The sequence below is a fragment of the Lepidothrix coronata genome, unplaced genomic scaffold (genome assembly GCF_001604755.1).
Source record: "Lepidothrix coronata isolate B3197 unplaced genomic scaffold, Lepidothrix_coronata-1.0 Scaffold296, whole genome shotgun sequence".
NCBI lineage: Eukaryota > Metazoa > Chordata > Aves > Passeriformes > Pipridae > Lepidothrix > Lepidothrix coronata.
The window spans coordinates 503,021-635,578 of record NW_016690476.1 but is presented as its reverse complement, the minus strand read 5'-3'; the positions used below and the strand labels follow the sequence as shown (position 1 = coordinate 635,578).

Sequence of the window (132,558 nt, the reverse complement as noted above, 5' to 3'; positions counted from 1 at the left end):
AAACCCCTCTGCAGTTCATGGTCTCTACGGTAGAAAGTCGTCCTGCCAAGTGACATAAAATGAAAATTGTGTGAGGTGCTAGTCTTCTTTTTTTTTTTGTCTTAATAGTTTATGTATGAACATTGCACGTTTGACTTCTGCCTGTGGGGGGCCAGGGGGTTGACATTGGCAAGATGTCAGGTACCCATGGAAACCACTCTATTTATCCCATTCTCATCTGGGCAGGGGAGAGAAAATTTAACTAAAGGCTTGTGTGCTGAAATGAGGGCAGGGAGGGATCACTCACCTGTTACCAGGACAGGCAAAACAGGCTCGATTTGGGGAAACAAGTTGAATTTATTACAAATAAAATCTAGAGTAGGATAATGAAAAAATAAAAATCTTTAAACACCTTCCCCCCACCCTTCTCTTCCTTCTCGACTTAACTTTACCCTTGATTTTCTCTCCCTCCTCCCTCTGAGTGGTGCAGGGTAGCAGGGAATGGGTTCTGTTCATCACACATGGTTTCTGCCCCTCCTTCTTCCTTGCACCAGGGTGGGGTCCTTCCCGTGGGAGACAATCCTCCACTCACTTCTCCAGCATGAGTCCTTCCCATAGGCTGCAGTTCTTCACAAATTGCTCCAGCATGGGTGCCTTCCAGGGGGTACTGTCCTTCAGGAACAGACTGCTCCAACGTGGGTCCCCCGTGGGGTCACAAGTCCTGCCAGGAAACCTGTTCCAGCATGGGTTTCCTCTCTTAATGGGACCACAGGTCCTGCCAGGAGCCTGCTGCAGCGTGGGCTTCCCACAGGGTCACAGTCTCCTTCAGGTGCATCCACCTTCTCCAGCATGGAGTCCTCCATGGGCTGCAGGGGCACAGCTGCCTCACCACGGGCTACACTGTGGGCTGCAGGAGAATCTCTGCTCCACGACCTTCCTTGCCCTTCCTTCTTCACTAACCCTGATGTCTCCAGGGCTGTTGCTCTCGTGCGTCCTCACTCCTCTCTTCTCTGGCTGTCATTGCTGCTGCACGGAGTTCTTCTCCCTTTCTTAAGTACATTATCCCAAAGGCAGTGCCAGCATCACTGATGGGCTTGACTGTGGCCAGTGACGGGTCTGTCTTGGAGCTGGCTGGCACTGGCTCTGTTGGACACAGCTGAAGCTTCTGGTATCTTTTCACAGAGGCCACCCCTGCAGCCCCTCCTCTACCAAAACCATGCCATGCAAAACCAATACACTGTGCCCCTCAGGAGCTCTGTACAGAGCCAGTTTCCACAGATGTTGTCAAGTACTGGCTGCGCACACCATATTAGCACAGGCTATTTAGTCCCAGATGGATTCTGAATGTGCTACCCTTGGAAGAATAGCAGCTAAGAATCGTTTGCAGGGGCTCTGCTGATGCTTCCACCAAGTTAAATGTGAGGAAACTGAATCGCACTTCCATCAGTGGGATTCCACTGTTTTCACTCCACATGTTTCAGGTTCATTCAACAGCTATTCCAGGAATGGGAAAGGGTTTCTTGCAAGTATGAAGTTCTGGTTCTGCTTTCCTACGTAATTTTGGTCCCCAGCAAACTCTGACTTGGGTACAATAGTCAGAACAGACTTAGACTGTGTACAGAAAAATGTCTTTTTTCTCTATCTTTTCTGTCCCTTGGCCACTATCTGTCTTGATCTTCTTCCCTCAAGACTTGTTATTTTCTTGCTGTCTGAGAACCAAAATTCTCCTTTTTGTCAATATGCAGGGACCGATGCTAACCATGTACCAAATATCTCAGATTATTCTTTTTGAGTGATTGATGCTTTTTTCCACTCCTACTGAACTCTGAGAAGAGTTAACAGCAGCCTATGCCACGCCAGATAGCTATATGTGGAACTTGCAGATCACTGTGGATATCCTGAGTCCATTAAAACCAGAAAGGTCAGTGCTTCTTGTTGCCTTATCTTTACCCATCAATCTCACAACACGGAAGCAGAAAGGTGCTGTATGGAAACACCATTTTAAAACCCCTGTTTGTGTAGCACTCACCCACACCATTACTTCTGCAACAGCAGGAGAGGACTTTCAGTAAGGAGTGTCTTACTTAGAGCATGACTTTATGTGAAAATTCCAGCAGTGGCATAGAATTTGAACTGGGCAGCATTTGAGCAAATACATGCTCTCACTTATATAAACAACCCGACTGAATCCACTGCTTAAAAGCTTGCAGAGCTGGCAGTGTGCTTTATAAGGACAGTTTGCCAAGGAAATAAGGAACCTGGGAGCAAATCTTTCCTGCCTTGTGTACAGAAGCAATATCATGGAATTCATCTCCGCTCATAGAGCAAGAAGAATTTGGCATAATCTTCAGAGTGTGCCAAGCTCCTGTTTGCACTGGGTGCCTTTGGGTACGTAGTTACCTGAAAGCAATACAGAAATCAATAGAAAGAATGTGTAACCACTCATTTAATTTCTGGAGCCATTTGAAATCTTTACCCTGGAAAATATCTGTATAGATCTTTGCCATGGTGACTGATTTCTTTTCAAAGAAAATAGCTCTGTGGCTCATGTCTTGTGTGTTTTGTCTCTACTGACAATGAGGCTGTTATCTAAGAAATGTACCTAGTGCAGTTAAATATATACGTATATGTGTGTGTGTGTGTGTGTGTGTGTGTGATGGTAACAGTCCAAAAAGATTTAGTCACAGAACCAGCTGTAGAAAGCATCAAACCTTCAGACCTTCAAACCTGCACTTGCACATGACATTTTGGTAAGGAGTAACAAAATTGCCAAAGAAACTTCATAAAGCTTCACATTACTGAATGCTTGCACAGCTGTGCAGTTGTGGACATGCTGCTGCAGAAAGCCAAATTAGATGGTGCATCAAGTGTTTTCACTTCCTTCATTTTTTATGCTCATCTTCATGCCTTTACATACGGTATATTAATGCTTTAACAGGTTCTAAGGGGTAATTGGAACCATATGTTTGATTTTTTGAACTGCACATTTGACACAATAAAGTGTTGTAGTTTTCTGTCCGTCTGTGTACCTGAACATCCTCAGATAACCTTAGATGAACAGAAGCACATCAAACACAAACACCAACACACAGCTGCTTTATGGCTTTCATCTGTACTCTTGGCTCCTTTACTGTGTGTAATAATATCTCCTTTCAGGAAAGAGAGGAAGCTAGACATGTGAGTAGAGAATTGATCCTTGGCATTCTGGTCAAAAACCTGACTCCGTATTTTAGAATTGCCTTCTCAGAGCTCCAAATGGCAGACAGTATTCTGGCCTATTTCCAGCTGACCCTAAGGAACCTAATGAATGAAATCAGGTGAGGGGCAAGCAAGTCAGTCTCTGGGGCCCTGCTTGGAGAGGTGCATGGAATGGGATCAAGGAGGGCTAGTTGTACTCACACTCACCCACAGCTGCTGTTACTGGCACTTAGGAGTATGTTGTGCAGGACTTGGTAGTGCTGCACTTTTTAAGTGTCCTAACCTTCTTGCACAGCGATCCCCAGCCCCCAGACCAGTCACAATTTCAACATCCCAAACAGTGCTACTGCCTTGATAGCCTCTCCCATAATGTAGCAGGCAGGACTGGATCCTCCCAGCATCATCGAGCACCCTGGTCAGTAGCTGACCCCTGGCCCTGTTAGACAGGGGTGTTGGCAGTGACCAGCCCCAGGCATGGCCATTCTCAGTGTCTGAGCACCAACAGAGGGAGGAGGGACTGGGGAAAGCATGGCAGGGGACAGGGGGTTTGTGGGAGGCAGACATCGACCCGACATGCAGAGCTGGGTAAGACAAAATTGCAGAGGATTTCTGGAAAGATCAAAACGCTTCTCAACGGCTGCCTCCGAAGACCTGGAAATCCACAGAAATTTTCAGCTTCCTGCTTGGAGTTTCCTCACCAGTTAAGCCAGGTGAGTGGCAGCAAGCTGAGGAACAGCTAGGAAAAGCTGATGTTACTGACCACAGAAACTCTTCCTTATTTTCTCTCCTTTAGCCGAAGAATTTAAAATGATCCATCAGCTATACACCCATACAGCTTTCTCTCATTTAAAATCTGTCAGCAGCAGGTATTGCCCATAGCTGGACCGTTTGCAAGCCACAGTTCAGATTTGTCCCTTTTGTTGCATTAGATGTAGATAAGTACTAGTTTTACTGTTTTAAGTTGCAAATGCTGTGTAACTGTGCAGATTATGTTTACATTTTGATTCCAATGTAAAGGCTGAGGACTCAGTGCAATCCTAGAATCCTGAAGATTTCTTCATTATTCCTTCTTGATAGGACCAGTAGTCCATAATATAAACTTTTTTTTTTTTTTTTTTAAATTTTCAGGATTTGGAGGCAAACTGTCAAAGGGGTTGAATGTGTGATATTTGAATGTCAATACCAATAAATTAAGCAAAAGAAACAAAGTGTGTGTCTGTTACTCTTCATGTTTGTCACAGTAGCAAAACTAGTTAGATTAGGTACTTCAAAGGAGGATTTTTTTATCCAAGTCTCACCTTGATAGGCCAGGTGTTGAGGGTAGAGCTATAGTTATTAAACGGACAAAGAAAATAGCAAGAAACTGAGTGTAAGGTATCACAAATGATAGCCTGTTGAATTTCATTATTCAGTCATATTTGGCTGGTATAGCCTGTTGAATTTCATTATTCAGTCATATTTGGCTGGTTTTTTATAGTCCCCAAAAAGATTAGTTTGGTGTTCCAGGCCAAACCTTGCAAAGCCAAGAGCTGCTGTATAAATGAATAGTAATTACAGCTATTTAGAATTTTAAACAGTAGTAAAAGCAAATGGGGGGGGGAAATGCCTTAAAAACACAAGGAAGAGATTATAAATTTGTTTAAGACGTAGTGCAGCAAAGGTAGAAACGGTGCTGGATACAACAAAAACTTGACCTATCTGCTCAGCCTAACACCACAAAGTTTTATTTTACGGCATGTATGTATCTATCATATAACAGAGACAAATAAACTGAGATAGAGGTATGGAATAGGAATGGGAACTAAGGAGACATTTTCACAAAGAAAAAAGCTGTAGACAGTCAGAAAGTGACCAAGGGCACCTTCAAGAGGAGAAAACCATGACGTGACGGTAGCAGCCTAGCAGTGTGGAGGGTGAGATGAAGCAGAGGCTGAATTCCTGGGAGGGAGCTGGCTCCCACTTGACTAGGAGGTCAGAACACCAGCCCAGAGCTACACATAATGAAGAGGATTGACAGGGTCAGGTTTACGGCCAAGTTGCACATTTTTAACATCTGCTTTGTGCAATAGCAGTGGGGAGCCAAAGGGAAAGAAGTTTTAGTAATCGTGGCAGTAGATTGTGGGAATTCATACTGACAGTTTGGTCACCAGAACAGCAGAAAGAGAGCAGGTCTTAAAATTTTCTGTAGGAAAGAAATATTTTGTGTGTTGTTGTTTTCCTCATATTCTGATTATAGCGATGTGTAGTGTTTAGGATAAAATATCCCTGGCCTAGCTAGGATAGAAATACGGCACTGGTTGTGATATAGGACTGTTTTGAATAGAAAACAGGAAATTAATATCTGATTGAGGTCTGTTTCTTATCACCCTTGTCCTACTTTGAAGTTCCTATGTATAAAGCATTATCCCCGCAAGCACAAAATTGTTGTCATAGTAATAACTTCCCACCCTTCCTCCCTTCATGAAATTAGCTGTTGATTCCTTTACATAAACCGTCTGCAAAAAACATCTGAGGTCGAGGCAGGAGTGAGGTACCCGCGTCAGGGTCTGGAGGGTCCATCTGTGTGGTAACACAGAGGCACCAGGGAGTGTAATGAAAGCTGCCCACGCTGCCTGTTTCAGAGCAAAGGAGAGGTCAGATGCCACTGAGCTGCCAGATGTCTGGCCAAGTGAGGGGATGAATGTTGGCTGTGTGTCCGCAGCGCATTAATGGCCCGTGCACAAGTGGCAGCTGAGGGTAAAAAATAGACGCTGTCAGCAGAAAGGACTAGAGGAGGTTACAGTTCCCAAAGGCAGAGAAAGCTAGCCAGAGAGCCACGCAGTGTGACACCACAGCTGCATTTCAGAATAACTGCATCTCTCTCTTTTGTCTTCTGCATTTAGCTGTAGGAACAGGAGCACGGTAAAACTGAGCAGCGTCGGGAGCACGTTTGCATCCACAGCACACAAGCAGCAGAGTGTGCACTTAGTACAGTGGTTGTACAGAGTAACCAGAGATTGCACTGCTATTCACCTGAGTACCCTGCATAAGGTCAGGACAAAGGGGTGGGGTGAGAGCTGGTCTGTGGGACAAGTGAGTAAGAGTGATCAGCAGCTATGGACTTGACCACATGAAAGAGGACACTGGAATAGAATGTACAACACGAATAGCCAAAGAAGCAGAACAGCACCTGCTCACAGCTGGCCACAAGCAGATCTGTGAAAGGGGACTAGGAGAAAGGAAAAGGTGTGGTGGCATTGCAGAGTTTCCTTAGGGGGAAGTTTCTCATCCTTAGTGGAATCAAGAGCTTGGCCCTCCGGGGTACAGGGGTAAGTCTATCTGTTTAAAACCCTTCCCTTCAGCATGCCCTCCAGGACCTGCTCATGCACCTGGACAGCCTTCTCTGTGTGGAGACATATCTGCAGAGGCAGTTCTCATTTCTCACCTTTAAACTAATTTGTGCCTGAAGAGGAAGCTGTATAAAATGACATGGGATTTTTTTTTGCTAGTTTGGTGAGAGGAAAACACCTGTCTTTTCCTCTTCACCTGGCCTTCCCATGACACGTCCACAGATCTAAGACCGGGACAAAAGGCCTGGAAGAAAGGCAAGGGTCTGGGAATTGGGGTAATATTGTGGAAGTCAAGTCCTTTTTTTACACTGTGTATCTGATATGGATGTAACAATACTGTCAGGGGAGAAAGGTCCTGCTCATACTTCTCATGGGTCTTCAGTCCTTAAGGTCACGTCCTTGTTATTCTTGTACAAATAACTATACCTTGTCTTATTCATCTTGTAATGCCCAGTTTTAGAACCCTGCCCCCTTACATGAGGAGGCTGGTACCTTTGTATGTGATTTGCATGTTTGTGTATGCACTCACCAACACATCTCGCGCATAAAATGTCTTGATAACAGCAGTATTGTCATCTTGTCATACATTAGGCTTGATAAGGTTATTTCCTAGTGGTTTTTTGCAGTAGTATTTTTAGGGCTTTGTAACCGGAATAGGGAATCTGGGAGCTGAAGAATACATCTGCAGGGACCAAAAACTGTTCCAATTTTTCTGCTTCCTACAGCAGTATTTTTTGTTAGAAATCGCTCATTAAAGTTGATCCAGTGAGATATGGTGCAATGCTGCAATTCCCGGGTGAATTACATACAGCATCACTGTGGTACTACAAAACAAATATTTCACATCGAAAATACTTTCTGAGCAACAATCATGTGGCAGACATGCACTATCCATGACAGAGCTGGGGAGCATTTGCTGGTGCCCACAACAGGGTAGCAAAGATTATATAAAAAAAAATGGCTATAAGTTTATACATCAACTTAATAGTTGTTGTGTGTACTGTTTGATGCTGTATGCTTCTGCAACATAAATAAAAGGAAAAAACACAGCCTCTTTGACTTCAACTTGTCCTAAAATAAGCTCTGAAAATTATGATTATGTTATTAATAAAATGCTTAGATTATGGTACATACTCTGTGTGTTCTTGCATATTTATGTATATGTAATTCTTGGATGTCTTGAGCCATCAGGTGAGACTTAGATCAGAGGCTCTGACACTCTGTAGCTGCCCCTGTGAGTGTGGAGCTCAGCTCAGGGTCTGAACTGTGTCTCTGTGGGTTTCTTGCTCCACAGCACAAGCTAGACCTTACCTGAGCTGTGTAGGGCCAGTGCCCTTGTAGGGGTGCAAGGATAGACCCAAAGGGTTCCTGCTGCTACATGCAGGTTTCTCAGGTAAGTGTGGTGGCTGTGTTTGAAGTTGGCTTAGCAGGTGCTGACACTGTCAGGCTGCGTTTGGTGAAGCTACCTTTTGACAAACGTGTAACGCTGATGGAAGTTACATGAGGGAACAGTGAAGACAAACCCTGGTGGTTCTGGTGGAGCAGGACGTGTTCAAGACACTTTCTTAGCATAGCATCATTGCTGAGTCAAAACTGCTCTGTGATAGAGTTGCCACTGAGAAGGGTGACTATGCCTTGCTCCCAGGTACATGATCTCTTTCATATCAAAATTAGGAATTGCTTCACAAGTCAGGTAAGTTTGTTGATCTGGTTGAAAACGATGCCTTTGAGCCAGCAGTTTGCCCAGGTGGCCAAGAAGGCCAACGGATCCTGGCCTGGATCAGGAACAGGGTGGCCAACAGGAGCAGGGAGGTGATTCTGCCCCTGTACTCAGCACTGGTGAGGCCACCCCTGGAGTGCTGTGTCCAGTTCTGGCCCCTCAGCTCAGGAAGGACATGGAGGGGCTGGAGCAGGTCCAGAGGAGAGCAACGAGGCTGGGGAAGGGACTGGAGCACAAGTGCTGTGAGGAGAGGCTGAGGGAGCTGGGGCTGTTCAGCCTGGAGAAGAGGAGGCTCAGGGGAGACCTCCTCACTCCCTGCAACTCCCTGACAGGAGGGGGGAGACAGCTGGGGGTTGGTCTCTTTTCCCAGGAACCAGAAGTAAGACAAGAGGGCATGTCTTAAACTCTGCCAGGGGAGGCTTAGGTTAGACATTAGAAAAAAATTTTTTCCAGAGGGACTGATCAGACATTGGAATGGGCTGCCCAGGGAGGGAGTCGATTCTCCATCTCTGGACATGTTTAAGATGAGACTGGATGTGGCATCAGTGCCATGGGCTGGGAACCACAGCGGGGTTGGATCAAGGGTTGGACTTGATGATCTTGGAGGTCTTTTCCAACCCAGCTGATTCTGTGATTCTTCAAGGAAGAAACACTGGCCTTCAGCAAGACAGAGGGTTGATATGTCCTGTGGCTGAAAGACCCCTACAAACATGTGAACACACAGCAAGCCTGAGCAGCTGGATGTCACAGAGGAGGGCAATTGCTTCTTTTAACAGCAGCATGGCCTAAGGTCAGCTCAGGGTGACACTGAAAACATACCCTCACTCAAGATCAGCACAGTGCTGCTCCTGTCTGTCGGGGGATAACAGTGCCTGGAAAAAACAACTGCTGACCTGTTTCATGATGAATCTCTTTTGGGTTGTAAATGTCATAAGGAGCCACAGACAATTTACACCTCTGTGTTTCCTTGGTGGATGTGATTCTCACAAATTGAATCTCTCTTTTTTGTTTTTGGTTTTGGTTTGGGGTTTTGGGGTTTTCTTTTTTTTGGTTGTGAGGCTTTGGAGGGTTTTTCATTTGCTTGGTTTGGGGGTTTTGGTGTTTTGTTTGTTTGTTTGTTTCAGTTGCAAGCTGGCTACAAGTCCAATAAGGCATTAGTAGGAAAAGTTAAATCTTCATTCTTGAGGGAAAATAAATGAACATTAGTTCTACCCTCTCCAGCACCCTTGCAGCCTACACTTCTATTTAAAATTATCTGAGCATATATTTCATGGCTTTCTAAAACCCATAGTCAGAATAATTGTCAGAAATTAACTGATTTGTAATTGGTGTTGCCAGGAAGGCATCCTTGATGCAAAGTAAGTATGTGGGCAGTGTAATGAAATAAGCCTATTAAAGGAAGCAACAACAGCCTCCATATATAGAAGCTGGTGGTAATAAATGCTAATAAAGTACCTCTTCTTGGCACCATTCTCCACTTTCCCCAAACCCTCCATATGTTTCTCAACTCCAGAAAATATTCAAACTGGGAGCCAAATAGTATATATTCCAAAAATTATGTTCATTTTCAAGATACACCAAAAAAAAAAAAAAAAAGAACCTGAGAATTTTAATAGATTAAATCCCCAGGGCTTGGAAAGTATTGCCTTTCTCATTCTACAAGTGAAGAAAGAGATGCAGGGAGGTTAAGTGGTTTATTGAAAGTCTTAGATAAAGTTGGTGGCAGAGCTGAGAGTGTACTTCATGAAGACTAAATCTCACGACCTTGATCTAACTGACTCTAGCTTTGGAAGGCATCTCATTATCCACAGTTGCCTTTTTTTTTTTTTGCATAATAGCAATACTGAATTTCAATTACAAGCAAGAAGAGCTATAAAAAGTGGTAAGTTATGAAAATAAGGCTAAAATCACTAATAAAACAGAGGAGGATGTTTACTGCTGAGAAAAGTACAATGTTCAGTAAGCTGGGATCATGAACACTACTAGTTCTGGCTTCTGCAAACAGATTTTGTTAAATTAACAAGTGGCACAAGGGATCCTCTGCTTCATTTCCAGATATGGGCTTAGTTTCCCCAGGGCTGTCTTCCATGCATTCATGTTTAAATCATATAAACCATGACTTCCCGAAAATAAAAATAGCTTTGTTAAACTTAGACTGTTAATAAACTACGTCAGATTACATGAGGCAGGAAAAGTATTTCTTTGCATAATAAAAGTTTCTGGCTAGTAACAAGACATTTTAAGACTTAAAACATGTACAAAATTCTGAGCCTCCTTTTATGTTCACCAGTTCAACTCTGAATCGAATGAACGCCACTTATTTCCAAACTTAACTTCCTCCTCATGCTGAAGCTTTTAACGGTAATAAAACCCTGAACTCTACATCTGAATTCTTCTATCAGACAGAGAAGTGAAACAACTTAGAGCAGCATCAGCATTTCATATTTTCTTCTCCATGCACGGCAGGACTTCAATTTACATGCAACTTTGTGAACAGCCTTGCTGAAAGGCAAACTTAACTGTTCTCCTGCAAGGGCATAAAGAAGAAGAACACACCTTTTTAGCTTGTGAGGCAAATTGCCATTCCAGCATTATCCACAGGTCATGTGTTAGGTGAAATTGCAGCTCTGGAAGCAGACTGCCAGGTCGTGTAGGTAGTGTTTGACTGCTGGGCTACTTGCACTCGCCTTCAGAACAGGCATTTGGTGAATGCAAGCAGCACAAGGTGGAGCACTGTGACAGGCAGTGTCAGACACGAGTAGCTTTGTGTTTTCAGACATGCTAAATGAATGAGACAACTTGTCTGTATGAAGTTTGACATGGATGTGTGAAGGACTAAGGCCTTAGCAACGTATTAGACTCATTGCAATAACATTTTCATGTAAAAAATGAAAAGGAAAGCTAAATTCTGTGGAAGTCTCCTGAGATCCAAACAGGCAAAGTACTATACAGTCTTCCTGATTTTGTTTGCAGGTCTGAATCACAGGGGACTGCTTGCAGTGCATTTTGTCTGTTCACCAAAATGTGTGTTTCGAAAAAGTCAGGGAATTTGTGTTTTATTCCCTTTCCGTGGCTAACAGAGCAGAGGACCCTTTACATCATCAAAGAATGGGTGTTCATTCAGCTTAGCACAGTCAAAAGCACAAGCCAAGGAGATTATTCCCATGCTGAAGAGGATGCTGAAGAAGGAGCCCTTCTTCCATGGGTACTTTCATTCATCCATGTCAGTAGCTCTCTTTCTTTCTCTTCTGTGTTGCTGCAGGAGGTCTATAACTGTTCATGATTGTAAAACCACTTCACCACTGACAGCAGAGCCAAGTGACAACTGGAAAAGATGTATAGGAGAAGCAGCAGCTAAGAACACAGCTTTCTATAGCACTTGCTGCCAGCCTGACTGGAAATTATAGAGCTATGCACAACATCTTCTGCAGTAGTTATTTTATCTGGGATAACAGAAGCATGAAATGAGAAAAAGTCAGCTTGCAGGATTAACAGCCTTTCAGTATTAGCATATTGTGGCCATATAAAGACAGCAATAGCTGAAATTGCTTCGGTTGTTTTTTCTCCAGATAGCAGCATTGGCAAGGACTCAAAAATACAGTAAAAATCGCAGCAGAACCACTGATACAAAAGGGAATAAAGAAGAACAATGGGGATGTTTTTTGATGAACCACTTGCTCTGCTACAGGCAGTTTTCAGAGGTTAATTTTATGATTAGTTTACACACTGTTATTTGCAAATCTGCTCTTGCTAGTACATGCCAGTGACTAAGTTTGAAAGGCACTTCTCCATTCTTTATGCCCTCACAGAGTTTATGGTTATTGGAGCCTCATGGAACTGGTTCCTTCTCTCTGTCAACCATGCATGCATGCACGAGTATTTGACCTCAATATTTATTAGTTCTCTGTAGAGAATATAAGTACAACAGTCAAACAGTCCTTGTATGGCCAGGGTCCGACAGTCTCATTTTTTGGAACAATATTGAAGTGAAATATTCTGTGCACAGTTGTTCAATTTACATCTTTTTTTTGTACATCAGTGAATTCAGGTGGCCTAAGTTAACTTTTAGGACCCTTCTATATTTTGAGATCTCTGTGTTACAGTAGGTTTGTCTGAAACTTAAAGAAGTGTATATGAATGCGGTTTTCTTTTTCTGTATTGCCAAATGAGGATCCAGCTCTACCTGTCTTTTTCAAATCTGAAAATAGAAAATAGATAAATATCCTATCTGCAGAATGGGACTGCAGTGATGTCCTGAGTATGGGCTGGGAAGCCAATGGCCCTGAGTTCTGAGCCAAGTTGGAAGTTGCTTTCAAACTCTGATGACAAAGTTACATATGTAAATCCATACTTCAGCATTATAACAGAGTACACATTGTGTCAGGGCTGTTTAGGAACGGCAAAAAGCCCGGCACACTCCAGCCAAGTTCTGCCTATTGGTTGCTACAGTCTGCTGTGTGATGTGCTTAGTGTAAACCTGGAATAGTTCAGAAAGACAGTTGCTACGTGGGTAAGTAGCATGATGCAGCAGCAGCAGCACAGTAAAGCAAGGCATTCAATTCAGAGGACCCAATGTTTACACTACACACATTGTAGAGGTCTTGGAAGACAAACGTAGGTGTGAATTAATTGGAAATTCCTGAATCCACAGCACTTGAAAGGAAAAATTATTATAAGCAAAAGAGACAATTAGGGGAAAAAAATCAAAATAAAGCAAAACACCGTGCACACACGCACACACAAAAAAATCCCACCCAATGAAAAGAAAAAACCTGCCAGAAAATATGTCTGTGGCACAATTTTATTAGATTTTTTTTTTCATTTTTACTACAGTTCTGCATGAATTGAGCACCAGCAAAGGCATTTTTTTCAGCATCAAGTTGGGTTGAAATGAACCATTTTGATAGAAACCTGGGCAGAAAGATCTGCCTTTTTGTGGGTAGCCTGAAACTGTCAGGCTGGTACCAAGGTGTGCTGGTTTTGGCTGGGGTAGAGTTCATTTTCTTCGCAGTGTCTGGTATGGGGCTGTGTTTTGGATACGTGCTGTAGGCCAAGGCCTTTTCTGCCTTACCTACTTGCCCCACTGATGAGGAATTTGGGAACACATGGGAGGTTGGGAGGAGACACAGCCAGGAGATGTGACCCCAAACTGCCCAAAGGGATATTCCAGACCATATGACATCATGCTCAGTATATAAAGTGGGGGGAAGAAGGAGGAAGAGAGGGGTGTTTGGAGTGATGGTGTTTGTCTTCCCAAGTCACCACTACATGTAATGGTGCTCTCCCGGAGATGGCTGAACACCTGCCTGCCCGTGGGGAGCAGTGAATTCATTCCTTATTTTGCTTTGCTTGTGTGCACAGCTTTTTCTTTCCCTATTTGACTGCCTTTATCTTAACCCATGAGTTTTCTGTCCCTGTACCCTTCTGATTCTCTTCCCCATTCATTGGTGGGGGAGTGAGTGAGCAGGTGCATGTTGCTTAATTTCCACCTGGGCTTAAACCATGACACAAGGTCACCTAGCTGGCCATTTAACCATTCTCACCTCCTCCTTCACAATTGTTTCTTAGTTTTGCTTTTTCTGTTTTCTTCTTCGTCTTGACTGTGAGCTCCTCTGGGCAGGATCTGTTTATCACTCTCTGCAACCTGAAAGGATGTTGTAGCTGGGTAGGGGTCGGTCTCTTCTGCCAGACAACCAGCAACAGGACAAGAGGGCATAGTCTTAAGATGTGCTAGGGGAGGTTTAGGTTAGACATTAGGCAGAATTTCCTAATAGAAAGAGAGATTAGGCATTGGAATGCACTGCCAGGGGGGTGGTGGAATAACCATCCCTGAAAGTGTTTAAGGAAAGATTGGAAGTGTTACTTAATACCATTGTCCTGGTATGGTGGTTGGACATAGGTTGGACTCAATGATCTCAGAGGTCTTTTCCAGCCTAATTTATTCTGTGATTCTGTGATTTCTACATATGTGAGAACTTCCTTTTTTTGATTTTAAATACGACATAGTGAGGCTTTTGGAAGATGGCCCAAGGTAAACAGTAAACAACAACAAAACTAAAAGTAATCATATTTAATATCCTGAGCTTCCACTACATTTTCAGCCTGTTTCTTCTCCCTGCTTTCAAAGCAGTTGACCACCTTGAGAAATGAATACATAACCATTTCCTACTTCTGTAGATTCAGTTTGTTGTACTTATAAAATGTATGTGCATGGGTGAACTCCAAATGGACAGAAAAGCCAGAGAAACTGGTTCAGACAAATACATATCAGTAATTACAAAATTTGAACTGAAATATTACACTTGTGAGTTTTTTGTAACATTAATATGGGACAAATAAAAACTGTCTTCACTGTGGGGTAAGCACACTTTTTGGCACATCCCATTTGATACTTTGAAAGTTCCCCCTTCTCTTTTTCCCCAAGGTACACAACTATTTTCCTGTTAAAATTCCTTTAAAACTAAATAGGTTTAATCCAGTTCCCACTGAAGTTAGTGGGAACTGTTAAACTGATTTCACTAGGAAAAGAAACAGGCCTCTAGGATATATCCTTGCATTATTTTTTATTTTATTTTATTTGGTCAGATTGTGTCATCATCAGTACATCTTCATTCTTGAGGAAGTCACGCAGGAGATAGGTAAAGAATTTCACCTTCCAGGCAATTTTTACAGATCTAGAATTGTTTGGGCAAAAAGACTTGGAAGAACACACTCCAAATCTGTCCTGTGACCCAAACGAGTTAGCACATTTCTTCGTTTAAGCACCCGCTAACATATGCCTAGATATTAAACTCAGCTTGCCCCTTCAAACGGGGGCTTATGAAGCGTCCTCAAGTACCCAATCTGTAAACTTTTTTGCTAGAGGCTAAAAAATATTTTGTCAAAAACTTCCAGCATTTCCTGAGTGGTGTGAATCTGCCGGTGTAGCGTTACAGGGAGAGCCCTGGCAGCTATGTGGAACAGGTTTGAGCAGCGTTCCTTGCCAGCAGCATGTCTCTGCCATTGTTCCCACTTGTTCTCCACATCGCTGAAGTTGCCCTAGCACCGGCAGCACGCAGGTTAAAAAGCACCTTTAAACAAAGGCTTAGTGCTTGAGAGGATTTAAATAGCTTTTAAACATGATCTCACTTTGCATGGGTGAATTGCACTGATTTTTTCCAGCAGCGTTTTGGTTTAGGGCCAGATCTGGCTATCAGCACTTGAAGTGCCATAGGGACAGGGCCTCACATCAAACTACTCTGTATAACCACATGCTGACAAAACTCTGAAAGCTGGAGGGGAGTCATGAAGCAGAATACAATTTCCAGCCCTCCACACGCAACTCCCCTGGTTTTGGTGTCCTACACACCCATGTCTACCCAAAAAAGCCCATAACAGCAGCCTGTGTGATACTCTCCCGTGTTTTGAGTTCCTTGCTGCCCGGACAGGGCAATGCAATGTCTTAACAAGCAGGATGTCTCAGCTGGTTCTGGTGTAGTCACACAGGTAGGCTTCATGTGGTCTTGGTGCAACAAGTGGTGGTTAACTTGTTTCCAAATGTGCATTGGGACCAATAGGTCTAAAAATACAGAAACTAGAAGGGAAGCACACAAGGCACTTAAGTATATACTGATTTTTCAAAATTATATATCCTTATATCCTCCAAGACACAGTCCTGTTTGGGTATTGTTGCCAAGTACAGTTCAGCTGTGGGTTGTTTGTGGAAAAGACCCTTTACAGTTTCAGTGAGGTATTCAGCACAAAAATCCTTGGAATGTTTTCCTAAATATATAAACAGGTAGATAATTTTATATAGTTGTTCCCTACTGCTATCCTCCACATTTTCACTATAGCTCTTTTTTAAAAACGTTTTTTGTTTGGTTGGTTTTGTTTACTTACACACACTGTAATCTTTGTCATGGATTTTGAAAGTTGAAACCAATTCATCAACAGTTTGTTTGGGCTATTTTGGGGATGTTAGGAAAGCATCGGTTGTATTATTTAGCAAAAGGTAGCCTGTTAAAACTGCTGAACCTGTTCTGGTGGAATACTTGCTTTGCTTATGAATGTTGCCTACACTAGTGTGCTTTGTTTACAGAACTAATTGTACGGGAATGAGTGGCTGAAACCTACTCAGACACAATAAATTGCTTTTTAGTAGGAGATGTTGCTGAAGTTGCTGTAAATTTCAGTGGGGGTTCAGTATCTGAGGCACCTCCCAGATCTGGCTCCTGATTTTGAACCTGAATTGCACATACTATCACTTCGAGGTCTAGAGTGTTTTCAGGTTTGTCCACCCAGTCTTATCATGCAGTGCCTGTTTTTTCTTTGCAATTACTCAGAGTCCACCCAGCTCTACTAAGATTGCCAATTAGCAGGATGTGAACGCTTCTATTTAAAGGGGAAAATCAGGTGTGCATTCCTGCAGGCTTTTTCACCTACTTGTATGAATTAGTGTGGTTGTTTCATTACTTTTCTTCAAGCAGTTCCATAACAAGATGGAGGTAAGGCTTGGGTAGAAGTGGTGAATTCTGACTGGCCGGAGGTTTCTCTGAGTGACTGCGAGGGAAGATGTTTCTCCTCACTGCAATCATCTCCTGCTGTGCTGCTGTTGATGTCTCACCAAAAAAAGAAAAAAAAAAAAAAGAAAAAAAAAAAAAAAAAAAAAAAAAAAAAAAAAAAAAAGGAAGTTCCAGGAATATGTGCAATACAACACAGAGCAAAAACACCAGTTAAAACTACTTTCAGTGCCATTCAAAGTGTTTGTTACNAAAAGAAAAAAAAAAGGAAGTTCCAGGAATATGTGCAATACAACACAGAGCAAAAACACCAGTTAAAACTACTTTCAGTGCCATTCAAAGTGTTTGTTACCATATTAAAGAGTATCTAAAGTCTTGTCTCGCTGAGTGGAGACCTGATGTAAGTGCCAGCTGCAGTAGGAGGGAAGCTTTGGCCATCACGCCCTCGTTACACCAGCACCAGCCCACTGCACTGCACTTGCTGCTGGCTGCCAGGTGAAACCCCAAAGACACAGCTGCTTCCACTCAGGGTTCACACTTCTGCATTTCTGAAATCCACTTCTTCTAACACTTCTCAGAAAGCTATAATTGATTATGTTTTAGTTTGCAGCTTTCCAAATCTTCATTGGCGATGCCTAGCCATGAGTTTTCAGCTTAGCAATTCGTTCAAATAGGTGAACCTTTCTTTTTTTTTTTTTTTTAAGCACAATTTCCAAGGCATTAAGTCCCCTTATTTTACAAGTATATTTGTACATGTTTTTGTCTTTCAATATACTAGGATTGTATTTAATTCAGGTTAAATATCCTGATGCTCTGATATGTTATACAGAAATATTGCTGCAGAGAGCTCGGCAGCTCTGAGGAAAGCTTCCTACATTTTGCGTGGTTTCCTGAGGAAAGGAACTAAATTAACTATAGACTAGTAAAGGGAAATAAAATGGTTGAATAAATGCTGCCTTCTCAATTTTGTGCCATAAGGGAGAAAAGGCAATCACTCAAGACAGTGAGGAAATAGAGTTTCAAAGAATATTTGGATTGCAGTGTGATTTCCTGGCAGATCTTATTGTCACCATATATTGTTAAAGGCATAAAGCTGGAAAAAAAATTTATTCTGGCTGCCTATGGCAGGTATGATTTTCATCATGTCAGTTGGGTAGTTGGGTAGACCCATTTTCTAGGCCAATTCTCCAAAATATATACATGTGAAAAACAGAGATTTTTTTTTACAGCTATTTTCCTGTTATTCTATTTGCTCTCTTTCTCAGTTTTGTGGTAGAGCTTTTTGGGGATTTTGTTGTTGTTGTTTTGTTTTGTTGTTTTTTGATTTTTGTTTTGTTTTGGGTTTTGATTTTTGTTTTGTTTTGTTTTTTTCTTTTTTGCGCCCACAAAAGGCTCCTCTTATTTCAGTTCAAATTGTACATGCTCTACCTGTCTATATGTTTATTATAAAAAGGTAAAGTCCCAGTTTTGTAAGTCCCTACAAGTTTGAGTAAAAGAGTTAGCCCAAGAGATAAGAGAAATACTATCCAGGAGATGGAAAACAACAGAATATTTATTAATCTGTGGAGAAATCCCACAGTAGAGACTTTGTGAATGTCTCCACTGCAACAAAAACTTCAGTCATCTGACTTTTTTATGAGACACCAGGGAATAAATCACAGAATAAAAAACTTTAAGAAACTAGAATGTATGGGTTATAGCATTCATGGAACTTCATATTGTTCTCTTATTGATAGTCCATCTTAGCTCATATTTCAACCTACATGCATACATCTGTCCTTCTCTTTTGTAGTTTTGGCACAGATCGAGATATCTCTTCCCTTTACAAATCTGAGACCAGCCTTCAGAATGGATGCTAACATCCATTTCCATCTCACGAAAACATTCTCCTACACCATTGTCAGTGTTATTTGCTACATCAGTGGACTTGTTCAGTTCAGCAATAAAAGGGCAGGTGTTTGGGTGCTGGCCTGTGCAGACAACCATGCCCTGTTGTGGCAAATTCTCTCTGTCTGGCAGCGCAACGGGACGTGCAGAACTGCACCTTTCCCAAGAATGAATCAGTGAGGCTGATGGCATGGTGATAAAAAACATCTGTAACCTCACACACACATTTTCTGGGGCGTGAATAGCGTCTGAGTTTAATTTTTGAGGCAACTTCATGTATATCCTAGCTCTGGATTGACTGGAGAGTTTTCTGAAATAACCCCGACTCTGCTTGCAGTTAGCGGGATTCCCGTTCTAGGAAAAGCTCAGTGTGTTTTTCCTAGCACATCAGCTAGTTCTGCTGTAAGCCCCACCTCTTTTGACCAGTACTATTGGACACGAAATACACCACCTGTACTCAAATCCCAGCTGCAAGTTCGAAGAGCCGATGTTTCGGGGCATAGAGTCACTGCTCAGATGCTTAGGGTGGTTGTTTTTTTCTCATGAATACAAACGTTCAGTTCAAACCAAATGTTGTCAGTCTATGGTGGCCTAGGACTGAAAGCAATTCCAAATTAATCCAGCAGGTTGTCAAGAGATCAAAAGTACCAACAACATATGAGTTGATGCAATTTACTGCCAGTTACATAAACAAGGAAGGCATCTTAATGGAATGATTGATGGCCCAGCCAAATACTGCTGCAAACAGGCTTTTAGTACTACCTACTCATCAGCTGTATAAGATTCTGAACAGAATGAACACTTGCTTAAAATTAAAGAATTAAATTTAATTAGCTACAATAAAGAGCATAGGATTAAAAACGAAACAAAACAAATCAAAGCAAAAGTTACACTGTATTTCATAAGATGGGGAGGAACATGGAAGCCCCTGGTATAAAAAAAATAAAGACCCAAACCCACACAGTGCTGTTTTAGGAAGCTGAATTTTTTTACAAGGTGAAAAACTGGTATCACTGAAGACCATGGCGTGTCTTCCACTAAGTCATTCAAGTTTTAAGGTTTAGGAACTAGAGAACATAATGGGTATGACAGAATTCACCTTAGAAGCACAAAATACCCCTGACACTGGATACAGCATCCTACTGTACTTTTTAAAAGTCAGAAATAGAGTTATTCTGAAAGTATTAGGAATGCTGGTTTTCTTTTCAGTGTTCCTTTTATTCCGGTGATGGGGCAAAATGGGTTTGAGTGGCTTAAAGCGATGGAGATTACTTTAAAAGAAATGGAGATTTATATTCTTATCAGATGAAGACTTGCCATCTTGTCATTAATCCTCAACTACACTGAGCTGGCTCTATTGCAGGGACTGCAGTTAGAATGTGAGTACACCTGGTTTGCAGTTCAGAACGGGGCTGCTATGGTTGCTTTCAAAAAGACAATAAGTATGAATCTGTCATGGAAATGGTAATTAAAAAAGAAGAAAACGTAATAAGAAAATTAACTCAAAGATCAAAAACAAGGGAGCCATGTCAGCTTTCAAAGTGCTGCCTGGATGCTAGAAGGGATGATGGTAAGGGGTTCAGAGGCCTAGTAAGCCACTTACCCACAGGTCCTGTTGACTTAGGAGGACTTTTTCCCAGACAAATAAAAGCTTCCTGGGAAAACACTTGAACCTAGGTAGCAGCACTAATGAGATAAGTCTGTAAAACTCTCCGTGCCACTAGCAAATCACCTAGCAATATTAACAGCAGTGGTAAGGAAAATTAGACGTCACAAAGGATTCCAAATTGTTTCTTCCCATTCCCAGACCATTCTACCTGTTTTTTTGTAGTAGCATGTTGCAAGGCCTGTAAAATGCAAAGCCAGCTTTTTACCCGTGCCTAGTGGAATGCCCCCAGTCTCTGGCATAACCAATAAAACTACATTTTCATAAAAAGGAAACCAAAGTAAAGCCCTAGAGCTTCTGAAATAATAATGAATTTTAAAAGTGTGGCATTATTTACTATTTGTATCACAATAGCAAGCAGAGAAGCCAAACAAATTGGGAGTTGCTTAATACTGGGCAATGTGCAAACATAGCACAAACATCACAGAAATATGCAACCTAAACAGTCCAGACAGCCAGAGAGTGAGAGAGGAAACACAGATGCATGTTAAACAATTACGAATTTCCAAAACCAGAATAAAAACTAAGGGAACCTACAGAAAATACATTAGAGACCTAATTATCAGCAGGTTTCCTGCCAGTGTAAAAAATGCTATTGTTTGTGGAGTTTCATTTCTGCCAGAGAAAAAGGGCAATGAATGAAGGTATCATGCAGATATTTCATTGCAGGCTCACTGTGAAGCAGCTATATCACTGCAGCTACTTAGCAAAGTTCCTTTCTGATAGAAACAGTACTATTATCTCAGAAAATCCCATTGGATTTTCACTTGGTGAGCTTCTTTTGTTTAAGGATCTTCTTTTTATTATGCAGAAAAGCTCTGAGCTACTTTGCTCAGGTCTTTACATGTTGAGTGAGAACTTACTGAGCCAAGAGGGCACACATTCTTTTCCTCTCCCTCCACACTTTCTTGGTGAGAGGTAAATCCGCTTCACACTTCTTGGTGAAGCAGCACCTCAGTTTGTGTTTCAGGTCTCTGGTTCCAATTCAGAAAAAGACATATGGTACCTACAAGGCCTTCAGGGAGCAGGCATGGTGCATCAGCTTCCACATGGGCAGTTATTGGGCCACATAGAGGGACTGGTATCCAAAATGCACACAGATTCAGAGCCTTTGCTGGGACTTCTGGGTGAAACTCCTGCTCTTCTGGAAAAAACAGCAAGTTTTTTCCTTACCCTGTCTTGTTCACAGAGAATAATCAGTTAGAGAAACAGCGGAAGGTGAATATCCCCACCAGCTTCTTTTACCATAAAAGAAGACAAGCAAGAAGTTAGCCCTTCTTCTCTGCCCCCACCACCCCCACTCACTGGGCTGAGCTCCTCTTAAAGCTGGTGGCTGTGACTGGGCTCACCTTCTGCATTGGACATGGACAGACCCTTGCAACTGACTGAACGAGCACAGCATAACAGGTTGCCTCTTGTTAGCTGAGCCACAAGAACAGGCTGTATTCCTGGTTCCTTGCCTGTGGCAACTGGGAAACAAAACATGTTTGCCCAGGCTACCATCGTGAATCACACACTCACAGAGTCATTTAGGTTGGAAAAGACCTCCAACATCATTGAGTCCAACCTTTGGCTGGTCACCACCTTGTCAACTAGACCATGGCATTAAGTGCCATGCCCAGTTTTTTCCTGGACACCTCCAGGGACAGTGACTCCACCACCTCCCTGGGCAGTGCATTCCGATGTTTGACAGCCCTTTCCATGAAAAGATTCCCCGTGAAGGTATGAAGGTACACAGTTGCCACAGGTAAGTAATGAAGGTATGGTCAGCTAACGCAACTCATTGAGTAGCAATTACCACTTGTAATTGCTGGTACACACCTTCACTGACTTGTATGTGGCTACAGTAGAAATGGAGGAATCCCATGGAGTTTATGAGTGTTATACCCACACACTATTATTTAGTCGCAGCTAACACGTTTGTTGTATTGTTCATTCAAAGGAGGGAACAACATAATGTTAAATTTGGAATTATAAGGTAATTTTTCCCTTTTATAATCAATCTTTTTTTGGTTTTGGTTTTTTGTTTGTTTGTTTGAGCGTTTTTGTGGGGGGTTTTTTTGTGGTTTTTTGTTTGTTTGGTTTTGTTTGGTTTTGGTTTGGGTTTTTTTTTAGGTTTTTTTTACAGACACCATCAAAGCCAGCAACGATGGATTTTTCTATTTGTTGTGTTTGGTATGCTAACTGGGAAACACTCTGGCCCACAAGGTGGGAATAATGTTGTTTACCATCAAAGCTTCATATAAATATTGATTTATTTCTGCCTGATCGGTTTTTTTCATGCTTTGGCCTGAGGCCCTGAGAACAGCAGGAGAGGAAGAGGTTTTTGAAAGAAAAAGTTCTTGCCCAGCTTTGGATATGGAAGAAGTAATTAGTGAAAATAGACAGTAATATGGACAAGACTGTCACCGGGGAAAGAAATCAGAAGAATGGTCAGTATTTAGTCAGAAAGACACAAGAGAGACACTTGGAAAGTGGTAAAAGCATCATGACTGTGCCTTTGAGGAACTAACCGTAATGAAGCAGAACACAAACTGTTGGTCAGAGCATATTTGTCCAACTCAGCTCAGTCTACTGAAGGCTTGACTGAGTTTATTTGTAAGCATGGCTGGCTCTATACACAGTTTGTTCTCACACACATGATTAGTACTTTATTAGTTACAATGGCAGAATAGGTACCATTGCTGCCAGAAGCAGCCTGGCACATGACTGTCTTCTGACAAGTGTTTGGCACATGCTTTCACAACGTAGATGAATCTTTTGACTCTGCTGCTGGACCTGGTTTGAAAAGCTTGTCTTCTCAGAGGTTTATGCTACTGGCTACACAACGTCCCTTTGGGCACACTAGTGTGTGTGGAGGCACGTGACAGTGGGGATGCCTGAAATTCTGAAGTTGTACTGGAACCATCTAACACAGATGAGTGTGGGTGCAGGCACTTTGTTCCTTGAGAGGAATTGTTCAAGCCACGTGTTACCACAGTGCTTGATGAAAATCCCACCACTCTAAAGGAGTATAATGGTACTTGTAAAGTGGATAATCCTTCAGGATATCATTATTGTGTTAGGTGCTTTGGCCAAAGATTTCTGTGATGTTTCTCCAATTCGCCTGCTCCTGCATGAAATTTGACCAACAAAAACCGGAAGTTCTTACATCACGTATCTTAAATATACAATATTGAATCAACACATTTCATCGTGTTCGCCTTATTGGTTTGTACTCTTAAAAAACCAAGATGATGTTTCTGCTGACATTTTCTGTGTAAATATGCCTACTCTCAACATTTCAACTCAAGTACACATTATTTTTTTGCGCAAGTTCAACAGAACTTCTTGTAGCGTGTCTTCTTCAATATTGCTTTGTTCTTTCTCCCAATAATTTTTCAGGAGTGGAGTCCCGAGAAACAGAGCTTGAGAAAGAAAATGAACTTGTGGTTTAGACTGACTGATCTTCACTCAAAAGCTGGATTAAGTTTCTGGTTTTACCACATCCTATATGTATGACCTGGGGCAAGCTATACTGCCTCTTTGTGCTGCAATTTCTCATCTTGAAGGTGGGGATAATAATACTTTCTCTACATCACAGGATTCTTGCGAAGTAAGGTCCATTAACAGTAATGAAAATCTTCAGCAGAGTGGAAATAACCGTTGCAGCTGTTCTTTGCAGGTATGAATAAGGCGAAGTGCCAGGTCCTCCACTTGGATTGCAGTAATCCCAAGCGGTGCAACAGGCTTGGGGAGGAGTGGCTTGAGAGCTGTTCTCAAGCAGGGACTTGAGGAAGGGACTTGGGGGTGCTGCTTGACAGCTGGCTCCATATCAGCCAGCAGTATATCCAGGTGGCCAAGAAGGCCAATGGCATCTTGACCTTAACAAAAATAGCTGTAGCCAGAAGGACCAGGGCAGCGACCATCTCCCTGTACCTGGCATTGTTGAGGACACACCCCTAGTACTGCATTCATTTCTGGGCCTCTCACTTTAAAAAGGACAATGAGGTGCTAAGACTTGTCTAGCAAAGGGTAACAAGGCTTGATAAGAGTCTGGAAACCACCTCTTAAGAAGAGCTGACAGCGCTAAGGTTTGTTTAGTCTCAGGAGGAGGAGGCTCAGGGGCACTTGACTGCCCTACAACTACCTGAAAGGAGGCAGTGAGATGGGGGTCAATCTCTTCTACCTTGCCTGCAGTGAGAGGACTAGAGGAAATGTCCTTAAGCTGAGACAGGGGAAATTCACATTAGATATTAGAAAATTTTTTTCACTGTTACGGTGGTCAGGAATTGGGATAGGTTGCCCAAGAAGGTTATGGAGTCATCACCCCTGGATTTGGGTCTGGTGCTGGATGATATGATTTAGTGGCAAAAGCGGTCGTGCTGAGTTGATGGCTGGACTGGATGATTTTAAAGGTCTCTTTCAACCTTGTTGATTCTGTGATCTAAATAAGGGTGTTCATCATTTAAACATACGGAACAGAAACACCACTGGCAGGGCACTGAGCTGAAACTAATTTTTTAGTGACTGTCTCTGCAAGGTGAGATCAGTGGCAGGGCATGCCTGATGCAGACGCTCCTCACACCGTGTCCTTCTGAAGGCAAATTAGACATAAGCACATCTGGTACCTCAGCAGACACAAAGGCCTCTTATAAAAATGTCCAAAATTGTAAAAAAATAGTCTGGGAAAATAATAAAAACCAAACGTTGTCAGTCAAGAAGCCTATATTGCTAGTTAAGTGAAAAAAGAGATAAAAATGTTTTTAATTATCTTTTATATGCATGATATCCTTTTCACGCTATTTTCTACAAGTTTGTGGTTTTAGGTATAGATCAGGAAATTTTCCACTCCACAGCTGGTATCTCCAGTTGCTTTCCCTGTGACATCCAAATTCAGGTTACTGGCAACTCATCAGCACAGCCACGTTTTCCATTCTAACTCATGCCACTGAACCACAGATGATGTGCAAAACTGGGACAAGTAGTGCACAGTTGAGATGGCAACCTGTCTCTGTGTGGAGCGCCACATCTTGACCGGGTCACTGGGTAGAGCTGTAGTTCTCTACCCAGCAAGGAATATCCGATCTTGTGCATTCATCATATTTCATATTTGGGTAATGGTTGCCAGCTTTAGCATTTTCGCCCTCCTTTCTATTTTTAAAAGACAATACATGAGCTGGTGGAATAGAGTGGTGACAGCTCTCTTCAAGAGTCGCAGTGGCACCTATTTTGAACCAGTAAACCAGTCACAGGTGTGGAGCACCCACGATGAGCCATCACCTCTCTGTCACCGACTGAAGCGACTGCCGGGGTGTGTGTGTGTGGGGGGGGACACGGGGATGTAGCACGGGGAAATTTCACTGACGGTCAGAGCGCGTTTGCTGCTGTCAACAGAGGGAGGTCAGAAGCCAGAGACCCGGAGGTCCGGCCACAACCACACCAGCTTTCGTGACCTGGTACCCGCTACTCCTCTCCGCCCCGGCACAGTCCGGACGGCACAGTCCGGGCGGCCGGCGGGATCGGGGCGGGCGGTGGTTCGAAGGCGCGGCGGCGGCGGGGGAGGAGCGGGGCGGGCGGCACGGCGATAGCGCTGACGGGCAGCGGCAGCCGCTCTTTGTCCCCTCCCCTCCCCGGCGCGCCCAGCCCAGCCCAGCCCAGCCGGCAGCGCGGAGCGGAGCGGGCCGGGCCGGGGATTCCCTCCCCGCGCCGCCGAGGTCGCCATCTTCGCCCCCGAGCTCGCCTCGGACGCTGCCGGCCAGGCCCCCCGGGAGCCACCGGGAGCCTGCGCCGCGCCCGCCCGCTGCATGTGACCGCCGGGCGGCAGCGGCCTCCTCTCCTCCTCCGCCGATCTCGGCTGCGTCCTCCTCCGCCCCCGGCGCGGCGGGGAGGGGGCGCGGGGCGCCCGGCAGCGGGACACGGCGGTGCCGGGGCGCGGCGGGCAGACAAAGGAGCGGGCGCCGCCGTGGGCAGCGGTGAGTGGCGGGGCAGGGTGCGGGGACCCCGCGCTCGCCGCCCTTCCCTGTACCTGCCGGCGGGCTGGGCTGCGCCGCGGCCGCTCCCTTCCCCCGGGGGGCCGAGCGGAGGGATGGGGAGGGGGGCGATGCGCTGCCGCCGCCGCCTGGGACAGCCCGGTGTTTCCCGGAGCGCCGACCCCGCGGCCGGGAAGCGGCGAGTGCGGGCCGAGCGGGGTGCCCGGGGGCGGCGGGGGCCGGTGCTGGGCGGGGCGTTGCGGGGGAGGCTCCGGCCGCGCTGCTCGGGCAGTGCCGCGGGCGCGGCGGGTGATGCTCAGCGGTCATCGCTCCTGGCGCTCGGGCAAAGAGAGGAGCGAGCGGCAGCACATTTTCTGGTGGGCGATTAAAAAAAAAAAAAAAAAAAAGAGAGATGAAGAGGGGTTGTTTTTTCGTGATTTTTTGTGTGTGTGTTTGTGTGTGCGGGGTTTTGGGTTTTTTTGGGGGGGGATGAGGGGTTGGTTTGTTTGTTTGTTTGTTTGCTTTTTTAATGGTCGTGTTTCCCCGCTCCCTCGTCGGAGTGTGCGGCGGTAGGGCAGGTGCTGCTGGGGTGCTGCTGTGGGCAGGTGGACGAGCGGCGGGGCAGCGCGGCCTGGGCTCGGGCTCTGCCGGGGCTGGGCTCGGGCTCTGCCGGGGCTGGGCTCGGGCTCTGCCGGGGCTGGGCTCGGGCTCTGCCGGGGCTGGGCTCGGGCCGTGCCCGGCGCAGGGCGTGGTGCCGTGTCGGGGATGCCGCGGCGCCTCCTCCCCTCCCTCTCTCGCACCCCCGTCCCCGAGCCCCGCGGCGCTGCCCGAGCGCTACCAGGCCGCCGGGGAGGGGAAGGAGAAGCGCTGGGACACAACAGCTATGAATTTCGTGCGCGCCCAGAGAGGTGAATTAGGATTTAACGCGGTCACTTGTCTTCTGGGTGTAAGCGTGAGGTTTTGAGGCAGTGGCTCCGTGTATGTGGCCGTGTGCTCTTACCGGAATTATAACTCTTTCTCTCCTAGGCCACGAGAACGTGAGGCTCTGTGACTTTGAACTCTGAAGCTGGATATGCATTAAACTGTAAGTCTCCTGATTTTGTTCCTGAACTTGAATTCATGAATGAAGGGAGTAACGATTTCATGTTTGTGAGACAAAAACTGGAGAAGTAATTTAAGTGAAACCCTAAGCAGGCTTTTCCCATGCCCATTACAAGTATATGTCCCTCCTGGAGTGTGATAATTGGTCAAAAATAGAAAAGTAAAGAAAGTCTATAAAACCTGGGGAAGAGGTTGCCTTAAGCTTGAGTTGTCTTAAGCTCTTTCATTAGGTTTTGTTTTGGTGATTGGTCTTATTTAATCCTCAAGGGCTGACAGTCACCTTTTAAGGAAACACCTGTAAGCGTAATACTAGTACGTTTCCCTATATTTGACTGAAGTAATTGAGGTTAGATACTACTTTTTCCTCACTCATAAGCAATATTTAGTCAATTATTTTGTTTAGGTAATAGTAGCTCGTTGAAGGTACAGATACATTTCTGAGAGTTGTTTTTTATGATTTTGAAACATAGATAGGTTTTTGAAAGATGTAATAAAATACTAGATTTCTACTATAGTAATGTTTTTTGGAAGGCAAGTGGGGCTGTTGTAGATGAAACTGCAGAAAGTGATCAAGCAAACGATTACAGCCACTAATGAAATAAGTAGGAGCTCAAATAAGCCAAGAGTTAATTCACTGTATAAATTTAGTATGTACATAAACTGAATTGTGTGTCAATAGATGCATCACTGCTCTATTAAATCTGTTTTCTCCCATTAGTTTGGGTGAGAAACTAGAACCTGGATATAGTTTCTGTATATCTAGGTTGAAGTTGTATAGCTTAGAAATTACATCATGCAGTCCAGAAAATATTATATGGCATTTCTGCACTGGAGGAACGAAGAACTCTGAAACTGTTGTTGTGCGTAGCTTGTCCAGAAACGTTACAGCTCTGTCGTGCATTATCTTTTGCCTTAAAGGCTGTTTTGCTGAAAAAATAATTGTTGATTTATTTATGCTGTCGTATAACCAGATGAAATAAATTTGTTGTAAATTTGCTGGTAATTCTGACCTTACAAGGGTGTTGGAAGTTCCACGGTGGCTTGACGTGCAGTCTGTGGGAAGCCATGTGGGCATGTTGGCTGGTCAGGATAGGGAAAAGACAGTTGTAAGTGTTTTGAACGTCCTATCATGGTTTCTGCTGTCCAAAAACCAAATTGAGTTGATTTAGAAACGGGAAAGGGAGATGAGAAATTGGGTGTCTTTCTAAATATTTTGCCGTGCCTTTTTTTGCCTAAATATCAGAGCTTTCATTGCAGTGATAAAACATTAACCCTAGAGTGGTGATCATGTGGTATGGAGGCATTGCAGTAAACAAGAAGTATTAAATGTCTCATTTCATATCTTTCCCCAACAAGAAGTGTAAATGACACTGTCCTGGGTTTCTGGGAGCAATGGTTTGTGGTGGTGAATTAACGCTAATCAGGAGTTGTTGCTGTAGTTGATTATCCACTGGGGAGGAGCCTGTGTAACACCTGTTAACTTGACCAAGATTTTTAGAGCAAGCTTGCACAGACCCCTAAGATATTTGTGCCAGACCTTCTGACTCCCAGAGGTGGGATGTGAAGGAGTTTCTTTTTTTACCTCTTTAGTTTCTTCTTGCTAGAATTATAGTGCACTGTTAGAAAAATACTTTTTTTCTGTAGAATTTTTTTCAAACTATTAGGAATATCACTGAGATATTTGCTTTGCTTAATGTGATTTATAGACCAACCTTTAGGCATGAAGCATAACGTGAAATTAAATTAGTCAATAATGTAAAAAAAGCCCCCAGTGTTGAAGTACTCCTTGGAAATAACTGTCTTGCTGATATTTTTTTTTTTGGGGTGGTTGTTGTTACTTTCATTTTCAGTGAACTTAGCTTGATGTGGAGTGACAAATTAGGTGTAAACTTAGCGTACCATATTGCTAAAAAAAATCTCATGCCAGTCTGTTTTGCAAACTCTGTCATGCTTCCTGTTAGCTCTGGGCAGAAACCCACACGATCATTGTCATTTGGATAAAATTCAAATGTAACTAATTTTTACTATTTTTTTTGAGTGATACTTTGACTCTTTGAATTAGTTCTCAGTAACTCAGTTGCAGCTCTTGATTAGGCTTGACAGACTGAGCCCAGGTACTAAGTAGCAGTTTATCATATAGTTAATTACTGCAACACATGTTTTTATAGATAGGGTTCTAGCTGATGTTATAGAGTGTTGCCTTGCGTAAACATAGGTCTGAATGGCCCGTTATCTTTGGTCCCTGCCGTACCTCTGGGTGTCTGTTTCCCGTTCTACACCTCTGTGTGCATAGATAGAGAAAATGGATGAAGACTAGTGTGGCCCTTCCTAGGGCCTTGTTGTACCTCTCTGTGTCACATTCATCAAAGCATGTTTGCTGGTAACTGCCCTATGTGTTTAACATCAGTCTTCTTGTGTCTCCTAGTTTTGATATTGACCTTTAAAGGGGATAAAGTGTTTGAAAAGAACTTAGGGTGTTGTGAAAGTGTTAGTCACTGTTTTGATGCTTCAAAAGTGACAGAAATGCTTTCTTGTATATGTTGAAGGGCTATAGAGAAATGGCTGCTGTTTACCCCACAAACATGGCTGAAACATATAAATGCCTGTCTTCCAATGCAATTTTACCAATTCTTAAAGTATATTTAACAGGGTTAACATGGAGTAGTTTTTTTTTAATATCGTAGCTGTCTTGCTGTATTACTTTTGCATTAAAAAGTACTGAAGCGAAGTGTACACAATGACTGCACAAATAAATGAATTTATTTTTTTTTTAAAGAACAGATTTTTGATTAAACTAGACGGAGATTCATTAGAAAAGCATGGACTTGGTGTTCCTTCCTGTAGCCAAGCCTGGGAGGAAAATAAAGGGGAGAGGAGGAGGAGAAATGCTGCTCTGAAAGATGCTGATCCCGAGAGAGGTGGATTGGATTTCTTTTTCTTTAAAAAACTTCAGTAGATCTGAAGAGAGGCTTGTGGTTATTCACAGTCACTTGAAGGTTTCATGTAATTTTGATGAAACAAGTCTGTCTTACATGATTAGTATCTCTTGTTTTATTGTGTGACTAGTAATGGTGTTAAGAAATAATGACAAATTCAAGGAAGGAGCAACCTGAAGCAAATGGAAGTGGGTAGGAGAGCAATCAAACAGCTGCACTGAACATGTTGAAGTGAGGGCTTCACATAAAGGGCAGATTGAAGAGGAAGTTCAGCAGCAAGAAAGCTGGCTGTTAGTAACAAACTGAATGTAGGAAAGTTAGGCTGGTGAGTGTCCTACAAGAGAGTCTGTGCTCAATGAGTTACACAGATGGGTAACTGTGCCTGAGCACTCCTTTGGTCTCTTTCAAGTTCAGTGTTTTCTGGGTGATTGTAAGTGGATGTGTGAGACTCCCAGTCCAAGGGTAACTATGTTCTAAGAGGATCAGTAGTTTCTGTTGAGCACCTAAACATCCAAGAGGAAGAGGAGCTCTCTTGCTCATATACAAGGCACAGTTAAGGGAGTGCAGACCTACTTCAAAGCAGTCTTACATATTCCTTGTCAGTGTCTCATTAACAGAAGGGCTTGGAAAGGAGGTGTAAGGGGGAAGATGTGAGGTGTCAGTGTGATCGTCAGCAGGTTTTGCAGGCTTCTTCTGGAAACATGACTGAATTGTATTAACTTTCTCTTCTGGTTTAGTTAGCTTTTTGTCCAGTCAAATTGGCAGTATTTTTTGTGAGATGTCAGAGGGAGAACTCATACCTTCTCTCTGCATGTGCAGTAGGTGCAGGAGTGGTGCATGGGAGAAGGCAAGCTGCTTACAATTGCACTTCCTGAAGAGCTAGGAGCTGCTGTTCAGCTTGCTTCAAAGTTATGGCTAAGCTATAGTCAACAAACTACTGAAACGGGTCTCTGTGGGTTGTGTTCAGTGGATGGCTTACTTATCTGGCTGGTGTTGAAAGTAGGGATCACTTTATAGGCCAACATCTAGTAATGTCAAAGTTCTGTTGGGTTGCAGTTGCCCGAGCACCTGATCTGATACTGTGGTAATCAGAAAACTGTGAACTCAGTCTTTCACTGAACAGAATTTGAATCCTTTCCCCTCAGTTTGTAAATTGTAACAGAAGTGTCATGGCCCAGGGTGAGGTTTGTCTGCACTATATAAACCAATGCCTCTGTGCTGGGGGAGAGGTGCTGGAAAAGAAATTGCAATTCATCTTCATAGTAAAGGAGGAAGTTTGAGCTAAACAATAAGGGGCTTGTAAGGCTGGGAGAATATCACACGTGGTGATGACCACTGCGATCCAACAATTTTTGACAGCTTAACAGTTACAGTATTAGAGTTGCACTTTATGCAAGCAGGGATAAAATACTGTAAGTATCTCTGTCCATTAAAGCTAAAAAAGAGAATGGTTTGTTTTATCAATGTATAAACAGTACAAGGACAAAACAGTGCATGAACCAAGTAGCTGATTACAGACTTTATCATTGTTTCCTGGATGTTTTGGTATCTTATGCTTTTTTACAAATTGCTGAACAGCTCAACCTGTTTTTTTTTTCTCACTGTACGTGCCTTGAACTTTATCAGTTGCTACACAGAGTTCAGAAATGTTTCCTCAAGAAAACTTTCTTTCCATGAAATAGAAAGTGTTTTGTCATCAAAGCCTTCGCAGTCAAAATCCCAATTGTCCTCATAGAAAAAATAAGTGTGTCTACCTTTTCAATGAGGTTTGTAATTTTTTACTTTAATTTAGTGCCTTTTCTATCCCAAAGTACTGGCCTATCATGTATGGGCTTGATATACCCTTCCTTTTTGGAAGGGGACTTTCTATCATCTTTCTTGTACTCACCCACTGAATTTGGAGACCAACTGTTTAAGTCTTGAGTAAAAATAGGACTCCTCTACATTGCATCTGGCTTCCTTGTCAAAACCGTTATTTTACCAAATACTGAAATATTATATGCAGAAAGTGCCTTGTTACATTTATTGGTTGCTTTTATCTTACAGCTCATTTTCACTAATTCTTGTGCTGACTCTTTTAATTGGCCCCACGTGATGCAGCTATTAGCATCAAACACCAGTTGCCAAAGGAATTCCACCTACTCCTTTAAAGCTTCCTGAGAACTATTTCTCACTTGAGCTCAACTATCTATTTCCCCTTTTAACTCTTCAAGTCAACGGTATCTTGCCCTGACTTTTTGCACTAAAGTTCTTTTCTAATAAGCTGAGTTTTATAAGGTTTGTTCTGCCTTGATATAATTAAAAAAATTGAAATTGATGTAAGAAGATTGTTTTAAGTTAAGAGTAATTCTGTTTATTTGAACTGTGTAAACAGATTTTGAGGTACAGTAGAAGCTGTTTCCTCCAGCCAAAAATATGTGTGAGTGTTTCAGAAGCAGGAGTTTACCCATTTTATTTGGTGTTGATATATCCAAGAAGTCAATGTGCAATGGACTGGAAGAAAAGTTTAAAAATATGTGTTTTAAGTAACCTCTAATTTTTAAGCGGATAGAGGAGGGAGCAGGGAATGGTCACTCCATACATTTTGTTAATGTATTTACTGTTTAGTTGGGGCACAAAGAATCAACAATTGTCACCTTTGCTCCCAGTCCTTTGCCCTCTGTGTTGTCAGGATATGTACATATTCACAGTAAGATGATCCTTATTTCTTAAGATTTTTTTAATTATTATTATGTATTTCAGTTGAAAACTGTGATAAATTAAGGGAAACTGCAGCAAGGGCAATCCCATTTGGGAGAAACAATAGGCACAGATCTGTTATAGTTCAAAGTCCAAGTGTGCCTTTTAGTTAAATAGTATATAGTATATAAATTAAGAATTCCTTTGAAAAAAATACATTGTTCTGAAAGTGACACTTCTATAGAGAGCTGCTCAAATATTGACTGAGATAATGAATGATTCTAGATTATGCTTTTTGTACTGCACATATGCTATTTCTTTTTTCAAATTATTAAACTTCATTCCCTATCTTTCAAGCACAGAAAGCATGATGTGAAAGCTTTGTTGCTTTATTTCTCCTGGTTGAGGTCATACTAAGATGTTTTTGTCAGTGTTCCTCTGTACAGACAACTTTATCAAAACTGTTTGTGACTCGCTGTCTCTTTAATTGTAACTTAATTTGTGTTTGCATCTATTCAAAGATGCTGAGGGCATTTCAAATGCCATACTGTTCCAAAGTCCCAGGCAGCAAATTGTGCACATCACCATGGTAATGTGTGTGTGCACATGTGGGAGGAAGGCTAAAGTTGGAATCTGCATTTAACAGAATCTGTTAATATTACATATGTTCAGTGGCACTAGCACTGCTTGTTCTTTGACATAGATATGTTCTTTGCTTAATTAAAAACAAAGTAATATAATGGGCTTAAAACTCCCCCATGGTCCGTTTTTTAATTGTTGGGTTTTTTCTTTTTTTGCGATTCTGAAACAAATTCACTGAAATAATCAGATATGTGGGTAATTGTTGAATCGTCTTTCTGTTCGGAAAATGGCACATGATAATCTTGAAATATAGCAAAGAAATTTCAAAAGTTCTTTGTTCCCTCTCTGAGAACTTATGGACAGGCTTAAGTCACTGTTTTCCAACTAGAGCTACCTAGCAAGGACACTTGCTACTGATAGCACGTCCTTGTGATTTCTGCCAACTTACTGTGAATGTTTAAGGTTCTCGATTTTTGGGTAAGCCTATCTGGATGCTTTTGTACATGCAGTTGTTGCCTCAGTCACAGAATTAGTTCTGAAGTGTCATCAATACTAGTTTGTTTCTTTTTTTCAAAGAGGAACTGTTTTGTGTTCTGCAGTGCTGAAACTGGTTCTTAATTGCCCTTATTCAGTCAACGCTGATGACAGATAAACTTATAAATGCCTATGAATTTATAGGAAGAGTGGATAGGAGTGAAGTTAAATCTGACTTTTGTCTCTTTACTACTGTAGTCTAAGTAAACTGGAGATATAAATATATTGGAGGCTTGGATGAAGAGTGATTTGTTTTTTCCATTACTATATTGATTGTCTGAAACCTCTAAGTAGGAGAGCTATGAAGGTGGTGAAGGGTGTAGAGTGGAAGCTGTATGAGGAGCAGCTGAGACTTGGTTTGTTCAGCCTGGAAAAGAGGTGACTGAGCAGAGTCCTCATTGCAGTTACAACTTCCTTGTGAAGAGAAGAGGAGGGGCAGGCACTGATCTCTGCTCTGTGGTGACCCCTGACAGGACCAAAGGGAATGGCCTGAAGTTGTGTCAGGGGAGGTTTAGGCTGGATATTAGAAAAAGATTCTTCCCCCAGAGGGTGGTTGGGCACTGAGCAGGTTCCCCAGAGCAGTAGTCACAGCATCAAACCTGACAGAGTTCAAGAAATATTTGGATGATACTCTCAGGCACATGGTGTGATTGTGGGGCTGTCTAGTGCAGGGCTAAGGGTTGGACTGTGATGTTCCTGGGGGTCCCTTCCAACTCAGGGTGTTTTGTGAATCTATGAAATTCTGATGAGTTGCAGTAACTTACTAGTTTAAAAACACTGACCCACTGGCATTGAGAATTACAGAGGCATTGATATGGGTTCAAAATGTCAAGTCATGACTTTTGTGTTAGATGGCCTGAGGGTGTGGGCTTCTTCACGCTGTCGTTGCATAGGTAAACCTAAAACAAAACCACCAAGAAGGATGTGGAGTTAAAATGCTCTTGCTGCATAGGAGTTCAGATGACTCAGAGAAGGCTCATGAGAGCTGCCTGTGCCACCAGCAGAACAGAGTCATTAGCCTGGCGTGACATGAACCGTCAGACTGTCCCGAACTTACACGGTCGTCTGTAGATCTGAGCCGTCTGTGTGTGCACTCACATTACTTGGAGTATTTGGTTTTTACAATGCTATTCACTTGTTGTACACAATCTGTCATAGTAATAACGCTTATTACCGTGGTGTTCTTCCTTCAAAATGCCAGGCCTCCTTTCGAGAGCGCCGGTGTGGGAAGTGATGACTTTGACAGTCTTTGCCTTAAGGAAACAACTTGTGTTTTTTCAAGGTTGTTTTTGTGAAGGCTGAACACTGTAGGCAGGGGAGTCATTTGTATATCTAGTGACTTGCTTGTGGAGGAGAGAGACGTTTAACGTCCACTGACAGACTATCGCTCTTCCCAGTTCTTTAAAAGACAAAACTTGAGGGTCAGTAGGACTTCAAACAGTGGTTTGGGTGGGATTTTTTTTTGTTCCATTGATTCCCTCGGACTTCTATTTCTGTTGTGTGCAGCATTTGTAGTAGCACACAGGTTGATTGCCACCTGGGTGACATAAAAGAGACAGTTAAGGGATTATTCATACTAGAATTTGAAGGAAAATTTAAGTAAATTACATCCTTTACGTGATACATCAGTGAACCTGCCATGGCAGGTTATCAAAGTCTATATTGGCAGCTGTGAAAACACGGTAACTGCTTCTGAAAAATGTGCTAAATGCACCTTCCTCCCACCCAAACTCCTGATAGTCTTAGACTCCTTCAACTGTTTCCTTACAAAAAAAACGAAAGCCTTTATGGTAATAATCTGAGAAAGAAGCATTAGGGCACAGATACTTTTCCCTTCATTTTAGAAAGGCTTAGGCTTTCAAACACTGTCATACATACTGAGTGTCTCCATACTAAAAATTTAGTTTGTCTAATTAGAGTGAAATATTAAAACATTTCACTCCTTATGTAGCTGAATTTCTGCGCTTCCAGCCTCTGACCAAGGTATCTTTCAGTCTTCTCCTTAGTGTATTCGTGCAGCATTGTCCATTGATCTTCCAAGTAGACTTGTGTGTCACTGATGAGCCAAGGAGTTTCACTGGAATAGAGAAGAAATAGGAAAGCCAGATACCAGCACAGATAAACATGACTTGGAGGTCAATCTTCTAGGTGTCTGACACCTACTGGTTTCCAAAAGAATTATTTTATTTTTTCACTCTTTTTGTCCTCAGGGAGATTTCTGGATGCCAGCTGAAGTAAATGCAAACATTATAAAGGATTGAAATGTCTTAGTCTTGCTTTCTTCTAAGGATCTCTTGAAAAAAATGTTTGAGGTGGGGAAAAGGTGTTCAGAGATAAGTTGAAGCAGGCTGCTCTCCCAAGTCCTCTCCTAGGCTAAGTTGGTGAATAGCATTTCTTCCTCCTAAATACATATCTAACTGTAAGTTCTGTCTCTAATTTGTTCTGTAAAGGACTCTAATTTTCAGATTTATATCCCTCTGATAGGAATAGGAGAAAGTAAAATGAACTTTTATGATTTTTTTTTTCCTCAACTTACCTTTAATGTTATGTGCCTTATGGCTCTTTTGGTGCCAAATATGCACAGCTCTGAACTCACTGACATTTCCTGACTCTGGTACACCAATTCATTTAATAGAGCCATAATGAATGTGAACAGTTATAAGCTTCATAATGAAATAATAAAATGTGCTTTACTGGCTATCTCTAATTTTCTGTATGTATGTGACTTTGCCATTGGCTGCAATAGGAGGATGGTTGTAAATCTCTGTGAATATACTATTTATGTCTATGGGGGTGAACATTACTTAGCAGGTGCAAGACTAGTCCTTAGTATTTTTTTCCCTTTCTGTTTCAATAGCTTGCAAAAGGATGAAAAGGTTAGATGTTATAATGAAGACTGTAAAACCCAATATAAAATTTAGATTATCATTTTCTTATGGATAAACCAGTGAAACTGCTAGAGTTCACTGCTTTTTTTTCTTTCAGTGGAAAAGACTGAATGTTCGCAGGCTACTTAACTAGTTGTTCATGTACCTTAAACTTATGGTCTCTTTAGCTTAGAAAATAGTTTTTCTTATGACACAAATGCATTTTTAAAGCTTACTCTACATGTGTAGCGTTTTCAAGTTCTGTATCAAATTTCATCCTGTTCTGTGTAATTAGAAAACAACTTAGAAAATGTTGTGGGGCTACACTGATGATTTTCCTTCCTGAATCTGATACTTAGGAATAACAATATTAATTTTCTCAAGTCTGTTAATGCTTGTGATGCTTCTGTAGCTGCCCCATTAAAATATACTTTTTTGGCATTTAGGTTCTCTAAAATAATGTGTGTCTCCTCAGTAGAAGCACTGTAGATATGTTTCACCTTTCTAAGGTAACCTGTGTCTCATTTACCTTATTGATTTGTACCTTGTCATCTTCGTTTTCATACACAGGTTTCATAGTGAACTCCTCAAAAAAAGGCTAATATGACTTTTAAGCTGTGATAGACTAAGACACATAAGAAATCATCTGACCAGATAATATCAGGATGACGATAAAATGACCTGCTAGTGTGGCGACGTTAATGATTTCTTGTAACTGGTTAAATCAGTAATTTAATTATTGCTTAGAAACACAGGCTTGAAAACAAGGCTTCAGACAGGCATAAAGCTTCAAATTGTCATGCAAATGATAACCCTTAGACAATTGCTAGTTATAACTGACTTTTTTAATGAAAGAGTGATGTGGGCAGATCTGCAATAAGCTGTCCAGACTTAACAGAAAGTGGGCACGGCTTGATTAGTAGCGTGCCTTGGCAGTACCTGCAAACAGCCATTCTTTCCACTCTGCTGTCATTTAATAGCCTTTCAAGCCAAAAGTCTACCATTTATAGAAATGGTTTTGTTCATTAAATTCTCCATTGGGATGTGGGCTTCATTCACGTGAGACTCCAAATAGCTGTGACATGATAACTTACAACCACTGGTCCACATCTCCTCATTTATGACAGACTTTTCAAAATGTTATGTACAAGGATAGCTTTCATTGTTCTGTCCTGCTGCTCTAACAGCATGGCCCTAGATTTCTAATGCTACAATTTAGGAAAGTCTATAAGTCTATACTTAGTCTAATTTTCTTTAAGGAGAGGGGTGGAGGAAGACATTCGTCTTAGAAGTTGTAAATACAGATACTCTTATTTTTACCCTTACCTCATTTGTTACATGTTGAAATTGTTTATACAGAATTGCAGTCTCTACATGTTCAGGATGTTACGTATGCTATCAGTGTGTTCTTGGTGCTAACATCTCATCATGCTGAATTGTCTCAATTTTCTCTTAGTAAAATTTACTAATATGGATCTTTCTCCACTTTGCTTTCAGTTGCATTGCATTTGAGTGAGGAGGTCTTTGCTTAACTGCAGTTAAACTGGTTGTTTCTCACAACTATATATCAGATATTGTCTACAGAGTCTTGAACTGGAAGGTAGCTAATTTTCAATGATAATTCAGTTACAAAATTGACACCTGCTCTCAAGGTGCATGTTTGTGTTGCTGGCATTAAGGGGTTTGTTTGCTTTCATATTGAGGTTGTTAAGCAACCAGTGTGGTATCATGTGCTATAAGCTGGTTGCTCGGTTGTTTTGTCCAAGGAACAATTTATTATGGTATGGTTGTCTTTCCTCCTCTTAGAGGAAAAAAGTCATCATATCTCTATTTACAGGTATTCTGAATATTTTACATAGTTTATGTAGCTTATGTGGAGCCCAAGTACCATGCTGTTGAAGTGTTTTTCTTGTGTGCTCTGTTGCTTTGCTCCAGCTAGATGTCCCTTCTTTGGGATCTGTAGTTCTCCAGCCCTCATCCAGCAACTCTGCACCTTTTTTGTAGTCTGCTAAGCTTATTGTTCTGTTAATTAAAGTTTGCTTTTGTCCCCACTTCATTACTCTGAGGTAACTAAGAATAAACAAAGAGTAAAAACCTGTTGTCTCACTCCTTAGCCAAAGGAAGGAGACTGGAATCTCATACTTTCTGCAGAGTCTCCTTGTGTCGCTGTCAGGACTGTGCAATAATCAAACATTATTTTCCTGAAGGCAGTTATAGCCAATTCTTAATACTGTTTCTTTTAGTAATCCATCCATGTGACATATTTGGTTTTTGAACACCCAGATTTCTATCCTCATAAAAAAGGTGCTCAGAGCTCTTGACATGTAGCGCTGTGCAGACAAGTTTCCCCCTTTCCTCCCCAACATATTTCTTTTGTTTTAGCATTTTTCGGCATTTGTAGTCTATTTTACTTGCTCTCATCTGCCTTAGCTCTTTGTTTCTGGTCCATAATTTTTCTGACAATCTTTTCTGAAAACTATGTAGGTAAAGATAAAAACCCCTTAATTTTACTTTTTAAATCTGTCTTATGTCAGTCTGAGAGAAAATAGAAGACTCAGTTCCCTAGGTTGTGAACAAGGAAGGGCTGAAATATGACAAACAAGACCCCTGGAAATGTCAGCAAGCAAATGCCTTACCCTGTAGCGTGAAAATTAAAACATCAGGTATCTCAAGTGTAGCAGAGAGGTGGGGCTTTTTGTTTGTGGGTTTGTTTTGCTTCTTTTTAAAAATAAAGTCTACAAAACCACTGCCCTGCCTAACACAGGAAATGCATAAAATCTAATTTGCTGCTGCATTTACCTTATTTTTGCGTGCACATTTGAAGCGTGAACTTGATTGTTTGGGGTTTTCATCTTTCTGTGCAGCTTCTGTGTTTTGAAGACCACTTCTGATATATGAATGCTGTCGTGACAGTTTGTCATTACAGGTGGATGCTCCCTAAGCACAGGCTGTTTTCTGATTTATTGTGTTTGTGTTTTTGGGGTTTTTTTTTGGATACGGGTTTAACAGCAGTAAATAATCTGCTACCACTTCAAGTAGCAGTGATTCTTCTTGTCTCTCAGAGCCAACTCTTATGAATGTGTTTCCTTTCTATTATTGCCTGCAGTACTTGTAATCCATCCTTCCTTTAACTGAGAACTGCTGAACTCGGTAACAGATGTCGTGGATGATAACTCAATAACAAACTTGTTTGCTAAACCTCACACACATCATGAGATTTAACTGCCAACACACTTTTACTGTGCAAACTAGTACAAACTAGTTATTCCCTGAACTACCTGGTATTACCAGTAGTCTGAAGTCTGATCATTAAGAAAGATTACCTAGCTAATCTTGCAACAACAACAACAACAAATTGGAATATATATCTAGTTCAGGGCCTTTCCACATGCTCCTGCCAATATTAAAGTCTGAGCCTAGCAAAGAAAGCAGCCAGAGCTAAGTAGTTACTGCTTTTGTACCCTTGCTCCTTATTTACTTTGTATAACTGTCATATGTATGTATATATATATATATATATAAATTATTTATGTCACTGAAAGTTTCTTCCAACACTGCTGTGAACAAGGTAGCCTCTAATCCTTGAATTCATTCATATATGGAAGTAGCTCTGTCATTCTGACATCTGTGGTGTTCTGCAAAAGAGAACTGTTGGAGAAACTTTTGACTCTTCCCCCTTGGTAGCTGTTTTCTTCCTGGAAACATGAACTTACATTGCTCTTCATTGTGAATAATTGGCATTAGGAGCTGTAATACATGGTCACTTATGTTGTTTTTTTCTCTTTTCCTTGCTCTCTAGTATTGGGGATCTCTTCACTGAATAACTTGCTGCTTAAAGAAAGGACTAGAGTAACTGAAGTTGGGAAAGTCAGGTAGGTAATACTGTCACTTTATATTTCACATTAAATATTGATGTAAACACAAATAACAGATCTATGAATATTTGTTGTGATACTAAAACCATCAAAGCATAATATGGATTTTAAGCTTAAGTAGATTGGACCTGGTTTCATGGCACTTTTTGTGAATTCTAAGCAACATTTCAAGTGCTTGGTGAGAGCCCCTGATAAGTCCAGCAGACCTATGATAAGCAAATGTACTTTGTGCTCATAATAAAGACAGATTAATATTCATATCTAATTGACACTAATTTTGACAGGAGGTCCAGGTATAATTAATTTGACAAATTGTTTTTGTCAGCATTGTCTTATTGCCCCAACATACTCTGGTATTCATGGTATGTGCAGCCACATACACTCTATCTAATAATTTCCTTCCCCAATGTTCTTACCAAAGTAATTTCTCAATGGATTTGTTAATTACATCCATTTCTATACCTTTGTTTCAAGTAAGCTTCTAAATAGTTCTCCGATATGTAACTCTTAGATAAGATGGCAAAATTCTTTTAGTGATCTTTGTGTAATACCTTTCATGGCTTCAGTAATTTGATTTGTGATGTCATATTATATGCTATTGTTTGTCCTGGTTTGCACTGATTTTAAGGACCCATCCAGCTTTCTTTCCTTCACTACTTTCTAATTCCCATCAAGTATGCATGCTTTGGTGTGGTATTAAATAATCTGTATGAATGGTCAGTGTTTTTAATCAGTTAAATTTGACTCCACCAAAATTCTGAGATAGATCTGTTCCTATTTGACTTTAGCAAGTGATTATGATTGCAGTACATTTATGTGGGGGAAATGGCTGTGAATTGCGTGAATACTGATGGAACAGTTAAACCCTGAAACTGTTGCTGGTTTCTTATATGAGCTCAGTTCTGTATAGCAACTTTAATATTAGAGGCTTGTGGATTCTGCTTTGATACTGTTTTCTTGTTTTTGTCAAAAAATCCCAAATGCACTGTGGAAAAGGATTCTGTAGGGTGCCAGTACTTTAGGAAATGTGCATAAAAATCTCTTACACATGCTGTTTCCTCAGAAAGAGGTGTAACTTTTGGAACACACTGCACAGTTCTCCACATAGTGTTTTGCAGGCTTTGCTCTCAGCTTCATTTCTCAGGAGCTACGTAACAAGTATCTTTCTATTTTACCTTGCTCTTTGTGCTGCACTGTTCAGGCAGTACATAATTCTCTTTCCCTTCCCCCATGTTTCTTTGACAACTCTGAAGTGTTTTCAGTTCAGCTGAAGATACCAGACATGTTTGGGCTTATCCTTCATGTTGTGCACTTCCTTTCCATTATCACCTGGTCTTTTTAGTTCTGATTTCACAATGACTTGTAAAATGTTACAGCTAGAGAGGCTGGGGAAGAAAGAGTATGCATATGAATTTGCCCTGGAGAAGTGTGCGGCAAGGAAGTGGTTGTATTACCAGCATGTGAAACTGAAGTGTTTCCCAAAGTGGGAGCAGGAGCTGCAGCCTCTGTCACTGGCCCTGCAGTTCCTCCTCTGGCTTGCTTCTCGCTGCTGTGGCTCAGGAGCATCCCCAGATGTTTATATACCCACCCTGTGAAAAAATGTTCCGTTGCAGAATGAGGATGGGCTGTGCAGATGGGCAATCTCTGTCCTTGAGACTCTGTCAGGACAGGGGAGAGAGAAGAAGGAAATAGTAGCTTAATCATGTAATTTTTAAATAGTTAAGTAATTTTAAAAACTACCAACCTTGTAAAAATCCACAACCAACCCTCCCCCCAGCCCCTTGCCCCCAGTAAAGGTGGATGGAAGGGGGAGAAGGGAAGGCAGGCAGTTGGGGTAGCATGTGTAGGGATGATAAGGGCAGGTACAAGATGGTGATGTCTCTTTGAAGAAGAAGACTAAGAGGAAAAGAGGAGCAATATTTAATACCAGAGGGGAGATGGGACTGTATTGCAAGCAGCAGAAGGAGACCACAGGTGTGGATGAGGGCTGATGCAGGAAGACCAAGTGGGGAAGAGACAGGACTTCTGGAGCACTGGCTCAGTCAGTGGTGATCCCCACTGGAGCTGGAGCAGGCAGGAAGCAAAGAGAACTCCACAGGGCAAAAATGTGTATTTCATTCTTGTACCAGAAACAAGTGAAGTGCACTGGGTGTTCCCAACCTGTTGGCTGCCCTTTCTGTACGTGCTCCAGGAGTGTCTGCAGGAAGCTTCAATCACAGGTCAGGAAGTACAGCCTTCCTGACTTGCCTTGCTGGCAGCTATGAAGTTGGTGAGAGTAAAATCTCCATAAACATCTTACATTATGCCCTATTCCAGCCTAAAAAAAAAAAAAAAATAGTGCTTTTATCCTTAGCCTTAAGTCCTAATAAATTCTCTTCATTTACGTTAAGTTTTTGAGGTTCAAACCAATAGATTGTAAGACAGTGATGCAGGGCAGTGCTCTGCCACTATTTCCTGCTGCCTCTTTACCTAGAACTCTGAAACTTTTCCTTCCTCTGAGCCACTGCAATTGTGTGGTTGGATTTGCGTCTTTGTTCACATGCCAACGTTTTTTGTCGCATGACTTTGACCACGTGCTTGGTGGATGTACTTCCAGTCATGTGAAGTAGAAGCATTAAGGCTTGTGGCTCTTCTTCATAGTTAGTATATTCCTCATCTGGTCTTGTGATACTCTGAAACATATACTTTCCAACTGCTTGGAGCAAACCTAGAGAAATACGGGAAAAAAAAATATAAAAATAGTGTTTTCCTCAACTCTTCCTTTCTAGTATTGCTAATTCACTAAGGTTCTATAATAATGGGGTGGCGAAAAAGATGGAAAAAAATACCTTCTGGAGGTAGTGTCAAAACGGTAATGAATTTTAGATAAATGCTTTTACGCCAGGAAATTACTTGAGTTTGTTGAGGAAACCTTTGTTCTACTCGTGTCTGGCACTAAAAGCTTGTGCAACACTTCTGCAGTGCACTCCTGTAGCCAGAAGAACTACCTAGAATGTGACTGGATTGTTTGTGGGTTCTGTGCACATCTTGATACCACCGCAGAAAAGCCCCCATATCTTCAAAATCTGAATTATGTGTTTTCTGTTATTTTGCTTTTGTAGTATGTGGTTTTCAAATTTGGTTCATGGTCTGGCTTTTCTGAGCAAGATTTTAATGGATTTTAGTTTCTTGTGTAAGGAAATGTTTAGACTTCATCCACTATGCTATCATCAATTCTGTATGATTCCAATTTTCAATTTAATAATTGATTCATAAATTTGGAGCCATGCCATAAAGAGAAATTTTATTTCATTTATATAATTGAAATTTAGCTCAGTGCTGTTCACTTTTAGGGGCAGAGGAAGAAAACTCACATAAGGTGTTGGATTTCAACATTTTGTTTCATGAAGGGCCTTTGTTTTTCAGTTTAGCTTGACTTCTACGTTTAACTCCAGATTTCTGATCGTTGCAATAATTCTGTAGAATAACCCTGAAGTAACACCGGTGTAAAACTGTCCTTCTGTTACTACATTTCAGATGCCCATTTGTGCAAACACTCACATTTCAGGTCTCTTGTACCATCTGTGTTTGTATCTGACTGTCCTCCACTTCCTTCGTCGTTAAACTTAGGTCAGAGCACTGGGGTGCAGCTGGATTATGTGACTGATTCAGCTTCTCACGTAGGTCTTCAAAACTGGTTGGTTTTTTTTTTTTTCCCCTGAAGTATCATATTTGCGTTTTGAGGTAGAACACAGCTGATCCAATTGACCTATATCAGTGTAGAAGCCCCCAGTGCAATTTTTGCTCTCACTTTTCTCAGTGAGGTGGAACATGAAGCACAAATTCTCTGAAGCTTTGTGCCACTGGAAACCATAAAACAGGGGAAAGTTAGGAATCAAAGACTGTCAGTAAGAGAATTGAAGTCATGGAAGCCAACTTTCATTACACCTGTCTGTATGAAGAGAACAGTAAACAAAAAGTAGGAAAGAAAAGTGTGTCAGGAATGTTGGTTGATGTCTAAATTAGATACTTAAACTGGTTTGTCCTCCTCTGTGGTGTAATGGGGAAGAGAGGGAAAGCACAGGGCCCACGAAGAAATTATGCTAGGAAATAGGCCTGCATGATGTTCAGTTTCTGTAATTTGAAATATTGAATATCCAACCTGAGAGATCTTTCATTTTTGAGGTTTTATATTTAGGCTTCTAACTAGCTATAGAATGTACTTTATGATGATATTTAAGCATCTCTAACAGATTGGGTAGATCTCTTCTATAAGATTTTTTTTTTCCTTTCTGGAAGCACAGTCATATGCTGTAATCTTTTCCTTAAATTGGCTAATCTTATATACAGTGTGAACTATGGCATCCTGAAAAAACCATATGTGCTTCCTGCTCTCTAACACAGACTGCCCTTTGCAATCAAATTTTTGTTTTTATGTAGGAAAAAAATGTGCCATTTTCTAGTTAAGGCACAAAGCCTAAGAAGCCTAAGAGTATAATTCTGGCTCTTTCCACCATGAATAATCACATCTCCACAGAAAATGCCCCAAGTCCCTGTAATAATGTTTGGGACAAAGTGCTGTCTGCAGAGAGAATGCCAAGGACAGTGTCCTTGGACTACTTGAACGTTGGCATCCTGTTTCCTGGGAGAGCCCAGGCTGAGTGTTAACAGTCCTTGTCACAAATTGTTTAGCACTTACTGTTTGTCTTGTGTACATCAGATTTGTAGTTACCCCCCAGTGCGTGATGCTTATTCATTCAGGAAAGTTACCAGACGTGTTATGCAGTCAGATTGCTATGGGTATGAAATAATTAAGGAACCCTATTCTGCAGCAAGAAATTACTTGAAATACTTAAAACCTAGTAAGTTAGGTAGCTCAGAGGCAGAGAAGAGCTCCTGTAAAGTCTGAGAAGCTGAATCTTTACAGCAGGCTGAAAGTGTAAACAAGTGGAGATCTGTTTCCCTTAACATACCTTAATGTTGTTTTTGAATTCTGTGTTGGACTTCTAACCATGACAGCTGTCCATTTTCTTCAAAGGAAGGAGAAGGATAATATTCTCTCCTATATGAATGATCTAATATCAAGAAGAAAAGAGCAAGCCATGAACAGACTTGTATTAATGGCAGAATTTAACTATCAGGTTCATCTTTGCCACAGAAAATACTCTCACACTCTGTCTTTTGGACCAACAGTTGCTACAGCACACTGAAGGACGTAGAATAGATTATAGTCTCTCTTTGTTTCTTAACATTATGTACAACTTACTGAGTACTCCCTTATTAGAAAAACACTTTTAAACTGTATTCCTTAAAGGAATGATGTGTTCTGATAAGCACTTGTTCAGAATTTTGACACATAGTTCCAAAATGCTGTCTTGAAAATCTTATTAAGATTAAATTTTGGACATGCAGATTTCAAAGACTTCTTGCTTCCCTTCTGTCATTTCATAGATGCCTAATTTGCATGGTTTCTCATGTCCAGAATTGTTTGGTTGAGCTGCTCTCGTGCCCGGAAGAGACTGATCTGGTTTATTGGCGTATGCTTCATTCAAATCCTATTAGGCTTACCACAAGATATCACTCAGTTATGTAATTTTCTTTTTAAAAATATAGTCAGTGAAGCAATTCCTCTCTGTTCCTGAGTCCTTAAACATGAGCTACAGCATTTTTCAAGAATCTGATTTCTTCTTTTGACTGAGGCAGTCCAAAAGAAGCGCATCTTGCCTTTAAGTCTGTCTTTGTATTGAAATGTATATCAGTCTTTAATCCTTCCAGTCTTTCTTCATTCTCAGTTATTAATCCTACCAGGAATGTTTTCTGTTAGTGAGCATATTGGGGAGGAAAGGTAAATAGGCCAGTATTTCCATTATTCCTGTTGCATAATGGATCCATGCCTCTTTCTGACTGTGTTATGCATGGCTGACCTTTAATTTGGGACTAGTTTGTTAGACTTCATTTCAAGTATCTGTCAAGTTACTTTGTCAGTCACAGACTCACAGAACCATAGAATATGCTGAGTTGGAAGGGACCCACAGGGATCAAGTCCAACCCTTAGCCTTGCACAGGAGCATCCACAAGAGTCACACCATGTGCCTGAGAGTATCATCCAAAGGTTTCTTTAACTCTGTCAGGTTTGGTGCTGTGACCACTGCCCTGGGGAGCCATCTATAAGCTGCTGATGCCTTTGAGAACGCAGCAGGATCACTCTCGAGGAGCAAAGACAACACAGAAAGAATCATGTCTCGTTGATACCACCTGAGGAATCTTTCTGCTGTGCCTTTTGCAACCAGGCTTTTCTATCTCACATTGGTCTCTTTAGCCACCAGCGCGCTTGTAGCAAGTGTGGGTAGAGTCCTTCCCCAATCTTCGTTTGCGAAGCCCAGCCGTGGCGATGATGATAAGTTAATGTGAGTGAATTAAAAAATCAGAATGGTAATGCCAGCATAGATCCCCTTTTAAGAGTAGTTTATTCAAGTTAATGCCAGTATTGCGGGGGAAGGTGCTTTTACTGTGGTAAGGAGGAAATGTGAAATACCTTCTCTTAAAGAAGACTGCATAGGTCTTATTTGCTGTAGTATTTATAGATAGATTGATACAGATATGAAAACATATTAATTGCCTTATGCAGAAGAGGTATTGGAGGCACATAGAAGCATTGTAATTAATTATTGCGGGGTAGAAGTGCCAGAGAAATTGTCTGATTTGTAAAACAGCAAGCCACATCTGTGGTTGAATAGCACCTTCGTCTCAAAAGATCTGTCAGGCTTTGAATGAAAACTGCTGAGTGCTTGGCACTTCTGGAAATCTAACTACCTAACTTTCCATTTGAGTTTTGAGATGCTTTTAACATAAGGGTCCTAACTGGAATGCCACAAGAAGGCTGCTGTATTGAATGTTTTCTGTCTTTTAATGGACTGTGACTTAACACATAAATGAAAAGCCACACATTGACATGAATCTCTAGTCCCAGCTGATTTTAAAGTGCAGATCTAGTTTTTATACAGATGTTATTACTTGATTTATCTGTTGTAGAGCAAACAAACTCATGGACGATAACTGAAATTTCTTGTTGTTAACAGAGTTGCCTTGGAAGAAAAATATGATTTACTGTCAAAATTTCATTATTTATCTTCAGATAACTCAGTCTAGAGAATGATTTTGTCAACAACTGCTCTCTTATAAATATGATGGTTCCTTTGTTTCTGTACCCTGCTTCTTCTCCTCAATATCTCCTGCAACTGTCTTTGCCCCAGGATATTTAGATAGATTTCAGCAAAGCTTCTTAATGTAGTAGGTTATCTGTCGTGCTTTTACTTTCCCTCCTTTAATTTCTTTTATTTGTTTAAAAACAAATCTCCCACCCAATTATTTTATACTGTATGTAGACTTCAGACCTGTTTCATAAGTGCAGTTTCTTTTGCTCTGCTATGCTCTGCCTTGCTTCTCCCCCTCCTCTCTTTCCCCCAGCATAACACTGGCTTTTCCTGTTACCCCCAATATAACACTAACCTTTCCTGTTACCTTTGTGCCTCTTCCTGTTCCTTTCTGCTGCTTGTGTCTCAATACAGCTGTAGTGGTTAATACCACTGTGGCGATGCTTATTAGCTGGACCAAGAATTTGAAGGCTGATGGATAATGTTACATTATGAAGTCCTTTGTGGGGTGGTACAGGAGACAAATTGTAACTAATTCTGTTTTAAAAGCTTTGGAAAAAGCTGATAGCTCTGCAAAAACTGACTGTGGTGCCATTTAAGGGCAAGGGACTCAATATGTGTTACAAATCACAGAATGGTTTGGGTTGGAAGGGACCTTTAATGTGGTATTGGAGACTCTTGGATTTTCTTTGTTAACCTCTCTATTGGTTTGCTGTGACCAGAAACTCCTTGTAAATAGGCATCCAATCCCAGGTGTAAAGTTTTGTTGCAGAAAAATTTTTGTTATATATCCCAAAAACAAGCATGTGCTTGTTCTAGTCTTTAGAGGTTGGTGTACTTTCATTTCCATATATGTTTAAAGAAGTCACATACCGTTAACTTACCAGAAGCTTCTACAACAGAGTAGTACTGCAGCTATTGCTAATTTGGTAGTTGAAGCTTAGCTCAAGTGTAGAAGTGGTTTTTTTGTTTGTTTCACTGCCTTTTTTTTTTCTTTTTTTTTCAGCTGAGAATGCTCTAGTAGGAAGACTCACACGTATCCAGAAGTAATAGCTTGTTTTGCAGAAAGTGATGATATTCTGAGGGTGTGTTCAATAGCACAGTTACTAATAACATGCAGTTACAAAAAAACCAAAAGCCCGTCACTTGACAAGTTGAGAGAGGTAACTTCTCAGAAAAGCTTCTGGAAAGCTTTTCACTATTTCTTTGTTTTGCTGTTAGTATTTGTACATTTAGAAAGTACTTCTTTTTGAGATACTGCAGTTTCAATATTACAGTAAAATAGGGTATTCACCAAGAAGTGGAAGACAGTATTTTATTGTTTTCAGAACCTTTTCAAAAATCCCAAACACTTTGCCTTGTTCCCCTTCAAAATACCAGTATGAAATTAATGAGTCAAAGTTGATGACCACTATCTGCTGATTGTTATTACTGGTGTAATACCATCACTGTCTAAATTTTACAGCTGCCTGGGATATCAATATATTATAAAGCAAGTTAAATCAGCATTTGTTTTGAGGGTGGTAGCTTTGTGCACGTCTCACTGAAGCAATTGGAATGCTTGAGATATCTATTTAGCAACATAAAAATATACAAACATACTGGTTAATTTCAAATGTTCAAAAATGGATGTACTGGTAACATAAAAAGCAGATTTACTCTCTTTTGACAAATGTCAGCATTATTCACTACATTGCGTGTCCAAGAACTGCAGTTGTGTCAGCACCACTTTGTGTTATTCTACTGCTCCTCCAACTTTTATCCCTCTTTATTCTTCTAGTTACTTCTGCCTTGTGTGTTGCTTAATGTGAAATAACATGTGTGGGGTTATTGTTGTTGTTGGAGTTTTCTTCCCTTGGACTCTAGCTGATGTATGTGTTTAACATGGAAATTGAAATTCTTTCTACTAGTTGTTCTACCATCCCAATTACAGGGCTATACAATAGGAGATGGGAGAGAGGTATAAGATCAAGCTAGATAGAAGAGCAGATGGAATCAAGTATTAAAATACTATTATATGTAAACATGGTAGCTGTACCTTTTCTTGATCTTATTTTGTTCTTACTTTAAGTATTTATGAGATGTTCACATGAAGGAAAACCCACAATTGTAGGTTAAGGCATCACAAATTCTGGACTAGAAGAAAAATTAAATTTTTGTGGCACTGGAAGTATTTTAGTCATGGTTCTTGAATAATACCAGTTGTATTATTCTTCAGGATTAAATGCTTTACACAGAACTGAGGCAGTTAACTGTAAATGTGTTGCTTTCGTAAGTTCACAAATTAGAAATTAGGTTTGTTCATCTCTGCTTTTCTTTGTGCCCTTCAGAAATAATCATATGAGGATCAAAGACCTCAGCAGAAGTACCAAGGGGAGACATATTAGGGAAGATCTCTTTCTTAAAAGGTTACCATGAAGTAGACTAGTCTGTCCTTTGTTAACACAGAGTTAAAACAGCATACTTCTGTCTATGGTCCTTCCCGTGCTAGGTCACCATTGTCAGATCTTGGGACAGGTAGCAGCCTTTTAATTTCAGGCTGTGTCTGGAAGTCATCACCTCCTGACTGTTCAGGAGTGCAGCATGCTCTGGTAATCTTATGGGCAGGAAATGCTGCAATTCTTGTTGCCTTCTGTGGACACTTGGCTTCCTCAGAGCTGGCACAGATTCCACTGTCTGCTGCATAAAGAGACAGACCTTCAGGTACAGGACTGCTGATTTGATGACATTTAGTGAAAAACTAGTTTGACCTTTAGTTAAGGCCTAGAAAAACTGTGATTTCCTTCTCACCTTTTGTTGTGTGATAGTCTGACACCCTAGGTGAGAATGCTTTTGTACTCCATGTAATCTCTGCATGTGCTATTAATGTAAAACTAAAGATCACTTCAGCTTGCTCACCATGCGGTAAATATTCTGTTTCCATTGTAAACAACTTATTTGCACATAGACTCAAAAAACATGTTTTATGAGTTATGTGTTGGTACTCAGGGTTCTAATGAAGAGTTAATATCTTTCTCTTAATAGTTTTATGCTCTTTAGCAGTGAATTTTTTGCCCTGAGGAGGAAGAGTCCAAAATGAAAAACAATTAATTTTGCTTGTTTTCTTTCTTCTGACATTAGAAATGCTAAACAACTTCTTTACAGAAAATTGCTGACAACATACTGGCAAGCAAGATGGTACCAAAACCAGTCCATGAAACAATTAGTTTGATTTAAAAAAAAAAAAAAAAAAAAACCAAACTGTTTATTTGGCTACATTTTCTGAATGGAAACACTGCCCATATCCCTCTCCTTCACAAGTGGCACAATCATGTGAATGCGTTCATAAATGAATCCAGCTGTTAAAGCCAATAAAGATTTTAGCTGAGCCCTGAGAAGGTGGTTCAGTGTGAATGAACAGTGCTTAAGACCACAGCACAGTATGCTGATTCGGTCATTGAGTCCTTTTCTGTTTTCTGTCTTTAATCTGTATGTCCCAGAGAAGGCTAGCACTTTTTAAAGCAGAGTTCTTTCTGGAAGATCGGGCATATCAGGATATTGTTCTTACTGGTTTTAAAAGTACAGATCTCATCTCAGTAGTTCTTAAAGTGTAGTGAGAGCTTCCCGAGTCGTTTAGTCAAGACTGGATCACAAGTGAGCAGCTTCTGAGGAGCATCCCTGGAGGGGAGCAGGCTGTGGGGGTGACAGGCAGCTGAGCAGGGGCACCCGTGCCTTCTGCAGCTCTTCACATGAGCAAGGTCACGTCTGGCAGCAGCGCTTGCCTGCCTGCTTTCTGCTGGGGGGAGAGGGGGGAGTGCTCTAATCTGGCGGTGCTGTGCCTGCTCGGAGGAGCAGATAATGAAACCCTTTGTGTCCCCCTCTAGAGACATGTGCTTCAGCAGCAATGGGCCGTGCAGCTGCAGCCCTGGCAACAAGGGCCCGGAGGAAAGAATGAGGGCAGCTTCCCAGCGCAGGATGGCCGGAGGGTTGGGGATGAGCAAATTAAACCGGTGGCATAGTGTTTAGACGAACCTGTGTGCCTGTTATCCTTCCTATGGATGTTTGGGGGGTTTTTTCCCCTAATTTTGACCCTTAGAGTGAAATCTGTTTATGTGGGGTTTAGTGCATAGATAAATCAATGGCTACAGACTTGCCAGTGTCTTTGTTGCTTTTAGAGTCTTGATAGTGTGTTTTCTGGAGAATTTGCAGTGTTGGTCTGATACAATGCACAATTCATTGTCACCAGTTAAGGAGCATGAAAGAATTCAGTTTGAGCTGATTTTTGTAGCATAGGTGCACGAAATACTTAAGCCACGGTTGGAGAAACTAATTTATTTTTAAAAGTGTATGTGTATGTATACATATTCATGGCGATATTTGCATTGGTGCTTCTGAGGTGGTTACGCTCATTGTGACAGCTGTCTTCTAGAAAAATTAATGTTGAATTTTTCGTTTTTCAGATGCGACAATCTGATCTGTTTGCATGGGAACTTCCACGAATGAGATGGGGATAAGGCTGCTGGTGATGTGAATTATGATAGGCTCCATTAATTACCTTAGCTGTGGGTAATGATTCACAAGCCCCAGTTGGGGCTGCATGTCTGGGAGAGAGGGGGCATTTGTTTGAGGGAGAGACAGAATAATGAATATCTTAAACCAAATGGTCTGTGCCTGAGTGGCAGACAAAGAGGGCTTTGGGGCAGTGGCTGATTATTCTGCGTGAAAGGACCACAGCCATATCTGCCTTTTGTGCTGAACCTCTCATGTGAGCCGTCGCCCCCTATTTTTGTGGAGGAAAAGGGGAGATCAAATCCACTTAGGAAGCAAGCACCTTGCCAGTGAAGGTGCTGTTTCTGACTCCATCATGTGCATCTGGTTAGTGTAGCAAGGAATGGAGATGTGGAAATTTTGGTTATTTTATTTCTGTTTTCTAGTCTTTTGACGAATACAGTAGACATTTTTGAGCAAGTTATGTACAGCCCTTTGTTTGTTCTCTCTTCCCCTTCCGTACCTCCTAGATGCAGTCTCTAATGTCTATGCTACAAGCTGATTGTAAGTCAAGAGCCCAGAGCAAATGGAGCAGCAGATGTGATATGATTCCTGGATGTTCTCTGAATCAGGCCAGAGTGCTGACCTGAGGCAATCACAAGTCAGGACCACGTTCCCTTCCACTGACTGTGCTACACAGGCGCTATTGTCCTGCTCAGGAGCTGGGTGAAAAGCTAGTACAACACCATCTTTAACTTCTCAAGCAAGAGTTAATGAAGCTTGATTGTAGACTGAATGAGTTACTAATTTCTTGGGTGTTCTTTTTTATTTTCTTTTTTTTTTTTTTGTTTTGCCTTTTCCCTCACTTGTTCTGTGTTCAGATTGAGCAATGAAAGAGGACTGAAGGTGAAAGCTAGGGAGAACATGTTCTTTCACTAGGTGTATTTGTTGACTTGCTGTAAAGGCAAAATGGAGGGTCTTGCACTTAAATATGTGGAAACACCTTGAGTCTCAAATTGTAGAATTCTCTGTCTTTTTTGAGGGATAGGAAAAATGGGGGAAATGCTTTGGGGCTGGGAGACAACTTGAGGCTGTACTTAAATGGTAGGTTTAACAATTGTATCTTGTGCTCTTTTCAGAAGTTGCTATTGAAGGCAAAGCTACAGATTTAAAGTTCTTTTGTTCTCTTTAACAGTCTTTTTCCTTTACTTGAGAAGGAGCAAAAAAATGTTCAAGAAAAACATGTTCAAGAGCAATTGCAACTTTTATCTATATGCATACTTCTTACACCTTAATCTTAAGTTTCAGATAAAAATTGTTATCCCAGGCAAAGGAATTGGTGTGTGGTTTTAGATTTTTTGTTTCCAAACATAAACAGAAAATCCTTGTCAGCAGATACAAGGAGAATGTCCCCCACCCCACCCACACACAGAAAAGAAAAAATGAGCAGTTGTGTGACATTGGAGGAGATAGGATCTCATTCAAAACAGAGAAACTTTGTATGTCAGACTGAATTGTCACCGTGCAGCTGTTTGACAGTTTAGTCAAAGGAGTTGCTGCTTGCCTTTCCTTTGAGTTGATTTTCTTAAGTCGGTTCTACATGCAGATTGGATTGTACGCTGCAGCAAAACCCTAATGACAAATGAAATACTGTGGTGTTAGCAAATGTTTAAAAACAAATACCAAACAGAATTAAGACAAGTGTGAAGGCAGAAAATACCTTTGTTTTTCCCCTCTTGAACAGAGGGGCTTCCACTGAATTTTACAGCTGAAGTTGTCGGTGGTGGTGGAGTTTCACAGCAGTTCTGTAGTGTGCAGAAAGAATGCTCACCACAAAGCTTGTGAATGTCAGTAAGGAGATATTTATCAATTGTATATACTCCGAATATATTACAGTGCCTTCTTCAAAAGTGGTTGCAGACCTTCCTAGGAGTTCAGGGTAATTGGGGGTAGGGGAAAATATCTCCTTAGGACTAAAGAAAATAGTACATCTTCTCTTAAAGTCAAAAAATCTGCCATTGTATTTCTTTTGTGAAAGGCAGTGTGCCAGTTTGGGCTATTGTAGTCTTTCCAAAACTTGTCTAATCCCTGTTTCTTGGTCATTTGCCACAGCAGTTCTTGAGAGAAAATGAAGCTGTTGTGCTACTTAGTGGTTTGTGTCTCCAAATTACTGCAATGCTGGCATGGGACAAAGTTCCACTGTGTTTAATGAGACTATGCCCGTGTTTTAAAAGGGAAGCATGTGCTGACCATGGCAGTACCAGTAAAGGTAGTGGATTTGTGTGTTAGGAAATTCTAATGGCTTGTCCAGTTTCTCCATAATAACAGTTGGAGCCAGGATGATAATTCTGAATATATATATTTACCTTGTGGTCTAAGGAACTAAATATTCACCAAGAGAAATAACTCTGATTAACCAACTTTACCTGTCAGAAGAGCAGAATAAGACACCAGATGGTGAGAGTAGAGTAGGTGGTGTTGGAAAAGCATTTTTTTTTTCCAAGCTTAAACTTGGAAGCATCTGATGTGAAATCCATCAGGAGCTAAGCCTTGTCATTTACTGTGCTGTCTGTGGCTTCTTCAGGTCTTGGAGGAACCTAATAGTCCTTCCTGATATGAAGAGCCTCAATAGTTGCCCCTGCCATTTTCCTCATGGCATTTTCTTTATGGCTTTGTCATGTATGTCACAAAAAAATTGCTGCTTATGCTGCCTGTCTGAAAAACTTCCGTAGTTGATCTTGAGTAAAAGGAACTTTTATTTCCCTGTTTCAAGTGGGCAAATGGTTTTGAGTGATGTGAGAAACACTCGAGTCTTCATGCTTGTGTTTACTGAGAGTCTCACTCTGTGTGGCAGCAGCATTCTTTTCATAGCGAGGCAGCACAAGTATTATACCTCATATTTGTTATTCAGGACCGTTCAAGTTTATCAGCACAAGTGCTCTGTGGCTTATGATTGTTTTGGCATGAGAAATACCGTGGTCAAAACACTGTTTATTTTATACGCTTCCACTAGGGGTTCTCTCGAGGTCAGAAGGTTGGAGAGAAAAGAGCAGTAATTTTTGCTTGTATTTTCTTTGCCTTCCTCACCTGTTGGCAAGCAGGTAACTAACTAAAATACCGTAAGAAAGATTGTGTGGAGATAGTGTGCCTCTGATCCATATCACAATTGCTGATACTGTTTTCAAAGGTGGTTTCTTATAAATAAGCTCACTTATTCCTTTTCCTCCCTCCCAGACAAATTCTCCAGAGCTAGGTCTTTGTCCCTGAAAGTGTTCACTCAGTGTGGATAAGCAAATATGGACAGATAACATGACAGCAGAATTGAAGTACCCACAGTTGGAAAAAGAATGTAACTTCATTACTGTGCCATCTTACAGTGATAAGACTTTATTTCACGCTGATAACATCTGCTATAAGTAGATACTGTTTTGACCAGTACCAAATTCAAGATCTAGTGAATCCTTTTTCCTTGCCATATGTGTTCATGGAGGAGAGAAGTACAGATATTCTTGAGGAGGAAGAGAAAGCAAGAAATAGGTAGGAGCAATGTCTGAAGACTGCGCTGAGCTAGTGTGAAGACCTGGACAACATAGAACAAGAGCAGGAAGTACAGGCTCCTCTTTTAACAAAACTTCTGGAAACATAAGTGTAAAAGGACTCTGTAGCAAGAAGAACCTGTTTCTCTATGAAGGGCAGCACCTGTATGGAACATCACTGTATGGAACAGGCGGTGCAGCACGGAAGGGTTGCTCTGCTTGTTCTTTCTATTTTGTTTTCCAACTTTTGGCTCCTATCCCTTCTGTCCCCAGGATGTAACATGCCTGCTTCACAGTGCAGAACTGCAGGAAGAACAGAGGCAGCACAAAGAGGAAAAACACTAGAGACTGAGAATTTGGCAGCCTGACACATCTTGAGGGTGATTATTTTGTTTGTTTGAAATACCAGCAGAAAGATAAAAGTTGCACAGAGTTCTATTATCAATTTCAGCCTTAGCAGCAGCATAACCATGCAGATATCTTGAGGGAAGAGTCAAGGAATATGCTTAGTAGTTTGGGGTTCACTTTTCCCAAATTCTGCATCTCTTGTCACTCTAGTATCTTTATTTCTTTAAGATTTGAGCTGTATTTGATAGACCATTTTACAGAAGCTAAATACATAGACAAGACCCAACAGAATATTCATTAATTTAAAAAAACCCAAAACATATGGAATACATCCATGGCAAAAACCTTGAGGTAGATTGTGAAGTAGGGAAAATTACTACAAAGCTTTGATTATTTGTTTATAAAGAAAACAATATATGTCTTTACTTGGAATGTCATACATAATGAAAATAATAGTAAAAGGCTAGTGATGTATGATCTCCCCCAACATTCACACCTTCCAGATGCTTATTTGTGCTTCTTCCTGTACCTTCCCTTTTGAAAATTGAGGAGGTAGAGCAAATGTTCTTTGAGAAAGCAGAAAACAAAATTAAGGGGAGAGGGAGGGATGAGGAAGTGTTGTGAATTGGAAGGAAATGGAGGGGTGTATTTCTGAGACTTACCTGGCTTAATCATTAGAATAACTTTCTAAGGGTACTAATAGATATGCATCATTTGTTTTCTTCAAATGGCATTTGAATGCCTATTTAAAAATGTGATTTGAACGCCTGTGTAAAAATGTGAATCACGAAACAGACTAGAGATTCACTAAGGATCTTCAATCATGACATCAGTGTCTCTTTGTGTAGGATATTGGGTGGCAGTGTTGTGGAGGCCTTTTCAGATCGGAAGCACATTGGTCTGTTTCTCACTGTTTCTGTTTGTAACTAGAAATTCCAGAGCAGGCCATCCTTAGTTTATCTAGCATTTGTCTACAGAGTGAACTTTCAAACTCCAGGGAGGTTTTTTCTGCTGCTTAGTTTACAAAAAAACCCAAAAAACAACCAACCAAACCACGCTTCCCCCCCCCAAAAAAAAAAGAGAGTGAAAAAAAAAAGACTGAACATTTGGCTAAACACAGAGCCGTACAAAGTACAACCGTATTAGTGGCCACAAATCAGCCAGTGACTTAACTATATATTTATTTGTTGTTTTGACTTGTTAAGAATCTACTTTCGACTTAATCCTCCTTGGCAAAGAGCAATCACACAAAGAAATGTGGTTCCAGCAAATATATGCATCAGTAAACAGGATGGTGGTGTTTTCCAGGTAACTTCTATAGGTCAGCATTAGTAAGTAAGCTTTCTTTTCAACCTGCATTTTGTTTCTTTAGCCTGCTTTTTCATGTGTAACTTGTCTGACTTGCAAGGTTTTTGACTCTTAGTTGTAATCTCAAGCTGTAAGTATAAAGTCTGTGTCTTGAGAAAAAGATTAGGCATTTAAAAATCCTGTTATGTCATATGAAAATCATTTCGAAATAAAAATACAAATCTCTAGTGACTTACACAGACCCATGTATTGATAAACAGTAAGAAATACAATGCTATCTGTTGCAGTTACAGTCACTTGTAGCAAAGACTACAAATCTTCCTTCATATTTTAGAGATGTCTTTGCTTGGCATGTACCTGGCAGGTAAACATTGATAAGTATAACAACTGCATATGTGATATATTAATGTTATAGACTCACTGTGTCCATTAGGGTTTTGTCAAGGGCTGCTGAGGATACTGCAGAGCCTTTATAAATACACAAGACAAGGTTGACATAAGGGAAATGAAACTACTAAAAGCACATAAAACTTGGTAGGTATCATACTCTTAACTCCCCGTGTGGATACTGTAATTTCTCATGTCTAATAGAGAAGTAGTATCCGTGGATACTGCAGCCACTGGAATATGTTCATAATATGGCTTACTACAGTCAGTCTTTCCCACCTAAGGAAGGATTAAGCCTAGTCTTTTCTTAAAATTACGATGTTAGTTGAGAACCAACTGCCAGACATGCAGAAGACTACTTGTTGTATTTGTTCTGAGCAGCAAAATCGAATACCTGAAAAGACTCCCTTTAAAAATAATGTTGATTCCATCACAAAATGGTCTGATTATGAATCTTTTCAGTTGTGTTGGTAGAATGCAACAAAAGCAGATACCAAAACAGATGTGTGGTGGTGTTTTCTTTTTTAAAACCATCACAGATGAAAGCAGTTCGTGGCAACTGCAGAGTTCTGTGAGCAGAGTTCAGAAAAACTTCTGCCGAGGAGCATTTTTGTTGCTTTCTGTAAAAAGCTAACATTGCTTACTTTTGTTACATCTGTTCAATAAAAAGGTAAAAGATTAACATACAGAATTCTAAAGTAATAAAAATTTGTTGGCCTGGTGAAAGGGTGAAGGGTTGACCTCTGTCTAGCATCTCAGAGCAGTTTCAATGTCCTACCTCTGTGATAAAACATTGGTTGAAATCTGTACAACAGTGCAAATGCATGTGCTTAGAACTAAGTTGACTAAGAATGTCCTTGGCTATCTTGAGTTGTAAAATAATGCTGTTGTATTATTTCTCACAGATGTAAAGTGGAAGAGGTTCAGGAGACTTTCTCAGAGTCAGAACGGTCATGACAGAGGCTCCAGAGCCTGTCAGAAATCTCCTGTTTCTCAGTTTGTTTTTAACAGTTAAATTAACTCCTGTTAAATAGTTAGAAATAGAATTCATGATATTTGATTGTACTCAAAGATCTTTTTATGTATGCATGATGTTTCCTTTCAGTAATTACCACACTTTGCTGTGACAATCCTATCTCCAAACTGACTTCACAAATTATATCAAAGAAGTGACTGGGGCCCAAGATGAAGAGTTATGCCTGTGTTAGAATTGTGGGAAATACATTAAGCAAAAAATTGTGCTTTACTTACCTGCTTGATACTATTTCTCAAAGTTTTTGCGAAGTCTTTAAATGGTTACTGAATTTTTATTTTTTTTTTTTGGTAATGTAACTTCTTAACATACATTAAGGTCCTTTTGATTTTTTCCCCCCCAGAATCATGTGCTAAGACTTCCACTATTTGCCTACAGAGACTGTTCTACAATTTAGAAAAAAAAAATTGAAAGTTTTTTTTTTTTTATACTAGCTTTCCATTTTTTCTCCTATAGCATTTAACTTGGGTAAATTGTGTTAGAGTAGGAAGGGGACCTGGAGGCTGGGTGTCAGAGTACAGAAGTGCTTGTTTGCAAACCTACCTTCGGAGGTAATTACCCAGTTATATCAACAATGTAATTTTTGTTTTGGGAAGAATAATAATTATTTTTCTAATTAAAGTTGTGTTCTATGATTCCATCTTTCATTTGAAAGCATGGCCAGGCAAATAAAAAATTGTTATGTTTGGTAAACAAGCTAGATAACTTGATCTCATGTTTATTCTTTGTAATTTAACTTTGATTTTTCTTTTATTGGTGAAAACGCTGCACTGGCCTCTTAATTGCTCTCAGTGATTAAAAATATTGAGTTAACAGGGGGCTTTCTAGCCTGTATCAACTAAATGAAAAATGCACATCTCTGTTCAGCTTAGGCACCCATCTTTCTCTTCAGAGCAATGGTATCTTTCTGTGAAATTAAAACAAGCATCATACAAAGTGTCCGACTTGGCAACATGCTCTGAGCTTCTATAGATGCTGTGTAGTGGTTACTGACAGAAGAAGTAAATGTTTGATAAAAGAACTACGCTCATAAATGTATTTGATTGAATGAAACAGATTTATAAGCACAGTGGTATTACAAAACGTAAACTTAGAACAAACCCAAGATCTTTTAAATTGAGATATTTTTATTATTATTATTATTATTAATATTATTGTTATTATTGTTGTTGTTACAATAACCTGGGAATAGTTATTTTGGTTTTGATATGATGCAGCTCTGATTTCTTCATGCACCATAGCAATACACTGGAATTTTCAGGAGGAAAAATACTTGTCTGAATAATTTTTAACTAGGTCCTACTGCATGGTCCTGCTTTGCAAACATCACATCTTATAAACTGAGTTAGGTCTAGCCCTTGATGCCCAACTATCAACTGCACACAGATGCCCATGCAGGGGTTGAGGTACAGAGCATGTGAGGGAGCCTGTGAATTATTTTAAGAACAGACTTTCCAAGGCAGAAGTTGTGGTGTAGGAACACAACTAACTGAAAGCTAATAAGATGTAAGCGGCAAATGCTGTCTGGCTTTGAGCTAAAGAAAGAAATATCCTTATGTGGGGGCAGGTAGGACTGCGATGTGGCTGTTTGGGGGATTTTTTTTGGATGGTTAGGATTTTTTGAGAAGGTTTTGTGTTGTTGTGGTAGCTACTTACTAATTCAGAATAGGGCTATCTGGTCAGTCTAAGGAACCAAACCTGATAAGAAGAGCTGGACATCTTGTTAATTTTTGTTTAATGAATTTGGAGCCTAGTTAAGATTGCAGATAGCTCAAGCACAGGGGTTGAATACATTCACAACATCTGTTTCTGAGCACCTGGTAGCAGGATACAAAGTAGTGTTTTTCAAACTGCACTAAATTGAGAAGCAGATAGCTTTGCTGTGAGTTGTGTTTTAGTGTACATAAAACATCTTCTACCAATAAGAAAGTTAACAGTTAAACCAGGGACTGTGAGGGTAAATTGAGCAAAAAAATTGTCATGTTATTTAAATCTTCTTTATTGCCCTGGATCGAAACACAGAGCAGATATACAACTGTGTGTGTGCTCCTTGCTTTAGAATGGCTTATTTTTTTATGTTGCAGTGGCCTCATAATGTGCAGTGTAGCAAAGGTAGCACTGAAAGCTGCAGCACTGAGATTTTTGGTAGGACAGCTCAGTGTGTACCTTCTCTTTCCTGTCTGCTAGTTGGATTGAGGCTGGAACCTGAAAGTAACTCTCCATATAATTCTTTATGTCTTCTGGTGTACTTACCCCCACCCCTCCTCCAAGCTTGTGCCATTAGGAGCAAAAAATACTGTTCTGATTAATTTTTACCTAGGTTGTGTTGAGTAGCTGAGTCTGGCATGACTCTGCTTTGAAAATGTCATGTTCTGCCTCCAGTGAATAGAATTGCTGTTGTGTGACATGAGCTTAATCTAGAATGTATTAGGAGAAGAATAGGATGGGTGCTTCTATTGCAAAATATGTCTAAGAACAAACAAAAAGCATTTTTAAGGAAGAGATCTAGCATCAGATGCATGAGTGCATCAAAGCCAGCTGGCTGAAGCACTTCTGCAGTCGGAATAAATGAGTAAATGTGATGTAGGTGAATCAGACTTTGTTACTGGGGAGAAAAATAAAACCTTAGTAATCTAAGTATCCATCTGTTTTCTCCTCCAGCTTTTAAAAAAGTTGTCAGCTATCTGCACTGAGGGTGATTGCAGATGTGCATGGCATTAGTGAGGCTGTACCTGGGGGTTGGAAAGCTGAGTGAGGGTCCCTGGCCCAGGGCTTGCCTCCTGGGGGTCAGGCTGGTCTGCAGGCAGCAACCTGTGTGCCCACTGGCTGCACACACCCACCTTCTTGCACCCTTGGCCAAGAAGCTGCTCTGGATCTTGCCAGTTTACCTGTTCATCTAGTTATCTTCCCCTGCTGTCATATAACCCAAATCTTAGGGAAACCAAATTATTCCATCTCACAGAAAACTTTGAAACTAATGGTGAAATAGACACAACCAAGAGAATTGGTATCTTGAGGGTGGACAAGAGACCACCTGCCAAATCCAGATGTATCCTTAAAAGTATCTCTGGCTGTGTCCTGAGGAACAAAACCTCAGAAAGTGGCCAGGTGTATTGTCTCAGTCCTCGATTGCTTATTAATAAAATACATAGGAAATACTTCCTTTGCATCACAAAGAACAGAATTACCATTACATTTTGAAGTAGCTGTTGTTAATAGCACTAGAAGTTCATGGTGGAGTTCAAATAGTGTCATCCTGTGGTTATTTGGTGTCAGAGTACACTTTTCACATTGCCCGCTTGCTTCCTTATAGCGAGACACTGATTAAGAATTGAGGCGCGTCAAGTTTTACTTTCATGTTTAGTAGCCCAAGTATTGCAAGTTGATTATGATTTTGTCAGCAGCTTTGAGTTTGGGGAGCTGAAATAAACCTATTAACATTTAAAGGTATGAACAAGCTAGCCTAAAGCTTGTTGGAAAAATAACTTGTAGCCTTGACACACCTTTATTGTAGGTTTTCCCACTCACTGGATACCTAACAGTGCAGGTAAGCCATTACACCTCTGTATATGTGGGTGTTTCCTGTGGAAGCCAAACCATTTGAGGTTTACAGGGGTTTTACATTGGCCGTAAAACTCCAAGTGAGTTTTACTCTGCGACCGAGATGTGTCCCTCAGGGTGTTTTCCAAATAGACATTTTTAGCAGTAATGGCATTGAACTTTTCATGGGTACACAGGGAACACGATTCAGCGTTCCTTGGCAGGACAGGCAGGTCACTTCTGAGGAGACAATTTAGCTTCTTTTGTGTTCAGGTCTCAGAACAGCACTAACTGTTCCGCTGAGAATACACACTTTGTCAAAATGTTTCTGGAACATTTTGAAACTCCCTTTTTTTGTACGGCACTTTGTTTCTTAACTAGGTCAATAATATTGGTATCTTCATTGAAGTTGCATTTAAGTGTTGGAAATCTGTGCACCACGTATTTTTATTTTAAGATGACTATGTACTTAGCTGTTTTTCTGCACATGTGGGAAAGACAGCATAGTGTCTTTTGGTTTTAAAATTGCACATCTCTACCTTATTTAAATTTTAATAACTTATAATTAAACTTTATTTGATAAAGTTTTTTTGTTGTCTAGTGTATAAAATGACGTGTTGCAGGTGAATTAAGAGGTGTCATGGTTATAATGTTAGCTAAAAATGTTTCGTTAGTGATTAAATGATGATCAAATTATAATTAATCTGATTAAATGATGGTTGAATTATAATTAATCAGTGGTTTATTGCAAATTAAATGGTAATCAATTAAGCAGTAATTGAATGGGAACTAAGCAGTGATTTAACCCAGTTTTCAAGAAGGGTGAGAAGGAAGACCCTGATAACTACAGGCCTGTCAGTCTCACTTCAGTATCTGGTGTGGGAGTTACTGGAAAACACCTGAAGGACAACGGAGTCATCAGTCACAGGCAGCATGAGTTCATGAGGGGAAAGATCTGTTTGACAAACTGGATTTCCTTTTAGAACAAAGTAGCCCAGCCCGCTGACCAAGAGAAGCCATTTTGGATTTCAGTAAAGCTTTTGTCACTGTCTCACAGGATCCTTCTGGCCAAAGTGTCCAGCTCACAGCTGGATAAACACACCGTGTGCTGGGTGAGCAGTTGGCTCACGGGTCAGGCACGGAGGGTAATAGTGGATGGGGTGACAGCAGACTGGAGACCTGTCGCTAGTGGGGTCCCACAGAGCTCCATCCTCGGCCCTGTGCTCTTTGATCTTTTTATGAGGGGTCTGGATGCAGGTATTGAGTCAGTTGCATTACATTAAATAAGTTTACCAATTACACTAAATAAGGAGGAGCTGTGGACTCCCTTGAGCGTGGAGGGGCCTTACAGAGAGATTTGGTTAGGCTAGAGGGATGGGAAATCACCAGGAGTATGGAGAACGAGTGTCAGATTTTGCATCTGGGGCGAGGTATTGCTGCTTGAACATGCAAACTGGGGGCCAAGAGTCTGAAAAGCAGCCACTCAGAAAGAGAGTTGGGAAGAGATCTGTCATTTGGGTTGATGGCAAGTCAAACATTATTTAACAGTGTGTCCTGGCAGCCAGGAGGGCCAGCTGTGTCCTGGGGTGCATTAGGGACAGCAACTGACAGCTGGGTGAGGGAGGTGATTGTCCTGCTCTGCTGTGCACTGGTGCAGGCTCTGCTCAAGGGATATAAAGCTGTTGCAGAGGGAAGGGTGACCAAAGCAGTGGAAGGTCTCGAGGGCAATGCTTGTGAAGAGAGGCCGAGGTCACTGGGTTTGTTCCGCTTGGAGGAGAGAAGGCTGATGAGTAACCCCATCACAGCCAGCTCAGCGTGGCACAGTTTGGTCCTGGTAAAGGCATGGCCGAGATTCTGTAGTCCTTGTGAAGATACGGCCTGGGACAGGTTTGCACAGCTGGGCTGACTTCAGTCAGACCTTCTTGTCGGTGATGCCCGAACCAAAGCACTCCTCACTCAGAGCATGTGCATCCGTCATGGGCTTGCCAAGCAACAAACTTGATCTGCACTTCCAACCAAAAAAATTAATAAGCAAATATCTGTCACAAAAAGAAAGTCAGCAAGGATTTTTGAGACTTTGTTTGCAGTTACATTTTTTTCATGCTCTGATTGTGGGGGTACGCAGCAAGAGCTTTCTGTGGTCGAGTACGCATTTCAAAGAGTAAATTAGATACTCAAATTCAGCTGAATATTAAGGATCATTTGCAGTGACTCTCAGCTTGGGAGAAGGACAAGCAAAGAGCAATAGTTCCTCTTAATTAATGTGCAGTATCTGAATCAAGCTGCAGTTCAAAGGTTATTTCATCTATGATAAACAAATCTGTATAGGTACTGGTGTTAATGGTACTAATGAGCTATGACTATGTGTGCATGTGTAATGCCTTGGTGCAAGCAACTATGGAGAGAAAAAAAATCTGAAGAGTTTCTTCATTTTTCTCCCCTCTCTGAATTTCATTCTGTTTTGAAAAATGAGTGTTCCTTTCAACAAAAAAGAAAACGTGCTGTTGACTTGGAAAACTTAAATTTCATACTGACTGCAACTCTAACATATGAACTTCTTCTTTACCAGCTGACCCTAGTTCTCCTTAATAGAGCCTGGTTGTCTGAGGTTTGTAGAGGTAAAAGCTTGTTAGCTTTCTGGTTGTTTACATACTTGCATGATAGCCTTGGCCATGGGAATGAAATACTTTATGATTGCTGCAGTTACTAATTACAGGTTGTGTGTGTGTGGCTTCATATGGATATGTGCATGCACATGCAGTCGTGGTGTTTGGTAGGTTTCTTACGTGTAAAAGTGTCTAAGAAGGGTTATCTGTTCTGTGGAAGTCTAAAAGCTCTCTTGTGTGTACTTGTTAGTAGTTGTATTTCAGTTCATTATTTTCTTTGCAATTGTTTAAGTGTTACAGAATCAAGACACTCTTCTATGCTTTATGGCATATTTAAATTATGGTACAGGAACCAAATTTCCTTGTTGCTATGGTTATGTCTAGATTTTCCTTTCCCTTAAGTGACTTAAGAAATGTCTCAAGGCAGGGGAAGAGAACCATTTCTTGCTGTATGCTGCTAGACAAAGATGAAACCTGACCCTCCTGTCCAGGTGTCACTTTGTGCTGCATGTTACACAGTACTGTGCTGCCAGATCTCAGGCTATTGATGGACGACTAAGAATAAGCCAGGCAATTTATCAGGTTGTTTTTTGGTTGTTTTTTTTTTTTTTTCTCCACGTGGTCTGGTTTGAAAGCACACATAATGCTATAGTAAGCATTTTTACATGCATGCAGATCCCTGACTAGGGCATTCTTTTTGAGACGTGCTTTGTCAGTCTGTCTACTGGTGCAGCTCCTCATGCTCAAGTTTAGAGCAAAATCCAAACAGGCCTAGTTATCACTTACCACCTCTCACCAGTTCTGAAATTTCTGTGCTTTCTGGCTCTGCCATATGCCCCAGTAACATCCTGCTTTTCCTGCCTGGCTTAGGTGGTATTGCATGTGTTTCTGCTCCATTTTCTGTCCGAAGATGGACTTCCTGTAAGATAAACCAAACGCTTAATATACTGCTCTGAAGTGTCTAGTCAGGAAAAACTGATACCACTCCAGACCAGTTGTAGCCTAATTTAGATTTATGTATGTGTGGTTCTTGTGTGAGTGCTCTTCAAGTGAGCAACCAGTAAGGGCAGTAGAAGTTGAAGCCAACTTCTGTCACCTGTATTAAGCTGCAGAGTGGTCATCTAATGTGATTTCTGAAAGTACAGTCCAGTGGACAGTAACAATAGACTGTACTGCTTCCTGGGAACTGATACTCCTGAGAAAATGGGCTGCATGAACTAATAGGTCTCTGCCTACAGCTTCTGTGACTGCATACTCTAAAAGTCCTGAATTCCACTTCTTCTCTACATTGATCCAAAGTGTCTTTGAAAATGTGATTTGTCTTAACTTTTAAGTTCCTTTAAGCAATCTCCCATGTGCCTGCATGCAGGTGCACATGCAGAGTTCAAATCATCTAAAGCAGCTAATAATAGAGAAATTATAAAAGGGCTAGAGAATAAATATATATAAATAGTAAGGCTATTAAAAAAGCAGATTAAAAAAGTACACAGTTCTGTCGCACCCTGAACAAAAAGCTGTTGCGGTTTTTGTTGCTTGCAAGCTGTGGAACTGAAAGCTAAAGCAGAGACGTGCTGCTTGAGCTGATGCACTCTTCCTATTTGGAACATTGCATTGCCATGTGCCAAGGGCAGCTTGAACAGAGGTTTTTCATCTGGCTTTTCAAACAGGGGTGTGTGAACCCTTAGATAGCGGCGCTGGGTGACTGAGTGAACGTAGTGTCACAAAATGTGATGCTGTTTTTGCTTACTGCAATCGGTCTCATAATTTGAGACCTTGAGTGGGAGGTGACGAAGTGATGTCCAGGTATTAGATAAATTACTTGTTAGTAGAATTGCCTCGTTAAGGTTTAAGGCCTGACATGGCTCCATGATCTCAGACTTGGGGAGAAGTTAACGAAGACTGGGGAGAAGGATGTGCTACTGACAGTAGACAAAAACAATGCAGAATTCATAGGCCACAAGGACTTCTGGCAGAGCTCTAAAGATAAGGAAGAAACTAACAAAGCCAACTCAGCAACTCTGCTGAAATCAGCTCCAGCTGAATAAAAGGTAATTCTGGCAGAGGGAGATTGTGACCACTGACTCAAGAAACCCACTGACTCAAAAGAGGATGACAGAGCATGCAGACTAATTAGCATGAGAAGTGAGAAAATCATTTAAGCAGTAGAAGATATAGTACTAATTAATAAGAGAACTATGTAATTTGTAGCCAGTGAATTTATTGTAGCGAGTTAATCACTTGTAGCCAGTGATTTATTTGTTTGTTAAAATGTATAAATAGTGTAAGGTTTTGATGACTTGGGAAACAGCCTTTTGTGGGTTACCCATCAGCTCCCTACTTTGTGCAAAATGGAACAAAGAAATAGAAACACCTTGCCTCAGGTGTGTAAATTGGTGCTGCTCACCAGCCTGCCTTCAGGACAGCAGAAGTGACAGCAATAATTTGCTGAAGTGCCTTAAAATGTCTTCAGATGCAATGTCAGACTTGTGTTGCAAGGCTGTTTTACCACAGATGGTTAAAATCTGCAGCAGTGGTGTGCCATGGTGATTGATTTTTTTGACATGAAACACTTACTGTACTGGTGAGAGTTTGCCTCTCTGAATTGCTTGCAGTTTTTATGGCCTTTTCTCCTCTTGTTCACACTTACTCCTTTTGTCTATCCTGAATCTTTGTTGAAAATTCCTTTGATGTATTTGTTTCCTGTGAAAAAAAAGAATATTATAAAGGCTGCGAATAATGCTTTTTATCTATTGTCATATTAAAAAAAGGTAGGAGTATGATCTTGTATGATCTGCATGCAGTTTGTCATGAGCATGACTATTCCCTTCCTTTTAATGCTACTCTGTTTTTAAAATTATGGTCTCTCTGGATGAAAATATTGTGGATTCCCAATCCTTACTTTAGAATAGTAACTGGGGGTTCTTCAGGGAGATTTGAGGTTTGTTTTGGGTTTTTTTCTTTCCATTCTTTATGGAAATGGTACCTTGTTGACAGACTGCCTTGAACCTTTACTTTGCCCTGGGAATTTTTTCCTCTCTGACTGATATTACCAGTTAGAATTAGCAAGGAGGCTAGCTGAGAAAAGCATTCTTCTGTGTTACCCTCAATAGGGATTGCCACTTAAGAAGAAAATGTTATTGACCAATTAGAACTTCGACTAATGGGAATTTTTTTTTTTTTTAAATATAATATGCTATCAGTGACCTGATAAGAAAAGCCTAGTATTTCTCCTTACAAACTTACTGTGGTTTCCTTCCTGTATCTTTTGCTGCACTCCCATGTATTAGCCTAGGTGGGTACATTTTTTTGCAGGGAAACTTGTGATGGCTTCCTAAAAATTGAAAACACAAAAGCTGGAGGTGTTCTGGTTACAGTGAAAGATGAGATTGTTTGTAAAGCCAGACTCCATTCTATTACCAACAACAACATTTAAAAAAAAAAAAATCAACCCATCTATCTCTTTAAGTATTCCATAGTAGTGCCTGTATCCTGTTCCCTCATTTTCATCACTCTTTCAAACTTTTAACTCAGAAGAAAAGTACTGTAGTCGTTTATGTAGTAGTAGTCGTTTACGGCTATTAATTTGTGTTGAGCTTGATTTGAAGTACAACCTTGTTTCTGTGTTGAAAATATACTAATGCAAACCATTTCAGTATAAATAGGGACAAAAAATAAGAACTGATTCCAAATGACCAGTAATCCCAAAATAAAACCCTGCAATAAAATCTTATAAATGGCTTTACTCATAATGTGCAAAACTATATTATAAAGACATGGATAAAATAACCTCTTCACAGAGTCAGGACCTATGTGTTCAAGACTTGAAAATGTACAAGAAAGTCTAATTCAAACGTTGAAGAAGTTTCTTAGATGTCCTTAAACTAAACCCTAAAGCACTTGGCTGGGGGTTGGGACAGAATCGATATGGGAAAATTAAGAGGAAATGAAGAAGGGATTTCAGCCTTATTTGGCCTGTGTTGATGGTGAATGTTGTCCCTCTTTTGTCTGGCAAGAGTTACTTGCAGCTCAGGTTTCTCAGGACCTGAAAGTGCAAAAGATAATTGGTGCATTAATATGAGTGCCAGAGTCCCCAGAAGTGCCTGTTCGGGTAGCAGTGAAGGGAGGAAGAGTGTTTCTGTTAAGTGCAGTGCCCCGGTGAGGAGATAGTTTCTGATACAAAATTCATGCTTGAAGGCAACTTTCCCCATAGGTTGTGTTTGTTTAAAACCTCTTGCTTCTTGTAAGTTGTTTTATTTAAAAACGTGAGACTGGCAAGGGAATAAACACTTCTCACTTCCTTTGAGAGCTGGAGATCATCCTCCAGTTGCTACAGCTGTAAGTGTATGGAAGTGTGCACCACTGCAACCCCTCTGTGGGTTTGGACACACCTTAATCCTCTTTCCTCCTCACTTCTGGCTGCCACTTGACTTTATGTAGTCATCATCAAGAGGAAAATGTGCGGCTACAACAGAGGTTTAAAGTGTAAAACATGAAGTCTTAAAAATACACTCAGAAATTATACTTTTTCTACTTACTGCTTGCAGGATTGAAAGTAATTATAGCTTTTTAAAACCTTTAGGGCAAAAAAACCCTAGTGGAGAGCAACCATGTATTTTAGTGAATTAATCTCCAATATGAAGAATATTAAGAATAACTGTAAATTTCTTTCTTACAAAGTACTTGAAACTAAAATGCTAGTAGGTCTGATTGTGACTGTGCATACATGTGCACATTATCATGTACATGTCATCATGTTGTGTCTTGACATGGCATACTTAGTTATGATTTTTTGTTCACAGTTTGGGTTTTTGGGTTTTTTGGTTTGTTTTTTTTTTTTACCTTCCCCCCCTTCCCCTTCTCCTTAAGCAGTAGTCTGAGCTTTGAAGCAAATCTAGCTAAATTCAGACACTAACACCTGCTGTCATTTTTTTTCTCTCTTCCTGTGGTTTTATTTGCTTCAAGTAATTGTCAAAGAGTGTTGTTACTGCACTTCCTGTTTGAAGCCGCACTGAACAGTGTGCAGTCAGAGGACACAGAGGGTTCACCCTTAAAAGGAACTATATAGATGTTTTTTTAAAAAAACAGCAGCTGTTCTTAAGCTATGTAATTAATAAGTAGCTTTATTTTAACTGACCCTCCACTGCATACAGCATATTCCTGTATGGATCAGCTAAGGTAAATGCTGCCTAACCTGCTTTTTATCAGTAAACATAAAGAGCTTGGGGGGAAAATTGATTTCTTTGTTTACCTTTCCTGCTCTGTATATTTCCCACAGAGAAGTTAATACTGCTTTAGTAAGAAAAATGGGTGAAACTGTAACAGAATGTGCTCTGCCCCAACTATTCGTTAATGCTGTGTTTGCACTTGCTGCCTTTATGACTGGTACTTTACAATCAGCCATAGTTTTGGGGTTTGCAGTAAACCAGTCACCGTGGAATAAACCTTAGAGTAATGAAAATTACCTTACTGGTTTTCACTCTAAATATTAAACAATGTGTTATTTTTTAGTATCTTAATTTCTCCATACTGCTTAGAATGTCTGTAAATGGTATGAGACTGAAATAATAAATAAGGTATAAAAGCCTTAAGATGCTGAACAAAGTTGTTCAGCATGATAGTCCTGCGTGTTCTTGCAATGTGAATCACACACTCTAAAATAAATTGCACTCAGAGTTCAGAAGGTTTACGTGGGAAAAGCAAATAGGTGTTCCACCACTCATCACTTGATAAACTTACCGGTTCAGACAGAGTAAGTGCCTTATCTTTTCCACATGAGCTCTACAGTGTTCTGCAGCTCTGAGCACCATAAACTGTGTAAAGAGCAAACACAAAGGGTGGCAGAGCTGTGGTCATGAACTGTGTTCTTCGGCCTCTGATCTTTAAGGTCCCTTCCAGCCCAGACCATTCTGTGGTTCTATGATTCAAATCTTAATCCCATGACAAAGCAGGGAACTAGCTGTAAAATATCGCGCGGGTTTTGGGACCTCATAAACTGCAGCCAGGTTTGAGGTGCAGTTCAGGCTTTGGAGGAACACTTTCCCACGAGATTGCTGGTGTGCTGATGCTACTTAATTACCTGACTAGTAGCTGTAGGTCAGTGTGGTGCTTTTTATTTTCTTTCTTTATAACCAATAATTTGGAAAAGAACAGCAGAATTTTCCTGTTTCAGCTTGCTCTTTAAACAGGAAGCTAGCAGTGTAAGACAAGTTCCTAATATGTCACCATTGACATCGCAGCGCTAATACACCTTTTTCTTTTCAGATTAATTGTTTTCTCTTTCCTTTTTGGTGCAGCAGATTTATACCTGATATTTTATATTCATTTTGCCACTGTAAAAAAATCATGTTTAACAGGCCGGGGTGGAGTACGAAATTCTGGAGCTCTAACAAATCCTGCTAAGTATTTGTTTGCCTTCTAAGAGGTGCTTTTAATGTTAGTTTTCTCCAGACTTAGTGATATGTCAACCATGTTTTTTTAATTAAAAGACAGCAGATTGAAAAAGTGTTGTTCAAGTGTTGAAATCTTGAAAAAGAACCATGAAACTAAAGGCAAATATAGCACCATACCAGGCAATAGAAGATAAAATATATTTTTAAGAATGAACATGTTATCAGAGACTATTATTCACAATCTCTAGGTTGGCTTTGTTATTCAGCAGCTTTTAATCTAAAGTGAGGAGTCATTCCTGTGTTTCAGAACAACTTGGAGCCTATCTTCTCAGAAGTAAACCAACCACATTTTAAGAAGGCATAAGCTGTACAGTTACTGAACTAGAATTGTCAAACGTTACATGCTAACAGTAGTTAACCGTATTTGAATTCTGATTTTGTTACATACTGAATGAAATTTAGAAAAGAAATTTGTGTAGCATGCAAATGCCAGTACTGCAGAGAACAACAGAGTATTTTCTTGTCAAGGTTTCCTTTGTTAGTCCAGGTCTTGCTGTTTAAAGTTCATCATGTTTTCAGTCGTATAGAGAGCTGATGAAGGTGGTATCAAAGTGGAACTGCTCTGACACAGAATGTGTGTGTATATTTATATATATATATGTGTGTGTGTGTGTGTGTGTGTAGTTTTATGCATCCCATGGAGTCTCCAAACCACTTCATGCTGTGAGGAATTGCACTGGAGTAATGATACATAGCTATGCAAATGTTTGTACGAGTGAAGACACAGTCGTATATAGAATTATTAAGGAGTATGGATGTAAAAACTTCAGAGTACTTGTTATCTTGCTTTCTCTTAAAGTCAAGTTTATGATAAATTTCGAGATAAATGAAATCTCACAGGAATTTTTATTGTGCTCCTGCTGAAAGAAACTGGAATGGAGATTTATCAATAAACAGTATTTTAGCAAAGGAATGGTTGGAATCTGGAGCCTCATTTGTTCCACTGGAGGAATTTTAGAGCTTTTAGGAAACAGTTTCAAACTCTATGATGTCCTATTTTGAAGTCAGTTGTACATGAAGCATAGGGTAGAAGAGAGTGGAAGGAGAATACATTGTGTAGAGCAAGTCCAGCCATTTTGCAAATTTTTCATGTACATAAATCTTATTTGTTTCCTCAACATTTAGGAAAGCATCCCTTGGACTGACAATTGTGTGACAGGGTTGAGGTTATATACTATTTAAACCTCACACTGTGAATGGACTGAGTAACTTTTCCATTGAGAAATATGATGTCAAGAGGCAGATTTCCCTAAGAAGTTTAAAGGGGTGTGTGGGCAAATTATCACTTTCTGAAATGACATTTGAAAGTTAAAAACCAATCAAACCAAGATGACTGCCAAAAGATTGGATGCCAGTTCTTACTATCACTTCATCTAACCAAAGCTGGAATGTAGGCCTCATATGGATTTTATGGTATATGCCATTTTTGGTAGTCACTGCAGAAATAAGCACATGACTTCAGTCTGTGATTCAGGATATTACCAACAAATTGGTGCTGTGGGTGGCTGGCTGGGAGCTTGAGGTTCTGTATATTCTCTCTTTTTGATGTAATGTACTTCTCTTTTCAGGTTCACATAACGCTAGGGACCAAAGAAGCATACATAACATTTCTGTGGTGCTGGGATCAACCTTCTGAAAGAAGACTAAAATAACCTTTTGCCTTCAAGTTGTTTGTCCTGGGACTGACTAGTCTTTGGAGAAAGAGCTCAACAGAAAAAAAGATTTTCACATTGGAGCCATTATAAATAAACCTGTTTGAAGAACTTGCTATCTGCAGACAGGCTTAGGAAGGTTGAGTCCTGCATTTCATCTGCATTCCCACTTCAGACTGTAAACAATGAGTGAGTTTTGGTTGTGTTTCAACTGCTGTATTGCAGAACAGCCTCAGCCTGTAAGTATAATATTGGCATTGCTTTGTTTTAACATAATTAACTACATTGTTCACATTTTCTGGTTTTCTTACAGCTTTTTAAATTAGTGCTGTTTGGCCAAGCTTGGTGAGAATTAATTAACATCCTGCCTTGTTGGGGTCAGAAAAAAGTCTGTTCTAAACTACTGTTGTACTGGTATTTTCCTGTCCTTAAGATCAGATCTATCCTTGAAAAGAGCTTGTATTTGTTTGAATTGAAGAGGAGGAGAAGAGAAGGGTGATGAGGGTGTAAACTGTCATCCTAGAGTAAATAACTTTTTAGTGGAAATCTGTAAATGTCCTGACTTCTATGTGGCTGAAGGCCCACCTATGGGTGTGGCTAGATTATGATAGGAGAAGGAATCTGTTAAAAAGTTCGAAGTGAAATTCAGTCCTCCTCTGCCTTAATTTAATCAAGGATTTCAGCTTTCATAGTTCTTGTTAATTTTTAGAGTGAATCTTTAAAGAGTGAAGGGATGCACTCGTATTGTAAATACTTTTTAAGTGGAATTTGAAATGGTGGTTGTGTGAAAACCTACATAGCGAACAGTTGGATGAAAGAACATTTCAAAGCACGTGTAAGGAAAACAGAAAAATTCTTGGGAAATGTTCTTGGGTTTCATATACCCTAAGTACCTTTAGAGTATGTTTCTGAGTTCAGTGCTGTTGGGAGAAAGTCTGCCTGCATGAAGGTAAAATTAACCAGGCATATGGTTAGAATTGTGAGAAAAATCCTTGTATGGTGGCATTCAAATCAAGTTAATGAATGTATAGAAATGACAGTGATCTTACCATTATGTGAAAAAAAGCCCAGTTACTACTAAAGGGTGTGCTGGTATTACAGTGACCAGGAGAATCCCAGAGTGAGTAAACTCACGTTAATATGCTCAGATGTTAATATTTGGCTTTGGGGAAGCCAAGGGATTAAGGGGGAAAAAAAAACAACTCACATTAGGCGTCATCACTGCACAAAACCTGAATGCCAGACTGAACCCTGGATGGCATGCAAATATTAAAGTGTGACCATTACCATTTTGAACTAATAAGTGCAACTTCCTCACAATCCTAGTGAAGCAGAGCTGTGGGAGATGAACTGTGAGAGACCAACATGGGAAGCTGTGATCCTCTCCTGTTGCTTGTATACCATGCAATCCTTTAAAATGCTAGCTGCATCCATATGTAGCCAAAGTTATTTGCCTTGGTTTCTGAACATATATTTGAATAAGATATGACAGTTCAAAATGTTTCAGGTAGAAAAACTGAATATTCCCTTTGGTTTTGAGACTCTCAAGGCTCAGTTCCTTACAGAGTCTTGACTCAAGCTTCACGATACCTTTAAGTTACTGCCCAAGAAATGCACATACATTAATATAGCACATGGAGATCTGTGGGTCATGACTCATGGAGCGGGTGGGAAATTTACTTCAAAAGTGGAGAAAAGGGAAGCAACCCATTTTTTTGTTTCTGCTGATACAGTGGTGTGCATTTGCTTGATAATTAAAACCATCCTTGTGTTTAAGATACAAATAGCACATTGCTGAGCATTGACCTAGTTTCTGAAATCTGCCTTTCAAATGCTATAGGAGACTTGCTTGTTATGAAATGCCAAAATTCTTAAGGATGCATCTCAGAAAAAAATGGAATGTGTGCCCTTTGTGGCATGCTTGACCAAAGGCATTTAATTGTCCTTTCCCCTGTTGTGTTGTGTTGTACAGCCATTGTTCTGCCATACACTGTTGCACTAAGAGGGGTGTTTAATCAGATAGGTGTACCTCTGAGCAAGTACAGGAACGTTTTCTGTCTCTGACGTGTAGCAAAGCAGGTACTGTAAATGTGAGGCAAACTGATAAACGAGACAAGTGGTGAGGAAGCAGTGTTTCCCCTATCTCTGCAGGTGCTGTGTGATTGCATGTTTGGGAGACTTACATGCTGAAAAACCTGCTCATTTTTAGCCCAAAATACTGTTACTTATTGCCCTATTGTATCATAAGCTAAGTGAAACATGCAAACTTGCATAAAAGTTACCTGTCATTCCCCTGCTCTGCACTCAGCCTGTCAGTTGAGTCCAGTTGCTAAGGAGAAATGCCTAATCTGCCCAGTTTCATCCTTTTCCTGTGCCTTCTTTCATTTTAACTCCTGCATCTCAACTTCTTCGTGGCCTGCCTAACAGTGTCCCAGCTGAACTTTCATGGTCAGCCATTGCATGTTTAAGTGTACTTCTTCTGCAGGTGGACTAATATGGTCTTGTAGCAAGACCAACAACCACCAGCCTCTCAAAATAGACCTTGAAAGCAGGAAGTTAACTTGCTGCTTGTTCTGATCAATGTTCAAAATGTTTCTTCTGTTTTTAAACCTATATTTGTCGTAGAATCATCATAGAATCACAGAGTTAACTGGGTTGGAAGGGACTTCCGAGATCATCAAGTCCAGCCCTTGATCCAACCCTGCCGTGGTTCCCAGACCATGGCACTCAGTGCCACATCCAGTCTCAGCTTAAAAACCTCCAGGGACAGAGAATCCACCAGTTCCCTGGGCAGCCCATTCCAATGCCTGATCACCCTTTCTGTAAAGAATTTCTTCCTAATATCCTGAGTCTGAAGTGACCCACAAGGATCATCAAGTCCAACTCTTAGCCCTGCACAGGACAGCCCCAAGAATCACACCATGGTGCCTGACAGCATTGCCCAAATGCCTCTTGAGTTGTGTCAGGCTTGGTGCTGTGACCCTGGGAAGCCTGTTACAGTGCCCAACCACCCTCTGGGTGAAAAACCTTCTCCTAATATCCAGCCCATGCAGCTGCTGACACAGCTTTGTGCTTTTCCCTCAGTTCCTCTCACTGGTCACCAGAGAAAGGTGGATCAGCACCAGAGAAAGGAGGAAAATCTTGTCTACATCATGAGTTGTCTGTCCATCCAGTTCCATGCCTGTTGTATAGGGGCACCTGGGAAGGTGAGGCAGGCTGGGAGGGGACTTGCCTGCCACCACGAACCTGCTTCCATTCTCCCCTGTCTCCTAGGTCGTCTCCTTCTGCCTGGTGGCATTCTCTGAAAGATGAACTTTTTTCTCATTATCTCTGGCAGTTGCTGATGTCTGAGACACCTTTAATGCCATGGATAGTGACATAAATGTTAAGCCTCTTCACTAGAGGGGGAAAAAATGAAACTTCTAATAGTTGCATGTTTCTGTGGTATTTGTAGCATCCATTGAGCATCCAAGGAGTTTCCTCCTCTCTTGAAATCCAGGGTGCAAGAACTGTCTCTACTTTCTTCTGGCAAAATCATAGCATATTGTATTAGAAATTGTCAAGTACAGCCTCTCTGTTTTTTTCAGCTATAGTGCACTTAAAATGAAAACTGCGTACATGCATGAGCCCTTTCAGTCAATTTTATAGAAGAACAATAAGAATGTATTAGTTACTGAATTTCACTGCCATTACTTCTAATAGCATACCCTAGAGCAGAACAGTAACAATGTTGCAGTTATATACTAGTGCACTTTGAGGTTCCTTAATTCAAAGACAGTATTCAAGCGTTACCATCATCTTTCAGTGATCTGTATCACGGCACAGCTTTTTGTCTTTTGTTGGTGCTAAATGGATACACCCTCCAGCTGTGAAACAAAACACAGATGTCTTAGAAAGCAGTGTTCTACTCCCTCTCCTAAAATAATACTCTGGTTGCTAAATATTTCACTTGGTGTATCCGAAACTGCAGTACTCATGGTCATGGAAGGCACATGTTTGAAACTGGGTCTCTAAGCTTCTCTGAAATAGGGTGATGAATGAGGAAAACAAGTATTCAAAGAAACAAGGGTAATCAGGAATGCAGTTGAAGGAAGCATGTTCCTGATAGTGTCTTAGGTCTTGCTTTTAAGTAGCCAGAGGTTTTTACCGTGGTAGAATACAAGCAAAAGCCAATGGAAGGTGTTCTAGTGTGAACTTCTTTTTTTTTGGATTGATAACATATTTTACCACAGTGAAGACTTCAGACAACCAGTTGCTTTCATATCTGTTTTCATGATACCAAGGAGGTGTTGTTAATGTCTTACTATCTATGTTCAGGTTTTCTTGGTTGTTTAAGTAGCCTGAATTCAATCACTTATGATCTGACCCAAACCTTTATTTTGAGAAGAGCAGCGCTTTCTGTGATTCCACCAGGTTTCTTACACCTCTCACTGATACCCTTTATAGGTTCTGTAAGCTGATTTTGCATTTCTCAGTGCAAGATCATTCTTCCCATGCTTTCTCCTTGTTATCATCTCATCCACTGCTCGTTTCAGTAAACTGCCAAATCCTCACTACCAGCCTTTTGTCTTGCAGGTTTTCAGAGGTGTCCGTGCTTTTTTTTGTAGGCTGAGCTTGTCGCCTACAACAGGAATCTGTTATTTTCCTATACTTCTTTTTTCCTGTTCTGTCCATTTTTAACTTGCAAAGTTAATTTTTGGTCTGAGAAGCCTTTGGTCACGATCTGGTGCACTCCCACCTGGTTTGGGCCAGAGCTCAGTATATCTGAGCTTTTCGGTTTACTTGGACCTTGCAGTAAAATTGCTGCTCTTCTACAAAAGAATCAAAAATGGTTTCTTCCTTCTCTAGTTAATTAGTTGCTGTTTTGCTGCCTGTCTTTTGTTTAAATGATTTCCATGTTGTGTTTTGTCAGGAGGCTGTTATGGTTTTGTTGCATGCTATGCCGTAAATGTTTAAAGTGGTTTGGAAACTGAAGTTTGCTCGGTGTCTCTCTTGATGTATGAAAGAGGATTGAGAGATAGGTGGGGAGAGATAGAATGGGGAGGCCCATCTTAAAATAGAGGCCAAAAAAACTCTGCACATACTGCTGTATTTATCAACTGAACTGAATGCTGATTGTTACAGAAGACATAAACGATCTTGACCCTGGTTGCTTAAGGAAATTAACCACTGACAGATATTGTCAGCCCTAGCTTGCTTTCTGGAGGAGTCATAGGTGGAGCTAAGGACATATCTACAACTGCAATTTGTGCAACTCTTAAAAACTTGATCACTGTAAAGATAGTGAAGCATTCAGTATGCCAAAGAACTGCAGAATAAATCACCCTCAGTAGGCACACATAGCAGTTTTGGTCTTTGGTACTGAAGAAGTACTGGTCCAGGTTCCCTCTTCAGTACAGCAGTGCTGTGCAAGTGCAGCTTCATGCTTAAAAACTCTAAAACTCAGTCTCTCCTTTTCATTACATTTGATCAGCCCATTGCATTCAGTAAGCCCATGAAGGACTCGTGTAAAAAAAGGTGACAACTTTAGAGAGACATCATATTTCAGAGTTGTCCTACTGAGTTACATATTGAGCTGTCAGTTCAAATACTTCAAATTCCTTCTTTTTCCTATTCAGTGCTCTTGTTAGGAGTAGCTTGAGGGAACACCTTGTCGAAGGGGACAGAGTTAAATAAGCAGCAAAATGCTTGGCCTTTATTTCTCAAACCTGATCTGCTTGTGCGGCTTTCAGCCTGATAGAGTTGTTTTGGGTTTTTCTTTTACCTTTAAATTAGCCTCCACGTGTCTTAAAATATCTGCTGTGGTGTTCAAGTATTAAAGTGTCCACAAAAAAACCCAAAAAAGGTAGCATTTTTTATTTATATATAAATACCTGAATGAAAATTAACTGAATATTTTACAGTATTTTATTACGGCTGTGAAATTTTTTAACTCTCCCTTAGCTTTATTGACGCTGTTTACTTAATATAATGCCAGCTGATGACATGGAAAATAGCTCTTTGGGGGAGGCTGGGAAGGAGAATTATGCCAGCTTTCTGTTGATGAGAATGTGTCTTGCCATTATCAACATACTTGAAGAAGGACGTAATACGCTTTTAATATCTGCAGGCTCTACAGAGCCCAGGCTTTCCACTTAAACACGGGGAGGAAGTAGATTGTGCTCTTTCTTGACCTGGATACCAGTGTTAGAGCCCTTGAATTGCTTGGTTCTCTTAAACCTTGAAATCTTTCAGTGAGAAGACATCTTCAAGAGCAAACCTCCCCCCCCTCCGGTAAGAGTCACTGACAAAAGGAGCAGCTGCAAGAACTAGTTGATACTGCCTAGAAAAAATTGATAGGTTTTTTTGCAGCCATCCTTGGAGACTATGCTGAAGCATTTCTGAAATTACCAAACCCAGTGCAATTTTTTGCAGTTTTTATTTATTTGGTTTTTTAATGGAAGCTGAAGGTACAAAGCCCTGGAATTTTTGGCATGTCTTAGTTCTAATGCTTGGCAGTTCAGCTGTTTTTTCCCTGTTCTGATTTTCATGTTGTAGCAGGGGAGATGGGCAAGCATGAAGGTTTAGGGGCATTTCTACTTGCCAACAACTAGAGGCAGAGGTATTTTAGGCATAGTCTGGGAGATGTGCACTTTCACTGACAGTACAAGGAAGTATGGTTTGTGTTAGTGAGTAGAGAAGTCAGTGACTGCCCTGAAGCTAAGTGTTCAGCCTTTTAGCTTTAACTGTTTTTCATATGAAAGGGTCTATTGAGACTAGAAGCTTCCTCTGCTGCTATCTTACTGTAAAAACACTGCTGTATTTTCATCGTAACTTTTCTGGGATGGATCTCAGATATTCTGTTGGAGGTAATTCCTAAGACTAGCATGCAGGTCACAGAATATGCATTTTTAGATGGCTGTTTTAAAGATCTCTGCCTGCACTTACATTTTCAATTCCCAACATGAGCATTTCACAATGCTGAAAGTTTTTCAGACTGTTCCTCAAATCTTTGGTTCTGCAGTTCCTGTCTTGACACTTGCTTATGCATGAGACATGCATGACAACAAACTTCTCATTTATTTATATTATAGCTATTCTTCAGGTATTCTCAAAGATCTTGAATTTTTAAGGTACACATTAAGCCACAGACTTTAATATGTAATCACTTGCAATGATTTTCTTGCCTTCATCTTCAAAGTATCTTATCTGATCACTTTAAAATGCTGACTTCTGTAATTCTGGGCTTATATCCTGCCACAGAGTGAGGAGAATAAAAGAGTGGAGCTTGGGCAGAAAAGCTGAAGTTTGAACTGCACTCTGATGCAGATTCAGGGAAGTGATGAATCTGAACCCATTAGGGTTTTTTTTGGTTTTCAAATAATTTTAGAGAGTTTTTTTAGCTACTTGGGCGTATCCTCAAGAGATCTGTAGTTTACTGTAGCCAGGGAAAGATGGTATCTGTGTGTTCTCTCCCTTAAATAAATGTGTGACACTGGGTGATTTGTTAACTGTCATGCTCTGAGAGTGTCCTCACATCAAAAGGGGTGAGGCTCGCATGGAATTTTTTTAATAGTTTTACTACATTATCTCTCTTGCAATTGTAACTTCAGCTCATTCAGGCTCAGAAAATAATGTGGGTTTATAATATGCTGTCTTTAGCAGGCACAGAGTCTTCATAATTGTATGTTTCTCTTGCTTGCGATATGACTTTTTCAGTGTGAACATAACAACCCTTTATGTTCTGCTCGATGGTGTATCAAAAAGGACTACCTGGTTGATAATTTGCGTGTTCTGGGATGCTCTCACATCAGAATGTTTTAATTTTGCCATGTCTTTGTCAGGACCATGTTACAGTTTATCTGTTTCTAACCAAGAAACACAAAGATTGTTTCAAGTTAGTGCGTGGCTGTTTTGTCTCCAGATAATGAGAAAATAATTGGGACCAAATTGTGATTTGTCTTCTAAGTTTGCCCAGACCAGCCCTTCTTTGCTGACACTGGGGTGGCTCTTCATGCTTTACAGCTCAGCCAGCTGGAGCTTTCCACCTGTGGAGCAGAGGTGCAGAGCTCATCATCATCACAGTGCATAGGAAGAAATACTGTTGCTTATCAGGGTCTGCATTCCCCCTAAGTTTACATTCATCTCTCTGAGGGGGATGTGGTGCAGCACAGAGCTTTGTGGTTTCACTTTGTTAAAAGACATTGTGACCTTTGAAAGTATTGTACTTACTTAAAAACACTTCCCGTGAGTGTTGTGTCGTGACCACTGAGTGTGCTGGAAATTTGTGGCGTTCTCTTATTCTGGATTCAGACTGCTTTAAGCACAGGCTCAAGTCTCATCTCTGCTGAAAACCCTCCCAGTTCTGCCACTAATGCCGAGTTCAGGCCTTCTTGCAGTTCAGGCCTGACTCATTCAAAATGTTAACATTGCTATGTCCTTGTTCTACAGCTGGAAGGAGTTGCTTGAAGAGCTGTATGGTGGTCCATCAGTGGCTTCAGAGCCTGGGACCTTAAATGAAGAAAGAGCAGAAAAATTGGGACATGAATCAAGTTTTGATGAAATGGATGGAAAGACTTCAACAGGATTTATGAATAGATGTTAATTGAGGATTACACCAGAATGATGGAATTTTAGAGGTGATGTCACAGTCAGGGTTTTCAAAAAGACAGTTGCATAAACTGTGGTTACCAATCTTTACCTCACCATGTATATTTGCTTAAAACTTGCCTTTTGGGGTGCTTTGTTAGTTTTGTGAACTTTCAGGAATTAAATTATCTAAAGAAAGCACACTTGGCTACCTTCGACTGGTAACTGAAGTTGTGTATCAAGGGAGTGTATTATTTAGAGAAGGAAATTACTATTATGACACATCAAGTTCTTCTAAATGTAGGGGGCTTACAAGCTAAAATCCACTTCAGATAGATTTCTTGCAAGACCACAGTAAAATTTATATAGGGCATGTCCTATTTAACTCTGTTTGGAACAAATATTACTTTAAATACAGCTTGCTGTACTCCGCTCACTGAAAAGACCATTTAATTCCTAGGCTCTAGGATGGTGGTTAAGTAGTGGATTGCTGTTAAAATGGGGGAATGAATGCTGCTAAGCATATATTCCAAACAAATCTGCTAGGATATGTAAACACACACACACACACGTGTGTGTGCAGGTATGTGACAATACCGGGTTGCTTGTGTTTGTGGTAGCAGCCTGGCATTGCTAAACCTGTAAAGAGAAGAAGAAATGCCAACACAAGAACAGGCATGCTGATATACACAGATCAGCAGGCAGAAGAGCTCACAGAGCCTTTTATTCTCCGTGGAAGAATACCAAATGCATATTTTCCCTTTTTTAACATCAGAACGCAGCTTTGAAAAATGAAATTTCTCTAGGGTTTTTAGTGCAAAGAAAGGAAGGTTTGAGAGAGAAAGAAAAAAAAAGTTACCATGTGTGTACTTCAGAGATTAAAGAAACAACACCAGAGAGAGAAGTGGGCCTGGTTAATTATTGCTTTTAAAAACTTTTAAAACCTGTAAAAGATTTCTAAGCCCATTATGCTGTGTGGATATTTACTTTTCTATAAGCTAACCATGAAGACAGTGTAAATCTGTAAAATGCTATACAACCAATGCTTGGGAGGGAGAAGAGGTTATTCAGGTGGCCGTGGTAAAGCAGTGTGGACTAAACTGACTGCTGGAAGGCTAGAAATGTAGTTTGTGTGGTCTTGCCCCTAGAGAAGTAAAACATGTGTGCATCTCAGGTCAGTGAGATTCAGCCGCTCTTTTTAATTCAGGAGTAAAATGACAACATTTCCATCATTAAAGGAGATTAATGTTCCTACACAGGGAAGATTAAGGAAGAGGAAGTTTACACCTTTTCATACATACACACCTAGATTAAAATCTGGCAAAAACCTGACTGAACCGTGAAGACAGATGTGTGTTTAGCTGATTTAGTGGTTAAAGAACTGAAGGTTATGGGGTTTTCTGCAGGCTGCAGCACTTAATGTTTTTTTTCCATATAGCAAAGACATTTTCTCTGATTTCTAAAAGTATTTGATGGAATGTAAGGTTGGATTTTGGTGTTTAGTTGATTTTTTTTTTTGGTCTGTTTTGGTTGGAGTTTCTTGTTTATTTTGTGTTCTTTTGAGTGTGTTTTGGGAATAATATTCTGAACTGCAGCAAAAACCAACTACCAGAGTATTTTTCTTGGTGCTTGCCTGGGATCCTGCTGATTGCCAAGATATTCTTGGATGTTTAGTAGTAGTTTTTGTGGGCAAAAAATTTATTCTAGCTAGGTTTTAAAATGGATGATGCTACTTCTTGGTTACATGTACATTAATTTTTTTTTTACTTTACTTACTTGATGTTCACTGTGAACACCTTTTCTATATCTAACTAGATTATAAACCAAGAGTTCCTGAAGCGATCAATATTCATTGTTATGAATGAATCTGCCATAACATTTTACAAATGTGAGGGCATCTTGATCATCCATTGAAGACAGTAAAATTATTCTCCTTGTGTGCTGCTGGTAGCATGTTTCGAATCAACAAAATTATGTTCTGCAATATCTTTGTCTCTTTCTCAGTGTCTGTGAGCTTGACACCAGTGTAAACACTGTTTACTCTGTTTAGTCAGAGAAAACACAAGAGCTTACATCAGCCTGTTCTATCTCTATATAATAGGAAAAGTGACCCAAAACCCTACAGTACCTTACATTACATGACAACTTACGTAATTTAGTGTTCAGGAATTAGTCAGCTCACATCATTCTCCAGTGAAAGTGAAAGAAAAGATATTAAAGGGAATAAGAGGACTTTGTTTTGTTTTGTTGTGCTTGTAATTTTTGTCTAAAAAAGGATGCTCTGATACACAACTCAAAACCCTATTTTACCATATGGTTGTTTGCTGATCACTAAAATGTAGATCAAGTGATTGACTCTTACAAGGACCCACTTTTGAAAATAAGTAAATCTCCCAGTTGCCAGGTCTACAAGCTCCATCTGGGTTCGGAGAGTCAAGCCGAATCTTTTTCCCACACTGGTACAGTAAGTTTTCCATGAACAATCCCTCTGCTTCAGCTCACTGGAATTTAGTAAATAATTTGGCCATGCCCAAGAAGGAATAGAATTCAACTTGGGCTCTTAGCAATGTTGGCTCTGCAGGCATTGCAGGGCTGAGTATTACTGACAATTTACTTGTTATGACCAAACATAGCAGACACTTTATGTTTTTAATGCCTAAGACAAGAAATGCTGTAGGATGCACTGTCTGTGGTACGGATCGTGCTGTTACTGTTCCCCAGATAGGCAGCCACATCTAAGTTTTACACTGTGATTTCTGCAAGTTTATGTGGTTTAGTTTGTTAAACAAAAATGAACTGTGACTATACAATCTCTGAACACAGAAGGAGTGGTCTGAAAATGAAGCCTGCAGGGAAACTGTTGGGAAGGGCAGAAACATTTGGGTTTCTCAGGGTTTTTTTCTTAGCCATCACAGAATTGACCAGGTTGGAGAAGACCTCTGAGATCAGCAAGTCCAACCTTTGACCTAACACCACCTTGTCACCCAGACCATGGCACTGAGTGTCACATCCAGTCTCTTCTTAAATACTTTCAGTAGTGGGGACTCCACCACGTCCCTGGGCATCCCATTGTAATTCCCAATCACTCTCTCTGTAAAGAACTTCTTCCTAATGTCCAACCTAAACCTCCCTTGGCACAGCTTAAGACTTCGATGTAGCTCTACAGATAGTTTAGGACAAAGAAAGATTAGGAAATAGCCAAAAGCTTCAAGTGGCAGGATTTCCCAAGAGTACTCTGTTGTCTTCTAGCTGTGCAGCCTTTGTGATCCTTTATCTAGGTGACTTGTAAATTGGTTGTTCTGTCCAGTAAGAAAAACCAGCAGCACTTGGGTAAAGTTCCTCAAAAATCTCAAAAATATTTGTAATGTGCTATTTCCAGACGTGTCAAGGGAGAGGTTAAAGAGGTTCTGAGTAGCTCTCTGTAGGGTAACCTTACAGGCACCACTGGTGTTTTAGCAGTTCCATGGCAGACAACTCAGAATACGCCTGAAAAGTGAGACTTTTCCTGTCGGTGCAATTCTTCTTGCCCTGAAGTATTTTGATGTGGTATACAGCTCTCCACAGTGTAGAGCTTTGCCTCAATTGAGAAGCATGTGTCAATGTCTGTTCATGACAGCAGCTGCAGGTGGCTCCTCTAATGCCTCTGTCTATGGATGTTGTCAGAACTTCAGGGAAGCCTGGTGAAATAGTGAGCCAAGGTTGAGACACAGAAAACATGCAGGATATCTGAGAAGAAAGTTAACTTGTGGCAGATTCTGTGCCTTGATCATGGAAGCAAGTATCTGGGTGGTATAGCCTGATGACAGCATGGCATAGGGAACTCTTAAGTAATATCATACGACCAACATTTGGCAGTTATCATGCAGTGGTTCAGAACTAATTTTTTTTTTTTTATTGGCATGAGCTGCCATAGTCCACTGAAGACCTATGTGTTAGTAAAGAGTACCTGACACTTGGATTATGAAACACACGGCGGGGGGGGGGTGGTAATATTTTAGCTTAGTTGTTGGTGTTTTTCTTTAATTTAGGAGCAACATATATCCTCCTACAACAATTGCTATTCAAGTCTGTGTTCACAGCTCTAGTTGTTGGGAAAATGGAGTTGTGTCCTGTCTTTTTAGGTATCATATGATTCCATTTGCTGAAGAGTAAAAGGAAATATATTTACTATAAAAAATCTACACTTATTATTATGCAGCCAGTTTAGAAATTCCCAGCCTGTAGCTCTTTAGAAAACCTGATTTTGCTCTGCATGTTTATTCCTCTTTCTGCTCTTCATTCTGACCTTAACTGCCAGTGGCTGTAAATCTGTAGCCAAAAGCTGGTGTTGGTTGGCTGTATCTTGGTTTTGGTAGAAGCTGACTGCCCTTGTGGAGCTGGGAGGCAGTTACCCTGAAGATGCCAATAATGCATGACCCTGGAGGAGTCTGAGAGATCTCTATGGTGCTCAGTGTTGCAATGCTAAATCTTCCTGTTTAGCTGACAAAGAAACATGCTCTCCTATTCTTCCTGTCGTAAGAAGCTCTGGCATATGGCTTTATTCTGGCAAGACCAGTAGATCTGACACACTAAGAAAGCCACTATATTTCCCAGGTTTCTACAGTGAATCCAACTTCAGAATTGCCAGCAGTAGGCTGAGGGAATAGTATGAAATGGTATTAAAAAGTATGGAAGTAGAAGACATGGTAAGTCAATAATAGAAAATCTGCTTTTTTCAGGAATAAATTTATCATAGATAACTTAGTGCAGAAAACCTGCAAGACAGTGAGGGATAAGTTTGCAACAGAAATGGACTAGTAAGTAGAAAGGTTTCTCTGAAAGGTTCAAGCAGCAATACTGCCTCTATAAATGAATTTGTGATATGTTTTTGATCCTACCCATGACTCTAGCAGTAAAGTATGAGTAGTGAATATATCTGAGACTTTGTCCTCTACAAAATTTCTGTGTCTTTATAGTGCAGATAGTGGAACAGTAAGGAGCTGTTGCTGCTACTGCTCCTGAGTACTTCTTTTCAACAACACTGGATTTAGAGTAGAAGAATTTGACAAATAAATTAGGAGTATGGAACACTTTCTGACTTGATGAAATTAAAATAGTTAGTGATTGTTTATGCTCAAGACCTGTGGAATTGTGGCATGCCTCAGCAAGAATATTCAAAAGTGCCTGTGCATGTTTGGAACTGGTGTTTTCCTTTCGAGGGGACACTGGACAAGGCAGTAAGGATTCCTTTGTTTTGCCAAGGAAAGCAGAACACTCCTTGAAAGGGCTTCCTTTTTATGTTCCTTGTAATGAAATTTACAGGCTTACAGTGCTTGACTAGTTTTCCCTCACAATGGCCTTTTTCTTTATTGTCTGTCTTTTGAACCTGCAGATTTGCAATGGCACATCTTGTTGCTCTTCCTTTGCTGCTGTGCTTCCCTTGGAACTTGTTAATTAGCTCCTGATCAACTTCCCTTCTGACTTTGGGGTTTGTTTGCCACACTTCAGGCATAGGCTTTTGTGTTGCTGCTCAGTGTCAGATACTATTCTGAATATGTCAAAAGCTGAGCAGAGAACTAGTTTAAGTCTAAGTGCAGCTGTTGATGAGAACATTCCTGAAGAGTTGCTGGTGAACTACTCTTCCAGAGATGCTTCTGTCCATTCTAAGTGTGGGCTTGGCATGTAAGCATCCCTAAGCATCTACTTGGCCATCTGTTGCTGAATTGTTCTGGCTGGTTGTTGTGTTGTCTTGTTGTAATTTCATGTGTAGTACCATCATTTCCATGTCCAATAGTGGGATCACCTTTCAGATGGGTGACTTTTTTCATAGCATGGGAAGAACATGGGAGGCTGTTCCTGCTTCCCTTGCGTAGGTTCTGACTCCTTTTTGCCTTGATGTTTTAGGAGCAAGCGAAGACAGACTGTCAGATTATGATGTATTTTGGGATGCACTTTTCCCAGTGACTTACCTAAAATGAACCAGATGAACAGATTTCCAACACTAACAGTCAGATCTGGGAGCTTTGCACAAGTCTTCGGAGGAGCAAGACGTGGGATGGCACAGAAGGAAATTTGTGATTCCATGCTAATGAATGCTTCTCCCCTACTGCAGAACAGGGTATCTGAGGCCATGTGACAGCACTCACATGTGCTGAGGAGGTAACTTGGTCAGGATGCCTTTGGAGCAGAAAGGACAACCCAGAGATAATGCTGAGTTTACTCAGGTGACAAATAACTTCAGCAAGGAAATGCCAGTGGGAAGAGCACCAGAAAGGTCAGCAGTCAGGAATGTGTCTCATAGACTGACACACAAAACTAATGGGATTTCTTCCCTTAAAAAAGAGAAAATATCTTCATTCAGAGCACACTCATTTTGATAAAACTGCACTGAGAAGTAAATAGTACAGTACACCTTTAGAAAACCAGGCGAGTATTTAGGTATTTCATTGCATATGTATATAAACAAACAAGAAACTGCTGCTATCTGGGCAAACTGATGCCAGGTTTCTAGGATGAATACTCACGGAGGTATTTAAAAGCTGACAAATTCACTCTGTGTGTGTGTGTGTGTGTTTGTTGACTCTTGAGGATATTGCTATTAAATGTTGTGGCTTTGTTTTTGCCTGCGGCGCAAGTACTAGGGATTCCACTCATTTCCTACTGCTGACAAATACCAGTGCCATAACTTGTGAAGATCCGCTGTCTCCCACTAAGGGATTACTGTGAGTTGTGTACAGGGGTTTTCTGAAAATCCAAGGTGTGCCCTGATTTATTGTAGTAGTTAAAGGGGAATGGCAGCGTTCAGGCTTGCGAGCACAATTTAGAGCTATTACCTTCAGTGCAGTGGGTGTTTTAACTATCTGGTCCAGAGACAGCGTTAGACTTACTAAGTGATTGGTTTTGTGTGGTGAGTGTGACTGAGGATCCTGTATCCACAGTGGCTGTTACCTGTTCAGAGGTAATATTTCAGTATATTTTGTGTTCTTTTACTTTTCTGCAGTGGAGTTTGGTATGTGCATATCCTTCTGGTTTAGAAGATTGTACAGAGTGTACAGAAGGCTTGTATGTGATGTACCTTCTGCAACATGTGTGCTTCCACCTAGGTGCAAGTGTGTGCAGACACCTGCATACACAGTACATAACAAACTTGTTTATATTAGTCAGCTACCTCTAGGAAGTCTTATTAGAGGATTTGCAAGCATGAAAGGTAATTTCTCAACAAAGCAATTTCAATGCACGGTGTTTGCAAGGACACCCAAAGCTTTTGTTTTGTGTTGTAGCTGGGGAGTAAAGAGACATTCATTTGGCTGAGCAGGAGGGGCTACATGCAATCCTGACACATGTCCTCTGGAGAGCTACAGCTGTCATCGTGCTAGATGATCTTTCATCCAGCATTATTTCTTGTGTTCTTGTTGGGAAAGGTCAGTGAGGGAAAGGAAGGAAAACTCAACGTGACGCAATTCGCGTCGTGTTCTTATCGACGCTTGGGGATTTAATTTTTATCAGAAGCTATCAGAAGTTTCCAGAAAGTTTGTATTGTGGCGTGTCTTTACACCATCTGTTTAACTGCTGCTTTATGTCGTTATGGTTTTGATTACTGGGGAGAATATACAGGAAAGTCAATTCCAGCCCACTCTGCTTTCTTCATCACCATCTGAAGTTAGAGACTTGGAAAGTAATCTGGGTGACAGGACACCTCTGGGTACCATCTAGTGCAATGCACTTGTTCAAGGCAGAACCAGCTAGACTTGGTTTTTGCAGGGCCATGCCCATTTGTGTTCTGGGGATCTCAAAGAATGGACTTCTCGGTCCAGAGTTGGACCACCTACATAACTATTTATTGTATTTATTTCTTTAATCAGTATTTTCTATGTTGTAGCTTCAGGTTGTGGATTCTCAGGCTGTCACTGTGCAACTTCAATTCTGTCTGTCTTCTGTATCCTCCTATTAGATAGTGGAAAACTATTAAGACCACAAGCAGATGTCTCTTCTCTTAAGGGGAAATAAACCCACTATTTCAGTCTCTCTATACCCTGTACAGCAGAATTCTCGTCCTTTATCTGTGTCACAGGTCTGGTTCACTCCAAAGGAGCAGTGATTAACTTTGTTTCCAGCTGTGTGGGCTGGTAATAAGCACTTGATCCAAGCAACAGCTAACCTATTGGAAGTTACTCAGCTAGGCAACTGTAAGGAAAGAATTAATACATTAATGTTAAGGTCTGATCTTTGCTGAGATACTACAGCCAGTATCACAGACAAGGAGGCCAACAAAGGCCTAAAAAGGCTGGAGAGGGATAGTAGAAAACCAGTATTATTATCTTAGATGTTTTGAGTTTTTTTAATTTATGTTTTATTTTTTAAATTATGTTAGAGACATTAATCATCGAAAGTAATTAAAATAAAATTATTAGAAAGATAAGTAAGAATTATTTTTGTGGTACAAAGTGGCAGCCAAGTTGAAAGTTCTAAATGTCATCTTAAAATTGTACTGATGTGTATTTTTAAAAGGAGTACTTAGAAGTTATAACAAGGAGTGAATTCAGATTTACTGTGTTACTTAAAGTTGGTTTAAGCATCTGGAATGGAACAAATTCCCTTTGATGCTTGAGCTAAACACATTTCTTAAAAGAACTATTGTGTTTCAGAGTCATTTGACCTCATCTGGCAATTTTTTCCTGTTTATTTAGAAAACATAGGCTACAATTGCTAGTTTTGTCATATGATGACTAACATCATCATAATACAACAGAATACTGTGTAAACAAATCAAAAAGCTTATACTTCAAAAGATTCAAGAAGGTGCTGAATTTTGTAAAAGCAGAGGAGCTGTTTGAGATAATATGCAATCCAGTTTGATGTATTAATTTATGAAATAGATTAATTTGATGTGAAGTTGAACATAAAATCAGTCTGGAAGATTTGATAAAGTCAGCTTTGCTGCCGTGTTAGCTTCTTTTTCCTTTTACCTTTGTTTTTTTCTCTATATGAATGGAACTGCTAATTGTTTTGCCAAGGAGTTCAGAAAGCAATCAGATTTCATAATTCTTTTTACTTCCACTCCGGTCAGCCAGTTCATTCCAAGTGATTTTGCCACAAAAGCTGAATCCAGCGACCATTTGATAATCAGTTTATTAGATGCTAGTTGTAACAGCTTACATTATTTAAAAGTGTAGATCTTTTCAGTCCTGGATCTCCATTTCCTAACTCCTTTAGCTAGAGAAGTCATGAGGCATCCTGAATTTTTGGAAACTTGATGAAAGCTCAGTGTGCTGGACGCCTGCTACTTGTCACTGTTGCTTAAGAGCTGGTGTGAAAACCTGTACTGGTTTCCTCCTGCTTCTGTTCTGAGGAAGCCTTAGTTTGTAAGATCCTTAATCAGACAAGAGTCTCCAGGCAATCTGCTCAAAACTGCCTGTGTAGGAGACTGAGGAAAATGTGATGTTAAGAGCAGCTTTTTTGGTGTTTTGCAGTTGATGAAGATCACAGCCCTGGTCAGAATATCATTATGCCGGGCTTAGACACCACATCTTACTGCTTTAGAACAGATCTGTCACTGAAATGTGGCTGTTTGGAGGGAGTGAGTGGCCAGCATTTCAATTTGCCTTGCATATTATCTTAGCCGTGCTTCTCTCTGCGCAGTAGACCTTCTGACGTGAAGCATTTGAAACTTACAGGTCTAGTCCTTCATCCTTGCTTATTCAGAGAGGATGTGGGCTCCTGCGGTTCAAATGGTCATTGTCACTTTATGGTTCAAAAAATGGAATTAAATGTTCGAAACTTTAAGCATATGCTAGTGCTTTCTGGAATTTTAACATTACTCTGTATGGTACCTCTTCAATTTTGTCAGCTTCTCTACAAACTGCAAGCACTATACAAAAGTTGGACTTTGCAGTGTAAGTTCACAGATTTTAAAAAGCTGAAAAAAAATTGAAAATACAGTATTCGGGGAAACGTTTAGGGAGAGCGCAGCCTTTTCTTCTTCAAAAATATCACACTGGCTTTATGCTGATATTACACATCCAGCCATTGGTTTCACAGTGTTAGCTTGCTACCTGATGGTCTAGTTGCTCGAGATGGGAGTGCATTAGCATTCCTGATTTATACACATACACATTTTTTTGTTTTTAACATGAACCTGTAGGTTCCTAATTAGGGAGGAAAGTGTGGAGAAATGCATCTTAAATGCACAACGCACAAAAACAAATACAAGGGACACCATTGCCTCTACAGCCCCCTCATGCAGGGTTTGGTGAAAGACCCTACAGCCTTTTTAGGCAATTTTGATGGGTCACTATTGGGCACCCAGACACGTCACTCAGACCACAGCTTGCTATGAGAGACAAACAGCCATCCTGTGCACATGAGACTATTTTGGAAGCAGAACAGCATGTGTGTGGGAGGACAGAAAGCCACCCTCTACAGGGTGATGTGATACTTCCTATTCTGAGCAAGTCCCTAGCCCTTCCTTTGTGTTAGTCTGTGGAGGATCAGCTGGGTGCCACAGCACAGGGACTCTTTTGCTGCTGGTATTCTTGCAGAGCAGATATAAAAAGTAAGAAAGATCACAGAAGGAAAATAAAGCAAAGGATGTTTTCTCTCTTTCAGTTTCTCCTCTAACCATCCAAATCCCCCATCTTGAAATGATTGACTATCTTGACTTTGATTAAATTCTTTCCTTAGATTTCTGTCTTAGCTTTTTTTTTTCTGTCTTTGGTTTTCACTGCTTTTGAAGTTTCAGCTGAGTTCTTGAAAACAAAGCTAGCAAACAGCTCCTTTTCAACAGAGAGTAGTATCACTGAAACATTTAGTAGATCACTTTGTCCTCAGGGAAGAGTTATGAAACACCTATCTCGATTGGTGACAAAGAACCTGGAGAGTAAATCTGCACATTAAAAGAGTTTGCTTTTCCATTGGGTAATGCTGAAATTAACACTAGAATAAAAAGCAGCAGAAATTCTCAAAAAAAAAAAGGTTACTGTTTGAGGTTTTTTTCTGAAAAGTTGAACAAAATAGGTGTGAGCCTCCATATAAATCTGATAGTTTCTATTTAATTTTAAAAAATCCATATCATATTCATATTATCTCTGTCTTTCACACTCATATAGTGTGAAAACAAAATATGGTGAAAACAAATGTATCATGCAGATACAGTGGAAAACCAGGAGTATATTCCTTTTTTGCATATTCCCTGTCTACCCTAAGAATGGCAATTGTGGTGGCTTTACTGGGATTTATTTTCTTTTAGGAGGGCTTGGGATTTGAATTGGTTTAGTATGGAAAGATGTGAAAGTGCTAGATCTCCCAGTGTAACAAAGGATTAGATGACATTGTTAAATATTTTATTATGTTCAAATTACTATACTGTTACTTAAAAGTCGAGCTTGTGGAGAAGTATCAGAGAGTGAATTTCTTCTTATTGTATTTGATGCCATTGTAACATCTGAGATAGCAGTGACTGGGCAGACTGAACAATTGACCCTTATGTTGTGGAGATAAGTTTAAAAGCTGAGTAACTTTCTAGTGCTTACGAGTGCACAGTCACCTTTCTGCTTTTAAAAGAGGAAACTTTTTGGAGGCAGTAAATGTTAAGTGATCATCCTCTGACCACAGAAACTCATTCTGCAAAGCAGCTCTTTATAGCGTCCAGATTGAGCGTTCAGTTCTCTGTTCCCTGTGGGGAGTTAGCAAGTAAATTTATTAAGTCTTGAATGAGGCTTCAGAGAGAAATTAAATGTTCCTTAGTTATCTTTTGCCAACAGAGATAAGCCTGTTTTATGACAGTATTCTTTCAAGAAAAGGGGAAAACTATTTTTTGGCTTAGCTAGGTTACTGAGTCTGCAAGCCAACAGTAAGCATTGCTGATTCCATGAAGGCCATCCTAGCAGGTGATGCTCCTGCCATAACCCACTCTAATGTGGAATATTAAGAATATCTTGCTCTACACAGTCTCCACTCCTTTTAGTTTTTTTTTTCTTTTCGATAGTCTGAAATTAGAGAAAAGACTGATACAAGGCTGCAAAATTAATCTTGGGAAGCTGATGCTTTTACTCTGCATCAGTTGAGGTGCCAAAGCATGGTACATAATGTTGTTTTTTCTTGTGTATGTATCAAGCCAAAATAATATGTCATGAGAAATAATAGAAAGTGTCATGCAGAATAAGGAGAAATGATGACAAATTTGGGCCAAAGTTCCTCTTATAGAGATAATTAGAATGAGAGACAAGACAAACTTGGTCAAAATCAGGAAGGTGCATCACTTGCTGTTTTATATCTGGATCACTTCATGTTGACTTGGATCTGGTTGGAAGCACTTTGAACAAAATTAGACTAAATAGAACATATCAGCATGCTGTTTCCTTTCTAATATATTTTACTGTGCCCTTACAGTTTTTGGAACACAGATAAATATGACAGGACTGAAAAAAATGCCTTGAAATGCATTTATATACTGATATAATTTATGTAATACATAAATATGTTGCGTAGAATGTATTTTTACTGCATACAAACTGGGACAAAACTGTACCTATAAAACGTCATTAAAAATTAAACATAAAGTTTGGATAACTGCTACAAAGTTGGCAGCAGGAAAGTTATCCTTTCCTTGGGGTGTGTTGATGATATTAATAAGTAACAGTTAAAGTTCTGCTCCATAGAAGCACAGCTGTGTCTGTGTTAGTTTTAGAGAGGAGTGATTAAAACAAAGATTTGCTACTTGTGACTTAAATACCAAATTTTGTCATCCTAAATGTGAGGTGCAAAGATCCAGCCTGCCACTGGTGTGTTGCTCACGTGGATGCTGAGGGCAGCAGGTGTTCTGTTGCCTGGTTTCTTACAGTTCACTGAGATCCTAAGATGCAAAAACCCGGGACAACATACAGCTGGATAAAGAGCATTGCTGTGTGGGGGGAAAAAAAGAGTTGGCAGGTTTTCTTGTTTGCAAAGCGGAGATAAATTAAATGGGTAGGTGATAGGAGAAAAATGCCATATGCGTGAATTTTAATAAGGAAGTATTGTTTTCAGAAACTCTGTGTTCACAACGTGGTAATAACTTATCATCCCCTCTGAATTTCTTGAGTTTCCCCCATGGATCTCTTTATGCTTAGAGTGCATATTCTTTGTCTGCACTTGCAATACCACTTTCATGTGAGGGCTGACTGGGGCTGAGATGGAGCCTTCTGCAGGTAAAATGCACTCAGGCTTTTGTGTTGCAGGATCCTTTGCAGTGCTGTGTGTCACTTACACTCGGATTTGTAACACGTTTCTACCAGCTATTTTATAAAACGTCTGGTGTAGATTTAGCAGAACATGCTCTTCTGCCAGCTAAACAGATTTCTTTGCTTTTGACTCCCAATGCATGTGGGTTGGCACTTGACTTTGGAGTACCTTTGTATGATATTCTGTTTGGCTTGATTTGCAACTTCAAGTTTTAACGTCTTCCAGAAAAGTAATTATCAGCCTCCTAGGATCTAAGTGACATCACTTAAATAGTTTTTTGATGTTTTTGAGACTGTGATTTTACTCTGCATGTCTTGTCTTTTTCTTTTTTTTCTGAGAGGGCCTCTCATGAAGAGCAGAGAGAGATGCATAGCTGTGCAAAGGGGAAAAAATTCCAAAACTTGTGTTGTTCGTATGTGTATATATACAGGCAGAGAACTTGTGTAGTTCAGAACTGTTGCCATCACTTGTGAAGTGGCTTGAGCTAGAGAAGCACAGCCCAACCAGTGGGCAAAATTTGGAGATAGTGACAAAAGATCACTTCTTCCCTGAAAGCCAAAAGTAGAGGGGAATAAAAATTAAAAAATTAAATTTTACATACCTCTGGACCCACCAGTGACAATTGTTTGTTTAAAGAAATAAATGGCAGTTTTGAATTTTTTCCAAAAGTAGTCCTTTGAACTATGAAAAACAGTGTTTCAGTAAAATGTTTGTGTCTTTGCTGAAGGGCAGGATCAATACATGGTATAATTATATTTACTTTTTAGGCAAAGGTTTTAAAATGGTTTATAGTTTCAAGACACTTATGGGGTTAAAATATATTGTGTGATGCAACTGTTGGTGGCTGTCTGAATTCTGATCTGGCACTTTGAAGGAAGTAGTGGGTGCAAAGCATCGCTTGCAGGTTAAAAATAGAAATGATCAATTTTTACTTCATTTCTGTGGGAACCTAAATCTGATCCTGTTTCATTGCATTTAGTATATGTTCAAAGCACAGCTCCTCAGATTGCTTCCATTCTTTTCAGACATTTAACACGCAAACCTGCATCTCTTCTTCTGTTTAAAGATTTGTTCTACTTTTCATGGTGTAAATATTACCTGGTACATGCTTTGCAATCCAGGTTCTGCAGTTCTTTGTCATTAAATGATAATGACAAACTGAGTAAAGTCATTAAATGATAATAGTTCATATATCATTTCCAGGATCCTTTTACTGGTCTTTCCATCTTGTCTTTGTTGTGCTCCTTGCCCCCTGTAAAGGGGTAAATGCCTTGAGCCAAGGCAAAGAGGAAAAAAAAAATCATATACTTCAATATAAATTTTAAACCTTTTTGCCTGTTGATGCCAAATGGTTCAGTAACTTGATCCAAACTGACAAGAAAGATAACAGATAAGTTAGCTAACCATAATATGAACTTCCTTCTGTTTCCCCCCTGCTAAGAAAAAAAATCCACAAGGAACACAGATACAGGACACATGGTCTCATTGCAGTCAGACTGACAGAGCTGAGGCATACATTTGTTCTGTCAGAAATGTATTGAAAACAAACCTCTAGATGATACAAATGCTCAGGGGGGTGTGTGTATGTTAAAGTTCTTTGCACTAGCATCACAAGCATTAGTTTTTTTTATAGATTACCTTTATGGTGAGATCTCATTATTTACTCATTACTGAGTTAGTGGCTAATTATTTATGGTATGATACCAAGTGGAGTTTAGGACGTGGGTGAAGGTTAGCAGGATTAAATTTTGCTAGGCTCTGTCAGTATTTTTTTTTTTTTTTAACACAGAGTATTTTATGAGTCTTCCTCTCCTGAAAGTCGCCGTGATTATCTCGGCTGGTCAGCCACAGCTGCTGGTGGCTCTGCAGAAGACAGTGGCCAGTTCCCAAGAACAGTATTTTTAACTCTCAGAGCACAACCTAACTCAGTCCTCCACCACAACAAATCAATCACACAGGCAGATTCCTGACTTATGGAGAGACACAAACGATAAACAGAGGGCAATGAGCATAACTGTACATTTTATTTCTTCCTAAGTAGGAGATGAACTGCTTCTCAGCCTCTTTCAAATTAAATTTGCTACAGAATCCATCTTGTGTGTTAATTCTTACTGTTAATAGAACAGTGGTATTGCATGTATTCCTACAGGTACAGGAACTCAGAAAATACAACTTCACAACAAAATCCTGGCAAAACTTATGTTTATGGTGTCCTCTGTAAAAGCTCTGTAACCTTTCTGGGTACGTTCCCATACTACTTTCCTCTGTGTTACATTCCTCACAAAGAGATGACTTTTTACAGTGTTTCCCATGTCCCTTTAAGCATCCTAATTGGTCAGTTTGGTTTTGGCTGAGACTGGGTCTCTAGAAATGGCACGCCCTGGTAGGAGAGCAGAACACTTGGTGTTGGGGAACCATGACATGCATTAGATGTCTTTTGTCATCTGCTGCAGACTGGCTCACCTGGTTCATTGGGCTCAATGTCTGTTAGCAATGGGAGGGCATCAGTTAATCTTCTAGGTCGGCTTCATCCAAAAAAAAAGTCTAATTTGTACACCCCAAGATTAGTATGAAATGGGACTGGTAAAGTTGTTTCAAAACCATTCTCATGATCCAAGCTAAAAACAGTAATGTAAATGCAAACTGGGTGCTCAAAAAGGATTAAAAAAAACCCAAACAAAACCAAAAACAAACCCCAAACTACTTTTTATTTGCTTTCAGAGTGAACTACTTTGTGGTTTTAATACAGCAGAGCACTTAAATACTGTTCCATTGCTTCATGAGGCTCGCATCAGTGGGCACATGCTGGGGTGTAACAGACTGATGGCCTCTGATAAGGAACTCACTTGAAATAAGAAACATGGTTTTATGACAGTGCAGTTTAACTAGTGGTTACTGGTTGACTAGCTGATGATTAGTGGAGAATCATTTACAGTGATTCACAAGATCCAGCACTCCGAGCCTGTTACTGGTATGCCAGTGACCTTAACAACAAGGAGGAAAATAAGTCAAGTTGCCCGAAGAAAGAGTTTGATTGTTTGCAAAACGCAAAAACAAGAAAAAGAAACTGAAAATCCTTGGGTTTGTCTGCATTTTCTCTGCATCAAGACCCTGCATTTCAAAACTTTACTAAAACGAAGAAATCATGGATGTATTGTTTAGATATATAAATTTCACTGTTAATTTTTTGAAAAGGGGAGGGACATCTACCACAGACCTGAAACTATTTTAAGTGTTTCTGTTGCACCTCTCTAGATCTTCTTTCTGTGTCAGTGGCACCGCGTATGACAGTAGTAGATTGTGTAAATACAGCTGTGTGAGCTCCAAATAGTCTCATACCTGGTAGAGATGCTCCTGAACATGTCAGATGAGCAGTCATTGCAGTTAGCTATTTCTGTGGGAGAATTTTATGTGTTCCTCCTCATCCCAGCTTATATATATGATGCAATAAGGTGCTGAAACCTACTGAAATCTGGTTTTGTAATAGAGAAAAGGTGCAGGACAGGACTAAATGTGTTTTGTACTTGCTGGCTAAACCCCATGATGTATTCTCATAGTTGTGGGCTCTGATTCATAAAGATTTAATCTGTAGCTATGTTTCAATAGCAGCTAGCCCACTCCTGAGACATGTACCTTCGAGTCTTGTGTCTGTGTGGTCTTACAGTCTCATTGCAGATTAGAGATGGAGATCTGTAAAAATGAGACCTAATGGACTTTAAGATGATGGGAAGATTTTACCTGAGCTCAAGTAGTTTCTTAGATGTTACACTCTATTTTGTACAACACGCCTAAAACTTGAGATATTGATACTGTGCTTCATGGATATTTTATTTTTTCCAAGCACAGGCATTTTTCAGGTTATGGACACGTGGTGATTACACACTGCATGGATTGCTCTGTGTCAACTCCCTGGCTCTGGCCTAAGAAAGGAGGATAGGGTTTTCTTGTCTTATTCCTTTAGATGCAATGCTTAGCTGGAGGCAGGTAACCAAAGCAGGTTTAATTAGAGGAAGTCTTTGCTGCCTCTAATTTTTTTATATGCTTGATATTATATTAATAAAAAACAAAGCTGTGACTCGGAGAAATCAGAAGCAGAGGTTAAGGAATTCTCGTCTTCTATCTCACAGTACAGGAGTCTGAAGAGTCCCTTGATCTGACATTTTGCCCTACTACCCCAGTGTACCCCTTCAGGTCACACTCTAAAATGCAGACTGAAAGTTGTCTTGTGTATAGGGGTTTCAGAGTTCAGTAAAGATATGCAACTAACCCTTATCAAAATCAGGGAACTATTCTGAACATCACTATGAAGTATATTACAAATAGTGGCATAAGTGCCAGACTTAAGTGCATGCAAATCAGAAATTCTGTAAGTTGGTGGTTTCATGGGCTATTCTAATGCTCTTTGTTCTTTGATTCTTGTTTTGAATGACTAAACCTCAAATTCGATCTGTCCTACCATGACTTAGATACAAATATAGGCAGAAGTTATTGCATGAAACATCACAAATACTGGTTAATAAACTGCAGAATTTAGTAAGGTTATTTACAAATGTTTTGTTGGCCTAAATGTTAGGAGTGCTATCAGTGCTTTTCTAACATCTGCTTTACATCCTCCAAGTAAAAACAAAGGACAGTGTTACAGCAGTGTAATTGGTTAACGTCAGAATTTGGTCCCTGCTTTTTGACTCTATGGAAGTATGTTACAGTATATGCAATATCCTATAGAGGGTTAAATTCTGCATTTATGACACACGCTGGTTTTGCCTTTGCAATGAATCTCAGTTGGATACTTTCCTTACCTTCCTTTCAGAAAAGGCGACGGCGGATTGATCGGAGCATGATTGGGGAGCCAACAAACTTCGTTCACACAGCTCATGTAGGATCAGGAGATCTATTCAGTGGGATGAATTCAGTAAGTGTGAGCAGATGAACATAATTTGATATTAAGCAGAACATAGGAGCAGTATATGTATATTGTTGCTGAAGCAATGAGTCTTTCCACTATAATGTGTGTGAAACAACCTGCTAGCGTTTTAATTCCAGGTCCCAAACAGTTGCATTCAAGAATATGGAATATAATTTTTTTTAATTCCTGTATTTATTGACAATGCATTTTAGATGCTGTATAAATTGTGCAGAATACTCTCTAAATTAAAAATTTATTCTGACATCATGCGTGAACCAAAATAGAGGTACATTTGAAAATATGCTAGAGTATTATATGGGAGACTTTGTGTTTTACAACTGACCACATTTACTACCTTAAATGCTTTAAGCTGTTATAAATATAGTTCATGTAAAACTCTAGCTTACATTGGTTTTTAGTGCAAACACATTTTTTGTGTGTGTGTGTTCTTGTTGAGGTTTTTCTATATTCTGTAGCCTTCTTTGCAGTGTGAATTATTTCCAGAGGAACCAATGTCACAGGTGAGGTTTTGTGGCTTCCTGTAGGTGATAGGAACAAGAAATATTTCCTTCCTCTCTGAAAGTGAAAATCAGAGGCTAAGATGATGATTATGGAAATAGAGTTATCTTGCACAGCTTCAAATTTCTGTTCAATGTCAATCTGTTTTTAAGGTCAAATATATATAGAAAAGGGTTGTATGTAGATAATGGTGACAAACACGTCTTGACTTTAATAATCCTTTTTAAAGGAAAACATGTTTGGAGATGAAAAATCCTTGTTGACAAAAGAGAAGAAAAATCTCTGTCAGAAGTATCAGAATAGAGAGCAGAGCTGTAAAGAGAAGGGTGTTATTGTAGGCAAGTGAGGTCATTTGTAGTTTCAACTAGTTTAAATTGATCTTACTGAGACTGGACAAAAACTTTTGTAACTCAGCATGTAATGGGGAAGGGCAAAGCTAGAAAATTTGACATAACAAACAATACACTACATTTTCCCTGAAACAACATAATGGACTGAAAGTGATTTGTCCTAAACATCTGTGAGCAAGTTAAATGCCAAACAGCTTCAACTTGATAGAATTTAGATACAGCTAATTACCTATTTATTCTAGTGTATTACATTAACATTTAAAGCATTTCAAATTGAAATAATAAAGTGATAATAAGCTGAGCAGTTTTCTTTTTTTTCCTTAAGCATGGCTTTTGCTTTTAAAATATTTATTGTCTTTCCTGGGGGAACCTTCTGCACTCTCACAGCTGAGCTGCCTCGTGAGGTTTGTGGCACTTGCCCGAAGCTTTGTTTTTTCACCTCACACTTTTCCCCCTGCTTGCCCTCACCTTTGCCTGACATTTCAGTTTATCTCCAGATGGTACGTAATTATTGTTGTCTCTCTGCATAGACCTTTTCATTTTGAATGCTCATAACTTGCTCTTTCTCTCACTTTTTTTTCATTTGGATAACGTGGTGCATCAGTGGACAGAGGGATTTTTCTGATCCCAGATAGAAAGTATCTGTATGAAAAAATTAGCGGTTTTTTTCCCCCTCTCTTGCTCCAGAAACTCAAATCTCTACTTTTTCACACTGCCTATTTTCTGCCTCTGCTGTGGTGGTCTCCATGTTCGTTCTTTGCAGTGTAATTTCCAAGACTGCAATGTTAACCTCCACATATTTTTCTGCTGCGTAGTTTTCACTTGTAGCGTGGAGATTATGCTCCTTCAGGAGTCTCTCTTCTAAATACCCTAGGAAAATACCTGCAATTTAATTACAATTTCCCATATAAATTCGCTTCTTCATCCACTTTCTGTCTGCTCTGTGGCTTTTTTCGTCACCGTTATTCTTCATTACATGTCCTTATGATTTTGCGTGAGTAGTTTTCTGACTGCTGAGTTATTTGGCTGTTTTGTTTGCTCTCTCTGTAGAGTGCCTCATTCCTTTGTCAAAGGTACACTTAAACAGCAGGAGCCCCCTGTGCACTGGCTCTTTTTCATTCCCATCCCTTTCTTCCCTGTTTTAGTTTCATACTCCATGGTGAAATCTCCTGCTTTCTTCTTCTGCTTCATGTTGTTCAGTCTAGTCTTTGATTTAATGTATTTTTGTGTAGTTTTCAATTGTTTTCTCTCTCAAGGTCCATCTGTGCTATTTCCTATTTCTAAAAGGGTGGGAAAGAAAAGGAAAGAAGGAAATTAATGAGACACATAAGCAGCACAACAGTTTGTATGATCTTTAATTGGTGCAATTCTCTTTCCCTTCCAAATCCTTATCCCATCTAAATTAAACATAAGAGAAAAGAGCCTTGCTGTTATGTATCATCAAAGAAAGGCAATGACATCTTTGGGAAAGAATAAAAATTTGGTTTGGTTTCAGCTCAAATTGCCTCAAAAGGAGGGTTCTTGAGGAAGAATACTACCCTATATGCCTGCTTCTGCAGTTAGACCTGCTTTTTGTTCAGAGTTTTTAACACTGTATGTCTCCTACAAAGATTTTCATATACAAAATAGCCACGGAACTGTTAATGCAGTCAAATTTAATTTCTTGCATTCTCTGCTTCAAGTGCAACAACCTCTGCATTTTAGACTGATAGTTCCTTACCCACTAACACAAGCATTTATGTGTGTGACTCAGGAACCAGGGAAATTATTCTAACCTTTGGAAGAAGTACTCATAAAAATTTACGCCTTAGCCTTGCAATTTGTGTTGATTTGCTGCTCTCAGAAATTTTAAAGTCCTGTAGGCAAGTTGTCAGGCTGAAAGGTGATGTGGCCTGGAGACTTTCCTAGTTCTTTTTCACTGGAGGCAGGGTTCATTGAGATGAAATTAACAAACGTCCTGAAGTCACTCTTTTGAATGCATTTACATGTAGATTAACCATTTTCTGAGGAAAAAAAGAAACTATGAAAGTGAAACTCCTTTGTTTCAATGGGCAACAGAAGATGCTTGGTGAAGAAGAAGAGCAGCTTGGTGAAATGTGAAAGTTATTAAACACATCCCCATGAGTGTGATTGCAGTTCTCCACACTTCCTTACGGAATTTGTGGTCTCTGATGTCAGATGCACTAGAGTATTGGCTCTGAGTATTGGCTTTTCCCTGAAGAAAATTGGGATGGTAATATTGCTTTGCTGCAGATGTATCGCTTATTTTAGCAAAAGGCCAAGGTGGAAGATGGTTTTGCATTGCACTGCTTAAATACGTAAAAACACAACCTTTTGCATAGCATTGCAGTATGCCATGCTGTTGAAGATAAAGGTCAAAAAAACCAGGCTCTTTCGTCACACAGGTTTGAAAAACTGTGTGGAAGAGAGTTCTGCAGATTCATTTTATGTGTGCTTGTGTTTTGCTGTGCTGTGGAAAAAAAAAAAAAAAAAAGATGTACTTCTTTTGTCTTTGTAGACAGGGAAAATATTGTGCAAGCTACTTGGAAATATTTCTCCTGTGCTGTTTTAATACAGCTTTCCAGTGATGATTTTAGGTCTCTGCTAAGGAGCATACATGAAATAATTGCAAGTGGTGCCCTGCAGGCGTGGCCTTGCATGAATGCTGGTTTCTGCTCATTGTGTGGTTGTTATGTATGCTCTGGGGTGCAGAGAGAAAAAGGTCAAACCTTTAAGGTTCTAGTTGTCTTCCTGCAGGCACTTGGACATGATTATTTTGTCTCATGCAACACAAGCAGGAAAGAACTATGGATTCCCTTTTGTTGTTGTTGTTGTTGATAGAGGCAGTGCAAGTCATAGTGGGATATGCATGTCCTGGGGTCATGAAGGGCATGTCTTTATGTATTTATTTGCACCCGGCAAAAATACTCTCAAATAAGCTATTTTCAGGGAAGTTCAGATTGACTATGATTTGAATAATAAATGCCCTTCCATTTAAAGGAACAGTAGCAATCAATGAAAGCATTGTGTGCTGTTACATAAATAGATAAATCAAAAACATTCCACAAACAAAAAGGTCCTTTTTGATTTAGAAAGCCCTGTTTTATCCCTATTTCAATAATCTGAAATTAGCTGTACAGTGCAGATACTATCCAGATATTTGAAAGTTGTCTATTATATTTTTAACATAATGGTGTTAACTTCTCTGGTTTATCATACTTGCCAAAGAACATTTTCCATATAACAAGATGAATTATAGTTTGCGAGGTGGAGTCAATGCCAGTAAGATATTTGATTTTTTTTTTTATATTTATTTTTTTGATTCATCAAGTGGGTCAGTGAAAGCCTGAATCAGCCACTTTTCTTTGGGAGAGAGGAAAAACTTCTGCCTCAGCACCAGTTCTTCCATCTCTCCTGCTGAGCTATGTGCAGATGTTAGAATTCCAGCAAGCCTTTGCTGCACATACCTTCATGCAAAAGTAATGTAGCTGTACTGTTAAAGGAGCACTTGAAAACTAAACCTACAAGAAGAAACAAAATTGGAAACAAGAAGATGCCACAGCTCACTGTCTTTCTTCTTTCCTCTGCTCCCCTTTTCCATTCTGTCTCCAGGTCAGCTCAATTCAGAACCAAATGCAATCCAAGGGAGGCTATGGAGGTGGCATGTCTGCAAATGTTCAGATGCAGCTTGTAGATACGAAGGCAGGATAACCTTGGGGATACTTTTCCAGTAAGTATTGCACTCTGTTTTTTAGGCACTGATAGAGTAGTAGGAAGAACAATCATGCGACTCCATAATTAGCTGCCTATAAAAAGCTGTGTCTTTATGATGACCAATTTTAAAATCCATTTCTGAGTAAAAAATTTGATAGTGTGTAAATGTGCTAATTTCTTTACACAATGAACAAGAGATTGTTCTGACTGTATCAGTCTGTCCTTAAGCCTGTTTTAACCAAAAATGATATCGTAGACTAATCTTTGCAAGTGAAGTTAGTTGTAAAACAAATCATCTCAGAGGTATGCTAGTATATGATTAGGGATTTTGCAATGGTTCCATAAAATGTGTGGTGTTAAATCAATGAATAGCAGCGTTACAGTTGGAAAATTGTTACTCAGAATGCTCAAAACTCGGTTTAATAACGTGTTTTCTGTCTTTCAGGTTTATGTGAATTCCTGTGTCTTCTTTCCTGTGTCCTCTCTTTTGCCTTGGTGACTGCTTTCTGTGCTCATGACAAGAGAAGTGATGGCTCATTGTTCACCCTTTGTGATTAGTCCAGTGAAAAGTTGCTGTTTTGCTCTGATGATGCCATTTATCAGATTGGTCCAACTGTGCCTTTCAGTGGCATGCACGCATTGGCCTCTACCAGTATCATGGATGTAGAGCTGTTTAGGATTGGTTTTCACTTTTTTGTTTGTTTTAAGGCAAATTAAAGCACCAACCTTAGCTTTCCTCATTCCTGACAGATACTAATGCAAAACATCATGTTGCTTTATAGTGTTTTAATCTTTTGCCCTCCACTCGAGTAATTTAGAAATGAATGAGTTTCCATTAATGTCTTCAATCATCTGATGTTCACACCCATTTTTGAAAGGTCTGGGACCTTGCAAGCACAAGTAATTATTTCGTACAAAATCAACAGAGTAGATGACCGCATGCTTTGTGAGGTTGCTTTGTATGGTGGCCTGCTTGGTGCTAAAAGAGAAAAAAAAAAATTGCTTACTGCAGATGTGAAAAATTTTGCTGTGGCACCAAGTCATGCCTGTTTCTGAAAAAGGACTTGTAACTTAGCTGCTTCAGAGTTATGTCTTTATTTTAGTTTTCACACAACTGGCCTTGAAATAATAAAGAGAGAACTTGCATTCATGAGGCATTTGTTGTAAATGTTCGGTATATTTATTTTGAAAGAGCTGACCTTGAGACTGTAAACCAGTGTAGTACCGTATCTAAGTGTTGTGGGATTGCTTTAGTCTATTTAAAAAGAAGAGCAACATGTTTGGCTGCTTCTTTTTCTTTCTACAGTTCTTCTTAATTTTAAGCTGTACGGTCATTTCCAGTAGCAGCATGTCAGACTGCCTGCAATATTAGCTGAAAAGTTTAGTAGACCTTTCTAAGTAGTTGGCAGTTTCTGTGTACTGAATATTTAGGGGCCATGGAAGTTGCTAAGAGCAACATACTAATCTGGCAGAACAGGTGCCAATGAAAACAACACACAGGGTGACTTTTTATTAAGTCAGTAAATTGCCTTTTGCTCAGGTTCCGAAGCATGTTTCTTTTATATGTTGTGAAACTGCATTTTAATACTGCACTGTTTTCGGATTATCTCTGTAAATGGTCCCTTTTTTTGCTCCTTGGTGGTTTGAGAGGCGTCAAAGATTTGAGTCCTGGTTACATGAAATTTTTATGTGAAAAAAAAACCAAAACCATCCCATCAAATAAGGCATTACTGAGCTCAATCAGATCCATTTTTATATGCAAACATGCATGTAGATTGTTGTCATAAATGATTTTTTTATTCTATTTCCATCATTTCCCTGATTTCACGTTGCAACAGCTGTCTGGTTGATTTAAACATTTCTGAACCTACCTAATCTCCTCTCGCTGTTCATAAACAACATGTAAAATACGTGGGCCATGGAGGTAGTTTGCCTTCCCTAAGTTGTATTTCAGTGGTAGATGTCACTTATCTGGTTGAATAGTTCAAATTAGGTTGGATAGTGTTCACTGATAAAGGTACTGATTCCTGATGACAGAAGATCGAGATGTTCAGTTGTCTGGCTGCATAAACACATGGCAGTGCAGTGATATATATATTTTTTTTTAGGGGTTAATATTTCCAATGCCACTTTATCAATGACTCTTAATTATACTACAAAATTATTACAAAATTATTTGATCTTTGTTACTGGTAATAGCAGCTTAAATTTGCTTGCCAAACCTATCTTGCACTTGCCAAAATGTTTTCAGCTCAAAAGCCAGGAAAAAGAATTGACATATTTTTATAACAGACATACTTTTTTTGTACATTGTGTTCATTCTTGAATAAAGTCAGTTCAGTGTTGGCTTGTAGATATTAAAAGGAAAGTATTGACTTTGATTCAATAAATGTTTTCTTTCAGTTGGTGGACTACCTTTTTTCTTTTACATAAAGTACATTTCCTTTAGAAAAACACTTGCATCTTGCAGATGAATTAATGTTAAAAATTCTCTGAAGAGTAGGGTATTATTGTCAATAATTTCCAGGCTTGAGTCTTTTTCATGTCACTTGACCATTTTGCTGCCAAGTGGATTAAGCCATAATTTTATCAGCAGTATTGTTGGTTTGATTTAGCATGTATCCCGAGGAAGGAAAAGTTTCTTAAAAAATACATTCGAAGTCTTTCCTTTTGACTGGAACTCATGTGTGTGTCACTTTCCTGATTGTGATGCAGATTACTGTGGTGATCAGTAGAAGACTTTATTGTCACCATAATATGCTCATCTGCATTAAAAATACCTACAAGGCACAATATTGTCTACTCTGTATTTGGCTCAATTAATTTTTATATTTGACACTCTCAAAGTCATTTCCTTAAGGGATAATTTACTGCATGAAATTTCATGCTAAATTGTTTTAAAAACTGATAATGAATTCTTCAGCTCATGCCAAGTTCATTGAATTGCCAGTTGAAATAAAAAGCCTAAATGGGAAGCAGGTTCCTAAAGGGAAATAGAGATAAAGCCATGAGATATCAGTCATCTAGAGAGTTCTTTTCTTTAGCTGTTGAGGTTATAGAAACTTAAGACTGTCTACAAAGATGTGTCTGAACTGGGTACTAAGCTACAGTAAATGTTGGGAGTTTATGGCCAAATTGGTTAGTTCTAACCTGAATCAGTTTCTTAATGCTTGTCCAGAGTAAGCATGGGAGCGACTGTCATAGGATCAGAAATAATCTGTTATGGGGAATGTTGGTAGCTTAGCCTAGCTGTGGAAAAGCATCAAGCTTTTTGAATAAAAAAAAAAAAAAAAAAAAAAAGGCACACCACCAAAAAAAACAATCCACAGAACATTCCACCTAGTGACAAAGTTTAGCTCCCCCTGTGGCTGTGCATGTGTCCACTGGAAGGAGTTCTGCGTTTTGGAGTCTCTCTTTCCAATGTATTTGGCTCACCAGCTTTGTCCAGGTTATTCTGTTTGGTTGGGGGGCACAGAGCATGCTGAACATGTTGCCAGAAAGTCAACCACATCATCACCAAGAGTCAGCCAACCTCAGGCAGCATGATTCATTTCTGCCATCAGTGGTAATTCTGTCTATCACCACTACACAAGACATGATTTTCTGCCTTCACACAAGCCAGTAGAAATTATGAGTTCAGACTTCAAGTAGGTTTCTCATTAAGCCCAGAAAACTCAGAGTGCTGGTTTAGTTGGCAATAATTTGCTGAATACCAAGCTTGCTTTCTTAAATATGCTGCAGATTGGTATAAACACATTCATGAATGACTGAGCTGTCATGCAAAAGGTGGATTCATTTGTAGGTATTTAGGCATTTATGTGAGGGTTTTATGGCATGCATTGTCTGTAGACAAGTTTATGTTTGGGCTTTTTTTCAAGAAATTTGATTATCTATTTTTAGATAATAGATATAAGATAGTAGCAGAGCCCATTAGCAGAAAATAAAAGTAGGGCATTACATTTGGCTTATCAGTTCTCTCAAGTGAAGTGGACGTCACTTTTGGACTTGGCCTGCTATAGAAGACACTTCTGGTATGCCATGGCACACACACACGGCAGGGCTGGAGATCTGGTAAACACTGAAATTAGCCTTCTGGGATTTTCCAACAGGCTGGGAAGGTGTTGGTGTATGGGTCATGGTAAGCTTTATTAGTCCCACAGTGACTTTGACAGTGGGAACTATTTCAGCATTAAACAGGGAACCACCCACTGTGGATACTATGTCACTTTTCCTCGAAATGCTGAGCAGTAAGAAAGCTCCATTTGTTGGTGTCAGCACTCCAGGAGTGCTAGTCTTCTGCCAGTGTTCTGCATGGCAGTTGTTTCCCAGGAATGCTCTTTGTTTTGCCCATGCTATGCCTTCAGTGCCAGGAAGGGGCTGTTGGCTTTTGATTTGCTGGTTTGTTTTTTTTTTTTTAATCTCTCACCATTACATCAGCCTTTGTAGGTTATAGTTGATTTGAAATAAACATATATTACATTTGTGCATTTTCTGGTGGGAAGCTCAGATGAATGACTTCTTTTGACAGAGAAATTGTTAGAGAGGCCCTCATGCACCACACAGGAGCTTGGGTTAATCTTTTGCACCTGCTGTCACTCACCACATCCCTCATCAAATGCGTGAGGTCCTCTGTTGTTGTGCAAGGCCAGCTCTTAAAACATCACTCTGGGGAGGAAAATGAGTATTACCTGAATTTTGAAGTCCTCAGCTTTCTTGAAATGTGGCAACTCCGGGGAAATACTTATTCTGAAATAGGGAAGTGGCTGTTCTGAAATAGTTTTCCTTAGGAAGTCATCTTTGCAGAATCAATAAAACATTCGAAGAACCATCCTCCTTGGAGAAGAGTGCACTGTCCAGGTGGTTAATGCTAATGTACATTTTGGCACTCCACAGCTTTTTCCACTTGTCACAATTTCACATACTTGAGCAGTAACAACCATCTCTTGTATGGTGTATGCATTAAGGAGCAGAGATAATGCATTGATATGGGTGCACTGTGCAGTGTTTTGGTCCCTGTTCATGAAGGAGAAAAACATTCCCGAAGATGAACATAAGGAATAAACAATCACATTCCAGCAAGCAGCACTGGGTTTGAAACGATGGAGAACTGTGGGGAAGGCAGATACTAATGGTGGGTGAGTGAAAAGAAATGAGAATAAGTGGGGGAGAAGGATAAACTGTGATAGATGACCTAGCACTGCACTCAGGCCAATTCCCCATGGCATTATTTCAAGAAGGAGCTATTGGCAACAACCACAGAACCAGAGCCCAGTGCAGCAAGGCTTGTTCATTTGTCACTGTTTTAGGTAGTAGGTTCCAAGTCAGCTACTCCTTCTGTAAGTTGCAACAGATACTTGGTTTCCAGCTGGCATAATCAGGATCTGGCAATAACAGGTGATAGGAGCAGCCCAGGGGAACAGGGCTGCACAGTGAACAGACCTAGGAAATTAGGCTCTTTTTGACAATTTTCAAAGTCTGTGTTAAATGCAAACTATTTTTCTTAATGTGAACATACACAAGATGGTGCAGTGGATGCCCGTGCAGCTCCACATCTCTAAAAAAAACATTCAGGCGTCTGTTTCCAAACTCATTTGCTGGAGCTGGACAACATCAGGATGATATTTGGACCTACTGCTCTATGTCCAAATCCTAGTACTTTTATTGGTTAGAACCACCCACTTCTATCTGTTTATATCTATCTGCAATTGCACAGATGCTGTTTTCCTCAGAGACTACTAAAATGCACCAAACCCAGTCCATGGAAAGGAACTAATTGCCATGCCATGATTTGGTTGAGCTATATCAAGAAGGCTGCTTACAGAAACAATTATAAATAGGATTTTCAGCCTCTTAAAACACAGTTGCATAGTCACTCAGTCATTTGCATCACGTTCCTGGGCAGCACTGCTACCTTCCTAAGTGCAAGTTTGCATAGTACTGCCCTGAGTTAAGAAAACCCTTTTTGAAACAGATTTTCTAAGTAAGGACTCTTGGTTAACTCTGTGCAAAGAAAGTCAGGTCCTCCTCCCTGCTCCCCTATAACAGGGTTATGCCAGCACACTCAGCTAATGGAAGGGCATTAGCTGACTGTGTAGCTAATGTAGCTACAGCTAAACTGTAGCTGTTTATTATCAATACAATAATCAGTGCTGTCACTGCTTGGAAAACTCTGATCAAGTATGTGCAGCTGCTCATTTGGATAGCTTTCTCACCGAGGGAAGCTATCCACACCCATGATGAAAAATCCTCCATGGTACTGACATGCCTGCTAAATTTAAGTGTCTCTGTAAGTAAGAAATTTCCACAGTCCTGTCCAACAAACCATGCCACAGGGCCCATAACCTCCCCTCGCCCTGCCTCGTTATTTGCAATATTGATGTTCACATTACGACATGTTTAAAAAGCTGTAATAAATAGTTAGCTAATTAGAAAGTGGGCACTGCCCTCCCTGCATGGGCAATTGCCTCAGATAGCTCATTGTCCCATGATAAAGCCAGTTTCACAGCACAGTGGACTATTTCCCAGTTGAGAAACCTACAGTCAAACCCTCTGACCATAAATAAACACGCAAGTCAGAGTGGCCTTTTCTAATCAGGCCAAGAGGATCCAGAATCAGAGGGCTGCAAAGAGTTTAGAGGATTTTACAGAACTGAGAATACATTTCTGTGGTTCAGGGTTTCATTACTTTGCTTTTTCCTTTGCACAACCTTTTGCCCAGATTTCTGGTCCAGCACATTATCTGCATCTTTATTCCTTTGCTGTGTACTGCTTAAGGTTTTGGGTTCCTGAGAACTATTTCTAAAGAATTTATATGCCACTCTTGTTTTTCATTTCACATCTGAGGTACGTCTTAATTCTCCCATCGCAAATGGCATCATAGCCCCATTTACATGGATTATCAGGAATATGCAGCAGGAACTAATGAATTTAAGTGAGACTTGAAATAACAAACATAGGAAAGCTACCCCTACACATCTGCAGTGCTCCTGAAGTAGCATCAGTACTGTTTTGGTATTTGCTTGGGGGTTAACCCCCCCTGAAGGGTTACAGCAGTGCCACACTGCTTTTGTAGGCATTGCATCCCATGCCAAATCCTCACCTCAGCCAGTAACATTTATTGAAAAGTCACTTCACAGCTTTCTAGTGAGGTGCACAAGCACACAGGGCATAATAAGCGCTTTGAAAAACTCGTTTATTTTTTTATTGATAAGAATATCAAATTAGCCATTTTACCCATAAACTAATTGCCTTATCCCTTGCCCGTGTTCTGTAGTCAGAATGATAAGACTGCTTCAGAAGCAGCAGGGTAACGAGAGTTCTCTACTGCTTCAAGCAATTACCACGACGTAAGAAAAAACAGATCTTCTGAGAAAAGTAAGATGGGTCATAGCATTCTTGTCAAAAAGCCTCATCTGTTTTAATGAAAAGATTTACTTGAGCAAGGGCTGCAGGAACTAAGCCAGAATAGAAAAACGTGTCTTATCAGAGGTCACTGGAACTTTTACTTTGTTCATTTATGTCAGTAAGAGCACTTAGGGTCATCTGGGTGAAGAGAGAGAACCTTTCACTCCTGTTAGAGCTTTTAGTGATGTCTGTCACGAATGTTCACACAGGAACAAAGTCTATCCTCTGCCAAGCTTCTGTAGAGAGACAGTCCTGCTACTGACATCTTGACATGATGGAAGAAACACCAAAACACAAGAGGTAAGACTTAGGAACTTGCAGAGATAGACGGGGTAATTCCTTTTCCTCTAATACCTATAAGCAACACCTCCAAGAAGAGATGGAAGAAGAGTGGAAGGGTAGCTGTCACAATTATGCCTGCTGTAAATGAGAGCTCTGTCTACAAGGGCTGCTCATCTGGCATTTTGCTCCCACACAGTGTCATGGTGTATCACCAGCTCTTTGCAAGAGCTCTCTGACTGTGCAGCCTCGCATGGTTTCAACAAATATATCTGTGTGCCTGCATGTGATCATCAGAGAGGTGGTGTAAGACACTGAGACATACCCTTATTCAGCCCCAAGGATACAACATTGATATAATACCATCTTAAGCCCTTATCTCCAAGAAGAGAGATGTCAAAAACATACCACCTATTTTCCTTACAGACAGAGTGATTAATTGAGGAATGCTATTGTGAACATGGCACCATGTCCTTGTCAGAGCTAAATGCTTCAGGTCTTGCCATTCAGCTCCTGTGGTTAAATGCAAGGTCAATATTGATTCTGATTGTTTGTGGTCCTTTAATCAGCAAGTGGGTTTGATGTTTGCATTTGTGGGTTATGGGAAGCAACAGAAAAATCCCAGCCTGCCTGGAGGTAAAAGTGCACTAAAAGGTGTGTGCTGCAGGGTCAGCAGTTTGCTAAAAAGCCAGACCCACAGTGTGGCTGCCCAGCTGCTTTGAGGCTGAGCACAGAGCTCAATGTAATATCCCACAAATATAAGCCAGCTTTGGCAGCAGTTACTGGGAGTAAGAAAAGGAAAATTCAGCAGCTACTGCACTTCCAGGCTCCACTAACTTTGTTTGGTCAGGTAAAACTGCCTAGATGGAGGAAAATGGGAAAAGTCTTTGGAGTGGTGCCAGCGCCAGTCCCTGAAGGAAGGAACAGTTTTGGGGCAGACACCTGATCCTGGACTGATGAAAACATGGCAGTGTGCAAAGTCTCAGCTGACAGATGACTGTCAGCATCAGGAAGATGGTAGGCTAAGTGACATGAGTTTCTTGTAGCTCATGGAAAACTGGAAACTGTCTTAGAACTCTGCATCTGCCCCTCCTTCAGCAGGAGCAAGGAGATGTGTTTGGTCCAGAAGTGACTATAGTGAATGACACAGTGATGCCACCTAATGAACTGAAATACTTAGTCTGTTGCAGGAGCCTTTGTGCAACACTGATTTCATCATCAGCTTGTCTCTTGTCTTGCCATGTAGTCTGAGGAATCATAATGCTCAAAACCCACTACATAGTCCAGCTCCACTCCCGTGGTCCTCAACCCTTGTGCCAGTTTTCCAGCTGTGGTGGGTTGACCATGGCTGCATGCCAGGGGCCCACCAAAGCTGCTCTATCCATCCCCTGCTCAACTGGGGAGGTGAAAGAAAATATAACAAAAGGCTCATGGGTCTAGAGAGGGTCAGGGAAGGATCACTCAGCAATTACCATCAAGGGCAAAACAGGCTCAACTTGGGGAAATTAATTTATTACCAATCAAATCAGAGTAGGATAATGAGAAATAAAACCTGAATATTAAAACACCTTCTCCCACTCCTCCCTTTTTTCTCGGTCTTAACTTAACTCCCAAATTCTCTACCTCCTGCCCTGCAGCAGCATAGGGGGAATGGGGTTAGTTCATCACACATAGTCTCTATTGCTCCTTCCTCCTCAGGGGAAGGACTCCTCACACTCTTCCTCTGCTCCAGCGTGGGGTGCCTCCCACAATAGACAGCCCTCCATGACCTTCTCCAACACTGGTCCTTCTCGTGGGCTGCAGTTCTTTGTAAGCTGCTCCAGCGTGGGTCCCTTCCACAGGGTGTAGTCCTTCAGTAGCAGACTCCCCCAGTGTGGATCCACCATGGGGCCACAGGTCCTGAGAAGACTCTGCTTCTGCATGGGCTTTCCAAGGAGTCACAGCATTCTTCAGGCCAATTCACCTCCTCCAGCATGGGGTCCCCCACCAGCTGCACTGGATGCCTGCTCCACTGTAGACCTCCACGGGCTGCACAGGGACAGCCTCCCTCATCATAGCCTTCACCAGAGGCAGCAGGGGAATCCCTGCTCTGATGCCTGTGGCATCTCCTCCCCCTCCTTCTTCACTGACCTTGTGTCTGCAGGGCCCTTTTGCTCACAGATTTTCACTTCTTTCTCCCAGCTGCTGTTGCACAGAGGGTTTTTTTACCCTGTGTTAAATACATTATCACAGAGTTGCTACCACTGTTTCTGATGGGCTCAGCTTTGGCCAGCAGCAGGTCCATCTGAGAGCCAACTGCAAGTGGCTCTGTCTGACAGGGGGGAAGCTTCTGGCATCATCACGCAGAGGCCACCCCTGCAGTTCCTCTCAGGTATCAAAACCTTTCTGCATAAACTGATGCACTCCTGGTGTTACTGGAGCTGGTGTTACTTCTGGTATTACTGGAGAGCTTATTTGAAAAATGTGGTGGATAGACATTATCCTCCTTTAGACAAGGTGAACTGGTGAGTCCTAAGCTTCATGTTCTTCAAAACACTGCACAGAACAGGTGCTGTAACATGTCTGCTGCCCACATTCATACCAACACCTGACCTATATCTGAGAGTATACTGATGAGTACAACTTGTGCAGAAGCATATAAGGGTTCAAAGGTCCCCTGGCATACTGCAAGTGGTGGTGTGAGTCACTGTGTAAGTCTGTGGTGTGCTACTGCCCTTGGTCCTCTACATGTGTCTCTGGATGAAGGCATCATGAACTAGTGAGAAGCACACTGATGTAGTTAGTGACAGGTTTCTCATTCCAAGAGAAAAATAGAAACATGTGAATCTAGAGAAAAATAATAAAACCCTGTATGCTTTTTTCCTCCCCCTTAACTTTGCTTTCTTGGCCCTGCAGAACCACTGCAGAACACTCTACAGCTTCAGGGAGACTTATCTTGCGTGACAAACTTAGGCCAACCCTGTTTCTCACTGAGCATTCGGCTGTGAGTCTTTAAACGGTCTAAAGTCCTGAAAAACTGTGTAAACGAAGAAAAACTGCAGCGTAACATTGTTTATCCACTAGATCCCAAACACTTGATGGACTGCTACAAATCAGCTTACAATGGTTGGCTCAGCTGAGCTGAGTGAGCCCAAGATTCCTGCCGTGCTCCCATCTGCACCGTGAGCCCCTCTTCCTCTGGGCTATGCAGGCAGATTTTAGCACCTGCTATTATTAGCTCTGCGATGACACCCATGGAGCCCTCAGGTCAAAGAAGATGCAAAAAAAGGCAGCAGAAAACACATCCCTCCTAAAGGGCAGAACAGAGTTGCTTGTTTGACACAGTGCCATATGTGCCATATTACTGTCTGCTGTAATCTTTCACTTCAGCTGGAACTGAAAATCCTAACTGGCAGTGCCCATGGCTGTACACTGGCAACCCCACCTCCTCTTGCACTGTGCCTCCTCACTTCTAGCTGTGGGCCTTGTTCCTGAGCATTTTAGCACCAGTTCCAGACAGGCCCCTTGACCTACCCATTTCCCACTAGACGCACAGAGAAGAAGCATTTTACTGCCCTGAGATAATTACCAACTCAGAAACACAAAAGCTTCTCTGCATGTCCCTTAAGATTGTCCCAAATCTCTGAGGACCAAGCCAAAAGAAGTAACTAGAGACTGTGCTTTTTCCTCCTTCCCCTACAGCAAGACAGTAACAAGTTCCAAAAATATGTGCACGATGAGGAAAAACAGTTACAAGTTTTCTGCAGCATTTGGCCCTCAGAAATAAGCACTAGTTAGCATAAAAATATGGATGAGGCAGAAGAAAATGCATAACTCAGACTATGGTACTATCCTTTTCCAACAAGTCTGGCTATATTCTGGATCTCCTTCTCTTGTTTCCTCTTAGACCTTGCAAGCAGCTGACCTGGCAAGCACAGTTGAAAACTATTGCTGGTTTTGGACATCTTCCATCTCTGTTACTTCCCTGTAAATAAATTCACAGAGGTGTTTTATGCAACAACTTTTATTCTGGCAAGGTGGAATAAAGGTAATCCTGAACCAGATAGGAAATATACTGTACAAAAAGAGTGTACACAGAACAAAACAGTACATGCATAAGCATGCCTGGTTCTCAGGTCATGCTTCAGCCTGGTACTGGTATTCAAAACCTTCATTTTCTCTAACTGCTTGTGAGAGAGATTACACTAGATATTATTAAGTAGTAAGACAGGATTACTGGCCTTTCAGCCTTAGCTCAGGTCTTCTTGCAGTGCTTTGTTCTCACATCCCACTCCAAATTTCTTGTCCCAAAGCTGATCCTAGCAGTGTAGGACATGTTGGACCAAGGTGGCATGAACAGTCCAAAGTTTAAGGAGTGAGCACCATATGGAGCACATCACATCCACAATAACCCCAAGGGCCTCATGCTGCTCTGACACTGCCATTCCCCTTGGGAAGGCTCCAATTCCACTCCACTTGGGAGTGGCAGAGTGAATGTGTTTCCCACTCTGGGTCCCTGCATGTGCTTTGCCTTGAAATACTTCTCCATGAGGACAAGCTGGTTTCTAGAACCACGTGTAAAAGTTCCCTACCAGCACCAGGAAAAGAAAGTCCCCCACCCCTCAGCCCTGTCAATATACACTTTGTACAACAGCAAAGCTCACACTTACGCTTCTCCAAATTGTCACCTGGGATGAGAAACCAGCTCTGCAGACACATGAAATATTTTGAGAGCAGATGTGAAAGCTGCCTAGCAATTTACAGGGAAATCATTGTTTCCATTCTTGATGAAGCCACTTAAATTGAGGATATTCTGGTCAGCTACAAAGGGAATAGCTGTGCTGTGCTTTGTGCAGCTCTGCTCTCTTGGCTGTTTCCTGCACACCGAGAGTGGTGGCACTGCCACTGCTGGGTGCAATTGCTCCATCAGCCTACACACTGCCCAATTTCCCCTCCCTTCACTCCATGTACCTGTACACTTTGCACTGTTAGAAGGTACCAGGAACATTTATCACACAGATAAGGCCTCTTCAGTAATGACAAAATAAAGGTAGCACTCTGTAAAATAAGAAGCAGAGCAAAGTACGCTGCAGATATGGGAGGTGAAAAATATCACACATGCATTAAATCTACCTATAAAACCTGTTTGCTTTTGCCAGTCTGTAGCACAGCAAACTTCAAGATATCTGTGCAGCAACTGGCTTCTCCCCCAACCCTGTACTTGCTTCCACACTCCTCCTACACTGGTAAAACCACTGCAAACTTCCTCTTGAGCTCATCACACAAAACGTGACTGAAGCTTGAAAAAATGCCCCAGAACAGGGGCATTTTTAAAGCTTTGCTTGGTCTGAATGGGAACTCTGAGAGTGGGTCAGGAGCATCAGAAGGAGCCACTTTCTCAGTCCCTGCTCCTTCCCCTTCAGGTTCCTCTGTGATTCTGTTCCCTCTCCTGCCTGACCCCATGGCCAAAGCTCTGGCTAGTCTGCTACTGCTGTCACCTTATGCTCTTTATGCCTTGTCTCCCTGCTTTGAGAGTTCCCTTATTTTTTTCTCCCTATGCTGTTCATGACAATTTTCCTTTCCCCCTCCATGGCACTATTTTAGCGTTGTGTTGCTGCAGAACCTCGTGGTGTGTGTCCCTTTTTCCTGTTCCTCTGTGCATGACCACAAAAGGGTAGTGCAAAGCACATATTCTCTTTCCTCAACTTTTGAAATAGAAAAAAAAAAAATCAGGCGGAGAGGGGCAGAAGATTAGTGATTTTGAACAACAAATCTGGAACTACAATGGTAGGTACACTGTCCTATAAGTGTGGTAAGCTGCCAGCAACTCTATCCTCGAGGGTTCAAAAATAAGATTCTCTAGAAGAAATGTCCCATTACTCTTGCTCATATAATGCAGGTTTTTCATTGTAGCAATGAAGTACTTGGCAAAAGCTGCTCTGCAGAGACACGGAAGAGAAATATTTCTACTACTAGTACACTTTGATCTCTGGTGAAACATGTGCTGACCTCTGATTTTAGTCTTATTTCCATAGCTCATTACCTCCTTTGGGTAAGCTCTTCTTGGGTCCCATCTGCTGGAAGGGAGTTTCTTCAGGCTGGTAGGTCTGAGGAAGTGGTGCATATCAGGGTGCCTTGGTTACCCATACTAAATCTATGAGTTTTCCTTGAGTGCTTGAGAAATGTTTAGACACTTGAGGAAAGATGCAAGGAAGATGAAGTTTAAATGTTAAGAGTTCCCAAGCCCATGCCAGGGCACAGTGACTGACAAAACAGGAGCACTGTACATAGTACTTTTGCACTTGAACTTCAAGTATTTGTGCAGAGTATGATGATTTCCTCAACCACTGCTGACCTATTCTGCGGGCAGTAGTGATGGGAACATGCCTGTTACAAAACAAACTGCTAAGTATACAGTCAATTCTTTTCCTGTGTTTTCTTTGTGTGGTTTTGGTTCTTCAGGTAAGAGTTTTACTAGGGATGAGGAAACAGCACTCCAGCAGCATATCTCGTAAGAACAAGTAAATAAAGCACAGAGCAGTGAGCTCACAGGACAGCTGTGAAGTCAGCTGTGAGGCTGAGGGTTGTGTCTGGAGCCTGATGGCAGCTAAGAGAAAATAGGGACCTAATGCAGCTACCAACAACAAAAACTTCCAATGTTCACCATACAAACAGACATACATGGACTCAAACAAAAGGTAATAACCATGGACAGTATTCTAACATTTCTTTGTTCTTCTTGCCATCAAGGATAGTTAGGCTTCTCCAATTCCTTTTCCATAGTTCATATTATATGGATGAACTGTTTTAAAACAGTTTTGTCAATATGAGCCAGGACTGAACAGTTTGTGGAAAGTCATCATCCAGTAGCTGATGAGACATCTGAGGCACCATGTGCCTGTATTTGGTTTTTCTCCATTTGGGCTTTCTGTCTTTCATGAGATATTCACCCTCTATGTCCAAACTGCAGATTAAAATCAATATGTCTATATACAATACACACATGCAAGCAAGCAATTACTACCAACAGGAACTTGGCTGCTGCAGCTTTGGACAATGTGATGGAGCACCCATTCATTTCTTTTCCATGCAGTAAATGCAACAAGAAAGAGCTGTGTGTGATCCACATGCACTCCAAGGTGGTTATCTGTAAGTGCTCCCCTAAACCACTGAATACTAATTACAGATACTTCTAAAAGTGTTGCACACCTTTTGTGATGTTTTTGGGCAGACTGGCAAGAATATGCTGGCAGAAAAGTCTTTAATAATATCAAAAAAGAAGCCAGAAGGGCAGAAAAATAAGTGCCTCCCAAGAATGTGTGCAGTTTTGGTTTCATTGGCTTTTTCCTTTCCTTTATTGCTCTTGTTTTTCACTTACACTTTCAATACCAGCCTACATACCTGTGCTAACAAATATCTATAAAGATCATTATCAGTCTTGCTAAATTAAGAAAAGCACTGCCATATGCCAGAAAAACACTGTAATTTTGGCTTTAAAATGAGAGTGGATTGAGAAGAGATAGTTATTTTGGAGTGAAACTTAGAGGCTGTTTCTTGGTGACAGTTTTGGGGACTGTGGAGGAAGAAGTGAAGGGCAAAGGCAGAGAGGAACGGAGTCAGATCAGGTCACTCTAATCTTTTCTGGTTTTCCACTCTTCACTTAAAAGCAAACCCAAAATACAAGACCTTAGTGTCACAAGCTAATAATGGTGTTTGTACACTTCTGAAGTCTCTGCTCAAGTATAAATCTTCCTTAACTGCTCAAGCCAATTAAACTTTCAAACAATGCCAGAAGAGTAGGCTGCAATCCTGACTTCCAAGCACGAGCAGTGCAGGCATTCCCTTAAGGACAGACAACGTCGTATGGGACAGAGAAGTGTATTAGCAGCAATCTTCAGACTACATCTGCAAAGTCATGCTTGTTAAATAATTAATATACTTAGAAGTTCAAGGGAGAACAAGTGCTTTAGGATATCTACAAAATCACTCATGTAGTACCCTGAACTATTTTTTGCATTACAATTATGCCTAGAGGCTCCAGCTCAGACTGAGGACCTCATTTTCAATAGGCTCTGAGTAATCAGAACAGTCACTGTAAGCTCTCCAGAGAAATCTGAACCAATAAAACAAGAGATAAACATTACTTTCAGGAGTCAGACCAAAAATACAAAGAATTCTTTCTCGCCAAAAAGAAATTTAGTGCCTTCAGGTCGTGGAATAATCTCCTGTGAAAGAGGCAACTGAAAAGTATTTCTGCAGAAATAGTTTGTGATTTGCTTTCATCAGTCCTTAAAACATGTCACATTTACAGGCTTTATCTCACCTTTCCATTCTATCACAGAATATAACTGATGCCCACACTGAACAAGAATTGCTGGATAAATACGTTTTATATCACCACAGTTTTTCTCTAGGTGATAGGTGTGCCAGTCCAAGCTTTGAATTGGCATTAATATTCTCTTATTTTCCAGAAACCACCTCACAGTAATGAAACAAATACAAGCCAGAGGGCTTAGTACACTGTAGGTGGCATCTGATGTAATTTAAAAGCTAGTTTAAAGGAAAACCACAATGGTTGCTCTGTCATACCTCCTAGAAATAGCTCTTGGGAACCTTTCCCAGTGAAAAAATATTTCTTAGAAGAACGCTACTGAAAAGGAGGAATCAGATGAAGGAACCTCCATTCCAATATTAAAATAGCCTGACTTCTTCAAAAGTGTATCATCAGCTCATATCTGACAGACCTGAAGTACAAAAGACGCATCATGTGTTCCTTCTGCTCAGAATATCCTTATGTTTTATTTCCTTATGTTGCTACACAATGGTGTTAGGATAACCTCATGGCAAACCAATGAAATCTACTTTTTCTTCTTCCCTGTCCCCCTTACTACATCAAGAGATCCAGTGTGTCACCTTTCTCTTTGTCAGAGGCACCAAAGGACTTCTGTCCTTCCAAACCCCTTTGCTAAAGGAAAAAGTGATTTTTGCCTAGCTCAGAAATGGTACCAGTTGAAGTTTTTGCTAGAATGTTTCATTTCATGATCCAAGTCCTAAGGCTGAAAAAAACCTCAACAAACAGTCATATGTAGCTTTTAGTGAAGCAATCAAGTATATGTACAAAGGTAGAAAACACTCACTTTATTAAGGGTTTTATTTATTTTGTACCTTAAGTGATCCATTTTGTTGACTGGCAGGTTTGTCTCGGGCTGGAGCAAGCCTGGGTAACGCTGAACCTCTCAGTCAGCAAAAAGAGGCTACTGCAAACAAGGAATTTAATTACTCCCATGTATGCAAAGAGATAGTTTCCATGCATGCGAAAAATGCTAGATGAAAGTACGTGGGGTGGGTTGCTGAAGCACAAGCTTCTCCATATTTTCAGATGTACGCCTGACAACACACAAATGCACGCAGAAAAGTACACATTTCAGCTTTGTCAGGGAAATTTTTAGCAACTTAGCAAGGGAGAAGAGGTCATGAAGGCCATCACAGTTTTTTCCAAAGCGTGGTATTAGGTAATTCACAAAGTGTTGCATATTCAATACGCCAGTTTTCTTTCAAATCTGTAAGACTAAAAAGATGAAACAAGACAAAAAACTCCTTCTCTAATTTTATTAGACAAAACTAAGAAAGTATTTAAAAATTTGCATTCTACCAACATCAAAAAAGCTACTGTAAGTCTTGAGATGTATTAAATTACTGTATTTACTGCATTATTAGCAAAAAATGATCCTGTGGCATTTGGTGAAGAAAGAAACCCTGAGAAATCAGCTGTCTGATCAGTTCCTGTGTTGCAGTAGAATATTGAAAAGGATATGGATCAAAGAACCCAGGCAACGATGAAGTTATTTATCTTGATGGACAAAGATATCAACATTCTGGGCTAAAATCATGCACGTAGGTGGTGGAATACTGACATTGTCTCACTGAAATGTCTTTATCATGAATCCATGCAGCACTGTTAAAAATTGAGCATTTATTTTTAGCATGAAAGATAAAAATGGGGAAATTAAACATTCTTTACCCCAACAGCAGTTCACTCTTGTCACCTTGCATTTACTGTCTTACAAGAAATAAGAGATGGTTTTTGACAATAAATTTTTTTAGTTCCTCTGAGCAGAAATTCCTGACCATGGTGGTAGCAGATCCTTTTTCTCTCCATGCACAGAATTTTTCAGAGGAAATTTTTCACAATAGAATTAACTCTGTTTTCCCTTTCACTAACCAAATATGACACAACATCTAAGAATTAGCAGAAACTGCTGATTTAATGAAACATGAAGGAGGGGACAGGAAACAGGTTTACTTCCAAACAGCTCAGAGCTACAGAGCAAGCTCAGCAGATAGCAAGAATTACCTCTACTGCCATGGTCAGTCATTAAAAAATAAGGTACATCACAGCACTGAACATGCACTGGAAACATTTTCCCACGTGGCCATTGCTCTGAAGCACAGATATTCTACAGACAGGTAGTTGGCTAAGGCTTTAAAAGAAGTGTAAATGCAGATTTTAAAAAGCATCTGACTTAAAGGGTCAGTCTGTCTTTGCATGGACCACAAGAATTTCTTCCTCCCTTGCACTTCTCAATTAAAGAATCTGGCCTAGCACGAGGCAGGAAGCTTGGAAAAAAAGAGGAGAGCTTTACATCTCAACGTGAATTAATTTAGTTCCCAAACAATTTATGGTGTCTGCCTCGTGGTGTTAAAGACAACCAAAGTTAATAACCCATAAAGAATGAGGAGGATAAATTTAAAGAAAAAGTCTTAAAGTTTCAGAAAAGACCATCCTAGAAGCATCCTTGTAAAAGCAATTAAAATTTAATTCTTTAATGGAAGAGAGACAAATTTTGGAGGCATTACAGTGTTGTGTGGTACGTAGCAAGAGCACAAAACATGGACTGGGTATTAGTCACACTGTCCTTTTTTGCCTAAAGCCACCACCAAGGGACTGCCTGTGCCATCATTACACATGCCTTTCCAAAGGCAAACACATTTCAATCATTCCACTGAAGACTGAGCAGCCAGCAGGGCCACAGGAAGGCTCTTGTCAGTGAACAGCTGGAGAAGATGTGCCAGAAGCACTGGATAAGGTGCTGCAGGAGCTACAGGAGCAGCGAGTCACTGTGCAGAAGGAGCCTGTTGGTTTGCATGGGTAAACAGCAGCAGCAGCAGCAAAGCAACAGAGTAAGATGCCTGTCCAAGTAAACCCACTTCCCTCTCATTCTGTCTTCATGGTTTCTGAGCAACTCTGTAACTCAAATACCCTGTCCTAAATCATTCCGAGGAAGTAAACCTTCCAGAGCTGCAGTTTGCTGGCCTCAGGCAGCACAGTGATAAAACTACAAAAAGTATTGTTACACTGTTTAGAATTATACAATCACAAGCCCCCGGGGGGCTTTGCTTTAGAAGTTTCCTTTTGGCAGTAAATCTCAAAATACTAAATAGTAACAGTGCTCTGCTGACACAGGAATTGAAACAATTTGGGGATGCTTCTCCAAGGCCTTTCACTTACTGACCTCAACATGCTCGTGTCTTACAAACACAAACCTATGAGACACCATTCTAGTTTTCCTGGATCGTCAAACCAGTCACAAACTTCCAATTAACCTGCTGACCCAGCACTTGTAGATAGGTTTGAATTGCTGATCAGATAAAGGCTTTGTCTCAGACAGCAAAGATCACATACAGTGCTACACTGCACTCATTCCTTGAAGAGATAAATCAAAGCTCTGGGCAGCACTGTAAGTTAGGAAGGCCTGTTATCTAGCTTTTGTATCCTAAACTGCACATCCTGGATAATTTTTGTGGTACTGCCGCATGGCAAGATCTCTTCCTGCAAACAAATGTGGAGCAAGCACTATTCTATCCTAAAGATTTAGACACCAGGAATAGGAACTGACACTATACAGGCTTAGCATGGCAATGGTTTGCTCAGCAGGTATAAAATCCTCCCGCCTCCTGACTCACCAGTAGCCTTTTTTTTTTGATTATTTGAGAGTTAGATGTTCCCAGGTGATGCAGAAATGGGGTGCTTTCTCATGAATATTTGCATAGAACTTCGCATTTTCATCACCTATACAATGTGAAGCAGGAATTAAAAAGGGCAACACATCTGCTTGATATATATGCAAAGTCAGGGTTTGCTTGTGCTTATCCTCAATCATATATAAGCACAATATAGTATGCCCTGCAATGCAGGCCAGATAACAAGTCCCAAGAAAAGGGCATCTCTGTGTAAGAGCACCTTACCTTTGTCATGACACAGAAACTTCCCAGATACACAGGTTATAGGAATCTGAGTTGGAATCTGTACCAATGTTTTGCTGTATTGACCAGAGTTCAAGGTCTCAGGAGTAAAGTCAACTTGCTCAAGAAGATTAAAAGTCATCCCAGCATTACAGGGCAGAACTTCAGACACTTTTAAAAATCAAGTTGCTTATTTTTTATTATTAAGCATACAATGACATGATTTTTTTAAGTGGGTTTCAGGGGTTTTTTCATCTATATTTTCAGGTCAGTGCAGATTTATACACTGATGATGGGGGATTTAACACAGAAATCATGAAGATGGTGCTCAAAACCACACAACTTCTGAGTTCAGTATAAAAGGAAGCAGTTTAACACCTAAGAAGGCACTTGTGAACAGGGCTGGGAAGGTTATCAAGGTATTCTGCAGAGTAGTTGACTGGAGACACAAATTGCTATGGTCTGCTGAGTTAGTTTATCCTTGAGCCAAATGATTGAGTTCACACGCCATATGGACAGACATTGTCTGACTCTACTTGCAGCAAGCTCAGCTGCAGGCACAGAAACACCTCCTGTTCCCCACAACCTCCACTGTTCCCTGTCTTGCTGCGGGCTGTGGTGACAGGGGCACTTCCCAGCAAAGCTGATGGCAGCAGTTCCTGCCTCCCTGTCCTCTGGCCTCTTCCCCTGTCGCGTTCCCTCCCAGTTTTGGTAGCCGTGGGGTTTGTAAGACTGCTTCTAAAACCACAATTAACAAAAGCAAGGAACTGAGTAAGGTTAAAAACACTCTTAAATAAGCAAATGAGAAACAGCAGCTTCACTCTGGGGCCAGGTATCCGTGGACCCACCACTTCTACAGTGAAGACGGTATATTCTTTATAGTCCTACCACTGCTTCCAGCCTGACATGTATAAACTGCTGACCACCTCAGCTTATATTATGAACTAAGAAGAACAGGGTGCAGATATGTGGTTGCACTGCCTGTTCCTGCAGTGCTGGGGACAATAACTGTGGGGAAGGTTTGAGGCAGGAAGGGAAATCAACCACTATAGCTCAAGTTCTTCATGATGGTGAGTCAGCACTCTGGGGCTTCAAGTAGCAGCCTGCATCTGGTTGAATTTCTTGCGTATTTATCTTTCCTTTTCAGAAATAATAGCGTGAAAATGAAATTTCAAATTCTGGAGTGCAGTTCCATAGCAAGGGCATGTATGGAAAGCCAAGGAGACTTGCTCAGTAAGTTGGTTAGGAGTCTGAGATTGGTTGTTTCTGCAAGTGTTTTTTTCCCTATCACTTCAGAATAAATCCAGCTTGGCGCTAGGCAGCTTTCACCAGACTTTTTTTTTCCCTTTAGAAAATGAGATCAAATTTATCCTGAGCCACTCAGTTGTGGTGATTTCTGTACCAGTTTCTATACATTCAGTATTAATCAAGTAATTATTCTTCCTGACTCTCATGACTAATCAGGAATGTCTGTTTTTCTCATGATTAGTCTTACACTACAGATTTCAGTCACACATTTCTGAGACATCTGAAGTTCCTATCACTGCCCACCATAGGTAGGTCAGGAGAATCCCCTTACAGAAGTACCATTACACTGGTCTCTTGTTTCTGCAGGAGATGAGCACCGGAGACAGAAACAAGAAGAAGAAAAAAAGAAAGCTTTTTTTCCCACTTGTTACTATAAAGAACAAAACTTTGTATTAAGCAGCAGGAGAGTTTTTGTTAAGTAGCACATATGCTCTTCTGATGCTTTTAATATATTAAAGCATACCTTCTTTAATTTTTTAATTTTTTTTGTGTGTGAAGATCTGGTAACTACTTTTAGCACACATGAAATAACTAAAGAAGAAGGGAAAAAAATCCCAAATAATTCATCTTGCTTTTATCTAGAATTTAGAACTAATATAACTTACAAAACCTGACTTAATTTTTATAGTAAAACAAGTGGCACCACTAATGTATTCAAGGCTTCAGACCTTACTCTCGGGAGTGCAGCTTAAAAACAAACATTTCCTAATGAAATAACATCAGCTAATTATTTTCTGCAGTCATATAATTAAAAAGAAAGGCATTCACCAGCTAATTCTGAAATACTTACAACATCAAGCTGGTTTTACTTCTGTAAAACTGAATCTGCTTTGACAGTGTCTCCAGATTTCCCTCTGCTGGGATCATGGCAACATTGCTCACCAGAAATAAAACTGCAATCTGCTCGTTGTAGTTTTGTAGGGAACACCTCGAGTTTTTAGGTGTAGGAGAACAAGCATGGCTTTCACTGTGCACGGGCAGAAAGCTGCAAATAATCAGACTGATTAGGTAAGATAAGAGCTTAGAGGCAGCCATCACTTGCTTTAGTCTTCCATAATGTACCTGGCTGTTTAGGATGTAAGAGCAGATGTAGCAGATGAGGTGCTGAGAGATACATCTCAGTGCTGCTACTTCTTTGGGAATTTTAGCTTTAAATTTTCATGCAGGTGTAGCATTGGCTGCTGCCCAGTAAAACATTAAACCCTTGCTGTCATGACCGTAGCATCCAGTCTTCCCTGTTTCCTGACCTCCCATGAGTAAACACTTGCTCTGAAGGCCCCTTATTCATTCGCGTTCATGCCAGCAGAACTGGCATCAGCAGTTCTGGCTTTCATTTCTATTAAAGCAATTCACTACTAGTACAAGGAAGGTAACATTATGCATAAGAGACTGATTGATCTGTAAAAAAACAAATTAACAGGCTAGGTCCTGTTCTGCTCCCTGGAGTTAAAGAGAGCAGGGTGAAAAGACACAGTGTTCATCCCTGCAATTTTCCTTCAGCTTGCTGTGTTGGAGAACAGGCTAGTTGGTGAATTCAGCCCAGTGAGTTCTCCAAACTTTTTTGGCTCAGCATGATTGTTGAGGGTCTCATATTCAAGACTATAACTCTATGTGGGGGAAGGAACAGCTAATAGAGTTCACGAAGGCTAGTTTGACAGCTCCCGGTGAGAAAAACTGTAAAAATTCTTTAAGCTGTCACAAGAGATCAAAATAGCTGTGCTTTGCACAAGTTGGAAAGCTGCTATGTTAAATATTAAATTAGGACCTCTCCATGTGTTTTTCAGGTTATATAGTATTTTGCTTCCGTTTATTTCACAGTCTATTTCAGATTTGCTTTTTTTCCCCCTACTCTTTCATTTTCTACAGAAGAACATGCAGATCATTGACATTACTCTTATTCCAAAGAGGTCAACATTTTCAGCTCGACCTTGCATGCCCATCAGCTGGAAGGTTCCTCTACAGCTCTAGATCCCAGAGAACACTGTGGTCCTGCTCTGCTGAATGCAGACTGCATTTGCATTGCTTGGAGACTATTTCAGTATTCACGCTCATGGACAGTATTAAGTTTGTACAACTAGACAGCAATTTGGTTCAGATACCACCACACTATGTAACATTTCTTTAGATATTTACTGCTATAATATTCCTATGTTCCTGCAGTTACTCTCAGACAAATCACAGAGCTCACTTCCTCACAGTGTGGTATGTTTGACTCCAGGGTATGGATCTGCTCATTCTTCCCCATACTGCAGCCTGTTGCAGAACTACACTACTCCAAATAATGCATGTAGAAAACATTCCTTTCAGCTAACACTCATCTCCCACATTACCCCTCCTACCCCTTCTTTAAGGATGTGTGAATTTTATAGGCTTAGATTAGCTTTTGGATTGTCTAGGAATCTAACTGGTCTGAACTGTTTAGGAGAGTTCATCTTTCCCAGGACCAGGAGAGTGAAAATTAAACCAGAACTAGTTTGAACAAGACTCCCACCACTGACTCACTGTGGTATCCTGCTCAGCTGGAGGGAATGAACTTAACTTTCTCTGTATCAGCCCTGATAATGCTGTGCTTTGTATTTGCAGCTAGAAAGGTGACAACACACCAGTGTTTTGGCCGCAGGCCTCCCACAGCATCAAGGCTACCCTTCACTCAAGGTTGTCCTTCAACCACAACATCTGACAGAAACTGACAAAGGGATAATCCATAACCTGCGACATCTGCTCAGCAATTAAAGCTAAGAGAAAGGGGTGAGAGGCACTGGTTTTAAGGTGTTTGTTTTCTGGACCAACTGCAATGTGTACTGAGTCTACACTTGACTGGACATAGCCTGTTGGTGAGATAAAGAGAAAAAATATTTTGTTCTCCTTTGTTTCCATGCACAGTCCTTGCTTTGTTAAACTGCCTTTATCTTGATCCACAAGGTTTTTTTCATCTTATTTCCTCCCCCTACGCATTTATCCTGCTGAGGAGGGGGAGTGGTAGAGCAGCTTCATGGGTTGGTTGTAAGGCCTAAACTCATTCAAGGGACTCTGAAGCTCTGTGGTCCATTGCACTAAGTAGACATGCTTTGACAAGAATGGAAATGTTCTACATTTTTTACATTGTGTAACCTATACAGCGTGAAAAACAAAATCCCTGGTCTCATTCCCACCCACGTTGCTTAAAGACATAAGGTGCACCCCTTTCAGAGTGCACGTACAAAGAACCACCTCATCATGTGAGACTGCCTAATTTCAAAACTATTGCTTCTGTGAACTTGTAGCAACAAATCGCTCCTTGTAAGGAATCTTTCTTCTCCTGATGTGTTGGGGTCTGGCTGAGCTGGAGTTCATTTCCCCATAACAGCCCTCACAGTGCTGTGCTTTGCATTGGTAGCTAGAAGGGTGTTGACAACACACCGGGTGTTTTGGCTACTGCTGAGCAGGGCTGACACAGCATCAGCACTATCTCTCAGCATTCCTCCCTCTCCACCATCAAGGGCAAGGTCCTGGGAAGGGACACAAGTAGGCCAATCAACCCAAACTAACCGAGTAGATATTCCATACCATATGACATCAGCTCAGATTTAAAAGCTGAGGAGGAGGAAGAGGGAGGCTTTTGTTATTTACAATGTTTGCCTTCTGAGCAACCGCTACCTGTGCTGAAGCCCTGCACCTCAGGAAGTGGCTGGACATTGCTTACTTGTGGGAAAGGGAGGAGAATGAATCTTGTTATTCTCCTCTTTGCTTGTGCATGCACAAACTTTTGCTTTGTCTTTAGCAAACTGCCTTATCTCAACCTGCAAGCCATTTTCCACCTTATTCTCTCTCCTTTGTTTGGCTGGGAAGGGGGAGTGATAAAGCAGCTTAGTGGGCACCTGGTGTCCAGCCAAGGTCAACCCACCACACCTGATCAGACTGAGGAAGGTGTAAAGAGCTAGTTTTTCCCATTCAATGCTAACAGATTTCCTCCTGTAATATGACATCACCATGTGTGATCCGGAGAACTGCATCTAAAATAAGAACACTTAGCCAGAACTATAAAAATCTAGCATTATGTTGTAATATTTTCTTTTTCTGATTCATTATCTGAAAAAACAAAGGCAGTTTAATTCTCTGGCATCAGAAAGAAGTTTATTATATTTATTTAAAAAGTGAAACACGTTGTTCTAAATCACCAGTGCTTCACACAGATTCTAATACATCAGGATTTCCTGCTATCTGATGGAAAATGAGTATCTTGAGAGAGAAGTGAAGGGGGCTGGGATTTGAGTTTTCTGGTTGGTTTTTTGGGTTTGGGTTGTTGGTTTTTTTTTTTTTTTGCATATGTATCTGAAATATACAATTTTTCCTGCCTGAAGGGCATTCATAAGATTCAGCAGAAGGTTGACACTCCCCATCACATGCAGCAGTATGTAGAAATTTGGTAGTGCTGCACAAGAGGTCTTTGAAGCTTTCAGACTGATACTTCTTACGAGCAACAAAGTTGTTTCCTGAGCAACAATGGGAGTGGCATGGAGCACAGGCAGAGGAGAATAGCATTCTAAACAGGGATTCTCTTGCCAGAGACAGATTGAGGAAAAAGGCATTTCTTACCTACTGGTTTCACTATTTAGTTACTTTGAAGTGGTTTTAGTTCAAGGCCTTCTTATTTACTCTTTCCCTTTTCTATCCCTTAAGCTTCCTTCTCTGCTAAGTTCAGTGTGAAAGCACTAAAGAATCCAAAGTATTGGAGTGGTTTCCAAACTGGGCAATACCAGTTTTCAGAGACTTAGTGTCATGTAAAGGAAAGGTGAAGGAGACAAGTACAGTACTTACTAAAAATACATATATTCACAGAACATTCTGAGTTGGAAGGAACCCACAAGGGTCATCAAAGTCCAGCTCCTAGCCCTGCACAGGGCAGCTCCAAGACTCACACCATGTGCCTGAGAGCATTAGGTTCTGCACTGAATTTACTAGACAGCTTAATACACTGTTTCTTTAAAAAGAAGACACACAATCTTATTTTTAACATTCCCACAACTTCTCGAGACAGTGTCCTGGTTCCAGCCAGGACAGGGTTAATTTTTGCTGTGGTCAGGAGGGGGGTGTTTATGATCCAGAGGTTATTCTGTATCACCTCACCTGGTTGCCGGTGGCAGGTGAAAGGGAGTCTCTTCCCGGCGAGCAGGAGTTCCATTCTGGTTAAGAAAATGTGGAGGAGGGAGAGGAAACATTGGAGGAGGGAGTTGTCTGGTGTTGTCTTTTATCAGGGCTTTTTTCCATGTGAATAGTTTATTTTCTTGTACCCTCAGTCTTTAGTGTTGTTGCTCTTACTGTTCCTTTTCTTGTCTCATTGCTGTTTACAGTAAATTCTTGTCTCAAACAGCGGTCTCTGCCTTTTGTTCCTCCAATCCTCCTCTTCATCCCACTGCAGCTAGGAGTGGGAGGGGGAAGCAGGGGAGTGAGAGAAAGTGATGTGTGGTTTTGGAGAGTCTCCGTGGGGGGCAGTGAACTGGGGAGCACCATTCCTAAAACCTAAACCACAACAGACAGACAGATGCCTGGAAAATCTATGTGAACATGTGTGTCTTGAGATCTTTTTCACAGGGAAAGGAAGCAATACACAGACTTAAGGATTAATAATTTTCATCTGGCCCAATGAAGTTCTTAAGTAAAATCTTCTTTTAGAAGAAGTAATTAATATATTTTGTGATGAATTCTGTTTTTGCCCTGCATCAATCAGCATCATCGAGGTGCTGTAACTGTTGCAAAAAATGTGTTCTGCTTCTTACCTCCTTTATATATTTGTAATAGGCAACTAAGGGAACTATTCTCCTTGGACAAGAATTATCCCATTTTCTCTTTCCACTTTTCACAAATACTGCTGTAAAAAGAATTAGAAGGCAGGCCGGATTCCAATCCATTAAAACATGTTCTATCTGGAATGGCTACGTTGCAGCTGACACAATCTTTCTGGGTTTGCAGACTTATCACCAAGATCAGCAGCTAACTGTTGGCCTAGAGTTTTTTAGCAGATGAAGCCTGAGGTCACTGGAGTCAGGTTTGGACACTGGCAACTAAAGTACCTGGTGTTTTGCTGAACAGAAACATCTTGGGAGACTGACAAAACCAACCAACCAAAAAACCAGGGAGAAATCTGGGGAGGATAAATAGTTGCATCAGTCCTCTTTCCTTCTGCCTCCCAGTGTAATTTCTGGGCAATTTATGTCACTTTCTATACCTAAGTTACAATTCAGGAAATTACTTCACCATTAAAATGCTGAGGCATCTTTGCTGACACAAGGCTGTAACATAATAGTGGACACAATTTAGGAATAACTTGATGCAGCGTTTTAAACCAGCCTTTCATGTGGTTTGGCTAGAATAAATAAGGGATAGAGAGGCGGCCTTGTTCCTCGCAGTATCTTATGTGGATTGTGCATTAAAAAGTACTCACAATACTATGCATTGCCTGGTGGGAAAGAACATGTGTGGTTTAGCTAATAATCCTGACTTCATTCTGTGTAGGAAAAGAGCTTGACTCATCAGTACAAGCTGAACACAGGATGGTTATGTTTGTTTTACTAGTTACTGCCGCTACAGACTTATTAGTAAAGAAGTTTCTCACAATTTCTACCAAAACTGACAGTATTCTGATGGAGTATTTTGTCGGCTCCATGTGGCAATTGCTTGTGAAAACTGAGAGAGGTAACAGACTTATGGACAGTTTTAAATCTTAGCCTCAGAGGGACAAAGGTTAGTTAAATGCTGCTGCAAGACAAAATGCAACTTCAGCCAAGTATCCTTTCAAAACCAGCAGAGGAGGGAAGGCTGCCAAAAAACCCACATGTGTTTGGAACCCCAGC

At 40.6% G+C, this 132,558-nt stretch overlaps 1 protein-coding gene across 8 annotated transcripts; it reads left to right on the top strand.

The window, feature by feature from the left end:
- The first annotated feature begins 26,156 nt into the window (after positions 1 to 26,156).
- Positions 26,157 to 106,925, top strand: CDC42SE2 (CDC42 small effector 2). 8 transcript variants are annotated; one of them, XM_017837211.1, is made up of 7 exons: positions 26,157 to 26,231; positions 27,255 to 27,312; positions 40,727 to 40,799; positions 73,178 to 73,500; positions 99,837 to 99,938; positions 104,414 to 104,531; positions 104,961 to 106,925. In XM_017837211.1, exons 4-6 carry the CDS (start codon positions 73,447 to 73,449, stop codon positions 104,510 to 104,512), a joined length of 255 nt encoding a protein of 84 aa, XP_017692700.1. In that variant the 5' UTR covers positions 26,157 to 26,231; positions 27,255 to 27,312; positions 40,727 to 40,799; positions 73,178 to 73,446; the 3' UTR covers positions 104,513 to 104,531; positions 104,961 to 106,925. The 8 variants fall into 8 exon arrangements, with proteins under 8 accessions (XP_017692700.1, XP_017692707.1, XP_017692701.1 ...); XM_017837212.1 differs by lacking the exon at positions 26,157 to 26,231 and adding an exon at positions 26,498 to 26,605; XM_017837213.1 differs by lacking the exon at positions 26,157 to 26,231 and adding an exon at positions 27,021 to 27,136.
- Positions 106,926 to 132,558: the final 25,633 nt, after the last annotated feature.

What these genes read in the sequence shown, in the direction of transcription:
- CDC42SE2 (XM_017837211.1), top strand. Translation starts at nt 73,447, where the DNA reads ATGAGTGAGTTTTGGTTGTGTTTCAACTGCTGTATTGCAGAACAGCCT. An exon ending in TTGCAGAACAGCCTCAGCCT is followed by an intron (nt 73,501 to 99,836) that starts GTAAGTATAATA and finishes CCTTCCTTTCAG; the next exon opens with AAAAGGCGACGGCGGATTGA. An exon ending in TATTCAGTGGGATGAATTCA is followed by an intron (nt 99,939 to 104,413) that starts GTAAGTGTGAGC and finishes TTCTGTCTCCAG; the next exon opens with GTCAGCTCAATTCAGAACCA.